Genomic DNA, 122,743 nt, shown 5'->3' with positions numbered 1-122,743 from the left:
TTAGGTAGGAACACTGCCTACGCACTTGCTGATTGTTGCCGAGACTATCCCAGAAGGAAATGGGGGTCGCGGAGAGTCGGACACGACTGAGCGACTGAACTGAACTGAAAAACAAGGAGATCTGGATTATGTCAGTGTAGTGTCCTGGGAAAGATAGATCAAAGAAAGTTTTGTAGTCTGCAATTAGGAATAAAAGCTGAACTCAGAGTGGACTCTGCATCTCAGTCCAATAGAGGCTGCAGGTCCCCTGACCCATTGCACTAGTTTTGTGTTCTGTTTTCATTCTTTTTGCTTGCTCCTGGACCTTTAGGGCAACAGGTTGCCGTGTCCTCCTTCATGGGATCTTCCTGACCCAGGGATTGAACCCATGTCTCCTGCATTGGCAGGTGGTTTTTTTGTTTTTTTTTTTTACCACTAGCGCCACCTGGGAAGCCCATGGAAGGGGGACCCTAGTCCATAAACCCATTCCCTGCTCCAGGGTTCCTCCACTTTCCTGCCATCCTTGAACCCCACCCTCCTCCTCCACTCAAATATTTACTAAGGGAAAGCCTCTTTCTAGTAGCTTCTTTCCAGGCTGTCATCTGGACTGCTTTGAAAATGTTTCTAAAAGGACGATTTGTACACTGAGTACCTTCAGGATTTTTACCTGGCAGGAAGAGGCAGGGAGGGGGTTTGGGCAGCGTGGGCAGTTGTTTTGTCAGTTTCTGAGAGGGAATGTCCCACTTCTAGACGGGGGTTTGCAAAGTTCTTGACTGACAACCCCTGAATTGTGGTGGTGTGGTGCTTGGGACAACCAAAGCTGGAGAACCACCACGTCCTGTCCCACCCCACCCTCTCACCTACCGTTGTATTCCAGTTGTCCCCAAGATTGGTGCCCTGGTTGTATCTGTTCAGTGCCACTCCCTGTGGTTCATACCTGGAGGGCAGGAGCTGGCCTAAAGCTTGTTGTGGAGCAGCTTGTTGTGGAGCAGCTGGTTCACCAACCAGGGGGTGCTGCTGGAGTGAGAGATTACTGGGTGAAGGGGCTGGGGTGGCAGTGGTGAGGGAGGCTGGAAGGTGAGGTCATGGGGGCAGTTCTTCTAAAAGAGATGTTCGATAGGGGGAGTGCTCAGGGATTCGAGATCCCCGTGTCCCCGAGGCATCATTTGCCAGCCCACACACCTCATGGAGACCTGGCAGTGTCCACCTGCTGATACATAATCCACATTTTCCCTTTGGTTCCACAAACTCATCCAGAAAGCCTGTCAAAATCCCCAGGGAAGAGCCAGTCTGTGCTGAAGAGTAGCTCAGAATGCCAAAAAACTCAAAGGCAAGGCTTAATGTATAGATAATGTTCTTAGAAGCACAGCAACCTGGATTTTCCCAGTACTGAAAACGCTGGAAATAAATTTAACCATTGAAAGATGAGAGTTCAGCTTTTTCGTGCATGGTATCTTAGAAGGTGTCAGGAAGTCTAGTGAGTCTCATCTCATTTTTAATATTGTTGCTCATGGATTCTTAACCATGTTTTGCGTTACAGGCCTTTTTGGAAGACAGGTAAGACCTATGATTCTCTTTTCACAATATATTTAGTTTGATAAAATAAATATGATTACAAAAGACACCAAATACTTTGCCAACAAATGTACATATAGTCAAAGCTATGGTTTTTCCAGTAGTCATGTATGGATGTGAGAGTTGGACTATAAAGAAAGCTGAGCGCCGAAGAATTGATGCTTTTCAACCATGGTGTTGGAGAAGACTCTTGTGAGTCCCTTGGACTGCAAGGAGATCAAACCAGTCAATCCTGAAGGAAATCAGCCCTGAATATTCATTGGAAGGACTGATGCTGAAGCTCCAATACTTTGGCCACCTGATGCCAAGAGCCGACTCATTAGAAAAGACCCTGATGCTGGGAAAGACTGAAAGCAGAGAAGGGGACGACAGAGGATGAGATGGTTGGATGGCATCACCAATTGCATGGACATGCATTTAAGTAAGCTCCAGGAGATGGTGAAGGACAGGGAAGCCCAGAGTGCTACAGTCCATGGGGTTGCAAAAGAGTCGGACACAACTGAGTGACTGAAAAGCAACAACAAAAGACACCATAATATTAAAATGCACTCATTAAAATATAAAAAAGAACACCACCACAACAATAACAACAAAAGAGAGCTTGTCAAATGCCTTGCTGATTTTTTAGATGGTTCATTATGATGAAAGCTCCAGCTCCCATACTGGGGCCATAGATCCCTATGAAACCACAGATTCCAGTTCCCCTGTTGCTCTCACAAACAGTCCTACTAAAAGGCCGCCTGCTCTCCTCTGCAGGTCCTCAAAAGATTGTTTGACATTGAAAAAGGACATTAACATTTGAAATCACTTATCTGGACACACTGGGATAAAACCGAAGATTGAGAACAGTGTTTCATAGGGATCAGCTATGGAGATATTTTACAAATCTCCAGCAAGAGTCAAGTTTTGATTTTTTAAAAATGAACTAAGGATGATTCTGATGGACCAAGTTTGGGCATTACTGAAAGGCATCTCCTAATGAATCAATCTGACAACTTATGGAGAAAGCCAACAAAGAGCCAATATTCAGTCCCACATCAGGTGTGGATGCCTGGGACCATGAGAGGGCACCCAAAGTGTGTGATAGAGTCTTAAATTGAGTATTTTCTTCCTGGAAGGCTTGCCAAGGTCACTCACTACTCTAAACCAGGTGAGGGAAACTGGTGTGGAATAAGGATGGAGTGAACTTACAGTGGGGGAGAGACAGGCTAAACATGCTTTAACACGTACTTTCTAGTACCTCCTGTGCCCCAGGACTGTAGACTAAGAAGTTAATACAGAAGATGGATGATGAACTCTTCTTGAGGTCACACAGAAAGCTACACAAGAGAGGACCCCTTAGACCGCCTCCTAAAAGACAAAAAGAATTCATCTGTCAGACTCAGCTGGACAAGAAGTGGAGAGGAAATCCAGCGGGAGAGAGAACAGCACTCTGGAAACAAAGTGGAGATGAGACGGAGTATAGCCCGATGTTCCAGGAACTGAACTTGCCAGCATGGGATGGGGGCAGGGGAGAGTGGCGGACAGTAGGACGGCAAGATGTCTGGCAGGGGCAAGCTCCAGGGGAGCCTCGTGTGTTAAGTTCTATTCAGGAATTTGTTCTATGGAAACTGAAGGCTGCTGAGAAGTTTTATCTAAGTGACACGATCCCCAATCTCCTGGGGAAACAGTGGGGCGCCAGCAGAGGCAGGGGAGGGTAATTGGGGGCTTTTGATATAGTCCTGCTGGGGAGCTTCTGAAGGCTTTAAGCAGATCAGGGGTGATGAAAGTGGCTGTAGTCAGGCAGTGGGCTGACTGGGTGACAACAGGGAGGGGCAGAGGAGGGGGTGTGTATCTTCCCAATTCCTGTCGTGGTGGAGGGAGACAGGAGGCAGGTCCCCTGCCAGCGTCAGTACACCAGAGTCACACCAGGTGTCATCACACCAGAGAATCACACCAGGTCGGAGGCTGAGGATTCCAGCGCTGAGCTTTAAACCCTGGAAACAATCAACCAATTTGAGGGAGGCGAAATGCGAGAAAAATTAGGAGAATCAGAGTCACAGAAGCCCAGGGAAGGGAATATTCCAGGAGGCAGTGGTCAAGGAAACTGTGAGTGGAAAAGCTGTCAATCTCGTTTGGCAGCAGGCAGGTCAGAGGTCCTTTGTGCCGAGGCCGGGGTGAGGCTGGGCTGCGGTATTGCTGAGGGTGGAAATGAGAAAGCGGGCAGGCGGTGGTTCTGGGCGCCAGGATTACAGACTCCGCAGGGGATCTGGGTTCGGGAGGGATTTCAGCCGGCCTTCACCGGCAATGTGTTTTGAAGTTAGATTGCGGTTTATTCCCCTGCTTAGGCTTTGATGATAATGGTGAGCAGGGATAATAAACTCGCCAGAATATGAAGAGTGACAGTGACGATGAGTTATATACTGTTTGGGGCGTTTGCCAAAATACATCTATTTGGAGGTTGGCGAGGAGGTGCCGAGCGCCGCCGGCCTCTCCGGCACCCGCCCGCCGGCGCCCGCAGCCCCGCCTCCTTCGGGCTCCCGGGTCGGCCGACAGGGGGCGTGGCCATCCGTCACCCCGCCCCGCAGCCCAGCGTCACGTGACCTGTCAGTTCTGGGCGATAGCTTGAAAATGGCCGCCGGGGGTGGTGAGGGGAACGCGCCGAAAGCCGCGGTCACCCCGTTTCTAGTCTTCTGACAGCCCCTGCGGCAAAGCGGCTCCTTTCCGCCTCAGCGGTGGGCGCCGTTCTGGGGCCAGGTTGTGAGACGGTCAGTGTGGTGGTCCGCGGGGAGGGGCGGGGTGTGTGTGTGTGTGTGTGTGGTGAGGGGGGCGAGGCCGGTAGGAAAGCAGCCTGGTTTGTACGGGGCTGTCGCCGAGCGGCGGGCGGGCGGGGAGGGGGCGAAGGCCAGCTGAGGAAGGGTGAGGCCGGGTGTGGGGAAGGGAGCGCGGGCGCGTGAGGAGGGGGCGGCGCAGGGCGCGCGGCTGGGGAAGGTCGGGGGCTGGCGGGTGGGGGCGCGGGGCCCGGCTCTTGGGCCGATCCGCGCCTGCCGCGGGCGCTGGGACGGTCTCGGACTTGCTGTCCCAGGTGGCCAGCCTCTCCTGGGGCCGCGATGGGGGATGTGTGTGACACAGGTGGGTTTTGTTTTGTTTTTTTGGTTCGTTTGTTTTTCACGGGGCAGCCGCAGGCACACCCACCACCACTTCGAGAACCACCTTGGCCGGTCGCGGGAAGGCAGGCGTCCCAGGTTCCTTTCCCGGGGCTTTCCAAGGGCGTGGTGGTGGGGTTTCTCGTTTTTTGTTTTCTCACCGGGCTCCATTACTCCATTGTCCGCTGCAGGCCGTTATTTCAGCTAAGTATCAGCGAGCCATTGATTACGATGCTTCCATAATTTCTTTATAGCGAAGCGACTTCTTTGTCAGCCACTGACGTTCGGTTAGTTTTCCTTCAGATTGTTTTGACATATAGAAAGGTTTAAACCTATTATTATTTAAACCTCTTTCATTAGTAACTATGGAGCCGTCTTTGGTAGCCGCTAGGGGCACCGGTTTAAAATGTGGCTTTCTCATCCTTACCCTCAGAATTCCCATTCAGCAGACCTGGGGTGTGGCTCAATATTCCCACCCCCCATCTCCACCTTCCGATGGGTAATTCTAGTGCGTTTTGTCACTGCCTCAACTTGGACAACACTGAGGGTGAAACGTCTAAATTTTTTTTAAAGCGCCTGAGGAGATCTGATGCAGAGCCAAGGTGGAGAAATGCGGCGGCAAGGTTGTGTTCTTTGTTCTCTAGCTTTACCAGCATGGAAGCCATCAGAATCATTTTGCAGTGTTTGTTAAATGTCAGTTTCTGGGCCCCAGATCTACTGGGGGAAAAGCCCAAGGAATCTCAGTATTGGCAACTTTGCATACAAGTTTGAAAACCTTTGTTTTACACTGAGTGATTTCCAGATTTGTTTTTCCTAATCCTGGATGGATTCTCCAACTGAGGTTTTTTGGAGCACCTCACATTCAGCCTGGTCTTGTTCACCTAGCAAGGGTGGTGGGGAAGGAGGGGGCGGTAACCAAGCAGAGGAAAGTCCTGAAACTTTCTCCTGACTTTTTTTTTGGTAATGGGACCACCATCTTCCCATCTCTGGTGTTTGGTATCTAGTCATCTTTGACCTTGTCTTTCATTTCCAATCACATAATTTTTAAAATTTCTACATCCAGAATCTTTGTTCTAGATATTGTGGTAGGTCGAAGGGTCCAGTATGGGGGATTTTATCCTGTTCAAGTTCCTGTCTCTCATTTCTTCTCCATCCCTACCGCCTGTCCCCTCTCCCACAGGCTGTTTTGGTGGTTCCCTGACTGTCTGTCTCTAGGGTTCTGATTCTGGGCGGCACACACTACTGGGGGCAGTTTTTCCTGGGATCATGTGAGTGTCCATCCCCCTCTTCCCTGCTTTTGCTCAAGTTCTTTGTCAGTTTCTCTGTTACTGTGTTAGGGCTGTTTAGAAGGCAGGGAACAGAGATTTACTCTTTTACCTCAGTGAAAAGGTTATTTATAGGACTGACTGAGATCAGCAAGAAATTGGGATCTAAAGTAGCTCCCACCTTCTGTAGCTCTCTCAGCAGCCTCATTTGTTTTCTCTGGAGAAGTCTTTTTCTTGCTTCATATCTGTTGAGTCCTCTCTCTGCTGCCTGGCTGCCTCAAAACTGTAACATTTTGTTCTTGGCCTGTAATTACTGGGTATCTGGTTTCTAATTTCCAGGTTTAGAGAGAGGAATCTGATTGGCTAAACTTATCTTTTTGAACAGTCACATGTCCTCATATGCTCATTCCTGGATATGGCTGATGGTAGCAGAAAAAGGAGGGAGAGAGCAGACCCTCCGCTGGTCTGGGAGGAGGGTGGGTGGTCAGGGAGACCTCCCTGGAGGAAAGGACTTTGAAATTGAGACCTCTAGGCTGTCTCTGGCGGAGGCGGTGGGGATGGGGGTGGTGGGATGAAGTTGGGCAAATGAGTTTTTCTGGATAAGGGGAAGATCCTGTCTTCTAAAGGTGAAGGGGAGAATGGTTTGAAGCTGACAGGTAATTTCTGAGTGACAAGAGCAGAGGATGCACTCATATGGAGAAAGATTTGTCTGTGTGTGTGTGTGTGTGCGCGCGCGCACTCTCATGTGGAGAATGGGGGTGTGTGTATCTGTTTTGAGATAGATGAGAATAGTGTGTATTTGAGATAGGTGAGAATAGAACCTGTTAAAAGGATTCACTTAAGAGGGAAAGCAGAGCTGAAAGAAACCTCTGAGGGAGGGATGGGGCCCTTCCAAGAACATCATCTGATTTATGGGCACATTTGCCATCAAACTCTTGATTTGTTAGATGTCTGGCTAATGGGAGTCATTTTATAACTGTCAGCTGTGGCAGATGGTTTTGTCCTGTTCAGTTAATAAAATGTGATGTGACTTGATCAAATTCAGTTCAGACAACATTTGTCAGTTCTTTTAATATGCACAGGAAACTGTTTTAGGTACTTCTGAATTTGTGAAGGTGAGACTTGGGAAGTTGCTCGCATTGAGAAATTTAACAGTAAATAAGCGACAGGTGGATGAATGCAGAGATTACCAGATTTCAGGCATGTAATGTTCAACGATCAGTAAGGTCTGCCCTAGTATCTGCCCCCCTCCCCTACACAAAGCAGAACAGCATCTAACGCAGCGCTCCTCAACGTTTTTGGCACCAGGTACTAGTTTCCTGGAAGACAGATTTTCCATGGACCCAGGGGGTGGGGGACAGTTTCCGGATGATTCTCATAGGGCGCTCACAACCTAGATCCCTCTCGCACGGTTCACAATAGGGTTCATGCTCCTGTGAGAATCTGATGCTGCCCCTGATCTGACAGGAGGTGGAGCTCAAGTGGTAATGCCAGTGCTGGGGAGTGGCCTCAAGTACAGATGAAGCTTCCTTTGCTCACCTCCTGCTGTGTGGCCTGGTTCCCAGTAGGCCCCAGTATGGGGGTGAGGGACCCCTGACCTAATGAACCCTCATGTAACCATCCCCCAAGTCCAGCCAACAGTTATCAATATTTTACCAATTTTATTTTGGCTGTTTGTTCCCCCGATACCCCTTTTCTCCTCCAGTACTTTAAAGAGCGCCGAGACTCTGTAGGGCAGGAATAGTGTATTGTTCAACTTACCAGTGATAACCTGAAGCACAGTGCATTGCAGATTATAGCCTTTAAGCAGGCTACTGTTAGATCCGACTGTTACTCAATTACAGCAGTGTAGAATTGCATGCATTTTCTCAGAATTATATAACAAAGAACATCGTTCCTTACTTGATTTGTTTAAAGGGTATCTTTCTGGTAGCTTAAGGCATGCAGCTTCAATTTCTAAGTTGGTTTTTAAAAATTTTTTTTACCATTTTCTGCTTAATCTTAGTCTGAAGGAATCTATGTCTGAAGTCGTAATCTTAGTCACTATCTATGATTGATGACTGTTAACTTTTATGTGTCTTAAAGTGATATACATACAATCCACATAATGGATTGGGGAGAGAAGTAACAAGATTTGAAAATCTGAGATTTTCAATTTTTTAAATGATTGGTCAATGTTTGTTACTACTTTCCTTTACTCATTCTAGTCTTGTGGGATTTTGTGCTGAGATAAAATATTTGATCCAAATAAGGACTTTGTCAGACATGTGTGTGTGTGTATTTACAAAGTAATTGCAAACTTACGGTCAACTTGTAAGACTAGTACAAACAACGCTCTTCTGTGCCTTAACCAGATTCACCAGGTGTAAAATTAAAAGTTAAGGTGCATATGGTCTCTGTAATTATATTCATATTAATTTCATGTGGGAGAGGCCTACGTGTGCAGGTCTGATGGAGGAGAAATTTAGACAGAAAAGCTAGCCAGAGGCCTAGACATGGCACAGTGCTTGGCATGTTCAAACAGTGACATAGTGAGGGAGAGGGGTAGGAGATGAGGTCAGCAGTGTTAACACCCTGTCACTTACAGTCATCTAGGCCAAGGTCAAACATTCGATTTTTACTTTGAGGGCTCTGGGAAGCCACTGGAGGACTTTGAGCAAGGAAGGATGGAATCTGACTCAGTACTGCTTAAGGTGTGGTTCTTCAGTCAGCACGCACAGTGGTAGCATCACCTGGGAGCTTGTTAAAGGTGCTGGGGCTGCATCCGGACTTACTTGTCAGAATCTCCAAGGAAAGGGTCCAGGCATCTCTTTCACAAGCTCTCCAGGAGATTCTGATGAATATGAAGATTTAAGACGCTCTGGCCCAGCTTACATTTTCAAAACATATCTATGGTTGCCCTGTGGAGGACAGACCATCAGGAAGGCAAAAAGGGAGGTAGGAAGACCAGTTGGGATCTAGGTGAGAGGTCACAGTGACTGGGCCAGGGTGGTTGTGATGGAGGTGGTGAGTAGGAATCAGATGTGAAGTGTATTTTATAAGTAGAACCGAAAGGTTTGATTGTAGATTGAATGTAGAGTGTAAGAGGAGGTGATGAGTCATTCATAATTCCAAGGTTTTGGCCTTAGAAGGATGGAGCTGGAGTGGCCATTTACTGATTGGGATTGTATAGCAGGGGGAACAGTGTAGTGCTTTCTCTTGTTTGTGGGTGATGAGGGGTGGGTTTGGGGGTTAGATCTGGAGTTTGGGGTTGTGGATGAGTTAAGGCAGGGAAGCCTGGTGTGCTGCAGTTCATGGGGTTTCAGAGTTGGACACAACTTAGTGACTGAACAACAATAATGAGTTAAGAGTGAGATGAGTTTGAATCTTAGGAAGAGGGGTTGGATATTTTGAACAGCTGAGCTCCAGGGCCTTGTTTTCACTCCTGCCAGTGGAGGTATATTTGTACAAGCCTGAGGTTCAGTTCAGTTCAGTCGCTCAGTCATGTCCGACTCTTTGCGACCCCATAAATCACAGCACGCCAGGCCTCCCTGTCCATCACCAACTCCCGGAGTTCACTCAAACTCATGTCCATTGAGACGGTGATGCCATCCAGCCATCTCATTCTCTGTCGTCCCCGTCTCCTCCCACCCCCAATCCCTCCTAGCATCAGACTCTTTTCCAGTGAGTCATCTTGTCACATGAGGTGGCCAAAGTATTGGAGTTTCAGCTTTAGCATCAATCCTTCCAGTGAACACCCAGGATTGATCTCCTTTAGAATGGACTAGTTGGATCTCCTTGCAGTCCAAGGGACTCTCAAGAGTCTTCTCCACCACCACAGTTCAAAAGCATCAATTCTTCGGCGCTCAGCTTTCTTCACAGTCCAACTCTCACATCCATACATGACCACGGGAAAAACCATAGCCTTGACTAGACGGACCTTGGTTGGCAAAGTAATGCCTCTGCTATTTAATATACTATCTAGGTTGGTCATAACTTTCCTTCCAAGGAGTAAGCGTCTTTTAATTTCATAGCTGCAGTCAGCATCTGCAGTGATTTTGGAGCCCCAAAAAATCAAGTCTGACACTGTTTCCACTGTTTCCCCATCTATTTCCCATGAAGTGATGGGACCAGATGCCATGATCGTTGTTTTCTGAATGTTGAGTTTTAAGCCAACCTTTTCACTCTCCTCTTTCACTTTCATCAAGAGACTTTTTCATTCCTCTTCACTTTCTGCCATAAGGGTGGTGTCATCTGCATATCTGAGGTTATTGATATTTCTCCCAGCAATCTTGATTCCAGCTTGTGCTTCTTCCAGCCCAGCGTTCCTCATGATGTACTCTGTTAGGAAAGATATAGTTAGTAGTATCCTTTTTTTCCCAATCCCAAATTACATGTATTTTGTCTAATCTGCTTTAACAGGTATTGGAATAAAGAAAACTATAGCTTTCTGTGAAAATGTCAGTTCTAATATCACAGAGTGTAATAAATTATGTAGAAGAAGAAAACATTCCTGCTTTGAAAGCTCTTCTTGAAAAATGCAAGGATGTCGATGAGAGAAATGAGGTAAGACCCAGTTTCTAAAGTTTAATTCTTCTTACAAATGTTTTTGGACTACCTACTAAGTAAGTGCAAAGCACTGTGCTAAAAGGGTAAAGGTAAGTAAGAAATACATAGTTCTTACCCTCAGTAATATTGACATAACTTTTCACAATTAAAAGTACTCTGAATTCTGTGCCTTTGAAATACACCTGAACTTCTGTAAATGACTGAACATTGAATTAATGATTTAGATTTATGATTGAGAATTGTAGTTGACTTTTTTTCCAGATAGAATAGTCACCATTCAAGAATGATTCAAGAATTATTACCGAAATCAAAAGTATTTCTAGAAAACTTTAGAAGGGCTTCTAATCACAATATTTTTATAAAAGATGAACCAGAAAAAATAGATTAACCAGACACTGTTAGGGCTTTTTGAAATATTTTCTTTATTGGAGCCTCAGCTGTCTTCCTTAGTTGTTTATTATACACATCTTGGGGTTTTAAAGACCTGCATCTTTAAGAGACAGCTAAATAGGTTGTGTGTTCTGTTTACTAAGATTGGGGAGTAAATATTTATTGTTTTCATTAACTTGTATTATATATTTCTGTTCAACAATCCTAGCAGATAAAATGGTAATTTTATCATGAACAGCTGAGCTGCAACATTTTAGGGACTAATAAACTTTTTGTATGAATTTTTTAAGTGGCACAGTATGGGTATTTTATAAAACTTAAGAAAAATAATTCTTTTTATTAGAACTATAGTTTCAATACAGTGTAATTTTTTTTTGCCTGTGAATAAGATGAATAAGGACTGATTTTATTTTTATAGAAATGTATATGTATGTATATATGTGCACTTATGTGTGTGTAGACCTGCAGGATTTTCTTTATGATTTTTTTTTACAGTGGGGAAAAAGTAAAATTTACTGTCTTAACCATAGTGTACTGTTCAGTAGTGTTCAGTGGTATTAAATAATTCACATCGTTGTCAAATATCTCCAGAATTTTTTAAAATCTGAAACTCCGTAACCGATATACAATTGCCTGTTGCCCTCACCCAGCCCCTGGTAACCACTGTTACACTTTCTATGAATTTGACTACTCTAGGCACTGAATATAAGTGGAACTGTACAGTGTTTGTCTTTTTGTGATTGAGCTTCCCTTATAGCTCAGTTGGTAAAGAATCTGCCTGCAGTGCAGGAGACCCCAGTTCAATTCCTGGGTTGGGAAGATCTGCTGGAGAAGAAATAGGCTACACATTTCAGTATTCTTGGGCTTCCCTTGTAGCTCAGCTGGTAAAGAATCCACCTGCAAAGTGGGAGACCTGGGTTCGATCCCTGGGTTGGAAAGATTCCCTGGAGAAGGGAAAGGCTATCCACTCCAGTATTCTGGCCAGAAAAGTCCATGGACTGTATCGTCTGTGGGGTCGCAAAGAGTCGGACACGACTGAGTGACTTTTCACTTATTTCATTTAGTATAACGTCCTAAGTGACATGTTGGTTCATCCATGTTGGAGCGTGTGACACGATTTCCTTCCATATTAAAGCTGAATACTATTCCATTATATGTAGAAGGGCTTCCCTGATAGCTCAGTTTGTAAAGAATCTGCCTGCAATGCGGAAGACCTGGGTTCAATCCTTGGGTTGAGAAGATCCCCTGGAGAAGGGAAGGGCTATCCACTCTAGTATTCTGGCCTAAGAAGTCCATGGACTGTATAGTCCATGGGGTCGCAAAGCATCAGACACGACTGAGTGACTTTTCACTTATTTCATTTAGTATAATGTCCTAAATGACTTGTTGGTTCATCCGTGTTGGAGCGTGTGATATGATTTCCTTCCATATTAAAGCTGAATACTATTCCATTATATGTAGAAAGGTTTCCCTGATAGCTCAGTTTGTAAAGAATCTGCCTGCAATGTGGAAGACCTGGGTTCAATCCCTGGGTTGGGAAAATCCTCTGGAGAAGGGAAGAGCTACCCATTCCTATAGTCTGGCCTGGAGAATTCCATGAACTGTATAGTCTATGGGGTTGCAAAGAGTTGGGCATGACTGAGCGACTCTCACTTTCATATGTAGATACCATATTGTGTTTATACATTTATACACTGATAGACATTCCGGTTGTTTCCTTTTCTTGGCTGTTGTGGATAGTGCTGCATGAACATGGGTATGTGAATATTATAAATGTTTTCAAAGCTACTGAATCAACAGTTATTACATTATTGTTATTATTGACAGTACCTAATTTTATTAAATATTAGTTGTCATTGAAAAATCATGGTATAAAAATTTTATTAGAGTAATACAATTATGATAGTGAAGTGAAGTGAAGTCACTCAGTCGTGTCCGACTCTTTGCGACCCCGTGGACTGTAGCCTACCAGGCTTCTCTGTCCATGGGATTCTCCAGGCAAGAGTACTGGAGTGGGTTACCATTTCCTTCTCCAGGGGATCTTCCCGACCCAGGGATCGAACCCAGGTCTCCCGCATTGGAGGCAGACGCTTTAACCTCTGAGCCACCAGGGAAGCCCAATTATGATAACTCATGTTTTATTCAGTATTTATGTAAATATGGTAATAGTTCTGTATACTTAGCTCATTTAATTTGCATAGCAGTTCTCTGAAGAATTATACTTATTTATCTCAACTTACAAATAAATGACTTACTCTCTCAGATTCCGCCCGAAGATACTCCTGGTGAAATCCACATTAAATGCTGTTCTATCTAACATCAAACAGGCTATGATTTGTTTATGCCCTTTTGTCTTCCTTTGAGTCTTCAGAATAAGTTCATCTAATGACGATGTCTGTATTTTCAGTGTTTATATATTGCACAAACTGTATTTTGGTTAGTTTACATCTTTATTCCCTTCTATGCTAAGGGTCGGACACGACTGAGCGACTTCACTTTCACTTTTCACTTTCACACATTGGAGAAGGAAATGGCAACCCACTCCAGTGTTCTTGCCTGGAGAATCCCAGGGATGGGGGAGCCTGGTGGGCTTCCGTCTATGGGGTCACACAGAGTCGGACACGACTGAAGTGACTTAGCAGCAGCAGCAGCAGCATGGTTATTAATAGTTAACAGTTGTTGCACATAAATGAGATAAAATTTATAATTGGAGATTGTTCATTGTTCTAAAAGAGCTGCTTATGGAAGTAGTCATTCTATTGTCATTTATTAATATATTTGGAATACTGATAGTTTAAAAGATGAAGCTTTACTTCATAGATCCTTTCTTTGGGAATATTGCGAAAATAGCTTCACTTGGAAGGAGAAAAATAATACACAATAAGCACAAAATTGTATTGATCTTATTCACACAAAGAATGAAGTGTATTTGGTAAAAAAACATAACATGTTATCAGGCATGCAGTAGCATTTAAAGAGTTTTAATGATATTTACCTCTAGTTTAGTATTATGTCAGTTAAAATTGGAATTTTAAAATAATACTTTGAAGCAACCCGGCATTGTTAAATTATGACTCAATGTGAAGGTTACAGAGAAAGTAACTTTTTCAAGGCCTTTTTTTGTTTGTTTTTTAGCATTTTGCTTCAACAGCTTCTGATAAAATTTAATATTTATAGAATTCCAAAGAGTTGCTTAGACTTTCTTTCCTTCTTTCTCACCTTTAAAAAGTGAAGTACTTAATTACCTCATTTAATGTGTTTGGTTATCAGTTTTCTAAAGGTTTCTTAAATGTTATCAATAAAAGAAAATAATGTGGGGGAAACTGCCTGTTGCTGTCCTTAGCATATAATTGGTTACAATTAGTAAATACCAGTTTTCTCCCTTCTTTCCTTTCTACTTTATTTGTAAACTAGATAAAATTCTTGGCCTTTGAATATTGTCAGTGATGGCAAGTCTTTGCCCTTTGTATGAATATTCTCTATGATGGCAAGTCTTTGCCTTTTGTAGAGTAGTGAAGGGCTTTACTTTAACTTTATTTTTGAAAAGAGCAAAAAGTCACTCTCAGCTCTTCTTGATACAGGGGTGTAGTGTTGAGGTTGAACATTATTCTCCTGTTGAAGAAAGTGAAATGGGACTCTTAAGTTCAAGAGATGAATTTTGTCACGTGCATACAAGTAGAGACCCTGAAGGAAAGTTCAAAGGAGGATTTAAAAATGTTTTACTTTCACTATAATTATTGGAAGAAGTCGCTATCCTCAGAATGCCACTGCTTTAAAGGGCAATAGTTATTTAGGTCCAGTGAGGTGGCTCAGACAGTAAAGAATCTCCCTGCAATGTGGGAGACCTGGGTTCAATCCCTGGATTGGGAAGATCCCCTAGAGGAGGGCATGGCAACCTACTCCAGTATTCTTGCCTGGAGAATCCCTGTGGTCAGAGGAACCTGGCAGGCTACATACAGTCCATGGGGTCACAGAGAGTCGGACATGACTGAGCGACTGAGCACAACACAGCACAGCACACCTGAATACAATGGGACTACCCAGGAACTGGGAAGACCAAAAAGATGCTGAATAGGAAATGTTTTTGCATTGTAGCTTCTGGGAAGCTAGATAAAGCATGGTACCTGCTGTGGGGAACTTCAGTTGGCATGGCAGTGTTCTGTTTTGGTGTGTTTTGGTTTGAGGTTCTTACCAGTAGAGTAGGGGTTCTATGAGTTATGTGATCCTGTGTTTTTTGGGAAAGAAATGGACTTGAGATTTGCTGAGATGTGTGTTAGGTAGGGAAGATGTGTGTTAGGCGGGTTAGGTTGGGAAGGGGCCTTTAGTGATTCACATTGAAGTAAAATAATCAAGTTGTCATGACTGTTAGTTTCTAAGTCACTGTCTCTACAACTGTAGTTACTGGATGGGTTAAGCCAGAACTAATAGAATAAATATGTTTTGTGATAAGGCACAACTTACAAGGTAAATATCATTGTCTTTTCGGATTAATAAAACTTAAGGCAGCCTTTCCTGAGAATCAGTTATTTATTTGGATAATGAAGCTACAAAAGTTTAAGGATTGCTTTTGAGTGCATATAACAGCTCCCCAAATAGTGGCTTAATCAAATTAAGGTCTTACTTTTCTCATGTAATGACAAGCTGGAGGAGCCATTCCAAAGTTGGTACAATGAATGGTCTCAGGATATCTTCCCAGGCTCCTTCTGCCCTTCTGGCTACTCCTATGCGTTCTAGTTATTCCCATCAGCTATCTTGATACAACTGCAGCATTGTGTCCACATATCAGGCAAGAAGGAAAAGGGTACAGGCCAGTTGAGTTGGTCTAATTACCAAGCTTTCCCGGGAGATCTCATTAGAGTGGTAGCATGGATGGTTTCCAACTGCAAGTAAGGCTGAACAATGTAGGTTTTTTTCACTGAGCAGACTGCCACCCCCAACAAAATCTTGTCGCTGTAGATATTGGGTAGACAAATGGTAGTTTCTGCAAGAGAAATTTATGACTATTCAAGTCTCATTTAGCTTGTTTCTAGTTAATCACATTTATACCCACTTTCTTTTTGTATTTGGTTTGTATATAGTTTTTTAATACACATCTAATTTATTTTTTCCCTCATACTCTAAAAGCACCTTTCTTTGAAAACTATCTGAAATGTGCCTTTGACCACAGAAGGTGAACAGAAAGCGCCCAAGTCTTTGGAATTGCAGTTTTGAAAACTGATGTGCAAGTCTATATCCTTCAGTTCAGTTCAGTCACTCAGTTGTGTCCGACTCTTTGCGACCCCATGAACAGCAGCACACCAGGCCTCCCTGTCTATCACCAAAACTGGAGTTTACCCAAACTCATGTCCATTGAGTTGGTGATGCCATCCAACCATCATCCTCTGTCGTCCCCTTCTCCTCCCACCCTCAATCTTTCCCAGCATCAGGGTCTTTTCAAAAGAGTCAGCTCTCCGCATCAGGTGGCCAGAATACTGGAGTTTCAGCTTCGTCATCAGTTCAGTTCAGTTGCTCAGTTGTGTCCGACTCTGTGATCCTGTGAACCACAGCACGCCAGGCCTCCCTGTCCATCAAAAACTCCCGGAGTCCACCCAAACCCATGTCCAAAGAGTCGATGATGCCATCCCATCATCTCATCCTCTGTTGTCCCCTTCTCCTCCTACCCTCAATCTTTCCCAGCATCAGGGTCTTTTCCAGTGAGTCAGCTCTTCGCATGAGGTGGCCAAAGTATTGGAGTTTCAGCTTCCAGTGAACACCCAGGACTGATCTTTAGGATGGACTGGTTGGATCTCCTTGCAGTCCAAGGGACTCTCAAGAGTCTTCTCCAACACCACAGTTCAAAAGCATCAATTCTTCTTCGCTCAGCTTTCTTCACAGTCCAACTCTCACATCCATACATGACCACTGGAAAACCATAGCCTTGACTAGGTGGATGTTTGTTGGCAAAGTAATGTCTCTGCTTTTTAATATGCTATCAAGGTTGGTCATAACTTTCCTTCCAAGCAGTAAGCGTCTTTTATTTTCATGGCTACAATCAGCATCTGCAGTGATTTTGGAGCCCAGAAAAATAAAGTCTGACAGTTTCCACTGTTTCCCCATCTATTTCCCATGAAGTGATGGGACCAGATGCCATGATCTTTGCTTTCTGAATGTTGAGCTTTAAGTCAACTTTTCCACTCTCCTTTTTCACTTTCATCAAGAGGTTCTTTAGTTCTTCACTTTCTGCCATAAGGGTGGTGTCATCTGCATAGCTGAGGTTATTGATATTTCTCCCAACAATCTTGGTTCCAGCTTGTGCTTCCTCCAGCCCAGCTTTTCTCATGATGTACTCTGCATATATGTTAAATAAGCAGGGTGACAATATACAGCCTTGACGTACTCCTTTTCCTGTTTGGAACCAGTCTGTTGTTCCATATCCAGTTCTAACTATTGCTTCCTGACCTGCATATGGGTTTCTCAAGAGGCAGGTCAGGTGGTCTGGGATTCCCATCTCTTTCAGAATTTTCCAGTTTATTGTCATCCACACAGTCAAAGGCTTTGGCATAGTCAATAAAGCAGAAATAGATGTTTCTCTGAAACTCTTTAGCTTTTTCGATGATCCAGCGAATGTTGGTAATTTGATCTCTGGTTCCTCTGCCTTTTCTAAAACCAGCTTGAACATCTGGGAGTTCATGGTTCACATATTGCTGAAGCCTGGCTTGGAGAATTTTGAGCATTAGTTTACCAGTGTGTGAGACAAGTGCAGTTTTGCGGTAGTTTGAGCATTCTTTGGGATTGGAATGAAAACTGACCTTTTCCAGTCCTCTGGCCACTGCTGAGTTTTCCAAATTTGCTGGCATATTGAGTGCAGTACTTTCACAGCATCGTCTTTCAGGATTTGAAATAACTCAACTGGAATTCCATCATCTCCTCTAGCTTTGTTCGTAGTGATGCTTCCTAAGGCCCACTTGACTTCACATTCCAGGATGTCTGGCTCTAGGTGAGTGTGAGTGATCATACCTTCGTGATTATCTGGGTCATGAAGATAGTTTTTATACAGTTCTTCTGTGTATTCTTGCTACTTCTTAATATCTTCCATACCATTTCTGTCCTTTATTGAACCCATCTTTGCATGGCATGTTCCCTTGGTATCTCTAATTTTCTTGAAGAGATCTCTAGTCTTTTCCATTTTATTGTTTTCCTCTATTTCTTTGCATTGATGACTGAGGAAGGCTTTCTTATCTCTCCTCGCTATTCTTTGGAACTCTGCATTGAAATGCCTATATCTTTCCTTTTCTCCTTTGCTTTTTGCCTCTCTTCTTTTCACAGCTATTTGTAAGGCCTCCTTAGACACCCATTTTGCCTTTTTGCATTTCTTTTTCTTGGGCCTGGTCTTGATCCCTGTCTCCTGTACAATGTCACGAATCTCCATCCATAGTTCATCAGGCACTCTGTCTATCAGATCTAGTCCCTTAAATCTATTCCTCACTTCCACTGTATAATCATAAAGGTCTTGATTTAGGTCATACCTGAGTGGTCCAGTGGTTTTCCCACCTACTTCAATTTAAGTCTGAATTTGGCAATAAGGAGTTCATGATCTGAGCCACAGTCAGCTCCCGGTCTTGTTTTTGCTGACTGTAGTGAGCTTCTCCATCTTTGGCTTCAAAGAATATAATCAGTCTGATTTCGGTGTTGACCATCTGGTGATGTCCATGTGTAGAGTCTTCTCTTGTGTTGTTGGAAGAGGGTGTTTGCTATGATCAGTGCGTTCTCTTGGCAAAACTCTACTAGCCTTTGCCCTGTTTCATTCCGTGCTCCAAGGCCAAATTTGCCTGTTACTCCAGGTGTTTCTTGACTTCCTACTTTTGCATTCCAGTCCCCTCTAATGAAAAGGATATCTTTTTTGCCTGTTAGTTCTAAAAGGTCTTGTAAGTCTTCATAGAACTGTTCAACTTCAGCTTCTTCAGTGTTACGGGTCGGGGCATAGACTTGGATTACTGTGATATTGAGTGGTTTGCCTTGGAAACGAACAGAGATCATTCTATAGGGCCATAGATTCACCTACTTGGCTTTAATTTATGGATTATACCAATGACTTTGATATTTCATTTTTTTATCCCAGTTGATTAGAAGGCAGGAACATGCTGTAAAAAGGAAGTCAGAGACATTAGCACTGACAGAGGCAAACCTGATATAATGATTGATGTCTGTAGTTATGACTCAGAATCATAAACATAATGTTTAAGTTAATCTGTTTAACAAGTAGCAGTGTGCACGTTACTTTAAGAAAAAATGGTTATCATAAAGTTATAATCAAATATAATATTTAAAGGATAAACTTTTCACCTGGAAAATCTAGTTATGCATAATATCTCATTCTCTAATGACTGGTTGAATGACATGTGACTACCACATGTAATTTAGCATCCATCATTATATGAGTGTCTGCATGTAACTCGATTTACTTGTGTACCTTAGCTCAGTCTTTGTGTTTCTCTTGTATTCTTACAGTAGCATGTGTTGTTACTAGGATTATTTGCTTGTTCATGTGTTGCCATTAGTAGATTTGTAAATTCTTCTGGACTTTGCTCACTCATGTAGTCAACAAATATGTGAACACCTGTGTGGCAGTCACTGCGCCTTGCCTTATGGGGGCAGTTTCAGTATTCAACAAAACAGACATGCTTCCCACCCTTGGGGAGTTTGGGGCCTTTAGAGGAAACACAATAAAGTTGTTCATCATGCAAATAAAGGTGTAAGTACAAACAAGGATTAGCATGGTACACGGCATTAGAGCGGGTTAGCAAGGCTTCCCTGCGGGGTTGGTGTTTGACCCAGATGGCTGGGGTAGAGGGGTCTAGAGGTGGGAAAGAGCTTGTGTACAGTTTGAGGGCACACGTGTGAGGAGGAAATGCCCTGGCACAGGTTTCAAGGTAGATTTTCATGGACCACAAGCCATGTAAGGAGTTTGGTTCTTATCCAGAAGAGCCTAGGAAACAATTAAGGATTTTAAGCAGTGGGGTATTGTCACATTAGCATTTAAAAAAAATTACTGATGTTTTTCTGCACATTGGTATATATTCAGTAAGTAGGTGCTTAATCTATCAAATGGAACTTAGGTTTTGGTGTAATTTTTTTCCTTATATCTTGGTATGTTTTGGTACCTTTAGTACTGCCACTGTTATCCCAGAGCTTCTGGTCTGTTTCATGTCACGGCATGTACAGAAAATGATCGTGTGCGTACCGGACTTGGGATAGACGAAGCTGACAGCAGGAGGGAACCTGTCCGAGGATCCAGCTGTCCAGGCCCTGCCCTGCGGTCTAAGGGCTGCGGGAGCCTGTGTCTTACTGCCGTGACTCTTTCTTGGGACAGGCTGGACAGCGCTGCTGTAGCTAGCTAGTAGGAACTTTAGTGTAATGAGTTAAGGTTATAAGGGAAGGCTTCAAAAAACTCCATGATATTGCAGTATTGTTTTTACTGTTTTACTTTTCTCCCTCTGGTCCTGATAAAAACATCTTATATACACAGAAAAGCCACATTGTGTATCTCATTCTAGCTGTATTGTTAGAGGATTTGGTTGCCATAGATATTCTGAGATTATTGTATAAATTGTGGAAATTGCTTTTCAGTGCCTAGTATTATACATGTTGCTTATTTTGAATAAAATTTCAGTGCCCAAAACAGATTATGAATGCTATTGTAAGAAAAAAAAAAGGCATTTTCTCTTTGACTTTCATATTATTAGTAAACTGAAAACTTGAATTCAGAGGTGTTTCTAAATTAAGTGCTGTAAATAGAGCTTAACATCATGGAAATGTATGGGTGGTATATTTAACTGGTGTTTCAATTAACATGCAGCATCCTGAATGTTTTCTGTGTCTCTTCTGTCTCTAGTGTGGCCAGACTCCATTGATGATAGCTGCTGAACAAGGCAATCTGGAAATAGTGAAAGAATTAATTAAGAATGGTGCTAATTGCAATCTGGAAGATTTGGTATATATTGATTTACTCGTTTGCCTTTTTCTTTTCTTTAATTTTGCTGCTTGGTTTTAAGAAGTGATTCAGAAGTAATAGATTACAGATTGTTCTTCTGCTGTGTATCAACATTGCTCAGCAATATGCTAACTCGATTTTTTAAAAAGGGTAATACAGGAGAGAAATTTTTACCTTCATTGAGAAGTCTCAGCTCTTTGTGTATTTTTTTATGTATAGATAGCACTCACTGAATAAGGAGCACATGTAGCCACTCCAGTATTCTTGCCTGAAAAATCCCATGGACAAAGGAGCCAGGTGGGCTACAGTCCATAGGGTTGCAAGGAGTCGGACACGACTGAGTGACTAAGCTTGCACACATATACACACACTTAAAATTAAATGCCTGTCTGGAAGATGGTGCTAAGTAACTCCCCATACTGGTATCTTATTATTATAAACTTCATTACCTAGGATAAGTCAGAAAGATGTGGTCCCTTCTGATACCATTTGTGAAGGATAAATCACTATTGGAGAGGCTTACTTCTCTGTTTCTGAGGAATTATTTTTCAGGGTCACATGGCCATATCTGTTTTTCTGTTTGTCTTTATAGTTCAAATTGATGATACTGAATTGATGATTGAAATTGAATGATCATTTGAATTAAACGACAGTACACGTGAATAAAAGGATAGAGTACTTGCAGCCTTTAAAAAATAAAGGAGAACAGTTCTTTATCACATAGTTTCTGAACCCATCACATGGGATGGTTTTAGTTTAATAGTTTGTAAATATACTTTTTTATTTGATTACAGGCTCTTGAATTTCAATTTATAATAATGGTTGAAGCCACACGGATTAACTTTGAGGTTTTGATACTCATTTTTTCTCCTTTTTAAAAAACACAGTGATTAAAAGTCCAGTGAAAAGACTGCACAAGAGTTGTGAAGCCATTTCTACATCATTATAATCATATAGGTAGAGAGATAAATTCTTAACAGATTTTATGATTCAGTATTATTTCAGAGTAGCTTAGAGTGTGTCAGATCATGTCAATTTGGTTTGATCATCTGATATGTAAATTCAAATTTACCTGACTTTGGAATGTTATTTTTTGTTTTGAAATGATAACATTTGTGTCTGTATGTTTAAGGATAACTGGACAGCGCTTATATCAGCCTCAAAAGAAGGGCACCTGCACATTGTGGAAGAACTGCTCAAGTGTGGGGCTAACTTGGAGCACCGGGATATGGTATGGACACTCTTTACAGTTGCTAATCAGCTGGAGTCTTATAAACAGTAATAGATATTTGTGAAGTCTTGTATTTTTGTGTGTCAGGTGACATTGTTTTTAGGGTTGGGCATTGAAATGACCCTCCAGAATGCTTTAAAACCCAGGTGATATAATGTACCTCCTTAGAATACTCTTAATCACATTTTCTGTTTATTTCAGAGTTTAAAATTCTGAAATATTAAGACAACACATAATCTTTATAATGTATCAATGAGAGAATTGTTTTCTTTAAGGAGAACTTTAAGAGGGACATAGTATAGTTTTGAAAATATTTTCAGTGCTTTAAGTTATGATATTCAGAATAATATTTATAAGTTTATTTTAAAAATGTAACTGTTCAGATATGCCCTCTGTACACATTACAAGTTTCTCAAGATCTGATTCTTAATCATTGTAGCTCTTATTTGATCTTGGCATGTGCCTAAAGCATAAAGGTGAAGAAAAGGATCGTGAAGGCTTCTTACTCTACAAAATGTTGAAATTGAACTGCCTTGATGAAACGTGTATTACTTTGCTGATGATGCTTTATGAAGTACAGGTGGTCTGAATTTTTAAGAAACTTCAGCATTCCACCACCTTTCACTTAATATTATACTGTACAATATAATTTACACAGTGTTCTTGCTTCTGCAGTATTATACTTATTCTCAAAACCCATTGAAGTGATTGGTATACTTATTTTTACAGAAAGATACAGAACTATTTGTATCCTTCCTTTTGCTGAAAAGAAATGGAAGTACATCGCTATAAAAGTTTAGGGAGAGATGGTGGTGATGTCAGTAACCTAGGCAAAGGATGGATACCTGACAGGCAGGAGGAAAATGTAGTGTTCTTATCTTATTGGCATGTAAAGTAGAAGAGAAATTCATGGAATCACCTAGTTCCCAATATTTTATTAAAAGCACCATACCAGTTTATCAGGTGAATTAATATATTTTTCTGTTTTCATAATTCCATTACATTTAGTAATTGAAATTGAAGAAGAGTTCTCTCTGTCTCTCTAAATAAATATCTATATGTAGATATATATTTTAAGATTTCCTTTCCCTGATAGCTCAGTTGGTAAAGAATCCATCTGCAATGCAGGAGACCCCAGTTCAATTCCTGGGTTGGGAAGATTTGCTGAAGAAGGGATAGGTTACCCACTCCAGTATGCTTGGGCTTCCCTTGTGACTCAGTGATGAAGAATTCATTTGCAATGTGGGAGACCTGGTTTTGATCCCTGGGCTGGGAAGATCCCCTGGAGAAGGGAAAGGCTATTCACTCCAGTATTCTGGCCTGGAGAACTCCATGGACTGTAGTGTCTGTGGTGTCTCAAAGAATCAGACATGACTGAGTAACTTTCAGTTTCTTGCATTACAAAATGCTTCAGGCTCAGATTCATGTTATATTTTCCCTGCCTTATTTCCGTGATTCTCCCTCCTGGAATCAGTTTCCCAAGGGGCCTTAGTTCTTGATATTCAAAAGTGATAATAATCTAGTTGTCAGGTATACTTATTGCTACTGGGCTGTCTCTGCTTCTTGTCCTCCTCAGTGGATAGATGTAGAAAATACGTAACTCTTGCATATACGTCACATACGTCTAATCTGTATATCTGTGTGTGTATATATATATATTAATAAAGAGACTCGGTTGATATGTGTGCGTGTATGTTTTTTTGATGAAAAGACTTAGTTGATTACTGTGAACTGTGAACCCAGTCTACTACAGCTGTCTCCATTTTCTTAATTTGTAACACTCTTCTGACAGTGAGAAATCTGACTCTCACTCTCTACACAGAATATTTATTTGTTCAACTCTATAAACAAATAGTTTCAGAATTTCTAACCCATACCCTGAGAAAAACAGATTTGCTACTAAATACAGTGTTTATATACAGTTCTTTTTGTCTGTAGCATTACAGAATTCAGTCAAAATACTTCTTTCTGACATTACCTGGATCAGGTTCTAAGTAATTGTGGGAAATACTTATAATTAATTCATCCTGGTCTGTATTCTGTCTGTCTTTCCTACATTCTAGCTGATTTTTAAAAGATTTACATACAATAAAATTCACTCTCTGGCGTTCAGTTCTGTGGATTTTGACACGTTTGTGACGTCATTCATCCACCATAGCTCTGTGCAGAGCAGTTCCATTGCATCAACTGTAGCCTCATGCTGCTTCTTTATAACCACCCCCTCCACTGGCTCCCCATTCTGTGGCTATCACTGTCTGTTTTCCCTTTCCATAGTTTTGCCTTTTTCAGATTAGAGCAACGTATTTTACCTCTTAGTTATGATGAAATAGAATCAAAAGGATTAACTGGTTTATATTCTCAAATTTGGATTGGTCCCAATACTGACTTTTTTTTTTAAGCAAACAAAACATTCACTTCTTAGTATAATTTGATTACATTTGTCTCTTTTATTGAATTGCATGATAGCTAAAGAGAACACTGCTAAAACTAAGAATGTTGCTTTGTAGCTTAGAAAATAGGAAGTTACCATGCTGTTAATTTATACTTAATGACTTTGCTTGCCCCTGGAAATCATGATCTATAGATCATTGCCTTTGTATGTTCTCTTTCTTAGCAAGAGGTAGGATACCGATCTAGAATTTATAAGATGGGTTTAGATGCAGGAGTTGAATGGGATGGCTGGAATCCGTCTCTGGAAAAAATCTAGACTCACACCAGGAGGAGAGTATCTAGGGATATAGAATGTTTGCTGAAGGAAAATACTTAAACAGCCAAAATAAATCTTGGAAATTTAGAAGAGTCCAATATGAATGTTTTCTGTATCAATTTCCAAAAATATAATACAAACTTTGGAGTAATCATTACTGGACTTAAGAGACTGGACTTTGTCCAGATCCTATTGTGTATTTCCCTGGGGAGCTTGGGTATTTAGAACTACATAGTAGTGATTTCATAAAACTGGTTTTATAGAGAATGTTCACAAAAGAAGCTTCATTAATGACATTTTTGTCCTTGGAGACAGTCCAGTGTTTTATTTCCCTCCTCTCCCCTTTTTTTTTTCCCTGAAGGGAGGATGGACGGCTCTTATGTGGGCTTGTTATAAAGGCCGTACTGAAGTGGTCGAGCTGCTGCTTTCTCATGGTGCCAACCCAAGTGTTACTGGTCTGGTAAGCGTTAACAAAAAATTCATCTGTAATAGAAGTGGTAAGTTCTTTTAGGAAATACTTAAGATTGGGTGTACTTTGGGCTTCATATTGGATAAAATGATCTAGATCTTACTAAAAATAATAATTCGGAATGTGATTTCATAAAACGGGAATTTTTTTCTCAAGCTAAGCTTTTTTTTCTCAATTTTTATCAACAAAAAAGCAACTTAAATGTTAATTACAGCTATATAACATTTCAAAAGGAGATTTTGAAATCCTTATGTCATCTTGCCTGTGTTCTATGGGTATGCATTCTTAACCTAAGCTCTTTTAATGAAGAGAGACATTTACCAAATACTCATGCTACTTTTCTGTACATTCTTTTTGGTCGTTATACATGCATTACTGCTTTGCTTGAAGCTTGCTCTGACTGCAGATTAAGTAATCATTTTATTGATGGGGGGACTCCTTTCACAGTGCTTATGTATGTCAAATCATCATGTACACTTCAAATACCTTACAGTTTTATTTGTCAATTATGCCTTAATACAGCTGGGAAAAAATCAGTTTTATTCAAGTTGATAGAAGGATTATAGAGAAAGGTTTCACATTCTTCTTAGTCTTGTCTGTTGGCTAGATAATTACATTAAGTGTGTTGAATTTATAAAAATAAGCATGTTCATAATATATATCTATTTAAGGTTGGGTACATTTCAGTTCTCAGTTACATATTATGAGATTTATGTGTGTTTTTAATGGCCTGTGACTTGACTTTTTAAAAAAATATTACCTTGTATTGCTCCCTGTGTTATTTACTCTTCTTAGCAAATGTGTGCTATAGATATCAGCCTAAAAGACTTTTTCTTCCCTTTCCTCCCTGTCTACCTCCCTGCCCGTCTGACTGTCTCCCAGCAGTACAGTGTCTACCCAATCATTTGGGCAGCAGGCAGAGGCCATGCTGATATAGTGCAACTTTTACTGCAAAATGGTGCCAAGGTCAACTGCTCTGACAAGGTACGTCAACAGGATCTTCCAGGTTCAGTTCATGTTGTGTCCACTCAGTGTGTCTAACTTACAGGGATTTTTATATGATCTCATGAGACTGCAGTGATGTATCTTATGTTTATATTTATTAATATATTTTATAAAGGCATCCATCTCATAGATGTGTTCCCTATAGGTATTGAAATTGAAAGTGTTAGTCACTCAGTTGTGTCTGATTCTTTGTGACTCCAGGAACTGTAGCCTGCCAGACTCTGTCCATGAGATTCTCCAGACAAGAATACTGGTGTGGGTTGTCATTCTCTTCTCTAGGGGATCTTCCTGACCCAGGGATCGAACCTGGGTCTCCAGCATTGCAGGCAGATTCTTTACCGTCTGAGCCACCAGGGAAGCCCAGATTGGTACTCAGTATCTTTCCATTGTCTTTTATATTACATTCATCATTCTCAGGAAAGTAGAGTTGATTCCCTAGCTTCATTATTTAAAATTTTCTGTTGTAGCTCTTCTTTCTATCTTGGGTCCTATCTACCTTCTCTGTATTGTTGCCAGATTATCTTTTTTAAAAAAAATTTTAATTAATTTATGGCTGTGCTGGGTCTTTACTGACGGTCGTGAGCTTTCTCTAGTTGTGGCGAGCGGGGGCTATTCTGTGTTGCGATGTGTGGACTTCTCACTGTGTTGGCTTCTCTTGTTGTGGAGCATGGACTCTAGAGCACAGGCTTGGTAGCTATGGTACACGGGTGTAGGTGCTCCACGGTATGTGGTATCTTCCTGGACGAGGGAACGAGGGATCGAACCCATGTCTCCTGCACTGGCAGGTGGATTCTTCACCACTGAGTCATCAGGGAAACCCCAGATGATCTTTAAAATTTAAGTTTTGTTCTTTCTCTCTCATGCTTACAATCCTAAGGGTGTCAGTCCCTGTTATGATGCATAAAGATAGTCTTTGCCTCCCCTTCTCCTGCTGTTTCTTCCCCAGACTGCCTTTGCTTGGCTGTCAATGATGCAGGTTCCTGAGTTCCTGGCAGGTGCTCTTTCACAGTGTGGAGTGCCCTCTCCTCCTTCTCTTCTTCGACTTCTATTTATCCTTCACTCTCAGCTCATGTGCCATCAGTTCCAGAAAGCTCCCCAGGATTTTGTTCTATTCAGTTTTTAAAAAATCCTTAATACCCCAAATGGGGCTTCTCACATGGCAGTAGTGGTAAAGAATCTGTGTGCCAGTACAGGAAACACAAGAGATGAGGATTTGATCCCTAGGTTGGGGAGATCTCCTGGAGGAGGAGATCGCAACCTGCTTCAGTATTCTTGTCTGGAAAATTCTATGGACAGAAGAGCCTGGTGGGCTACAGTACATGGAGTCAGCAAAAGAGTTGAACATGACTGAGCACAGCCCACATGTTTGAGAAATGTTTAATTATATCATTCTTTCTTGCTTTTGGGGAGCTTTTCTAGCATCTTTGGTTTCAAAGCCCAGGTTTTTCAATTGACCCCAGTCATTCTTCCCAGGCTCACTTCTTGCTATTGCTCTCCAAATACGCTGCACTTTTGAATGCAGAAGATAGTCTACCATTCTGTGAACTTTTATGAATTTCTGTGAAGTGTGTGTCTTTGTTTATTCTTTTCCCTCTGTTAAGAATGTTACTACCTCCTCTGCCTGATGAACTCATTTATTTTCTCAAGGCTCAGTTGAAATGTTATCTTCTCTGTTAAGTCTCCTTAACTTACCCAGTCAGTGTGGATGCCTCCTCTTCTGTACTGTCAGTATTCACTGTCCATACCTCCATTAGTGCCCAGAAGTTCTCTTAGTCAAGGCTGTTACAAAAAGTAGGCATTCATTAAGCGTGCATGTCAGTCTGCAGTCTCCTGTGTAGTCAAATGTCACTGCAAGTGTTCCTGTGTCTCTTCATTGCCATATGAATCTCCCCAAAGGTAAAGCATTGCTTTTATGCTTGATTTACATTCTCTGATGCCTTTTGAGTCATGTTGCAGCAGAACGTGCTTTTGAGTGCTGTTTCTCGGCTGACGTTTATTTTATCAGGCATAGAGGCGAATCTAGGGTGATGGTGAAGAGCACAGGCTGAAACCAGGCTTGTTGGGTTCGTGGGTTTCGCTTCACCTCTTAGTAGCTTTGTGACATCGAGCCTGTGATTAGCTTCTCGGGGTCTTGTTTGCTCATCTGTTAAAATGTGATACTGTGATTTGTACTTACTCTTGTGATGAGGATTACACGAGTTAACCTATGTCAACTAGTTAGAACCGTATTTGGTACTTAGCTGTCACTATTTTTTACTATAATCAGATTGTTCGACTTCATATGTCACAAGATACGGGAAGCAAAGAAAGTGTGTTGGAGATTAAAAGCTGTATGACTTTATGATGAAAATTGTCATTGATTATAAAACTTAAAGTTGGTTGAAATACATTTTATGCAGTGGTTAACCATCTATTTGGGAGAATAAAATAAGAAAAATATTATTCATCTAGGCTTAAAATTATGATTGGTGTAAACCGTAATCTAAAATACTCAATGTGATTTTTATCAAAATCCATGTTGAGAGCTTAGTTTCTTTTAATATATCTTCAATAATAATTTTAAATTTGTTAATTCTTTTAATAGTATGGAACCACCCCTTTGGTTTGGGCTGCACGAAAAGGTCATTTGGAATGTGTAAAACATTTATTGGCCATGGGAGCTGATGTTGATCAAGAAGGAGCTGTAAGTATCTTTTCTACCTAACTGCTGGTAGTAGAGAGATAGTTCTAGTTTTGAGAGAGAGAATATTTTTTCCTTAGCATATGTCTAGAAAAATTTCCTTACAGTGTCTAAATGATACTTAGAAAAACAAACATCATCTATTATCCAGGTAAATTTAGATATTATATATTACAAATATGTGCTCTTAAGGAGTTTTTGCCAATGCACATCAATTTTAGGAGGCTAACGCTATAAGGAATATCTTTTAGTAATCTTAGTGTAAATTAAAGTACTTCCCACATCAAATGATTTGAATTACTAATGTGGAAAGAATTTCTGTTCTTTCAAAATACCTTTTCTTTAAAATTTTAAAATAATGCCATAATTTTTTGATATTTTAAGCTGTAACTTGTTTTCCTTCTCTGATAGCTTTTAAAATATCAGAAATCAGTGGTCAAAACCTAGATAGCTTAAAAATTGGTTCAGTATATCTTAGCGACTAGGAGTTATGGATTCATTATTGAGTCCCTGCTTGTACCTGGCCTGTGCCAGATGTGCTGGGGGTACTGGAGGAGACTCTGTAACTTGTTTTCCTTCTCTGATAGATTTAAAAAATTCCAGAAATCAGTGGTTAAAACCTAGATAGCTTAAAAATTGGTTCAATATATCTTAACGACTAGGAGTTATGGATTCATTATTGAGTCCCTGCTTGCGCCCGGCCTGTGCCAGATGTGCTGGGGGTACTGGAGGAGACTATCACATCACTTTTCTCTTGAACTTCTAAGAATATAGTTAAAGGAGATGATGTTTATGCACAAGAAACAATACAGTCTTCTGTTAACATAATTATTAGATTATGTGAGGTGGATCATAAAAGAATTCTGAGAAGAGTTGCTAGCAAACCTGTGGCTGCAGTATAACAAGAGTGGGCTCTAAGTCATACTTGACTTCTTGGCATAATACTAACCAGCTCCTCCTATTTTCCATGGTGGCAGAGCTGCTAATTGCCAACCTTCAAGGGGTGTGGAATATGTTAGTGCTGTGTGGAGACAGTGCATGATTCTTACCCAACCCTGGAAGCCATACTGTTCACCTGCCTCTTTTCTGGGCAGTTTATCAAGTGGATGAGTGGCCTGTCTCTATGTTGACTGCTGAAGAATCTGAAAAGGCTATGTTATTTAATGTTGAGAGTTATGGCTTAGTTCCAGGGGCTGATATAATAACTAAAATATTTCTATAAGGAAATTGCATGCTATCTCAAACTAGATAAAAATCTCAAGAATAAATTTTAATATTTGTTTTACAGTGAGTCAGATTCTTGTATTAGGTGATTTATTGTTAATAAATTTAATGTGCAGTTTTTAAAAGAACCACTAAAAATAAGATAGTTTTGAAAATGTGGTTTCCGGGTCACTGTAAGAAAGAATATATTATACTGTTATTGAAATATTCTATACTTTTTAATTCATTGTTTAACTTACGTTTTTCATGTAGATTTTATTATAGACCGTTACTTGTTTGAAGTCTGTTAACTTTACTTTGGATTATTTCATTTAGAATGTGTTTAATTTTGAATCATCCTGTCAGCTATTTTACCATTCAATACTTCAGTGAGAGGATTTGTTCACTGTAAATAAGTCCAAATTTAGGTTGTCATTTAAAGATTTTAATGTCAGTCCTGACTGAAGAGAACTAACGCATCTTCAGGAATGGAAAATATGCTTCCTGACCACTTTTGGTATGTTTCTGGTTATTTATGTTGGCATTTTATTATCAGAAATAATTATAGGTCACCTGTTTGAAAACATCAGTTTTTGACTATTTCATAAATTAAGTTGTCTGAAATGACTAATTTATTGGACTTTTTGGTTTGTTTTTTAGAATTCAATGACTGCACTTATTGTGGCAGTAAAAGGAGGCTACACACAGTCAGTGAAAGAAATTTTGAAGCGAAATCCAAATGTAAATTTAACAGATAAGGATGGAAATACAGCCTTGATGATTGCATCAAAGGAAGGACATACAGAAATTGTACAGGATCTCCTTGATGCTGGGACGTATGTGAACATACCTGATAGGGTAGGTTGTCTAGAGCTTGTCTTCCAGTGGTGATGTTGATGGAAGGTACCTTAACTTCTCAACACCTTTCAGGATTCTTCCTGCATAACATATTTAAGATGTTTTATTTCTACCTTTAAAACTAACAAGTTAAAACCTATTTAATCTTTGTGAAGGGTGTTCTTTTCAGTTTTTTAAAAATAATATTATTTTTGAAAGTGTGATCTTAAAATCACCTTACTGTAGGTCTTGTTCATGGCTGGTGTTGTTCATTGTTCTAAGACTTTAGGTACTACCCTTACACTTAATAGAATTCTCAAGTTTATATCTCTTGCTCTGACCTCTTCTCAGAAGTATACACTTGCATGTCCATTTCCACTTAAACTCTCCATGTGAGTGTCTAATGGGCCTCTTAATTTTCAGCAAAACACATGTTTGTTTGATCCCAAACCTGCTTTTCCCTCAGACTTCTCCATCTCAGTAAGTGGTCCCACCATCTACCCTGTGTTAAAGATCCATACTGTACACATTAGTCTTGATTTCTCAGTGACCAAAGTCACTCCCCAGTCACTTTCTGTCACATCACTCTCTTTTATTTGCATTGCATTTGTCTTATTTTTTATTTTTGTTTATTGTATGTTGTCTGCGAGTCTCTTCTAGACTATACATTCTCCCAGAGCTGGGATCTTGTCTAACTTATTTCCTAGAGCCTAGAATAGTGCATGGCACATAAGCAATGGAGTATTTAGAACCTTGTGTTAAAATCCTAGTTTGAACCCACATTAATGCTAATATTCTCAAAGTGTTTCTGCCATGGGTTTATACTTTTAATGTAGTAGTTAAGATATTACATTGTGGCGTTAGACTCAGTTCTCAAGGTCCTGCATCTTGAATTGTAGCCCATTGGGACCCACTTAGGATTGAGATGAGCCATAGCTCATGGAATGATCCAACTCAAACCCATATAACTGATTTGTAATTTAGCAGTTAAAAAAAAAAAGGCCATTTACAGTATTTGAAGTAGGGAAAGATATAATTAATAATGATTATTGCTTGGTGAATATAATTTCAGGGCAGAGCTATCCTTATGAGGTAATGAACTTCATCTAAACCTTGTACTGAGGAATGAGTCAGTCCTGGGCACTCTTGGCCCATACTGCCAAGTAGAATATAGATTCTGTTCTGGGAACCAACCTTCTCCCTTAATTAAATGTGGTTATAAACCCATAGATGGCTCTAGCTTTGCAACTCCCTTTAGAGTCAGTGGCTTTTGTCAGATAGCATGATTTCAAGGGATTTGTGTTGCGTAATTTCCAAAGGTTCATCTGGTTCATTTTAATTTACATTTGTAATGAGAGGGTGCCTTCAAAATAGAATGGCTTGTTGTTCTGGGTGACTTACCTTTCTAAAGTTTTGTCCTGGAATTTCAGGTATAAATGTCCTCATTTTGATGTATAGTCTTCTGTCCCTTATTCTACAGGCTATTAATATCAGGTATTAATACTAGTTACCTAAAAACTTTGTTGTTTACAGAAAGTATCTGAGATACTTTTTTTCCAAGACATTTCCAAAAAAAATTTGTTGTATTAATATATGATTAATCTTAACTTCAAAACAGTATTTTTTGTTTTCCTCATCAATTATCTATGGTTTTTTTGTTTTGTCTCTTTAGAGTGGAGATACTGTCTTAATTGGTGCTGTCAGAGGTGGTCATGTGGAAATTGTTCGAGCACTTCTCCAAAAATATGCTGATATCGACATTAGAGGACAGGTGTGTGTGATTACAGACTGTTATCTGTGACTGTAATTGGTCATATGTTGGTTGATCATAATGTCATTCTTTGAGTTTTCCTATGAAGTTAAACTTATAAACACTAATATGTTTAATGGATGCCTATATTATTAAGTTTCACTGCCATTATTTTGAAATTTCTGTATTAATATAAAGTTAGATTTAGATAGAAATGAACCATAAAAAGCTCATGTTTTTCAAGTACACCTCCCATCAGTTCAGTCGCTCAGTCGTGTCCGACTCTTTGCGACCCCATGAATCACAGCACGCCAGGCCTCCCTGTCCATCACCAACTCCCAGAGTTCACTCAAACTCATGTCCATCAGTTGGTGATGCCATCCAGCCATCTCATTTTCTGTCGTCCCCGTCTCCTCCCACCCCCAATCCCTCCCAGCATCAGAGTCTTTTTCAGTGAGTCAACTTGTCGCGTGAGGTGGCCAAAGTATTGGAGTTTCAGCTTTAGCATCAGTCCTTCCAATGAACACCCAGGATTGATCTCCTTTAGAATGGACTGGTTGGATCTCCTTGCAATCCAAGGGACTCTCAAGAGTCTTCTCCAGCACCACAGTTCAAAAGCATCAATTCTTCGGCGCTCAGCTTTCTTCACAGTCCAACTCTCACATCCATACATGACCACGGGAAAAACAATATCCTTGACTAGACGGACCTTTGTTGGCAAAGTAATGTCTCTGCTTTTTAATATGCTATCTAGGTTGGTCATAACTTTCCTTCCAAGGAGTAAGTGTCTTTTAATTTCATGGCTGCAATCAGCATCCACAGTGATTTTGGAGCCCCAAAAAATCAAGTCTGACACTGTTTCCCCTGTTTCCCCATCTATTTCCCATGAAGTGATGGGACCAGATGCCATGATCTTTGTTTTCTGAATGTTGAGCTTCAAGCCAACCTTTTCACTCTCCTCTTTCACTTTCATCAAGAGGCTTTTTCGTTCCTCTTCACTTTCTGCCATAAGGGTGGTGTCATCTGCATATCTGAAGTTATTGATATTTCTCCCAGCAATCTTGATTCCAGCTTGTGCTTCTTCCAGCCCAGCATTCCTCATGATGTACTCTGCATATAAGTTAAATAAGCAGGGTGACAGTATACAACCTTGACGTACTCCTTTTCCTATTTGGAACCAGTCTATTGTTCCATGTATAGTTCTGACTGTTGCTTCCTGACCTGCATACAGGTATCTCAAGAGGCAGGTCAGGTGGTCTGGTATTCCCATCTCTTTCAGAATGTTCCACAGTTTATTGTGATCCACACAGTCAAAGGCTTTGGCATAGTCAGTGAAGCAGAAATAGATGTTTTTCTGGAACTCTCTTGCTTTCTCCATGATCCAGCGGATGTTGGCAATTTGATCTCTGGTTCCTCTGCCTTTTCTAAAATCTGCTTAAACATCTGAAAGTTCATGGTTCCCTTATTAATGTCTAAATATATTCAGTCCTGCAGTGAGACATGGCAGCACTTTGAGTGTGTGTGACTTGTTTTCTTTAGTGTTCTCCCTCTATTTGTCTTCTTCACCCGTGTATTGTTCTTCTATTTTTGTTTGTTTTTTAATCTTTCATCTCCTTTTCCCCATTTGCTTGCCTTTCTCACGACCACTTGATAGTGCCTGTGGGCTTTGTTTAAGGCAGTCACAGCTCACAGAGCTATGAAGGTTATTCATTTTAGGTAAAAGTACTCCTCAAGTTGTAAATTTATTCAGTATGTCAAAAGCTTTAGATCGAAAAAGAGAAATCTGTACTTTACAGCCCATTTTGCTGTTGGACAGTTTGCATTTCTGCTCAGTTTTTTCCTCGTGTACAAATCCATTGTTGAATCAAACTAATAAACATTACGCCAAATGCCATGAGAGTCTTTTAACATGAATCCCTTGCCTGTAAGAACCATGTGTTTTAGTTCGGCAGGTTTTAGTTCATTTAGTTTATACTTAAACTTACGCTTTTATGTAAACATAAAAAGTGATGTCACTTTTGATATCAGATAGTGTGTGGTTGATTGCCTAGTGAAGATTCAAATGTAAGAGTCTTGAGGTGGTGAAAGAGGGCATTAAGGAGAACTTTTGAGGGAAGGTAGAATTTGAACTAGTTTGAAAAATGGGTCGAGTTTGGATAAAGAAAGGCTGAATAATTCAGGCAAGGATAGTAGAATAATGGGATGAGAAAGTTCAGGAAAGTGGGAACGTGAAAGACTGTAGTCCTTAGCTAGTGAATAAATCAGGTTGTTAAGGAGGGTGGGATGGGAGATAGTAAAGTACAAAAGGATGTAGGACCAGAGAGGTTAGAGTGTCAAACTCAGAAGGTTCAGAAGCTGGTGTGCAGTTTTGAGAAGGGAACTGCGTTGAGAAAATCTTGGTGTAGCAAACAGTGAGATAGTGGCCGAAAATCATTCATTGAGGAAAAAATCATATTTTCACTAAAAGTAGGTGCCTTGATCACTATTTAGCCTTTCATCTAACTCCTTTGTGTCTGTCAATTCTGTTTTCCAACATTTTAATCTGTTTTTGTTTTTCTTCTTTAGCCCTGCTTTCAAAATCCATTTGAATCTATTTTTGGTGTTTGAACTAGATAGGATTTTAAAGGATCTGATGAAAATCAGTTTATGGGTGTGGGTGGAGATTAAGAAAGCTGAGAATGACAGAAACAATTCAGCTTGTGTTTGTGTAGTACATTCTCATGCATTATCTTTTGAAAAGATTGGGTAGATGAAAAGCCACAAGCCAAGATCAGAATATTTACGTGACTTCTCAAAGGACCAGCTCAAGTCCTGAAGACCTCCAACACAGTGTAGGGTCCTGAAACCTAATTGCATTCCAGAAGCATAGTTGACCCTATCAGCTGTGTGGGGTTGCTGCTTCCTAGTCAAGAAATGTTAAGTTCTCCTAGACTTCTTTTGTAAAGAATTTCCCACAAGTAAATGCAAGGTACAATAAGGATTACTATTATTTTCTATCATGCTGCTTCTTGGTAAAATATATTAATGCTTTCTGACAGAAATGTTAATACTGATGAATTTTTAATATTCTGTCTTATATGAAGTGATTGTTGATTTTTTAAATTAATACAGGACAATAAAACTGCTTTGTATTGGGCTGTTGAGAAAGGAAATGCAACAATGGTGAGAGACATCTTACAGTGCAATCCTGACACTGAAATATGCACGAAGGTATAAACGACATCTCTATCCTTTTAGCAGTACCTAATGCTGAATGTTAGTACTGCTTAATTTATTTTCAGTTTTTACAACTGTTTGGTATTAGAATGACAGTGATTTTACTGGTAGTGTTCTGTATTAAGTTGAGGAATAACTTTATATCCTTTTAGGAGTTGTGTATGCACAGCAGAATACACTGTGTAATTCGTTATTTTAATTAGATACTTTCAGAAAGTACAGTTTCAGCTGTTCATAAACTGTGGCCGGATCATTTACCCAGAATTACTTTATGCTCATGTTGTTTGGAATGCCAAACATGTTTCTTTTTAAAAGATCAGTTTGTGTGATTATTGGTTCCTCAAACCAATCACTTTAGTCTGTTTTACTCCATGTGAAAAGTGTAAAATTGTGTAAGACCTCAGTGATCATATTTGGCCTTCTCTGTAGTAGTTGTTGTGGAAAGTACCTTTGGAATTCTGAAATGAAATGGCAGGAGTTCTTCCTGAATAAAGCAACTTATGGAAGCACCCGTAATACAGCCCTGTTTCATCTACCAGAGATTTGGAGCAGTGTTGTCTGAACCAGTGATGGTGACTGCAGTGCCCTGGGATACCTTCTGGTTTGCAGGCCATGGCTCCTTGGAATCTTTTTTCTTTTGGAACTGTATGTCAGCTGCTCTGACCACATGTGGCTTCTGACCACATTTTGCTTTTTCCTAATTCAGTGCTGAACTGTGGTCGCCTTTCTCTTAATTTGGTTTTGAAAGCAATTAGATCATTCTTTAATAAGTAAGTAGTGGGTGCATCCGTTGCTTCTCCGAGTGATGTACAAGTATTTTGATACAAGTGGTTGGTTGTGGAAGGAAAAGCACTTTCTTGTTAGTTTTTGCAATTGTGTTTTCTTGAGAACATTTTCGATATAGACTGGGCAAATATTTAACTTCTTGACATGTGTTTATGTGACTTTAAAGACTAAAGGTATTAATCTGGCAAACCTTTTTATCTGTACCCACAGGATGGTGAAACACCCCTTATAAAGGCTACCAAGATGAGAAACATAGAAGTGGTAGAGCTGCTGCTGGATAAAGGAGCCAAAGTGTCTGCCATCGATAAGGTAGTAATAAAACATTTATGCAGAGAGCATAGGGCAGTTGGTAAGACCAACCTGTATACCTGGTGGACTTAGGGGAGTCTCATGTTATTTTGCAGAGGGAGAGGTTACTGACTGGGGGTATCTGTGTGGGATTTGGATGCTGTGAGATCTTGGCTGTTCTAAGAGCGTGCTGAGGAGTGGGCAGGCTCAGTTAAAGAACTTGCTTCCTGTGTTCCCTCTTTGGCTCAGATCAGTTACGGGGAGCTGAGCTGCATTGAGTAGCGTGCAAGGATGATGTCATCAGGGTGGATCTTGTTGCAGAGAAACAAGAGGAAAGAAGATAAGCCACAGGAAGAACGTGGCACATCATTTTCATTTAATGTTCTAGAGGGACTAGAGTGAGGGGGAACAGAGAATTTCACATGTTAGCTTTTGGGTCATTGTCTTTAAGAGATGTTTGTAAAGTAAAAGGTGGAGAATAGTTTGCAGACTAAATTTCTTTTTTACATGATAGTTTTTATTAGTGCTGGATGTGAAGAGTAAAGTGATGGAGATTCTAATAAGGGAAGAAGGCAGGTTGATGTTTGAGAGAGGTGAAAGCTGAGAGAATGAAGAGGTGGTAAGTAGGCAGAGACCGTGGATCCAACAGAGAGGACTCCGAGGGAGAGAATGTAGAGAAAGACGATGATGGTGACCGAGGGCATGGGGAAAGACAAGTTCACTCATGGTTGTGAGATACCAACATGGACTGAGATGCTGTGTAGACCGATGACGAGAGCATTGTGAAATAGAATGTAAGTTAGTTGAGGAAGATGGTTGACATAGGTGGACAGTTAGTGTCTGAATGGTGGATGGAAGTCCCGTTAACCTATGATGGAAGTGGATCCAGGGCCTGTGGGAAGCCACAGGGGATTCTGGAGGCTCTGGGAGAAAGAATACCCAAGAAAAGCTAGGGAAGGAACTAGAGAAAGAATTGAAAGGAAGATAGAAATAAAAACTCATGTGAAAAATATGGAGAGTTTGGATATTGTTTTATTTTGTAGAAATACGAAAATTGTTATTCTTATATACATACATGAGAAATGGGGAAGTTCAAGTGTCCCTTTACTGTTTACAGAAAGGAGACACCCCTCTGCACATTGCTATTCGTGGGAGGAGTCGGAAACTAGCAGAACTCCTTTTAAGAAACCCCAAAGATGGACGGTTACTGTATAGACCCAACAAAGCAGGCGAGACTCCCTACAATATTGACTGTAGCCATCAGAAAAGTATTTTAACTCAAATATTTGGAGCCAGTAAGTATTGGGTTTTATATCTGCCTGAGGTTTTAAGAAATGAACGTCTATGAAAAAATTAAGAGAATGACAGCAGTTTTGTGTTTATCACTTAACCAGAGATTATAAAAGTTGAAAATGTTATTACTTTGCTGTAGAAAAGGAACTTCTTCCTGTCTAAAGTTCCTTTGCATTATATTGGAACATTCTAAATTAAGTACATTCAGAGTCATCAGTACCTTTTAAAACCTTCAAAAATCTACCCTACTTTTCTAAAAATCTCTTCCCCCTGTTATTCTCTCAGGTAAACTTTGTTCTTTTATCAAACATGCTCTGTTTTCAGTGAGTGGCTCTCTGCCTCTGCTTGTGTTGTGCCCACTCCATTCCCATGAATGTTCTTGTTAAAATCCTCTTTCTCCACGGCTGGGATCAACCGTCTCTTTCTCCGTGACATTTTGACTGATCTGCCTAACCAGATAAAATTTTTGCCTCATTTGAGTACTTCCGTTCCGTTCCGTTCCGTTGCTCAGTCGTGTCCGACTCTATGCGACCCCGTGGACTGTAGCCTACCAGGCTTCTCTAATCCTTTTTAAATATCTATTACATATGGCCTTTTATTTTGTTTCTTTTAGAATTTTCTCCCAGATTCCAAGTTATTCAGGGCAGGCATTCATTCTTCTTATCTTGTATCCTCCGTAACACCTAGCATAATGCCTTGAATATTGTACTAAAGTAGTTTCTGCTTGTAGAGGATGCACATGAGAATCTAATCATTCACATGTGGTCTTTTGAAATGTGGAGCAATTTTCTACTCAAAAAGAGACATGTTAGTCCTAGAAACCAACAGGAGAGAGTAGAGTCCTGCCACCTTCCAGTTTATTGTTTTTAAGTATGATTCTATTGTATTGAGTTTTGTATTTTAAAATATTTTGTCTGATAATAATGCATACATTAAATTTTAAGGATGAAAACACAAATATAGTAGAAAAAAAATGTAGTCTTCCCATTGTCCCTTATCTCCTAATTTGTCATTATTTGGACAAATTGTAAATTCTTTACATTTCTAAAAATGTTTTATACTATGTATATAGCCTTCAAAAAACTTGAGATACCATATTATAAAAGTTTTAAATGATTGTTGCATAATCTTTCAAAGTTTAAATAGTATGTTCAGTTCTTTATTAATAAATATTTGGTTTGTTTTGCAATTAAAAGCTAGTGCTTCAGTGAACATATTTGTACAAATATCCATTAGCTCTTTATTTTTAGGATTATTTTCTTGGAATAAACTTCCAGAAGTAGAACTGGCAAGTCACTGGGTATTCAGTTTTGATAGACTTTTCAAAATGGTTGTAACAATCTCTTCTTCCTTAGGCCACGTTTGTGCAGTTCCCTACAACCTTTCTTTTTTTTTTTTTATTTCTAAAAAAGAATTTTATTAAAAAAGCACAAATGCAAAGAAATGAACAGAGGAAAATTTATGCGTCGAACCTGGACTGGTCACTTATGATAATATACATGCTACAATTCCATTCTCCCCAATCATTCCAGCTTCACCCTCTCCCACAGAGTCCCAAAGACTGTTCTAAATGCCTGTGTCTCTTTTGCAGTCTCTTATACAGGGTTCAGGTTACCATTTTTCTAAATTCCATATATATGCGTTAATATACAGTATTGATGTTCTTCTTTCTGGCTTACTTCACTCTGTATAATTGGCTCCAATTTCATCCACCTCATTAAAACTGATTCAAATGCATTCTTTTTGATGGCTGAGAAAAACACTGGATATTTCCAGCTTTCTTATTAACCTTTGCTAATCAGATTGATAAGAAAAAAATTTCATTTTAATTTCCATTGTAAAATTATTAGTGAGATTGAGATCTTTTAATAATATTCATAGCCTATTTGCATTTTTGCTATTTTCCTCTTTGTATCCTTTGTCCTCTTTTTTTAAAATTATTTAATAAAATTGACTTTTGTGTTTTAAGGATATTGATCCTGAATCCAGCTATATATTGTATCTCTCTCCCCAGATTATTCTTTGTTTATGGTGATGGGAGTTTTTTAATTCCCTATTCGAAAGGTATATAAATCTAGTTTGCTGACCTTTTCTTGCCGCTCTGGCTTTAATATTGAGAAGGAAAGCTCTTTTCCACACAAAGATTTTTAAAGGTTTTTCTCTTATATTTTCTTGTACTTTTATAGCTTTATTCTTTACGTTTATTTTTTTGTTTCAGAAACTTATTTTTGTTGAAGTATGAGATGCAGAGTTTTACTTTCGTTAAAAGGAAGGAAAAAAAAAAAAAAGAACGGCTTACTTCTCCCGATACCACCTACTAATTCATCCTTTCCCCACTGATTAGACATGCCACTTACATTAATATCCTGTGTGAGTTCTATGGTATTGTAATTATTGTAGTTTTAGGATGTATTTTGATTTTTCTCCAAAGAGAGCTAATTGTTGGTAGTCTTTAAATTTTTTTCATAGCTATTCTTGCTTTTTAATTTTTCAGAATATTCTTATTGATTTTTATTGAGATTGCTTTAAAGTGATAGATTAATTTCGGGAGAATCGCTATTTTTTAGTCATTGACCCTTTCTGCTTGGAACCATAGAATTTTTTTTTTCTCTGCTTATCTGTTGTGTTTTTAACTACATTTTATAGCCTTATTTTTATTCGTACTGTACATATTAAATTGATTCCTATGGACTAGTTTCTGTTTTAATCTTTTTATTGATTTTATAATATACTTTACTCCACATTTTAGTATCCTTGAAGTTGGACTTTGTCTTATAATTGATGGGTGAGAAAGCATTGTGTCATAATTTGGCAACATTTCTTCTTCTCTCAGTTGAACATAATAATACCTCTTGTAATTAGTAGGTATCTTAAGTTCTGTGAAATAAGGTATTAACTTATTAACCTCTGAACCTATTTTTACACAGGTCTAACCCTGGTGGTTTAGACGGTAAAGAATCTGCCTGCAGTGCAGGAGACGGGTTCAATCCCTGGATCAGGAAGATCCCCTGGAGAAGGGAATGGCAACCCACTCCATATTCTTGCCTGGAGAATCCCATGGACAGAGGGGCTACAGTCCATGGGGTTGCAGAGAATCAGACACAACTGAGCAACTAACACTTTCAACCTTTTTTTTTCCTTTAATTGAGTAAACAATTAATACTTGAGAATTGATGCTCCTTTATAATAATGTCTCTTTTTAATGTTAGGGTATCATGTGTTTATAATTACAGGACACTTGTCTCCTACCGAGACAGATGGTGACATGCTTGGTTACGATCTGTACAGCAGTGCCCTGGCAGATATTCTCAGTGAACCTACCATGCAGCCACCCATTTGTGTGGGCCTGTATGCACAGTGGGGGAGTGGTAAATCCTTCTTACTCAAGAAACTAGAAGGTAAAGGACTTGTTTGTAAAGTGTCTGCATATATAACAAAGTTTTCTCGTGTGTGTTTTTTAAGTAAAAATAGTTTTATGTAGGTATATGGTTGATCCTCCACCCAATCATTTAAGTTCTCTTTCTAAAACAAAGATCCAACTGCATTAGAACCCCTCTGTAGCAGATTTCCTGCCCGCACTGTTTATAGATATCTTAAACCTATAGGTATCTTAAACCAGGGCCCTTTGCAGACATGTCAGCTTGTGTGCTCCCACCTGCCAGCACTACCTCTTGTGCTGGCTCAGTGCTGTAGTTACAGATGGCTGTTTGCTCTGGTAGGCACAGACCAGACACTTACTGAGTGGCTCCTCTGTAGGAGCTTCCTAGACATCTCCCCCAACCTCTGACCTAAGACCCCACTCCTTTTGCTTGGCAAAATCTTACTCGTTTCTTCAAGGACAGGTTTCAAAATTGCCTGTAAATTTTTTTTTTTTTTTACTAAGTTTTGTTCAGTTCAGTTTGACTTGTTCCAGGCTCATTTGGGCTCATCTTTAAGAGCAGTGATCCTCAAATGTAACTGGAGGGAGAAGGGGTGAGGAGGCACAGAGGAATGGTGGTGCTGTGTTTTCTGAAGACACATAGCAAAGTAATAATTTTTAGTTTTATATGTGGAAGCAATACTTTGTTGGTTGCTTAATACAAATCTCAAAATATCAACAAAACCTTGACAGATGGGAATATATGAGAGAGGATTTTGTGCATTTTCAGTAGGAAGCAAGAGAGTGGGTAGGACAAGGGTCAAGGGTAAATGTGCCCCTAAGGAATGTGACTCTGATGCTGGGGAAGATTGGGGGCAGGAGGAGAAGGGGACGACAGAGAATGAGATGGCTGGATGGCATCACCGACTCAATGGACATGAGTTTGAGTGAACTCCGGGAGTTGGTGATGGACAGGGAGGCCTGGCATACTGTGATTCATGGGGTCGCAAAGAGTTGGACATGACTGAGCGACTGAACTGAACTGAACTGAAGGAATGATATTCTTAGCAAAAGCGAACATTGGTTAGCATGGTTAAGTAGCAGCATTCTAGCTAGGTAAATGTTTATAGTGAAAATGTGAAATTTTAAAAATGTTTTATTTCTTAAATAATGTTTTCTTTATTAATTTCTCTTTCAGATGAAATGAAAACTTTTGCAGGACAACAGATTGAACCTCTGTTTCAGTTTTCATGGCTTGTGGTGTTTCTGACCCTGCTTCTTTGTGGAGGGCTTGGTTTATTGTTTGCTTTTACAGTAGACCCAAATCTTGGAATTGCAGTGTCGTTGAGCTTCCTGGCTGTCTTGTATATATTTTTTAGTAAGTCTTTGCCTTTTATCTTTTTCAAAAATGTGGAGAATGTCAAAACTCATTGTTTTATTTAAAATTGTGTCTGTCTTCTAGTCTATAAGTGGTTTTCCTATTTAGGTGAGAATATTGATTTTTTTGTTATTTTGTAAGTTGGCTTAGAGGAGCATTGTCCCTAGCCTTCCTGGAAAACTTTAAAAGTTAGTGCACTACTTGTTAATATTGAAGCAGAACTTTAAATTACTGTCCCTTTTTTGTTAATGATTTATATTTGAATCTTTTTTGAAAATGAGTCTTCATAGACATCATGGCATGCTCTTGATTATTTTGATCATGACTGTAATTTTTACTTTGTCTAAAAGCAAAGTAATAAATATATATAATCCCTGTTTTTAGGAGTGTCTTCAGTTGCAAGAAAGGAAATAGGTTTACTGTTGGTAACTTCAGCAGTCACAAGTAGAGATAAAACCAGTCATTCTTACATTTGAATCTGAACTAAAGGATATGCTTCAGTTCAAGGCGTTAGCCTTCTGATTGTGTTTATTATGTCATATTTTAGTCAGCTTACTTTCTGTTTTTCACATACCTGATAATATGTTTTTGCTATTGCTGTTGCTCAGATGCTCAGTAGTATCCGACTCTTTGTGACTCCATAGACTGTAGCCCACCAGGCTCCTCGGTCCATGGGATTCTCCCAGCAAGAATACTGGAGTGCGTTGTCATTTCCTGTTCCAGGGGATCTTCCTGACCCAGGGATTAAACCCAGATCTCTTACATCTCCTGCATTGGCAGGTGGATTCTTTATCACTAGCTCCACCTGGGAAGCTCCTGATGTGTGTTGGGGAAGGTTAATTAGTTGAGGAATTCTTTGTGGACTAGTCAGGAAATGACAAGGGACCATGAAAATTATGTAAGCCTACCTGTCACTTCTTGATACTTGACTGTTTGCAGAAAAGAGGCTGCTTGACTAATGATTGTTCTGGATAACTTTTTTTTTTTAAACTTTGACTTTTAGTTGTCATTTACTTTGGTGGACGGAGGGAAGGAGAGAGTTGGAATTGGGCCTGGATCCTCAGTACTAGATTGGCAAGACATATCGGCTATTTGGAGCTCCTCCTCAAACTGATGTTTGTGAACCCACCTGAGCTGCCAGAGCAAACCACTAAAGCTCTACCTGTGAGGTGAGTTGGTCCCTTTGACAGAAGTAACTTTTAATAAAATGAAGCAAATGAAAGTTGATAATGCATCTTTTCTTATGTTTTTTTAAGAGACCAAAAAAAACATTGGTCCCTTAAACTTTTTTAATGTGAGAAATAAACATGCCCTGGTCAAATACACTTGGAAAACTCTTCATATTACATCTCCCTTTTGTACATTATAGGATTAGAGACACCTTTTCATAAAAAATTATATTTAACTTTGATTTGCCAAATTTTATTTGAGTGAAGCCCCACATTCTCCCCTTACGATACTTATTACCATCCTTTGGACAAATCGGTGAAGAGTACTGGGTCTAGCATGGAGTCCTGGAACCTCTTGACATCAGGGTGTGGCCTTGGCAACTCAGCATGTGCTCTGAGCTGTTCTTTCCTCACCTGTGGATATGTATTTACCCATTCCTCTAAAGTTATCATCATATCAAATGATAATGATATCATTATTATCAGGTATGATATTAATACCTGATTATTAGGTATGATAATCAGGTATTATGATATTAGGTATTATCAGGTATGATAATACCTGCTATAATAATGGGAAAGTATGAGCAAACAGTTCAGAAAAGATGAGAAACTTGTAAGTCAACGAGTAAAGGCAATCTGGAGAGCCCCAGAGGAAAGTAAAATGGAAAAAAAGGTTAAAGAACTGAAAACAAAAGGAATGCAACAGAAATTAGTAAAATATTAAACATGCAAAGATTAAGAATTTAGAAATTATTGTAAGATAAAATATGTGTAAGTTAAGCTGAAAGTGAATGGCCCAAACCTGGTAAGACATCAGAACTATGAGAGGAAGATAAAAATTAAACCTTCCAGGTAAATAAATGGTATATAGGATTAAGTGTTAAGAAAAGGAATTAATATGAGAAGTTAAAATGAAAAACATAAAAAGAAAACGTACAGAGTAGAATAAAAAAGTTGGGGGAAGATAGTTTTACATAAAAGCATTTAAAATTAATGAGATCATTATCTTTTAAAAAGTTAGACCAACTAAAATAGCATTAATTTAATTAAGACCAGGCATACATAGAGTACACTGTAATCCTGGATTATATTTTGAAAGCAGTGCCTGTCTACAGGATTAAGATGGGAGTTTAGCAGTAGAAAGGAATAAATGAACTAATGCAGAAGTAATACCCATTCAGAGGCTCAAAATGCAAATAATTCAGTTATTTCACAGAACAACTAGGAAAATAATATAACTTCTTTCTCAACCCCTGGTAGATGAGTAAGCTATAAATAGGACATTCTGAAGCTTGAGTTTTTAAATGGCATCAAGTTCTTAATTACTATCCTATTTTCTCAAGGTTCTAATCTCTTCAGTTGGTGTTTACAAAATGTTCTTTCTGACTGATGTGGGGCACCATGGTTGAATTGTTGTGTCTTGAGATCTGGGGAGATGTCTGGCTCCTTTGTCTAAGTTCTGTCATAACCTTTTCCCTTTTCTGCTTTTAGTCAGAATTGCTTCATATAACTCTACTAATTTAACTTTTGTTACTGTCTTTTCCTAAGAAAAGAATATAAGCTGTTAGAAATGGAAGATACCTAATTACAAATAGAATTTTAAAAACAATGTTTTGACAGAGACATGAAGGAAACAGGAGCTACATGACAGACATAATGTATGTTGAAACTGTTTCTTTAGGTAGCAGCATAACATTTTCTTTCCACTTTCCCCAAGGTTTTTGTTTACAGATTATAATAGACTGTCCAGCGTAGGTGGGGAAACGTCAATGGCTGAAATGATTGCCACCCTCTCGGATGCTTGTGAAAGAGAGTTTGGCTTTTTGGCAACCAGGCTTTTCCGCGTGTTCAAGACTGAAGATACGCAGGGTAGGACCTTCTCTTCTTTCTGTATATGGAGGGGTTGAGAATGGGATGGACAAAATGCATGGAAACATGAACATCAGGTTTGTCATATGCTGTCACTGTAATGATTGGGATTTTCCTGGATGCTTGAGATGTTAAAACCATTTGTTGTGTTTTACAGGTAAAAAGAAATGGAAAAAAACGTGTTGTCTCCCATCTTTTGTCATCTTCCTTTTCATCTTTGGCTGCATTATTGCTGGGATTACTCTTCTGGCTATATTCAGAGTTGACCCAAAGCATATGACAGTGAATGCTGTCCTCATATCAATTGCGTCCATAGTGGGGTTGGCGTTTGTGCTGAACTGTCGAACATGGTGGCAGGTGCTGGACTCACTTCTCAATTCTCAAAGGAAACGCCTCCATAATGCTGCCTCCAAACTGCACAAACTGAAAAGTGAAGGATTCATGAAAGTAAGCACTCCTTGCTTGTTAGAAAATAATTCTGGGAATTTTCTGGCGGTCCAGTGGTTAGGACTCTGCTTTCACTGCCAAGGGCCCAGGTTTGATCCCTGGTCAGGGAATTAAGATCCCACAAACTGTGGTGCAGCCAAAATTAAAAAAAGAAAATAGTCCTAATGTGAATATGCTCCCATGATCATCATCACTGGGGCTTTAGGGAGTCTAACTTTATTTTCTGTTAGAAGAGTTGCACTTGTTTTTAGTTTTAATCCAGATTTTTCCTATGAAAAATGAATGTATAGTGTGGAAAAAGTAACATCTTTTTATAAAATCGACTTTTATAAGATCCTCATAGAGTTAACTATAGCTTCAGTACTTTGGCCCCCAGATGCGAAAACAGCCTGGTGCTGGGAAAGATTGAAGGCAAAGGAGGAGACAGCAGAGGATGAGATGGTTAGATAGCATCACCAACTCAGTGGATATGAATTTGAGCAAACTTGAGGAGATAGTGGAAGACAGAGGAGCCTGGTGTGCTGCAGTCTGTGGGGTCGCAAAGAGTCCGACACAACTTAGCAGCTAAACAGCAACAGCAAAGAGTTAGAAGATAATCCTTCAGGTGGTAGTTATTACCTAAGAGTTTAGATTGCTATGCAGCCTGGTGGAGTAGACAAATTGAACCACCAAAACATAGAAGATGGGAATGTACTTTTTAGAGTAAAAAAGGACTTTATACAATTATCTGCAGCCCCTTCCTTTGATCAGGGTCACATGCCATCAGGAAGCCAGTTGTGGTGTGGCATGTAGATCATTTGGATTTGCATTCTAATCTGTCTTCTGACCTTCAGAGCATGTGATCTTGGCATGTAAGTCACTTCAGCCAAGTTTGTCTGTCTACCTCTTTGTAAGAAATGCTCTAATTTAGATGAAGGCACTTTGTAAATGGTGACGCATTCACTACAGTTCCACTAAATGGAACCACAGCTGGCAGCAAGCACTTTGGATTTCTTTTCTCCCAGTAGGTGACTTTCAGGCTCTTTAAGAGAGGTACTTAAGTTTCTTGTATCTTCAGTGCAGTGTATCCTTTCTTTTGCACAGGTTCTTAAGTGTGAAGTGGAATTGATGGCCAGGATGGCAAAAACCATTGACAGCTTCACTCAGAATCAGACAAGGCTGGTGGTTATCATCGATGGGTTAGATGCCTGTGAGCAGGACAAAGTACTCCAGATGCTGGACACTGTACGTCTTAACCATCTTGAAGCTTGTAACTGTCACATGTGTGGCAGCTGAGAGGAACAGCTTCATGAATATCTCAAGTGGAATTTGAATACTATTTTTTCTTTTATAAAAACAACTGTGTGTTTTATGCAGAAACAGCAGAAGTTTGATCCCAAGCAGATTTAACCAGTTTTAGGTTAATGGCAGTGTGAGGGGAGACGTGAATAGGGGGGTCTCTAACATCCAGGGTGTGACTTCCAGCGTTTCTCTACAGATGGTTATGGTTAGAATATAGATAGGGGTGGGGAAACCATAGAGTTTGTGGAGTTTTTGTTAAAAAGTAAGAAAGGTTTGTGGCTTTCTGTAAGGTCTGGGATAAGCAGTGGTGTGTGCCTGTGGTCAGAGACCAGCGGGTGCAGTTCACCGTGTCTGCTCATATTTCTCTTGTGTGTGGATCTTACTAGACCAGTGTGTGCAGCGCACCGTGTCTGCTCATGAGTACTTCATGAATGTTTCTCATGTTTGTGGATCTTACTTCTTACGTAGATTCTGAGTGTCTCAAATTAGGACGGGACCAGTTGTTTCCTTCGGAGATTCTATCACTGTCAAATGTTGAAAAATTGTCATGTGGTGAAAAACCGGATTGAGACTTCAATAAAATTTGTTTTCACATAGAATAACATTTGAATGAAAAGGAAATGCTATTTTTAAAATGTAGTCACAAAGGCTAACACAGATTTTGAAGAGGGGTTTTATTACTTTGGATAATTTTTTTATTGTGATTATACATTTCTTCTACCACAGGTCCGAGTTCTGTTTTCAAAAGGCCCATTCATTGCCATTTTTGCAAGTGATCCACATATTATCATAAAGGCAATTAATCAGAACCTCAATAGTGTGCTTCGTGACTCAAATATCAATGGACATGACTATATGCGCAATATAGTTCATCTGCCCGTTTTCCTCAACAGTCGGGGACTAAGCAGTGCAAGAAAATTTCTTGTGACTTCAACAACTAATGGAGATGTTCCATGCTCGGATAATGCAGGTAAAGATCAAGTTCCTCAGGTACTTTGGGTTTGAAGTGGTTCTATAGTTTTTCATTTTGTATCTCCTCTTACCTTGAAAAGTATTGTTCGAATTTCACGACTCTTTAAGTATCATTTACAGCAGAGTTTCAGGACAAATGGTGCTTTCTTGATAAACTCTTTCAGGGACGCAGGAAGATACTGACAGAAGAGTTTCACAAAACAGCCTTGGAGAGATGACAAAACTTGGTAGCAAGACGGCCCTCAATAGACGGGTAAGATAGTATATGTTTTGAGCCATTTGTTTGTATTGCTGTTGTTTAAGTAAAACCAAGGTGAGACTACTTAATATTTTATAAATACTGCATTGAGCTCATAAAGTATATTTTATCATTGGTGGTTTTTCAGGGAATGTCTGAACCTAGAGCCATAATAACTGTAAATTATATAGGAGTGCCCGGTCTCTCCCAGCCTACTCTCAGCCCAGGTCCCACTCCAGACCATTTGAATCAGAACCTCTGAGAGTGAGATTTGAAAGCTGCCCAGGTGATGTCACTGGGGGCAGAGAACCGTTGGGTTCATCCCAGGTCAGGTTGTGCTTGTCCCAGGGCCCCTTGTCACCACAGCTGTAAGGGGGAGAGGCTTATTGTGTGAGAACCAGCCTTTGCTGTGTTGTCCCGTTGGTTGACCTCCTGCCCTAATGTTTGTGAGATGTGCGCTCTTTTTTTCTATCCTCACATAGTGACCTTGTATGCCTTTCCCAGTCTGTTGGTTGTCTCCTGGGAGACACTGTAGTTTCCCTGCCCTGCCCTATCCTAGGAGCCTTTTGTAAAGAACTTGGGCTATTGTAATACAGGAGATATACCTTTGCGGTGCTGCTTATGGATGGCAAGCCTGGGCTAGCATTGGTGATATTTCCACTACCTGCCCCACCCCCCCCCCCCGCCCCCATCCCACCCCCCCCCCCGCTTTGCAAATCTTTAATTGGGACATTTTACATTTTAAAAACTGTCTTCAGGTATTTTGATTTTATGCCTTTACCATGTACAAGTATAGATGCAGAAATAATATTATGAAGGATAATTGACAGCTCTAAATTAAGAGCGGGATATGAGTTGCCATTTAGAATTTCTGTTCTGGGAGCCTGGACCCTTGGGTTCCCCTGTCTCATGACCTTAGAAGAGAACCACCCTCGTGTGCCTGCTTCTCCTGATTGGATGGGACCCCCGCCCACCCCGCCCAGTAGAGAGCCTTTCGTTCTTACTAGATGTGAGGATACAGCAGCTGTGCCCTTTCAGTAACTGTCACGTTTGAAAATAACCTAAAAATCAAAATGCTGAATCCTTAAATCTGGGCAAGGGGTTATTTGCTTTATTATCAGGGTTCCTATAGATACTGAGCTCCCATAAGAGTTTGAATTGAATTTTCTTTATACAGTTCAGCTTATTTATAATTTTCAAGGCATTGGGCTTTCTCTGATTGTGCAACTATAAATCAGGTACACCCGAAGCTAAACCATAGTCTCTGATGCATTTGCTGGAAATACTTTAGAGTTCGGTACATATTCTACTTAAGGGAGTAATAATAATACTTTTTGTTACTAGTTCATCTTCCTCTTTGACTGAAATTTTGGATTGTTTTTGTTGTTGACATAGACATGTATTAACTTCTCAAAAAAGCCTCAAGTTCTTAGGGTTGAAGTGAGGGTTCATTCTCACTGACAGTACCCCGTTTCAGGACACTTACCGAAGAAGGCAGATGCAGCGCACAATAACCCGGCAGATGTCCTTCGACCTCACAAAACTGCTGGTTACGGAGGACTGGTTCAGTGACATAAGCCCTCAGACCATGAGAAGACTGCTTAACATTGTTTCTGTGACAGGTGGGTTTCGTTGTCTTAGTGTTGTGTGGTAGACAATAAGGTGCATCATTAACAGAGCAATTCCCTTCCAGAAACAAAGGATGGACTCTTTATAGGTTTACACTGCTGAACACCAGTTTTATTTTGCATTGTGTGTCTAATAAAACCAGTATTAGTTTTGATAGTGAAAATCGACTGTCAGTTGTCTACTGTTATTTTAAAATTTGATGATTTAAAAATTTCACCTCAGGTTTAATTTTCTTTTTGTATAAAAATAATTTTATGCTAATTTTTATAACTATAGTTAATTTATAATTTAAAATGTTCAGATTTTTACATGCTGCTATTCTGCTTTAATTTTCAAATTACATTTTTTTTAATGTGTTAAATGATATACACATAAAATTTACCATCTTAACCAGGGTCCATTTGGGTGGTATTAAATACTTTCACTATTTGTGTAACCTTCACCACCATCCATCTCCATAATGCACTTCATCCCATTAAACTGAAACTCTATACTCATCACCCTGGTCCTCTCCAAGCAGCCATATAAATATTAGGTGTGAATTTGTAGTGTAAGTTAAGTGGCAAATTAAAAAACACTGAAACTTGGTTATTTGCGAATATACAAAATGGTTGGTTTAACAAAATGTTACATACCTATTAATTCTAAAATGTTTTTGTATTCTTTAAAGGACGATTACTGAGAGCCAATCAGATAAGTTTCAACTGGGATAGACTTGCTAGCTGGATCAACCTAACTGAGCAGTGGCCATACAGAACTTCATGGTTAATATTGTATTTGGAAGAGACTGAAGGTATCCCAGATCAAATGACATTAAAAACCATCTATGAAAGGTACTTTATCTGACCTCTTTATATTTAAATTTGTTTTAAATTGAGTTGATTCTTAAGAAAAAAGTTAATGCATACAAAGCAAAATGAATGCAAAATAATATGTATAAAATGTGGAGTTCTGAGTTTAATCATTCTCATTAGTATTTCTTCCATTATAATTTCACAGTTGTATCAGCACAGGTATATATCCCATCACGTAAAATTTGCAGCTTTATTTGGATAAATTCTTTCTTTCTCAGTGTAACCTATATGATAAAAGATGTTTAGCTAATAGTCCTATTAAATTTATGTATTTAAATATACAAAAGGCAAACCTTAAAACATTGTTTAATGTCCATTTTATTTTTTATTCTAAGTGTCTTGATAGAATATTGAGGAGGTCACATTTTCCAAATCATTAGTGCAGGTGTTTTCACAGGTTTGTATCTGGAGGACCTGGGGAACTGTGCATATGGGCTGGTAAACGTGCTTTGCACTAAACAGTAAAGGAATTTATTGTTCTTTTATAGTCATTTGAAGTACTTTTAAAATCTACTTCTGATAAAGAAATTGATTAAGTTTTTTCTGGGAAAACACACAGTCAAGGCTCAGTGTAGTGTCAAGTATGTCAGGTTTTAAGAGTACCACTTTCTTGTCATATTCACAAACAAAATTATAATCCTCTTTGTTTACCAGAATACTTAATACCTTCATAGCTTTCAATTACAACTCTAAATAAAAGTATCTCTTAGGAAAAAATGCAATTCAAGGGAGCTATGCAATTGTATAACACTTAGTATAATTGAAGCATTATTTTGAACATGTAAATAAAATAGTAAACCTGACCAACCATTCAGTGTAGAGTTTCTATATTAAACTTTTAAGATTCTAAATAGTTTATCCGCGAGTATTATCAGCTTATGGTTTTCATTATTTTCCAATTCCCATTTTTCATGTACATATTTTATCTAGTATTTTTAGGTAAATAACTGATTTTAGAATATAGAGGTTGGTTGTAGTATTCATCTGCACACTTGAGCTCTTGAGGTTATATGTTCAATTTATGCTACATTAATCATTGTAAACTGTGTGGGCTGTGTGAAGTAGGTGTTCCAGTAGATGGCAGTGATCCACAGCTGCCAGGGGCCTGCAGAGCAGTGGTACTGGATGCATCTGCTCTTTGATATCTTAGAAATCCTCTTTTTATTATGAGATACATGATTGGTTTTTTCCTTGGTAGTGTAGTAGACTGTTGTTTTTCATGAATAAACATTTGCATCGTAGCAGGTGCTGCATAATGAATGTTTGCTGGATGAGCACAGTTTTAGGTTTTGGTGCAGAATAGGACTCAAGTCAATCTCTTCACCTTCATTTAATTGAACGTGATGCCTGGAAGTTTCCTGTGTCTCAGGAGTACAAAAACATTGACAGTTTCACGTTTTAAGCTGTATGCTTAGAGTTCAGCCCTTGGCCCCATGCGTGCTCTGTGAAGAGGATGAGACTTGGTGAGAGAGTCTGTGTCCTCAGGAAATAGAAGCAGGAGAGATGTAAAAGTATCAAAAGATTTTTAAAACTCTTAGAAAAATTCATGATTCAGCTCAATCAAAAAAAGTTTATTGTGTCTGCTGGGCCCTGCTGCCAGTACTGGAGATACAATGGTGAACAAGTAAATATGTATTTACTTTTTCACCCAGCAATCCCACTGTGGAAATTTACTCTGAACACACACCTCCACAGTGACAAAACACTTACGCATTATTGTGACCTTATTTATTTATTGTGACCTTATCTGTAGCACCATAACTTAACTGCATGTTTTTAGAAACATTAGTTGAATAAATTATGGCACATCTACCATAATAGAGTGTTTTGTAACTGTAGAAAATGAGAAAAAAACTATGATTTGATATGGAGAAATTTTAAGGATACATTAGTAAGTGAAAACTGAAAAATGCAAGAGTATATAACATGCTCTATTTGTATAAGAAAGAAGGGGGAGAAAGGACATCTATGTATAAATATGTAAATATGTGTTATTTTTTTGTGAAAATATAAAACAACCCACAGGAAGGAAAAAACAGAAGCTAATAAAAATGTTTACCTGAAGAGGATGCTTAGATGGGGAATGAGATGTACTCTGAATGTGTATTTTTATATGGTTTGCCTTTCATATATTAAAAAAACTAATTCAAAAAAGATAGAAAAAAGCAAACCCTAATATTGAATACAAACAGGAAGAATTGATGCTAATGATATATGAAATTGATAGTATAACCACACAGAAATATTAATTCAGACACCTTGGAACTCAGTTTTCTCTTGACTATTCTTAGTAGAATATACTGAGGACAAAATTAGCTGCAACAAAATCTTGAACTTAGTAGGTTTATTGTTGCTAATCGTATTATTATACTCCTGAAGTCCTTTTGCGTGTATTGTAAGATAGAGTAAATGAATGAATAAATTGCTATTCCTAGAAACCAGTGTTTTCTCTGTGGGAGAAGGGAATACCAATATTGAATGAAAAAATTAGGAAGAGCACTGTGGTATTACTGGATTTTGTTGTTGTTAGGTCGCTAAGTCGTGTCTGACTCTGTGACCTCATGGACTGCAGTGCACCAGGCTTCCCTGTCCTTCACTATCTCCTGGAGTTTGCTCAGATTCATGTCCATTGAGTTGGTGATGCTATCCAACCATCTCACCCTCTGTCACCCCCTTCTCTTTTTGCCTTCAATCTTTCCCAGCATCACGGTCTTTTCCAGTGAATTGGCTCTTCACATGAGGTGGCCAGAGTATTGGAGCTTCAGCTTCAGCATCAGTCTTTCCAGTGAATATTCAGGGTTGATTTCCTTTAGGATTGACTGGTTTGATCTCCTTGCAGTTCAAGGGTACTTGAAGTCTCTTCTCCAGCATCACTGTCCATGAGATTTCCCAGGAAAGAATATTGGAATGGGTTGCCATTTCCATCCTCCAGGGGATCTTCCTGACCCAGGGATTGAACCCAGGTTGCCTGTGTCTCCTGCATTGCAGACAGATTCTTTACCTGCTGAGCCATCTGGAAAGCAGATTGGATTTGGAAATGTTAAATTATTAACTCATAATTTAAAATGAGGTTTTCCCTTGCTTTGCCTGGCGAAAGGGAGCAAAAATATCCCCAAACTGTGAGCCCACCTGGAGCTTGACTCCTTGGAGAAATGGTTAATTCCAGGTCTGAGGCAGGGAAAGCTCAAGGGGAGTCTGCATTGTTGTGCCAGAAACCAAGGACGGATGTGTTCGAGGACAGCAGGATTTGCACAGATAGCCACAGGCCGTAGTGTGAAGGAGCACCTTTCAAACATGGGCCCATTTTCACAAAGAAAAATGATAGTAATGGGTTGTAACATATCAACAAAAAAAAAAATCCGTGAGTCCATAGTAATGCTTAGAAGAGAGCAAATAAGGAATAATTCTTTGTTTTAGAATGCCAGCTGATAAGTGTAATGAGTGAAATTAAAAAATTATCATTTTTTAATACCCAATATAATCATTGATTCAAGCAAGGATCATCAGTGGTTGCAAAAACTACTGGGGGGAAGTTGTTGGGGAACACAAGACACACATGATCTCAAAGTGTCACTCCCCGGGTTATGTGCAACCACAGAAGAAATGCCCTTGCTGGGAGAGACTTGTTGTCGCCAGTTTTAATCAAATAGTCAAGTCTGACATCAGTAATGGGAGGCATAGCATTGTGTTGTTGTTTAGTCACTAGTTGTGTTTGACTCTTCACAACCCCATGGACTGCAGCACGCCAGGCTTCCCTGTCCTTCACCATCTCCTGGAGTTTGTGCAGATTCTTGTTCATTGAGTCAGTGATGCTATCTAACCATCCCATTCTCTGCCACCCTCTTCTTGTCTTGCCTTCAATCTTTCCCAGCATCAGGCTCATATGACTAGATAAAATGCAATAGAAGGTACCACATCACCTATGGGCTCTTGTTGCCAGCCGTGGTTTACCGTGATCCTAGTTATGAGGAAACAGCCAGGCAAATCTGAGATGTGGAACACACTACAAGGCAACTGGCTTAGGTTCCATATTGGCCACTGAGGGAGACTGAAGAGATCCCACAGCCCAAACGCGTGTGAGCTGTGATTGGAATCTTATCATAGGAGTAGAGCTCTGAAGGGCATTTTTTGGGCAGTTGGTGAATTTGAGTTTTTGAGTTAATGTTAATATCCTTTGGTATGCTAAGGGTGTTTGGGGGACATTCATGATGAAATATTTAGGTATGAAATACACTTTCAGGTGGTTTGGCAAAAGGAAAGTATGTATGTGTGTGTAAATGAAGTACCTGGTTCTTACTAAAAAATTTTCCTCTTCCCATGCCTTTTGTTCTCCATAGTGACTGTTCAGTAAATGTTGCTTTGTTAACATTTTTACTTAGGGACATAATTTGAATTAAATGAATATAAGAGCTGTACTCCTTAGTGCACTCCTGTGATTTTAGTAACCTTTTCACACATGCCAAATTGAAAATCATTATGTATCTATACATGGCTCTTTTGAAAGCTCTAAAAAAAAACCTACTATTTTGTTTAGTGGTGGCAGAATGAATCACAAACCACACTGTATTCACTGGTTGATTCTAATGTTAGAATCAGCCAGTACCTCTAAAGTTATGGAGCAAGCGGGTACGAAAGGTGCAGTGTTTATTAGTGTACCCACTCTAGTTAGTTTTCTTCATGTGATGTGTGTAGTGTGGGTCTTTACTGTAGGTTAGGGCTCAGATTGTGTCCTTTGTACTTTTATGTGTTCCAGGGGCTGCCTGAGGAGGTAGGGTAGAGGGACAAACATGCAAAGCATCTAATGCCCTTGAGGAACTTACAGACACGTATCTACACACATACATACCCTTTTCTTTTACCAAACCATCTGAAAGTGTATTTCACACCTAAATACTTCAGCATGCCCAAAGACACCATTACCACACACCACGCACACACACGTTTTTTTTCTAAACCATTAGAGGGTAAATTATATGCAACATATCTTTTGTCCCTCATTACTCAAGTATATGAGGAATATATATTCTGATTGAAGGTAAAATGTACACATTTTGAAACAACTGGAATAAAGTAAAAATGTGATGCCTCACACAATTAACCAGTTAACAGTTTTATCAATAATGGGCTGAAACACTGCCTTCTGGATGATAGAAAGCTTTTCAGGCTAAAACTAATGTTCTTTGCTAATAGACCTTTTTAAAGGTCTAATTACTTGCCCTTTTAAAACTTTCACACTAATTTCTAGCACTTGAGCCTCAAGCTTACATGTCTTCCTAATGTTCGAGGAAGTTCTTAGAAATTTACATTTTAATTAGTTAAAATATATCATACAGACAAAAGAAAATGTATCATCACCTGTAGTTTAAAGATAATGGTAAAATTTCGCCCTGTTTATTAAATAGAACATTTGTCAAAGAAAAGTTTTGGGGGAAAGTGTATTTTTAATCATAAGAAAAATAGCGTGGAGTGAATTTTTGTAGTGAGAACATTCTGTGCCTATAAATATAGACTATTGTATATTGGAGGTATAATGAGGTAATGAGAACTTTGCTTTGCAATAAAGTTAATCTATTATTTTAGACTTCAGCTCTTGGTGGGCCTTCCATCCATGAATGAGTAGAATGCAGGGTGCCTTTGAGATGGGTGTCTTTTTTTTTTTTTAAAGAAATGACTGTGTCCTATATGCCTGCAGATACTTACAAATACTGTTTTGTAGCTATTCTAAGGGAAACAAAAAGACAATTTAGTAAGAATCTTTGAGAGTTCATTAGGAATTGACTTAATTTAAGATGATGTCAAATGAAAAACTATAGGGAGACAGTTTGATCAGTGTATAAAAAAATCATATTGGAATATGTTAGAATAACTCAGATGACTGTTCTAGTTAACTGTAATTGAGTTCTTTGATGCTATTGCTTGCCATTTGAATAATAAAAAGTTTTATTTATGGCAGACAAAAAGCAGCAGTATATAATTGATATTCATTTATTTTATTAAAGAAATCTGATTTGGTAAAAACAATCAGAAAATAGTATTTTTAACACTAGTAGTAAAATTTTTTTAATCCATAAAAAACCTCATTTATTTTTATAGCAATTTGATGACACATCTGCTTGCTTTATTCAGCTGAAAAAGAAAATGTTGGTTCTTGGTGTTTGGTAAAATTGCTTTGTTAAATTATTTTCTAAATTGTTCAACTTTTAACAAATGACATTTGATACTAACACTGGAAAGCAATTTCAGCTAATTAAGTAGATCCCTCTGTAAACCATTGGAACATTAAGATGACATACTGTTCATTCAAGATTATTTTAATTGGTACAATTATTGTAATTTTCTTGCAATTATGTGTTGAGCTAAAAGCTTTTGTCTACATCATTTGAGGGTTTTTTTGTTAACATACATTTAGTAAGAAGAAAAGGAGTAAAATAAAAACTAGATAAAGATTTTCTGCCTACTTTTATTGCAGAGTTTTAGACCCCATTGAGATATTTTAGTATAAAACTTTATTTCTGGTATTTTTTAGTATTAAGCATTTTAAGCAATGATAGAGGTTTTTGAAAGATCAATTTAAATAGCTTCCATGAAGTCCTGCTTCAAATGTCTGTTTTGACACTGCTCAGCCAGTGTTTTACTTAGAATGATGTGGTCAGAATTAGGCTTGTGGTAAGGATAATGTTATACTTTGTTTTGGTACTTGATTTTTTAGAGCAATTGAGTAAGTTTTGAGAGAGCTTCAGAATGGTAACCATTTCCATTTCCCTGAAATAGCTATTTGCTGAGTAGACACTATAGATATCTAATTTATAAAATTCATCCAAAGTTCAGTATATTTAAACTATTCAAGGAGTAGTGTTTCTGTATTTAGAACATTTTTCATGATAAAACATCATGTTGGATGATACTCCTTCCTGATACTCAGCCAAACTTTTCATAAGCTTAGTTTTATCACTTCTAGTTACTTCACGCCTCTCTTTGCTCTCACTACCTACCTACCTCTTTCCTTCAAGTTCTGGGTTGTTACTGATACCCCTGCCCACCCCATCACGTGGCCCAGATTATGCACAGGCTTATTTCCTTTGCATGTGGACAGAAGTTATGAATCTGAATAACATAAAAAACGGGACGCTAGATAGTTTAGATCTGTAAGGAAATTATCTTATCTTCTTGGTGGTACAAAGTTCCATTCTTGTACTGATGATTTTTTCCCTAATTTAGGTTTGAGATACTGTAAATATTTATTCCCAATACTTTTTCATGCATGCCCTTTTATTGTTTTTTGTAAGAAGTTGAGAATCCTAATGAAATTCTGTATTCTCGATATGTGTTGGTGTTGTCATCATTCCACAGTTAATAATTGACTATCTCGTGTGTAATTGTTATTTCCATTTTTATTCCCAGAACATTCTTGCCCTTAATGTATATATAATGTAAACACTTTTTTCAAGAGTTCAATACTTTATCAATATCTTTATTGGCTCAGATGGTAAAGTATCTGCCTGAAATGTGGGAGACTGGAGTTCGATCCCTGGGTTAGGAAGATCCCCTGGAGAAGGAAATGGCAACCCACTCCAGTACTCTTGTCTGGAAAATTACATGGACGGAGGAGCCGGGTAGGATACAGTCCATGGGGTTGCAAAGAGTCGGACATGACTGAGCAACTTCACTGTTTCTTTTCTACTTTCTTTTTTATCTTAAAAAAAAAAAAAAAAAAAACCCTCATCAAATTCTTTGCAAGCTCATGAAATAATTCTCCATATAAAAAAGGAAGCTAAGCAGGTTTGTGTTGAAAAAAAAGATTAAAATCTGAAATAGAAATCACATTTTAACAGGATAAAATAAATAACAGTTTATTTGCAAGGTTTCATGTGAAGATTGAGCCTTCAAAAACCGTGAACAAAGATGCCTGTAAACAGACGTAATGTTGACAGTTAAACATGCATTTCTTGTTGTGTGTTGTTTATTTTTATTCATTGTCTTTGTGGAAATTACTTGGAAAACTCAGGTTCCTAAAGATAAATAAAGGTGAAGGGCAGAATTTTTTAGTTTATTTTGATAGGCCTGAAAAATATCTCTACTTTTGTTTGGAGAAAGAAAAAGAATGAAACAAGAATGAGACATGTTTGGCTGTTTTTTGAGTTTGTCTATTTATATATTTTGCAACTTCTTTGTTTTATCATTGCTACCAGGCTCCTAGCTACATTCAGTATCTTTAATAGATATTTGCGTTGCAGTTTCTTTAATATTTGTTTCCTGAACTAGACTGATAACTCCATGAAGTGTACCTTCGTTAAACCTTGCTAAATTCCTTGTTTCTAGACATTCTTGACGTAGTAGGCGGTGGTGGGTATTTCTGAAAGAATAAAGAAATATGATGATGACATTTGCTTTGGGGAAAGCATGGTGTGGGGGAAGGTGGTAAGTGAGAAGTCACATTTTATCTTGAAAAGAATGCTATCCATACAAACTAGTCCTTCTTTGGTTCTAAATGTAGGTGAACATCTTCCTTTGTTATTACAACAGTGGATCCCTGGATGAGGCACAGAGAAAGTTTTCAGAACACAAAGATTGAATGATGACATATTTCAGCTAACACCTAGTAGATTCTGCCTTTTGTCAGGTGATAGTAAAATCAAAGCAGTGTTTTCATAGGCATTTCCCTGTAGGTGAGTTCAGCTACATTTCTAAGGTTTCTTACACTCATGACCGTTTTAAGAATGCCAGAGTTTGGAGTTGCTTCGTATCGGCACACTTTTAAGCAAGTTTCTCTCACTTCTGTTTCTGTTTACTGGCTGTTGTCAGTTTTGTTCAGAAAGGCCCTTTGACTTAGCTGGACTCTGTTTTTGTTATGCTGAACATTTTGATTGTGTTCATTCATTAAATATTTATAGAGTTTATTACATGCTGGGCACATGCTAATAAAAGCACTAGCTAGTGCTATTACTTGAGCCCTCAGTATATGGATTTACCTAGATTACTTCATTTAATACCCATAACTCTGGGAGGCAGGGAGTGGGAGTTACCTAAGACCACACAGCTGTAGCTGCTGGAACTTCCCCAGGCCTATTTCTGGAAGCCAGCAGGCTGTCTGTGACTACAGAGCTAGACAACCGGTCTGAGATATTAGAAAGACAGAAGTGAACTAATTTTATTTTTATTTCCAGATATAATTTATTCATTTTCAAATGAATATTTAGAATCATTTATTGTGTATCAGTGGGAATGTTATAGCAGACATTTTTTAAGAGGATGGAATTTATCTTAATTCCATTTAAAAAAGGCAGACTTCTTACCAACTTATGTAAAACCCCAAATCACTGCTTTATTCAGTTTTGATTGTGTCTGCTAACTGCAGTAGGGTTTGTATGGAAACCTTAAGAAAAATCAGTTGTGATATTTGGCACTTAAACAGCTGGTACATCTGTGTGTTTAAGCCTTTAGACCATTTTTATGTACACTAAGTGGCTGTAATTTTTTCCTTGGTAGCTTTTTTTAATAGCTTTTCTTTTGCTTTCAATAGGATAAAATTGATTTTTAAAATATTTTCTCATTTAAACTGATAATGCTGTTTTCAGTATTTTATATGAATGTAGAACAGGGGAAGAATTTTAAATGTTTCAAAGTTGTGTGTTTCTAACTTTAACATGAAAAACTAAAATATGTTACCTAAGGCTTTGATATTTGAAAATATTTAAATATTTGAAAACTATTTAAAATCAGTTTTTCTAAAATATGTTTTAATATGTAAAATAAAAATATCATTACCTCTGCAGGCTTATAGTTTATTTTATAGCATAGCAAGAATATTATGCATATTTATATTAAAAACATATTATTGAAGGATTCAGATTTGTCAGAAAGATTAAATATACCATTAGAGATCAGGTAGAGATCAATTTTTCCCTGAAATTATTTCTTCAGTAGAGGTTTATAAATTTGGCATTTCACAGTGCAATACTGTTGAGACTCTTCAAAATGTAAGAATAAACAAAAGTAACATAATAAAAATGCTGTGCTATGCTAAGCCGCTTCAGTCATGTCCAACTCTTTGTGACCCTATGGACTGTAGCCTGCCAGGCTTCTCTGTCCATGGGATTCTCCAGGCAAGAATACTGGAGTGCATTGCCATACCCTCCTCCAGGGGATCTTCTAATGTTAGAAGATGCTCGCTAATGGAAATACTAAGATAACGGTGAGATGCTGATGTAAAACCTTGAAGCATGTGGCCTTTGTTTGCAATGTTCAGAAAGTCCACGAGGGGGCGGTATTTCACCAGAAACATGGTTAACGTGGTTGACCGAGAAATAAGAGCTAATGCATTTTGCTTTCCCTTTTTCATAGCAGAAAAACCAGAAAGACACCGAGTTTAATGAATATTTTAGTCTAAAGTTCAGCTTTCATTCCTATTATATAAAGAATGGCTTCACAGGATACTTGTAAGCACTGAGAATTATGATCATAAATGATTATCTGATTGAATGGTGTAGTTTTCAAGTTGATTAAGAAGAGGGTAGACATGAAGAGTGAAAAATGTTTTAAATCTTCTTACAAATTTGTGTTTATATATTAAAATACTCATGTAGATCTTGGGTTCCATGCTGATTAAACATTAAACTTTTAAGATAACTTATAGAAGTTTTGGGTTAACCTTAGACATTTATAGGCAGACTTTGAATGCAGAGGCTCCATTCTCTGCTTATTATTGAAAGTTTTATTGCAGATTTCTGCAGTAAATCACTGTGCGATTAGTCACTTTTTAAGATTAATCACTTTTTAAGATTTCTTAAAGGTGACAATAACATGAATATTTTCTCATTGCTTTCTAGCACCTCACAGTGTTCCTTAAAAGATTATGAAATTGGATCTTACTTACTTTTGTTGGAATATTTTAAAATATTATCGTATAAACTTTTGATATAAAACAATGAACTTTGCTTTTTTATGAGTGATAACTGTTTTCATTGAGCCTGTTGTGAAATATGTTAACCTCTCTGTTAACCTCTCAACTGAAGTTTTCTCTTTACTCTAGCTTGAAATCACCATTTTGTTGTCATCTGATCACTTATATGATTCAGGCTTTTCCCCCTGCAAGTGGAAACCTTTCTGTAGATTCTGTCTTATGCTGAATCCCAATAAATAAAGCAGAATGAATAGAAATTAATTGAAATTATAACATTTCCTGATAAATTCATTTGGGAAAATCAGCTGTATTGAAGATTATTAAAATTGAAGTGTATGGACGATGGTTGCAGTTCTGCATTGGTTTACGTATCTGTTTCTGTACTCAGTTTTGGCAATTTAATATCAAGAAAATTCTAAATTATGAGTAGGTGCAGATGGTAACCAGTTTTTAAACTTGATTTGCAATGGTAGGATATTTTCAATTAATGTAATTCAGAAATGTGAAAGTTTAATTGGGAATTTTACTTCTTAAGTGACTCATTAATATAATCTAACAGTTGCTCACTTTTTTTTTTATAAATAGATGAAGTGTTGGGTGCTGCTTCTCTGATGAGGTCCTGTCACTTGAAGCACATCATTATTATTGCGATTTTTTAACTGGCTTTTGCATTCCATGCTCAGGCATGTGGGGTGGAGTAGTAGTGTCTTGTTTGCATAATTTTGTTAGCAGAAAAGTGCTAGCCTGTATTTTAAAACAGTGAAGGAATTTAAATACATCCACAACAATGGAGGAGAAACTTTATTTCAAAAGTCTGCAAAAAACTGGAAAAAAAAGCCAGTACAACCTGCCAACATAGGCTTCTGTGTTGGTCTTCTTCAGTGTGTTATAATTTAATATGCAACAGCATTCTATTTTATATTTTTAAGGAGTTAAAAACGTGTAAATCATTAATTTAAGAATCATGAGCCAGTGCAAGGAGCAGGGTACAGGGTTGTGAATAGGCAGACACACCCACCAGCTCTTCCGCTTACAGCCAGGCCATGTCAGGCCAGTTGCTTAACCTCTCTGAGCCTCAAGTTCCTCATTTTAAAACTGAAATAATACTTCATGGGATGTTGGGAGATAGAAATTAGATAAAATACTAGTTTTTAAAAATTCCCTTTCACATTTAAATATCTTTTCTATTAGATTGTATATAAGAAAGGGATACCTTACTCAGAACATTTTACATAATGCCCATGCATGAAGTCAGTGCCTTATCAGGATTTTTTGGTGCCTTGGAGCGACTTGTGGGATTAATTCCGTTGACCAAGGATTGAAGCTGTGCCCTCAACAGTAAAAGCTTAGCATCTTAACCACTGGACCACCAGGGAAGTCCCTCAAGATACCCTTTATGAGAATTTTAGGGGTGATTAAATTTATGGGATGCAGCAAAGGCAGCACTTAGGAAAATTTATAGCTATAAATGCCTCTATTTAAAAAGGAGAAAAATCTTATATGAATAGCCCAACTTTACACATTGAGAAACTAGAAAAAAAGGAGCAAATTTAAAAAATTTCAAAGTTGGCCAAAGAAAGGAAATAATAATGATTAGAGTGGAAATAAATAAAATAGAGCATAAAATAGCAGTAGTGAGAATTGGTGAAAATGAAAGTTCTTTGCAAAGATCAACAAAATTTACAAGTCTTTCACAATTGGCAGGAAAAATTAAAAGAGAAAACAGAATTAAAAAAATCAGAAATTGTGGATGTTACCATTCATTCTACAGAAATAAAAAGGATTGCAGGATACTCAAGGGAGGCACAAAAGGCATCTGATGAAATACAACACCCTTTTGGAATAAAAACAGAAAACTAGGAGTAGAAGGGAATTTACTCAGTGTGGTAAAGGGCACGTAGGGAAAAGCCCACTGCTAACGGTCTTGGTGATGACAAAATTGCAAGCTTCCCCCTAAAGACAGGAATAAGACAAGGGCACCTCCTGCTATGGGGAGAATGTGTCGCCCGCAAAATTCATGTGTTGAGACCTTACCCCCCAGTGTGATGGTACTTGGAGGTGAAACCTTTGGGAGGTTTAGTGAGGTCATGAGGGGCAAGTCCTTATGATGGAATTGATGTCATTATAAAAAGAATCACAGAGCTAGCTGCAAATCAGAGAGAGGGTTCTCATCAGCACCTGATCATGCTCTCAAACCGCATTAGGAATAAATGTTGTTTAAGCCCCCAGTCTGTGAGATCCTGTTAGAGAAATCTCAGTTGACTTAAGTCACCTGCTCTCACCACTGCTGATCGGCATTATCCTGGAAGTTCTGGCTAGCACAGTTAGACAAGAAACAGAAATAAGTGGATCCATTTGGAAATAAGGAAGTGAAAATACCTCTGGTCACAAATGACATGGTGCCGTATGTAGAAAATCCCAAAGAATTTCCCAAGAAAGCTAATAGAGCTCATAAATTCGGCAGTGTTTCAGGATACAGATCAGCACAAAAATTAGCTGAGAGTTTTTATACACCTGAAATGAACAATCTGAAAGGAAATTAAGAAAACAATTGTATTTACTGTAGTGCCTGAAAGAATAAAATATCCAGGAAAAAAATTTGCCCATTGAGGTAAAGATTTGTACACTGAAAACTACAAAACATTGGTTAATTAAAGTAGTTCTGAAGAAATGAAAAGATATCCCACGTTCATGGATAGGAAGACTAAATATTGTCAGTATTACCCAAAGTTATCTGCAGATTCAGTGCAATCCCTTTTAAAATTCCAGAAACCTTTTTTTTTTTTTTTAAGCTGAAACCTGATCCTTAGATTCATAATACTGGAGTGCATAGCCTTTCTCTTCTCCAGGGGATCTTCCCAACCCAGGGATCGAACCCAGGTCTCCCACATTGCAGGTAGATTCTTTAGCAGTTGAGCTATCAGGAATGACCTATATGAAATTGTAAGGGATCCCAAATAACTAAAACAATCTTGAAAAGGAATAAAGTTGAAGAACTCTTTCTTGATTTTAAAACTTACTACACGGACTTCCTTAGTGGCCCAGTGTTTTAAGATTCTGCCTCCCAATGTGTGGGGAGTGGGTTTGATCCCTGGTCAGGGGGCTAAGGTCCCAAATTCTGTAGGGGACAGTCAAAAATTAAAAAAAAAAAAAACAACTTACTACAAAGCTGTAGTCATCAGAACACTATGGCACTGACATGAGAATAGATGTAATGGAATAGAGTTGAGAGTCCAGACGTAAAATAAATTCACACATCTACAGCCAGTTAAGCTGTAGAAAGGTTGCCAAGTCCATTCATTGAGGGGAAGAATAGTCTACAAGAAATGGTGCTGGAACAACTAGATTTCCACATGTGAAAGAATGAAGCTGGACCCTTATTTCACACCATGTGCAAAAATTAACAGGAATGGGTCAATGTATTCTTTCCCAAGCACAAGGTTTTTTCCAATCAGAAAGGATAATTAAAGTGAAAATTATTTTACAAGAATAGAGTTCTTTGGGAGCAATACTTTTTTGTGTGTAGTTTTTTCACTCTACAAATTATTTATTAAGCAAAAGTGATATGATGACTCTGTGCTAAGCATTTGAAATACACAACCAAACTCGCCTTTAGCTTTAATGGAGTGTATCTTCTAGCAGAGTAGATAGGCATTAATAAAATGATTTCACTCATGAATAACAACATTCTGACTGTGATATGTATATGCAAGGAAGCATATGTGGTTTGAGGTTTGTAACAGAGGAATGCAGTGTAGTTTCACGGAGGACTCCCTGAAGAGGGGGAGCTGAGCGGAGAGACAGAGGATGAGTAGGAATTAACCTGGTTAAGACCAGGAAGGGGAGAGCGTGGCTAGCTCCTGATGTGTTCTGGGGGTTTTGACTGTCTGCAGATAGTAATAGGCTTAATTTTATAATTTTATTTTTTGTTTCTGACCCTTTGGCTACAGTGCTGAGTGGTGGTTTTCTGTCTCTGTTTCATCTATCTTCCAGGATCCCCAGAGTGCTCTGTGCACAGAGAGTATTTAGCAAATGTGTACTCACTGACAGAAAGTGTTTGAGAATCTACTGGAAGTTAAAGTGTGCCAAAGTAATAAAATTCTGAGGCAGTGAAGAGTTTTCCCTTTTTAAATTTTTAAAGAAAATGTGTCTTAATTTTTAACCTCTTATGATTAAATAATGACATTATCAGGCAGCTACTTTTAGACAAAGTATGATAAATTACACCTTTTTCATAATGATCTTAGAACCTATTTATATTTTGATTTAAAATAGAATTTTTTTCCATGTAATTTAAAACCTTATTTTGAATGGAAGTGATATGAATGGCTTATGTACTTTCTGCCAAGGAATTAATACGGACTTCCTAGAAACCACTGTCATTTATAATCAAAATGCTTTTGACTTATATTGGCATTAACAAGTTCTGCTAGATTGGTAGCATAGAAAGAAAGTGCATTTAAACTTACTGGGAGATCATTGATGCCTGAGGCTTTATAATGCTTTCTGTGGGCCATTTAACTGCTGGCAATTTTAATTCACATGATTCATAATACTGGAAATTTAAATTCACTGTTAATTGAAAAGTGAAGTTACTTAAATTCTTTAAATACTAACCTTTGGGAAAAATATCTGAAAAATAAAAGCACATATGATTTTGGTGGCCTACTGCCAAAAGATTATCATTTACATAAATATCTCTTTCAGTAGAAGAGTTTAATGTATTGAGCTCAAAAGGTTAGAATAGAGACTTCAATCTGGAAACCAGCAGTAGACTGTTGGCTTGTGAACAGCAGTATTGTTCATCATATTGAGAACACTGTTCACATTCAAGCTTAAGCAGAGCTGGCATTAAAATTCAGTTAATTTGTTTCATGTGACTTGTCAGCTGTGTGTTTTTATCTAAATCTTTCTAGCTTCTCTTCTTAGCATTTTATGTTAAACTCCTGAAATAGACAAACTACCTTTTTAACTGTTTAAGCTCTGATACTTTGGCCACTTCTGCAAAGTGATTTGCAGAAATCTGGGGATTCCATGAAACCATTCTCTTAAGTTTTCCATTTCATTTTAAATATACTTAATAATTGGTTTGAAAGTCAGCTTAATTTATTGGCCTCCCAGGTGGTGCTATTGGTAAAGAACCCGCCTGCCAATGCAGGAGGCATAGGAGACTCAGGTTCAATCTCTGGGTCAGGAAGATTCCCTGGAGAAGAAAATGGCAACCCACTCCAGTGTTCTTGCCTGAGTAATCCCATGGACAGCAGAGCCTGGTGGATTATAGTCCTTGGGGTAGCAAAGAGTTGGACACGACTGAAGCAACGTAGCACACACACAGTCCTATTTCAGAGGGCTATTCTGTTTTGTGCACATGTGCATGACCCCATAAAAGGGACTTCCTGAAATTCATTAAGATGCAATTGCTGTCCCTGTTTCCTCACCAGCACCCTGTTCTGTTCTTGTTTGCTGATTATGGTCTCTGGATTTCCCCTTTGATGGCTTTTAATAAATGGCTGCTAGTCAGATGGTGAGCCTGAGGAGTAAAATGCTGGTCCCAGAGAAATCATGTTGCTGTAACCAGTATTAGAGTCAGATCCCATTTTACCTTTTATGAAGGGCAGGAAAATCTTACTGTTTCTCTGAAACTAGATTTACTATAATCTCACAGTTAATTTTATTAACTAATTGGAAATTGAGTGTTTTGAGGATATCTTCAAGTTTACAGTGATTTTAAAACAGCTTTTGAGGTGTAATCAACATACAAGAAGTGGCCATATTTAAATTGTCCAATTCCTGAAGTTTCGATATCTATCTGTAGCCACCAAACCATCACCACTGCCAGGAGAGAAGACACATGACTTCCAGAAGCCTCCTCCCATTCTTATGAAATCTCTCCTGTTGCCTCTCTCCCCCATCCCCGACTTCACAGCAAACCCTTATCCTCTTTCTGTCACTGTGGATTAGTTTTTATTTTCTAGTTTTTTATAAATGAAAAAAGTACAGCTGTTTCTTTATTTGCTGTATTCTTTCACTCAGCATAATTTACTATGAGGTTTATTGATGTTGTATATATATAAATAAGTCCATTCCTTTTTATCACAAAGTAGTATTCCATTATATGGATATACTACAAATTATTTCTCTCTTCATTGTTAACAGACATTGGGTTATAGCCAGGTTTTCCATCCACCTCCTTGTCTTTTAAGTTCCTTCACATTTTCAATTCTTTTCTCTCTCTATGATATATTTTTACTTACTGCCTCAGATTAGCCCATGACCTTGCATGTAGTGGGTTGAAACCTATGGAATTGTCAGTAGTTTACCATTTTGACCTACAAAATTGGCGGTTTCATATAGTTCAACATAGAAGTGTTTTTAATTTTTAAAGTAGTTTTTAATGAATGTCACGTTTTTTTTTTTTACATTTAAGACCTCTGCCTGATACAGTTATTTACTTGTAAATTTAGCTATGTAAAAAGTTATGCATAATGAAAAATAGACTGATACTATATTAGTAGTCATTGTGTCTGGTTGGTAAAATTATGTGGTTTTTTAACCCCCTCTGTTCTTTTGTACTTCTTTGTCTTATATATATGCTTATATAGTAAGCATAGATTACTATTTTCTAATAGAAAATAAAACCTTTTTTAAAAATGGAAAAATCTATACATTTTTCTAATTTGCATAATTTATTTAGAAATTATTCTTTATTTTTCTTTTCTTTGCAAGAATCATGGCAAGAATCGTGGCATTTTAGGGACTTCTCTGGTGGTCCAATGGTTAAGACTTCATGTTTCTGCTGCAGGAGACATGAAGAAACCCCTGGTCAGAGAACTGAAATCTCACATGCTGTATGGTGCAGCCAAACAATAAAATTTTTTTTAAAAAAGGAGCCATGGCATTTTATAATAAATAAAACATGGTTTTTAGAGTCAGTTAGATTCTCTTTGATGTCATGTGACTTAGGCAGACTGTCGAGTTTGTCTGAGGCCACTGTTCACGTGTGTAAAGTGGTAACTCAGTCTTCACTGTGAGGTAATCATTAACATGTTACTGTCCTTTTTCTGTTTTCCCTGCCCAAATTCTGCCTTTGGTTGTGACAGTCATGTCTGACTCTTTGTGACCCCATGGACTGTAGCTCACCAGGCTCCTGTGTCCGTGGAATTCTCCAGGCAAGAATATTAGAGTGGGTTGCCATTCCCTTCTCCTTTGGTTAAGGCAATATAATTCTAACCTCACACTTGTCACCTTAGTAATTTTGAAACTGTACCATTTATTTTGTTCCTTTTTCTTTAAAAAAAATTAATGAGAGCAAACTGAGTAATGTGTTATTTATTTTTATAAATAACACATTTTTAAGTTCCATGCAGAATTTGCCTAATAATGACTTTAATGACCATTTTCATTTGTTTCTTGTTTGAAGAATATCGAAGAATATTCCAACAACTAAAGATGTTGAGCCACTGCTTGAAATAGATGGCGATATAAGAAATTTTGAAGTGTTTTTGTCTTCACGGACCCCGGTTCTTGTGGCTCGAGATGTGAAAACCTTTTTGCCATGCACTGTAAATCTAGACCCCAAACTGCGGGAGATTATTGCAGGTGGGTATCAGTAGTAAATTTAATTTGCCCTCTCTGAAGTGCTAAAAAATTTTCCCTTTTCTAACTTTGCTGTATAAGTTTATCCTGCTCCATGAAAAGAATGGGAAATATTGAACCAGGCACCACCCAGGAGGGTTAATGAAACTGAAGATGGGGGTCTCAACATCCTCTGGGAATGCTGGGAAAATGCTGTTTGTTAAATTGACTTTAGTATGTTTCCCAGCCTACACACCTGAAGCGTCACTGGAATCAAATTCCTTTTACCACACAGTTACCACTTTAAACTGTCAACCCACTGTGATTTTTCTGTCACCAGTCTTCTGCCTTTAATAGGGATCTGTATCCAGAGCAGTAAGAAAGTTTATATTCCTTTCAAAGGTTAAATCTGTGGATTAGAACATGATGATAATGATGTGAAGGTTGTGGATAAGTTAAAGTTGCTCTTGAGGCACTGTTGTATGCTCACAGAAACACACACTCAACCTTCGTTGAAACACACACTCTTTTGTGTGATACAGTACTGCTGACCCACCTTTTTGTTTTCCATGAATTATGGAGAGGGAGAGAGACTGTGCTTTCATATGTTCTTTTTTAAAATACCTGTTATAAGACTGTTGTCTGAGGTGTATTTTCTGACTGTGGAAGTGTTGGTGATGGTTGTTCAGAGGTGGACGTGTCATGTGGTTTGCAAACCCACAGTCTTAGCTAACATTGTACTTACTACACAAGGATGAATTGCCAATATTTAGCATAACTGTCAGAGAAGGCAATGGCAAGCCACTCCAGTACTCTTGCCTAGAAAATCCCATGGACGGAGGAGCCTGGTAGGCTGCAGTCCATGGGGTCGCTAAGGGTCGGACATGACTGAGCAACTTCACTTTCACTTTTCACTTTCACACATTGGAGAAGGAAGTGGCAACCCACTCCAGTGTTCTTGCCTGGAGAATCCCAGGGACGGGGGAGCCTGGTGGGCTTCCATCTATGGGGTCACACAGAGTCGGACACGACTGAAGTGACTTAGCAGCAGCATAACTGTGTCAGAATTGTTAGAATAGCACAAATACCTTGAAAAGTCAAAAAAAATTCAGAATTCTGGTAACTGAAGAGAAGAATACAGATGTTGGTGACTTTTCACATGGTGAAAAAAATTTTTATGTGAAGGAGTTGAGTGCCTCTTACTAAGAATGTCTGTGGAGTATTCAGAGTTCCCTCTCTGCTTCTGTAAAGCCAGTTGGAATCTCTGGCAAGAGTGATATAATCAGTCATATTTTTTTTTTCTGTCTGGTAACTAAAGGAGGAAGTGGTAATTGGACTAGTTACTAATAAGAATTGATGCTTTTGAACTGTGGTGCTGGAGAAGACTCTTGAGAGTCCCTTGGACTGCAAGGAGATCCAACCAGTCCATTCTAGAGGAGGTCAATCCTGGGTGTTCACTGGAAGGACTGTTGCTAAAACTGAAACTCCAATACTTTGGCCACTTCATGCGACGAGTTGACTCGCTGGAAAAGATTCTGATGCTGGAAGGGATTGGGGGCGGGAGGAGACGGGGACGACAGAGAATGAGATGGCTGGATGGCATCACCAACTCGATGGATATGAGTTTGAGTGAACTATGGGAGTTGGTGATGGACAGGGAGGCCTGACGTGCTGTGATTCATGGGGTCGCAAGGAGTCGGACACGACTGAGCAACTGAACTGAACTGAATGCTCTATTTTCTTTTGCCTTCTGGGGTATCATTTAATCTCTTAGATGTTCGTGCTGCAAGAGACCAGATTAATATCGGAGGACTTGCGTATCCCCCACTACCTCTGCACGAGCCTCCCCCTCGACCGCCATCCGGCTACAGTCAGCCGGCGTCTGTCTGCTCTTCGTCCACCTCCTTCAATGGGCCATTCGGGGGAGGGGTTGTATCACCGCAGCCTCATAGCAGCTACTACAGTGGTATGACAGGACCCCAGCACCCCTTCTACAACAGGGTAAGCAAGTGTCCGGCATCTTAAATTGAAGAATTTCTTCCAGGAAAAGGCTAGAAGTGTTCTGCTAATGGAGTCTGTTACCATTTTGAAACTACTTTAGCTGTAAAGACAAAAAATGTTAAGTTTGAATGTGATATTTTTTTAAAAATCTTAACAGGTTCTAGATCTCAATTGAGTCTGAATAGTAGAGATGCTTTTTGATTTGATTTATTGTCTTGATAAGAAAGTGAACTCTGTGGGGTCAGCAGTGACTGTCCTGAGCTTCAAAGCGATCTGTTTTTCTCTTGGTTTCTAAACAGATGTTCCATTTGTTGTATCTTTTATAATAATTTATATTGGCATTTAAAACAATGATAATTTTTATCTTAGTTCAGTAAACCTATATTCAGTGTGATACAGCTTTCAAATGTGAGAGATAATGGTGGGTCCTAGTGCTTGAAGGACTCAGATGCTATTGGCCAGATAGCATGTAGTCTATTTCTAGAGCTTTTTTTCATACTACCTTCAGTCATGTATAATTATTTTCATACTATAAATATGATAATTTTCAACTTCAAATGATGAGAGCACAATTCATTATCAGCAGTATTCAGACCCTGTCAAGTTTAGTAGGTCCAAGCTATCCTCATTTTAATGGTCTTAAACACTAATATTTTCTGTAGGAAAACAGAACAACAGCCCTTATTATATTGGGTTGGTCAAAAAGTTTGTTCAAGCTTTGCCATAAGATGGTATGGGAAGGCCTGAATGAACTTTTTGACCAACCCAATATTTTCTGGAACTAAACTCTAAAATCCATTGTTTCTTTATTTTTGTTGTCTCCCTCTTTTGTCTGAAGTGAGAAAACATAGGGGCTAGCATTCACAGAAGCCAATGCATGCCTAAATAAACTTGCAGTAAGCTAGAAAGACAGAGAAATTTGAATAAACGTGGCAAAGAAGAAATTCTAGAGTTGAAATTTTTCAGTTTTTGAGAAATGGTAACCATGTAAATAATTAGGTATACCATCTATGGAGGTCTTACAAATGTGATTCCATCCTTTACTCAAATAAAGAGGAAAAGGTGGAATGATAGCACATGATCACGTCCTTCATCTCTGTAAACTTCAACTGAGTGCTAGGCAGTGTGAAATTCAGGTTTTTACTTAGCAGTCTTGAAATCTGCTGTAATTTTACATAAATGTCTCAACTAATAATTAGATGACAGTTGATGTTTTGAGACCAAGAAGTGTTTTTTTTTGTAATTACCATACCAGCTAGGTGGACACTTTGTGTTCACTAATTTCATGTGAATAACAATGATATATAATGCTTTGGTAGTGTTTTATTTTTAAAACATTAAAAAAATTCTTATGCTTTTAGATTTAGTTATTTTTTGTCTGAAAGTTAAAAGCTGAACAATTTTCTTAAAATGGCAGGAGTGAAAAAGGTAAGGGAAGTTCAATGTAATGAAGTTTAATAGGTTTTAATCTTTATTTTTAGCCCATATAATATGATAGCTCCTGTTTATATGAAGCTGGCTACAGATAAATCTTATAGATTCCTCTAAATAGTGGATTCCCCATTTAAATAATATCCTTGCTTATTTAGCAGATAGCGTAAACTCCAGGGTGTAAAGTAAAACCTAGCAACTTGGAGTAACAGTATTCCTGAAATCCATGCTAGGAGGTTCTTAAATAATTCAGACTGTTTTTTTGGTCTTACTTAAGGCTAATCTTTTTTTGGTAAAGAATAATTTGGTGAGATTGTGAGTTAATGTTTGTATTTGTAAATCACTTAGAACCTGACACATGGTAAACTGCCCATAAAAGTGTTAAATGTAAAGAGAAACTCTGGTGTCAACTTGTAAAGTACAAAACTTTAGTTGCTTTATAAAAAGATTGTATTAAATCAACAATATAAAAATTTAAATAATATGACTTAAGTTTGGGTTTGATGTCTTATAGGATTGAGTGAGGCATTTTTTTCTTCTGTTTTGTCACTTGCATTTAAAAATTTGGAGTTGTATTTTGTTGGTTAGTTTCATTTGATAAAGCTCATTATACTTTGATTTCGGTAATTGTTTTGTCACGTGTTTTTTCCATAGCCATTCTTTGCCCCCTACCTTTACACGCCAAGGTACTGCCCTGGCGGCTCCCACCATCTCATCTCACGTCCATCAGTAAAAACGAATTTGCCCAGAGATCAGAGCAATGGCCTAGTAAGTATAAAAAAGGGTAACTAAAGTATTACAGTCAGCATTAGAAGTTTGCTTATTTCCTTTCTGTAGTAAAAGCACAACTTATTTTATAAATAGTTTCAAGAAACATAACCTATTACTAACAAAAAATGTATTTTGTTTTCATTTTGGTCAGATCTATGGAAGGAAAATGACTAGCAGCCTTAGGGAATGAATGACAAGTTGTTTACAACCAGAGTTTCTGGCCTAGAATGTATTGTTTGTTATCAAGCTTTTACAACTAAACTTTTACATCTGCTAATATCTGATTTCTTTTTAAAGGACATTCATATATGGTATCTTTATCTATCTAAATATATGCTAGCCCTATGTATAAAAATTAGTGCATATATTGAAGGAACACTTTGATTGAATAGCAGGAATTAAATAGGGCAAGGAAATTATCCAGATGTACTATTAACTCTAATCCAAAGCAAAATACATTTGGGCCTAAAATTCTAGGTGTTACTGATGATAAACTTAGTTTTTACCAGTTTAAAGAAAGACATTCCCTGCTAATGTTGTTTTTTTTTTTTTAATTAGGAGGTAAAAGCTTTAGAACTTAAACTGTTATTTAAATTTAAAAATAATACCATTGATGAAAAAAGTCTGATCACATCCAGGTGTCACTGTCACATATTATTTTAGCATCCTGTTCATTCATCGTCCTTGTTTGGCTCAGCCCGTCACCTTTCACCCACACTCTTGTTTTGTGTTGCTAGGAAGTTATCAAGGAGGATGCTGCTGAGGGCCTTTCTTCACCCACAGACTCCTCGAGGGTAATGGAGTAGTCTTGTGGTGTGGACCGCGAGCCTCTCCCGCTTTTGCAGCAGTAACGACTCTTAATCGTGACGACAGCAGTTCACTAACTCTGCATCTGTGGTGTGATGGGCTGCTAGTGTAGAGTAGCTGAGCACTAATAATTATAGCTCACGGATTAATTAAAAAGCTAATGTTTAACTTTACCCTTCATTTCCTCCCTGCTTTTCCCCTTTTTCAATGACGTGGGGTGGGTTTTGTCTTTTTTCTTTTTTGGTCATCCAGTAAGAAAGGGGTTCTTCAGCAACCATCAGGAGCATTCACTTGATGGTATTTGTTCTTTATTGTTGGGCCTTATTTTCATAGTTGCCTGTTTTTTTCCTGAAATTGTTACTGCACATGTAGAATATTTTTGAAAATATTCATAATTGACCTTGAGACTACAAAAAAGACATTGAGAGCTAGTTTGATGTAGACTAGGAATGGATCCTCAGTGACTCATGCTTAATCTCGGTGCCCACACTTAGGGTAAATTCAGTGCTGCTATAGTGCTATTTTTCTTTACCTATATACACTTGATCCTTAAACAGTGCAGGAGTTAGGGCACTGACCCTCCTACCAGCCTAAAATCCTAAGAGTCTAAATTAGAAACTAGAGCTTACAGTCAACCCTCCAGTGTAAATCTTTCCTCCTGATCTGTGGTTCTGTGTCTCTGGATTCAGACAACCTCAGATTGTGCGTGTTTGTGTGTCAGTTGCTCAGTCATGTCTGACTCTTTGCAACCCCATGGACTGTAGCCCACCAGGCTCCTCTGTCTATGGAATTCTCCAGGCGAGACTACTGGAGTGGTTTGCCATGCCCTTCTTCAGGGGATATTCACAACCCAGGGATCGATCGAATCTGGGTCTTGCGCATTGCAGGCAGATTTTCTTTGCTGTTAGTACTGTTATATTTACCATTGAAAAAAATCTGCATGTAAGTGGACCTGCACAGTTCAAACCTGTGTTTTTCAAGGGTCAACTGTATTTATTAAAATAAAATTTCCAGATAAACAAAGCTAGTCCAGCATGTAAAAGGAATTATTTAAAACTTTCCCCCCAACACTTTAGGATGGGTTTCTTTAACAAAAAAAACCAACTTTTGTAGGAAGTCACTTTGTGTATTTATTATTTAAGTCTTTACTTAATAAGGACATTTAATATGATGAGACTTACAATCTTCATTCAGTCAATGAGGAATTTTAAGAACCCAGTTTGTATTTTCAGTTCTGTTGATTTATTTGCAGAATGTTATGCCCATGTAAACATCAATTTCATGTAAAGAAACATGGCATAGCAGTTGGAATTAATTTAGTGAAATAGTGTATCCTGAATTTATGCATAATTTTTAACTTAAAACATGCGCTTGAATAGGCAGTGGTTTTGTAACTTTAATTTTGAGTTAATATTAGTGAGATAGAGAACCATTTTGGTGTTTTCATTGAGGGGCTGATGATTCTTTTTTAAGTCATTAACATTTTAGCTGAAGTGTTTGAGAGACTTCATTATCCAAGAATGATAGACACAATAAACCATAGTAATTTCATTTGGGTGTTAGGGGAATCTTTAGTCCATGGATCATTGCCACCATATGCAAGAATGAGTTTTAGTTTAGTTAGAGAGCCTTTAATACATAGATTCATGCATGCAATTCAATTGTCTGAGCTAAACTTCCTCAGCAAACTTTTGATGAAAGTTAGGTCCTGTGAAGAATTTGATGGTCTTAATGACTGAGACATGCTGAAATAGCTATTCCCATCCTTAAGGACAAACACTTGTGAGTAAAAGGTGTCTGTAATTTCAGGGACTAGTGAAGGAGCGTTAGGCAAATTTCAAAATGAGTTTTTGGGGAAGGGGAAATAATGAAATTCTTAAGTTGTGTGTATAAGCCCAATAACAAAGAGTAAACATGCTCTGAATATATTAGTGCCTTTGTTTAGTAAAATAACTGTAGGATTTGCTGTTCTTTTAATATTAAATGATAGTTTTATAATCTGCTTAGTGAATAATAGTTGCTTCCCAAGCCTTCTTTGCTTTTAAGAAATTAACAATGACAATAGCATGTAGCATTTATTTTACAGTAGACTAGTCCCAGTAGACACTTAGTTCAAAGCCATGTTAAAAAAAAACAGTGGTGGAAATGTGAAGTATCTATCCAGGGGAACATCTTATGGGATCTTTATAGCTGAACCAGCAAGAAGTAGTTAATGTAAAGTTTTTTAGCCCTTCATGGCTCCTATGACTTGCCAGGCCTGTAGTAAAAGACTGTAATTCCTGAGATAAGAAGACTGCAGACTGAGTTCACATCTGCTCACTCAACTGTTCCCCTATGGGCAGCACTTGATGACGAGAGCTGCTTATGGATAAGTCAGGAGCTACATAAGCATTTTTGGACAAATTGTCTTGTCAATGTGGACACAGAATAATGAGTTAAAAAAAACCCTGCCTGATCACAGAGAGTTAACCAGCTCTCTGTGAGCTTTTCAGTATAGATGGTCTCATCTTTTTTTTTTTTTAACCTCAAGAAATTTCTCATCAACCTTTATAAAGTGGATCCTTATGAAAACAACTGGGTTTTCTCACATTCAGGAACCCTGTGATGACTGTAACTTGTGAAGGCCAGCCAAGGACTTATCAGATAAATTATAGATATGTCCTGGTGTTTCATGAAGGTGAAGAGGCAAAATGTAAGCCTCCGTGCTGGCTTTCTTCCTCTCTGATTTTATAGTAGAGAAAATAAGTGCCAAATCTTAGAAAACTGACAAAGAATACATTAATATTGGGCCGGAGATAGGATCCCCAGGATATTAGAGCTAGAAAGGACTCTTGTTTTTCAGACTTTCAAAGCAGAAAAGACTTTTTTTTTTTTTAAATCAGAATTTCAGTTTATGAAACCAGTAAGAACAAGAACTCTGGCCTCCACCTTGGCAGACTTGCATTGCCTCTGGGGGATCCTCCTGCTCTGTGCTCAGTCATGTCTGACTCTATGTTACCCCATGGACCGTAGCCCAGCAGGCTCCTCTGTCCATAGGAGCCTCCAGGGAAGAATACTGGAGTGGGTTGCCATGCTCTCCTGCAGGGGATCTTCCCCTCCCCAGGGACTGAACCCACGTCTCCTGCATTGGCAGGTGCATTCTTTACCATTGAGCCACCTGGGAAGCCCAGAGAACACCAGTACCCATGGTCTAGTCCAGCGCCATGCTGCAGGTACCTGACCTGTACCTGACCTGAGGCTCACAGGAGGGAGCCCTGAGTGCAGAACTGGAATCCCCATGGCCAGTACTTGGAAGTGTTCCTCACCACTGTGCTGCCCCCTTAGCCTCCATTAATACTAAGCCTGACTTGATCAGGAGCTTGGTATTCAAGGTGAATAGGCCCTGGTGATTAGCTCTCTACCTTGGAGAAATTACTTAAGCTCTCTGATGCTCTTTCATCTGGAAAAAGCAGGCCTTACCTCATAGGTCTGATTTAAGGATTACTCAGCCTTCACATACTTTAATTACTGAATAATCATTACTATTACTGCTATCCCAGAGGCCAAATTCCATGGAACTTAAAGACTCAGAAACTAAAACTGTGTTAAATAACGTCTCCTCAGTGGTAGGAGTGGTGCACACACACTCCAGTCATTTTAGATTAACTTGGCCCTTTATCTGTTGATGCTTTTCTGGCCCAAGAACGTGGTTTGATTTCTTAGAATCAGTTTGTTTTCCTCTAATTAAGAAGGATTTCCAGGTTGTCTGAATGCTCCAAATACTTCACACTTTTTGAAGGATTTCCAGGAGAATTTTACTTGGTGCCTTTACCTTCTTTCAGTCCAGGCCCCTCTAGGAAGTAGCAGCATTCAGATTGCTCAGTAACCCTGAAGGGATAAACCCACCAAGGAGGACCTTTGATGAGCCAGGTCTCCTCGGTGGCATTTTGTTGTGGTCTTTTCAGACCCTTTGAAAGAGTCATATTTGGTCTATTTTTATTTAAGGTGTGGCTACTCATTTTTCAGAGGAGGGAGTGTTTCCTTGAAGAGGATGTTTTCAAAGGAAAGAGTAATGGCGGATTTCTTTATCCTTGTATCCTTCCTTGGATTACTTACCATCAAGTCCTTCACATGCCTGTGTGATCATCCACTGTTTCACTATTGCAGTGGGATGGGCTGTGAACAAAACTGATGGAAACCCTGGCTTCCTGGAGCTGACGGGTTGGAGGGCTGCCAAGAGGGGGAATGATCAGTGCTACCAAGTCACTCTTTCTTGACCTTCTCTGCTGCAGAGTTTGCTCGGTACCTTTAGATCAGCTGCTGCAGTGAAAAGGCATAAAACTGATTAGCACAATGTTGGATGGTAAAGAACTTCAGAGGCATTGTTAAGAGCAGTATCCTGCCTTCTGGTGTGCCATTACTTTTACTTTTAGAGATGGATGAAATTTACTGAATTAATAAAAGTCCTAGAAATGAAGGTTTTGGTTTTCATTAAACTGAATCCAGTTGGTGGAATAACCAAGTGAAAAAAAGATGGGACTCCATTGTAGATCATTTTGTTTCCACCACTGGTTTAGAACTAGTAACCTGTTTTCAAACAAATGGATGTCCAAATCATGCCTGTCTGTCATGGATGTCTGTTATCGTTCAGGAGCAGACTTGGATGAGAAAACTAAAGATGCCGTGAGTAAGGCAGGGCACATTTCAGGTTTCCCTGGGCTGTAGTCTTAGGATGGGTGCTCTCTACCAGCCCCCAGGACCTTCTCTCTGGAGATTCATGCACACTGTCTAATAAAGCAATTTAGTAGTGCATTTTTATTAACTGCTTTAGTTTGGAAAATTATTAACATTTTTTTCTTTTCATAAATAGTGAAAAACTGTATTCACTTCTAGCTTCAAAGTCTTTGTGCCAGACATCAGCTCAAGAAAACATTTTTCCTAAACAATAAACTACAACTAAATTGGCTGAGACACTATCAAAGAAATAGGATATTGTAATATTCATACCATTGAAATCCTAGAGTACAGTTAAAAGTTAACATAGCAAAATCCTGTTTTGAACTTGAGTTTTTTAAAAAGATTGCCCTTTGCATGTGGTATCAAACCTCATCTGTCAGCTTTAACCTGCGTATTATTTCTCATGTAGTTTGAAGAGAAAGTTACATTTTCCAACTTGATAACAATAGCCTTCTTTTATGTTTTGGTATCTTGTAGTAAACTATAATCTCATCAGTGCTCCTTTTCGATATTTTTTCAAGTTTCCACAGATATTCGTAGTCATTTTCTAAAAAACGTACCTATAGTAAGTTTAATATGTAAACTAGAAAGCAGAGTTCCCATGAAGTGCTCCAGATAGTGAACATGTTAAAAGAACATTGTAAATTGACCCAACATTGTTAGTTATTTCTACATTATTTGAACTGTTTTGAGAATATTTACTGTCAGCCTAATCTGTGCAGAACAGTAATTGATTGCAGTGTGTCAGCTTTGAATTAGGGATTTAAAGAGCTACATCGGGAATTTCCTACCGGCCCACTGGTTAGGATTCTGGACTTTCACTGACAGGGACCAGGTTCTATCCCTGGTTGGGGAACTAAGATCCCACAAGCCGTGCTGTGAGGCCAAAACAAAAAAATGAAAAAAGAAAACTGCATCAGTCAAATAGTTACCTTACTGATAGTGTGCCAGTATTTTTTCACTGTTAAAACATTTATGATTTCTTGAGCTGCTAGGCTCTTACGGCCTTTCTTTTCAAATGATACTTCAGTGCATGCCCAGTGAAACAAAACCTAAATCTGAAAAGTGTATTTCTGAACGTTAACAGTGTGACTAGAAAATGTTTTATGAAGAGATCATGTGCATTCTAAGTATTTAAACCTTACTATTAAAGGTTACAATTAATTGATCTGCAATTAATAGTTGCAGTTTTTTAATCAGAATGTTAAAAATTAATTTTTAAAATAATTGTATATAGTAGGAATATTGACTTTTCATAGTGAATTTGATTTATCTGGTTTTCTTGTTGAATGTATGGCCTATGGCTTATTCTTCTAACAGGAAGAGTATTGAGAGTACAGTTTTTAAAATTACCAAGCACATGTTAATGAAATGAAATTAGGTGTGTGGGTGTGTTGTGTGTGTGTGTGTGTGTGTGTGCACGAATGTTCCTTTGAGTTGCTGTAGAGATGGTGTGTTCAGAGTCATGGGAAAACAGAGTGACAAAAGTGCTGCCTGTGTTTATTACAAAAGTGTATTTGATGTTTTCCTTTAAGCTCGTGTCCTTCATTCTGTTTTATTCCTTCCTTAAAGCCGTGTGACTCTGGGTTTAACAAACAGAGACAGGTACAGAAACTTTCAGTGAAATCTTACTCATTTTTCTTATTTTAGGCTGTTAGAAGCAATCATTGGCAACTTCCTGCTGGGCTGTTTATAAACCTGTGCTCATTTCAGTGCCTTGGGTTTATTTTTAATAGCTGCTTTCAGCCTCTGCATGGCTCTCATTTCTGGCTAATCAATTCTAAGCTTGTTTGATAATTTACTGAAGATGATGATGTTTCAGAGTGTAGTTTTAATCTACTTACAATATAAAATAATGTAGTTACATCAAAGTAATTTAAACCTGTTTTGTTTTACTTTGACCTGGAGGAATTCTGATTTGTCTATATTTTGATATTTGTAAGTATTAACAGTCTTAAGCAAACTAACATCTTCTGCATTCAGTTTTCTGTGTTAGAAAAACAGTTTTTCAGTAGATTGTGATATATATTGAAATGATCTTTCCTTGACTTGTAACAGGTAAATTTCAAGTAAGAATATGCATGATAAACTCTTAAGTATTACTATTCTATGTATTAAGTAATGTTTTCTATTAAGAACTTAACATATTGAATTATTGAATATACCTTTTCCTTGTCAACTATTGTACTTTTTCTTATTTTGTGAGGTTTCCATCCAAAGATTGTTGTTTCGATACTAAGAGTTATTTGGTTTCAAAATAATTTTATTGTATATGATTACTTTAGAAAAAACTGGGCAAGTAGTTACCATTTCTCTTTTATTCAAAGAAGCATATTATATTTTAATATATTGATAATCTACTCCTTATCTTGATAAGATCCAACTCACAAATAATCAGTAGTTTGACTATAGCTTTGATGGAATTACAGGGTACCCTGTGTGCCTTTTTCTTAGAAAACTCCTAAAAGTCATTCAAAGATAATATGTATCTTCTACATAATCCCCAATGGACAAAATATGTTTTCAAGTGATAAAATGTAGAAGTCTTGAAGGATCATGAAAGTAAAACAATGTGGAGTTTCCTGTTTTAGAGGAAAGAGTAGTGTCTTTATTAACGTGTCTGTCTTGCCAAATCTCTGAGTCCCTTCTTAAAGGGAATGTTACTCTCTAACATTTTACATTTCCCCTGCTCCCACACAGAGTTAAACAGTTCCATGTTTGTTATACTTGTTCTTTTTAGCACAATTAAAAATAGAGTTTTTTTGTGATTAAAAACTTTTTTTACTTTAAAATAATTTTAGACTTCAAAGGTACAAAGATAATATTCCCCTAATATTAACATCTTTCCTAATTGTAGTGTATTTCTCCAGAACAGAAATGAAAATTTGTACAATACTCTTAATACAGGGTTTATTTGAAGCTTACCAGTTTTTCCACTAATGTTTTTCTGGTCCAAGATCCAGTCCAGTTGTATTTTGTTATTTCTCCTTACAATTTCCTAATCTGAGACAGTTGTCTCTTATGATTGTAAAACTTTTGAAGAATACTGATCAGATATTTTGTAGACTGCCCTTCTGTTTGGGTTTGTTTACCGTTTCCTAATGATTAGAAGGAGATTATACATCTTAGCAAGAGGCCCACAGAAACGTGATGCATGTCCTTCTCCGTGTGTCACATTTGAGGGTCTGTGAGGGCCCTACATCTTCCCAGTGGTCATATGGATCTCAGTCATGTGGTTGGGGCAGCATCTGCCAGGTTTCAGCACTGTGAGGTTGTGTCTTTCCCTTTGTAATGAATGAATATTTACGGGGAGATACTTTGAAACTCTGCAGATAATCCTGTTCCTCCTTATACTTTTCTCGTGAATTTTAGTGGTGTCTTGTGTACCGCCACTTTTGTTGTGTTTTCTGGGTGGTAATTTTATTTTCCGTTCTACATTTATTAATTGGAATTCTATAAGTAAAAGCTGTCTCTTCTTCCTCATTTACTTACTTACACAAATTTTTATTTATATCAGTATGGATTCATGGCATTTAATTCTGTGAATTATAATCCAGTATGATCATTATAATCCAGTTATAATCCAGTATGATAAAACTGTGCATTTGTGATTTTTCTAATCACGGAAATGTAGACAAGTATAAATGTACCCAGAAAGAAGAGATAGGTTGAGGAATGAAAACATTTGAAAAACAGCATTAACGATCATTTAAAAGATAAATACTGTTCAGTGATAAGTAAGAATGAAGTATGAATCCATGCTATAGCATAGATGAACCTTGAGAATATACTAAGTGGAAGAAGTGAGTTACAAAAGGTCAGATTGTGTGGTTCTGTTTAGATATCCCAAATAGGCAAATCCACAGAGACAGAAAGTAGGTCAGTGGTTGCTACGGGTTGGGACTGGGTGTTGGGAGGGATGAAGGTTGACTGCTAATAGTGTAGAATTGCTTTTTAGGGCTCTGATAATGTTGAGTGTAGTGATGGTGTCACAGCTGTGAGAAGATACTCAACATCACTGAATTGTGTACTTTAAATCGGAGAATTGTTTGTGAATTATATTTCACATAAGCCTGTTTAAAAAGAAAGAAAAAACAAATATGATTATTAAAAATTCATAGAAAGCATTTAAAGTTTCCGTAGCAGATAGTGGGTAATTAACACTTAAATATTGGCTGTTCTCATCCAGGCAGAAAATAGAACTATGTATAGAAATAAGAAAACTAAATCATGGAAATACTAATGTTGTGCTGTACTTAGTATTTTTGAAGTAATTGAACTGTAGACCATATAATATATGGCATATTTTAAATTTATATTTAATTAAAGACAAGCTATAAATAGAATATTCCAAATCATTAATCTACAAATTTTTATGGGACTTCTTACACTTGTAAACTTGCTGAGGTTTCCTCTTATAAAATGACTACCTTACTGTCTGTTCAGTATGGTCTCATCTGCTAGCTATATTTATATGTAACTTGGTATATTTTGTTTATATACTGTGTGTGTATATTTATCAATTAATAATAGAGTATTATGTTATGCTTTTATGTTACAAATAATGTTTAACAAGTAGCTCCCAGGCAGTTTTGGCTACTTTTGTCTTGATGATGACAAAAGAGGCAGTAGAAAATTTAAATTGACACATCCTTGAGGATAGGATAAATCATATTTATCATTTTAAGACTAAATTGAGTGGTAAACAAGACAGATCATTTGTCTGTATAGATTATCCTCTATACTAGTTGGCTTGTCTTCTCTTTATTTTGGTTATAGTTTCTACAAGCTCTTTAAAAATAGACAGCGGCAACAAAGAAAATAGGAAGTTGTAAGACCTGTTAAGCTAGGGTTCCAATCTGAATCTACCACTAACTAGCTGTTCATTCTGTGAGTTTGAAGCCAAAACTTACCTCTTTGGACCCCAGTGACCACATCTGTAATTGAGGAGATTTGTATGTTATTAGCCACAGGCAAATACTTCTTTAGTATGTCTATGTTTTCAGAAAATATTTTTCTTCTCAGTAAACACTAGGTTTATTATTTTGATTTTTATTTTAAATGAGACTGAATTTTGATGGATTATATTTACTTCCACATGTGTTAAGAAGTAATACTGTTGTTTTATATTTACACAATTATTGTATAGGTTCTTATCCAAGATCTCTTGGATATAAAATATGATCAAGATCTGAAAACTTCAGCTGTTGTAGACTATTAAGGTAATCTGTGAAGACATTTAAAGCTGCTGAGTGTCAGCACTTTTAAAATTATCTCATAGGTTTACCTTTTGTATTTTTTTGTATGTTATAGGCATCAGTAATTCCCCCTATTCCTTTTCTTTTCTTAAGCCCCTGTCTTTCTGTTATTAAGGGATATACCTTTCTTTTTTGAAGTTTGAGGTTAGGCTTTTTTGAAGTTGGCCTTGGGTTGGCTCAGGGAACTTCGTCTTCTTAGAAAAGTGGTTTCGATCAGGCTATATCTGCTATAATAAAAGATACTCTTTAAGGTAAACAGTAGCTAAATCTGTTCTTTAATGGCATATACCATGCTGCACACATTCACTGTTTTTACTTAAGTTTGAAAATGTATCTTTAATTGAAGTACTTTATAGTGTAACTTCATAAAGTGTTTCCCTGTCACATGACTGCATATATCTGACATTAAATGCTGTTTATACATGTGTTTTCCCACGACTTACCTAGGGATCAGGCCCAGCCTCAGGAACAGTACCACTGAATTCAATGAACGTGGATGCGGTTTGTGAGAAACTGAAACAAATCGAAGGGCTGGACCAGAGCATGCTGCCTCAGTACTGTGCAACCATCAAAAAGGTGACCTGCACTTTTACCTGCTCACTCGAGGGTACGGGAGGCGGGCTCTGTGGACAGCTAGCATTTTGTATTTAGGCTATCAAAGATGAGTTCTCTGCTGAGATGGGGAAGCTCAGGTAGAAATAGGTTTCTTAACTATTTGTATCCTAAAATTGTGCTTTTATGCCTTAGTTTAGAGATGGATAAAAGAAAGTGCTGTGTTACAATGCTACTTCACAGTGTAAGTCAGAAGTGCTTTGATGAGAAATATTGATTGAAAGCTCTAAAGTATTTCAGATTACGGTTGACAACTACTTACATTTCCAGTATGCAGCATAGAACATTTGAAAGCCTTTTCTTTTATGTTACACTTTCTTTAGTTGTAATATTTGTGATTTAACAATTATCCAAGTAAACCAAGCTTACTTCATTTCCCTCTAATTCTCAGTTTCATGTCTTAGAGGACTCTGATCCTGTCCCGTTTGATAATATCTCTGAGTTTTGGATTTGCAAGGCTGACACATTTGAGGGGGTTCTTTTTTTCCTAGATCTTTTATTGCAGTTCCAGTAACTACCATGAACCTGAGATTTTGAGGATGTCTTCCCATATACAGGGCTAACTGAGTCCCAGTTTTAATAGATATTTCTACTAAGTTATACTTTTTTCTATCAGAGATACAGTGAAGTAGAACATTAACAACAGCATCTAGTATTTACATACTTTAAAGAATGGCATCTAAAAAGTTAATTGTGAACCTATATACTATCTTACTGCCCCAAGAGAATGCACTGGTCATAGCAAACACCCTCTTCTAAGTGATGACTCTACACATGGACATCACCAGATGGTCAATACTGAAATCAGATTGATTATATTCTTTGCAGTCAAAGATGGAGAAGCTCTATACAGTCAGCAAAAACAAGGCCAGGAGTTGACTATGGCTCACATCATGAACTCCTTATTATAAAATTCAGACTTAATTAAATTGAAGAAAGCAGGGAAAACCACTGGACCATTCAAGTATGCCCTAAATCAGATCCCTTACAATTATACAGTGGAAGTGACAAATAGTTTCAAGGGATTAGATCTGATAGAATGCCTGAAGAACTATGGACGGAGGTTCATGACATTGTATAGGAGGCAGTGATCAAGACCATCCTCAAAAACAAATGCAAAAGCCAAAATGGTTGTCTTGAGGAGGCCTTACAAATAGCTGACAAAAGAAGAGAAGCTAAAGGCAAAGGATAAAAGGAAAGATATATCCATCTGAATGCAGCGTTCCAAAGAATAGCAAGGAGAGATAGGAAAGCCTTCCTCAGTGATCAATGCAAAGAAGTAGAGGAAAACAATAGAATTGGAAAGACGAGATCTCTTCAAGAAAATCAGCGATACCAAGGGAACATTTCATACAAATAATAGGCACAATAAAGGACAAAAATGGTATAAACCTAATAGAAGCAGAAGATACTAAGAAGAGGTGGCAAGAATAGATGGAAGAACTACACAAAAAAGATCTTCATGACCCAGATAACCATGATGATGTGATCACTCACCTAGAGCCAGATATCCTGGAATGTGAAGTCAAGTGGACCTTAGGAAGCATCACTACGAACAAAGCTAGTGGAGGTGATGGAATTCCAGCTGAGCTATTTCAAATCCGGAAAGATGATGCTGTGAAAGTGCTGCACTCAATATTCCAGCAAATTTGGAAAACTCAGCAGTGGCCACAGAACTGGAAAAGGTCAGTTTTCATTCCAATCCCAAAGAAAGGCAATGCCAAAGAATGCTCAAACTACCGCACAATTGCCATCATCTCACAGCACTAGCAAAGTAATGCTCAGAATTTTCCAAGCCAAGTTATGTGAACTGTGAATTTCCAGATGTTCAAGCTGGTTTTAGAAAAAGGCAGAGGAACCAGAGATCAAGTTTCCAGCATCTGTTGGATCATCAAAAAAGCAAGAGAGTTCCAGAAAAACATCTGCTTTATTGACTACGCCAAAGCCTGTGACTGTGTGGATCTGAACAAACTGTGGAAAATTCTTCAAGAGATGGGAATACCGGACCACCTTACCTATCTCCTGTGAAACTTGTATACAGGTCAAGAAGCAACAGTTAGAACCGGACGTGGAACAAAAAACTGGTTCCAAATTGGGAAAGGACTGCGTCAAGGCTGTATATTGTCACCCTGCTTATTTAACTTACACGCAGAGTACATCATATGAATTGCCAGGCTGGATGAAGCACAAGCTGGAATCAAGATTGCCGGGAGAAATATCAGTAACCTTAGATACACAGATGATACCACCCTTGTGGCAGAAAGCGAAGAGGAACTAAAGAGCCTCTTGATGAAAGTGAAAGAGGAGAGTAAAAAAGCTGGCTTAAAACTCAACATTTAAAAATGAAGATTATGGCATCTGGTCCCATCTCTTCATGGCAAATAGATGGGGAAACAATGGAAACAGCGAGAGATTTTCTTTCGTTGAGCTCCAAAATCACTGCAGACGGTGACTGCAGCCATGAAATTAAAAGATGCTTGCTCCTTAGAAGAAAAGCTATGACCAACCTAGACAGCATATTAAAAAGCAGAGACATTACTTTGTGGACAAAGGTCCATCTAGACAAAGGTCCATCTAGTCAAAGGTATGGATTTTCCAGTGGTCGTGTATGATGTGAGAGTCATGTGTGGATGTGAGAGAAAGCAAGCTGAGTGCCAAAGAATTGATGCTTTTGAACTGTGGTGTTGGAGAAGACTCTTGAAAGTCGCTTGGACTGCAAGGAGATTCAACCAGTCCATCCTAAAGGAGATCAGTCCTGGGTGTTCATTGGAAGGACTGATGACCTGATGCAGAGAGCTGACTTATTAAAAAAGGCCCTGATTGAAGGCAGAAGAAGGGGACAACAGAGGATGAAATGGTTAGATGGCATCACCGACTTGATGGACATGAGTTTGAGCAAGCTCTGGGAGTTGGTGATGGACAGGGAAGCCTGGAGTGCTGCAGTCCATGAGTTCCCAAAGAGTCGGAGACAACTGAGCAATTGAACTGACTGATACTATCTTACTAACCATAACCTACATTTGGTCAGAAATGCTCAGATAGCACCGGTTTTCTCACAGATGTAGTTAATTCCTGTTTTCAAAAGTGTCCAGCACTGCTTTTTCAAGCTACAGACCTCACTCTCTCCTCTAGGCAGCTTGATTAGAGTCAGGAGAGAGTGAGGCCTCCACATGAGCCCTTTGTGGGGATTTTATTTCCCTCAGGACAGTGGTTTTCTCCCTGCTCAGCTCTTCGCTAACAGGTCCTTGCTGTTTAAAGCCCATCATGGCCGTTGGTTTCTTAAGAACTGCTAACCTCCATGCATTTCCACAGAGGACCCCTGCCATAGGCTTGCTCCGTACAGTCTTTTCTTCAGAATTAATTTGGAAACTGGGCATTCTATTGATTTTAAACACAGGTATCTCATACTTTTACCACAGTTAATAAAGTCAGGTTTTGTATTTTTGTAAAATAAGTAAACTGCCTGTTTATTAATCACGAAAATTCTATCATTCCTCATCAGAGACCCAGTGGTGATAAGATCATTTTTTGTGCATTTAATAGACTGGGAAACTTGTGGTGGACATTTGTGGTGGCTGAGGTTATCTGGTGTAGTTGATGAACATGTTTGTCAGTGCTTACTTTATGTAGAAGTAAATGAAGGCTTACCAGGGCTTCCCTGGTAGCTCAGCTGATAAAGAATCCACCTGCAATGCAGGAAACCTCAGTTCGATTGCTGGGTTGGGAAGATCCACTGGAGAAAGGGGTAGGTTACCCAGTCCAGTATTCTTGGGCTTCCCTGGTGGCTCAGCTGGTAAAGAATCTGCCTGCAATGCGGGAGACTTGGGTTCAATCCCTGGGTTGGGAAGATCCCCTGGAGAGGAGAAAGGCTACCCACTCCAGTATTCTGGCCTGGAGAATTCCATGGACTGTATAGTCCATGGGGTTGCAAAGAGTCAGACACCACTGAGCAACTATCACTTTCACTTCATTTAGAACTTTGTCAGTGAGCAGCCAGCATGCTGGTGGACATCTGTGTCCCCTCCCAGCAGCTTGCCTTTGTGCTCAGATTTTATAGGATTAGAGGAGAAAAGTTAACAGTTTTGTTATTGTTCATGGCAGGGTGTAGGTAGTTTTGGAAATAATTGGGTTTAGCTCTGAGGTTGATCCTTGTGATTTATTTTACTTGAGCGCCTGAAACGCTTGGGAAAGTATGGAGTGACTTATGTTGTTCAGACTCTGCTTGTTTACTAATTATTACGTGGGATGATAACCTTCTTTAGGTCAGTGTATTCTAGATTCTAATATAAATGTGCTTTTTAATCATAATTAATTCATAATTTCTCACATTTTGTTTATCTTGTGTTTGTTTTTATTCAGGCGAATATAAATGGCCGTGTGTTGGCTCAGTGTAACATTGATGAACTGAAGAAGGAAATGAATATGAATTTTGGAGACTGGCATCTTTTTAGAAGCACAGTAAGATATTTTTAATGCTTGTAGATTTACAACATTTTATAAAAAAGAAGTGTCAGTAAGTACTGGTCTAAACTGATATTTTCCTATATTTTTAAAAAACATGTAAGAATGACATTTTACACTTGTGTGTAGGGCTCTTGTATGTCCTGTTATGTAGAATATATACAGCAGCTCTTAGCAATATTTGCTTTTGGGCATTTCCTTGGAAATATGGGAGAGAGACCACCTGCCAATTCTCCACGCTTTCATTGACCAAGACACTCTCCTTGACCTCATTCAGTCAGGCTTCTGTAACCCTCTAGGCTTTGACCTTGGTATCTGTTCTTGTTGGGCCTGTGTTGCCACGTTGTAGCAAGAATTCTGTTAAGTCAGTTTAGCAAGAACCTTCACCCTTAATGTCTGATCACCTTCGATATCTGATCAAATTCCTCATCTCCCCGCCACGTGCCCCCTGCCCCTGGTGATGTGCTAGACCCTTGGCCTGCCTCCAGCATAAGTCCTGTCAAGATGGTTCGGCCAGAAGCACCCCTTTCCACCCCGGTACTCCTGAGGCTTCCTCTTCGCATCTTCCCATCCACTGACCCCCTCGCTCCTGGGCTGTAAATACCCACGTGTCCATGCTGCTTTTGGAATTGAGCCCAGTTCTGTCCTGAGGTCTCCTTACCCCACTGCAGTAGCTCCTACTGCTTTAGCTGCCATCCAGCTCTGCTGCTCAGTGACACGCTCCAGTCATGCTTCATCTCAATGTTATGTTACATTAGTAACGTAATGGCCAAATTAGAGTGTACTGTACATACAATGATTTCATCATTCCAGTCATCCTTTAGTATCTGGTGGGGAGTGGTTCTGGGACCCCCGTGATTCCAGAGTCTTTGTATACACAAGTCTTTTCTATAAAATGGCATGGTATTCGTACATTACTCACATCCTCTTGTATACTTTAAATCACCTACAGATTCCTTACAATACCTCATACGGTATAAATGCTGTGCAAATAGTTGCCAGTGCATGGCAAATTCAAGGGTTGTTGAGTTTTGGAACTTTCTGAAATCTTTTTTTCTGAATATTTTCAATCTGTGATTGGTTGATTCTGCAAATGCAAAACCACTGGATTCTGAGGGCCAGCTGTCCTACTTTTAGTACAGATGACCCTTGAACAATTTGGAGGTTAATCCACTGACAACTTGGAGTCAGCCCTTCATATTCAGGGCTTCTCCACATCCGTGGATTCAGGCAGCCCTGGACCATGTAGTAAAAACTGCCATCTCCGCTATCGAAAAACATCTGCAAGTAAGCGGACCTACACAGTTCACACCTGTGTCATTCGAGGGTCAGTTGTATTGTTAATATGAAAGATAAGCAGATATAGGACAAATTTATTTGAAATTCACTTACAGGAAGTTTGCTTTCTCATTTCCATCATAGTAACTTTGTGTTTAATTTTTAAAATAATTTCTAAAGCTTCTAAAATGTGATTTGTCCGTGTAGATATTGATGACTTTGTTTACTGTTAAGATATTAGAAATGAGAAATGCAGAAAACCAGGTGGTCCCTGAAGACCCACGTTTACTGAGTGAAAACAGCAGCTCTGTTCCTCACGGTGAACCTGCTCGTCGCTCCGCACACAGTGAGCTGCCCCACACCGAGCTCTCCAGTCAGGCTCCCTACACCCTGAATTTCAGCTTTGAAGAGCTGAACACGCTCGGCCTGGACGAAGGGGCTCCTCGCCACAGCAACCTGAGTTGGCAGGTATTTACTGGAATGCCATTATTTACATGAGCTGAAGAGGAAGGATGGGGTTGAATTAGCCGGGACTCTGTTGGAGCATTCAGATAGTCATTTAGAAACTCTTCAGTGAGTCCCCAAGTGAATGCAGTAGAGGGAGGCGGCCCTGTTCTCCAGGAGCTATGTTCTTCTGGAGAGGACAGTCAGTAAAACAGAGACAATAATGTTATTTCTGAAGTTGATAAGAATTGTGAAAACAGTAAAATAGAGTAATGGCATTGAGGGTAAATAGGAACTGGGCTCTCTAGGTGGTTAGCTGAATTCATCCTTCACGTGCTATTTTCTTGTTCAATTCAGTAAGCATTGGCTTAAGATACATCTTCACGGATATTCATTTCCTTTTTATTTTCTGATGTTAGACATGGAGGGGCTCTTTCTTTGGATATTCTTAGAAGAGGGAGGACAGGCGAGGATCAGGATTAAAAACAAAAGTGAGAGAACATGAGAAGGAGAAAGGAAAAACAAACTAGGAAAAGATCAGAGCAGGGCACAGAACAGAGAGAAGACAAGCAAGGGAGGAAAAACAGGAAGTAGTTACAAAGAGCTCTATGGAAAGGGAATTGTATTTAGAAAAAGCAATGCCTGTTAGGCCTGCCGTTTGTAAGGATATTGTTTGGTTTGGTAGTAAAATTATTTTTTTTTGTTACTTTTTTCTACCTACTATAAATCTTATTTAAGTTGGGAAAGCATTTTATTATTGTGCATTAACTAAGATAAAAATTTCTATATTTTTCAGTAAATTAAGTCCACACTTGACCCTTTTATCTCTCTGTTTGAACAACAGTGATCCCTTTATTTTCTCTGGAATTCCTTTGAACATTTCCTGAGAAATCCTCATCCTCCATACTTGGTGTTCCCACCATGTCCTGGCAGCTCTCCCAGCCTCCCTCCAGTACCGCCACTCTCAAACTTATTTCAAATCTTAGAACCCTTTTACACTCTTAAAAATTATTGAAGGACCCCTAAAGAGCTTTTGTTTATATAAGTTTTATCTTTCAGTATTTGCCATATTAGAAATAAAAACTAAGAAACTTAAAAATAAACCAGTTATCTCTTAAATCAATGTAAACCAACATAAATGACACTTTTATGAAAAATGGCTATTTTTGAGAACAAAACATATTTACTGAAAATGATAATTGTGTTATCAATCTTTAATGCCTGGCTTAATAGTAGTCAGCTAGATTCCCTTAGCTGCTTCGGCATTCAGTCTCTTGGGAGGTCACACATGAGGGAACCTCTGGGGACTCCACTGTGCATTATTGTGAGAATGCAAGTGGAAAGGCAAAGGTCATCTTCATATGCTTAGGAAAACAGTTTGGCCCTCATGGATCCCTGGGGGGGGGTACATAGACTGCACTTGGCGTGAGGGAGCGACATCGTCCTCTCAGTGTTCACTGGGTCTAAGGGAAACTTCTTGTGAGCTGGGTTATTTCCTCCCTGTACAAGAAAGACTCTACCTTATTTCTGCTTTGTTTCAACCTTGGCTCTTTCCTTTCTCAAACTTCCTTGATTCTTTTCTCTCCATTTCCTTCCTTTTTCCCCCTAATCTTAACTTTTTACTCCTTGTGTGTTACCTTCTCTGGGATCTAAAGCAATTCTCATCCTAAAACTTCACATTGGAGATCAAACGTCTAAAATTATTTTATTTCTCTGTTTACTTGGACCTGACTCTTGACCTCCTGGCTTCCATTTCTATTCATTTGGATCCAATATTTATCTTCTCCATTGCACTCTATACTTTTGCTCTAAAATTTTTTGTTTTTGTTTTTTTTTTGCATTTTGAGTACATTTACTCTCTCTGAATTGGAATTTGACAGAAACTTCATGTTGTGCAAGTTGAGAAAGGTTCTTTTTAACATACGTTGAAGATGTGAGTATTTTGTTTTTGAGATCCTATCTTAACTCTCATTTTCTTTCTCTTTTCTAAGAGGTACTTTTATATTTTATCAATGAAGGTGACGTTTGCCTTAAATAAATTTAAAAGTTTGAAATGATAAAAACAAGTCCTAAGGTTGTTAATATAACCTTAAATTATATTTTTAAATATTAACAGTAAACTAATTTTTTTAAATTTATATAAAGCTTTCTAATAACACTAAAATTACTCATAAGTTCACAGCTTTTGTTAAACTGTGTTATACAGAATTCTTTTAAAAGAATTTGGTATTTTTAACGACTTTAACAATTCTTATTGTCCATATATATATATATTTCCTAAGCTCATGTTTATTTTGCCTTTTTTTGGTTTGTTTGAATTCTTAAATTATTATTATTTTTTTTTTTTGTCTTCACAGTCACAAACTCGCAGAACCCCAAGTCTTTCCAGTCTCACTTCCCAGGATTCCAGTATTGAAATTTCAAAGCTTACTGATAAGGTGCAGGCTGAGTATAGAGATGCTTATAGAGAGTATATTGCTCAGATGTCTCAGTTAGAAGGGGGCACAGGTTCCACAACCATGAGCGGCAGGTCTTCTCCACACAGCACGTATTACATGGGTCAGAGTTCATCCGGGGGCTCCATTCACTCTAGTCTAGAACCCGAGAAAGGGAAGGATAGTGAACCAAAGCAAGATGATACACGGAAGTCATTTCTGATGAAGAGGGGAGATGTTATAGATTATTCCTCATCAGGAGTTTCCACCAATGATGCCTCACCCCTGGATCCTATTACCGAGGAAGATGAAAAATCCGATCAGTCGGGCAGTAAGCTTCTCCCAGGCAAGAAGTCCTTAGAAAGGTCGAGTCTCTTCCAGACAGACCTGAAGCTGAAGGGAGGTGGACTGCGCTATCAGAAGCTCCCGAGTGACGAAGATGAGTCCGGGACAGAAGAGTCAGACAACACTCCACTGCTCAAAGACGACAAAGACAAGAAAGCTGAAGGGAAAGCAGAGAGAGCGTTGAAGTCTCCAGAGCACAGCGCAGAGCCCATTCGAACCTTCATCAAGGCCAAAGAGTACTTGTCAGATGCCCTCCTTGACAAAAAGGACTCCTCTGACTCGGGAGTGAGGTCCAATGAGAGCTCACCCAACCACTCTCTTCACAACGAGGCAGCGGATGACTCCCAGCTTGAAAAGGCCAACCTCATAGAGCTCGAAGATGACCCCCACAGCGGAAGACGGGGAGTCCCACACAGCCTGAGTGGCCTGCCAGACCCCCTCGTAGCCCGGATGTCCATTTGCTCTGAGGACAAGAAGAGCCCTTCCGAGTGCAGCTTGATAGCCAGCAGCCCCGAGGAAAACTGGCCAGCGTGCCACAAAGCCTACAACCTGAATCGCACCCCCAGCACCGTGACCCTGAACAACAACAGTGCCCCGGCTAACAGAGCCAACCAGAATTCCGATGAGACGGAGGGGCTAAGGGAGACGCCCCAAGTCCTCCTGAGGTCAGGCTCCAGTTCCCACTCCACCACTCTGCAGAATGAGAACCTGAAGAGCATGGCGCACAAGCGAGGCCAGCGTTCCAGCTACACAAGGCTCTCAAAGGACTCCTCAGAGCTCCATGCAGTAGCCTCCTCCGATAGCACAGGCTTTGGAGAAGAAAGAGAGAGCATTCTTTAAGAAGAACAAGCACAAGTAGAATAGCATTACTGTGCCCCTGTGACAAGACTGACCTGAGTTTTTAGTGACTCCATCTGTGCATGTTATCTTTGTCCATTTCACTCACAGAACCTTCACAGATGAGAAGATCTTGGGTAAAAGAGACACATACTGTACAGCAGAGGGAAGTGTGAGAAAGCATGGCTCATCCGTCAGCCCCATTGTCTTTGTACTTAGAAGCGTAAAATCCCACTATTGTTATGACACCTTTCATTGGCATACAGCTGCAAGACAAGATCTGAGTATACAGATAGGTCAGAAAGTTTATTAAATATAAACTGAATTTGCCAACAAAAATAACAAGCTAGAGACTCCTTTTGAGGAATATTCATTCACTAAATATTTGAGGGAAGGCATGATGCTGAGTGAACTGGAAGCACATTTTGCTCTTAAGGGATGAAAAGTCATGGAATAGCCTCTAGAGACTAAAGGTTAATGCTCTGTAATTTGAGAACTGTGCTATATAACAGATTACTTATAAAAGAGTTTTAAAATTGTCAGTAGAAAATACAAAGTGGGCTTTAGAAGTTGATAAAAAGAGTGAGTCAAGAGTGTCCAGAGTAGAGCCCCAGAAAACTGGGCCCTTGGGAGCAGCTAGTAGGTTGGCCCATGGGGTGGGGGGCATTACCTCCCTATGACCTGGACACCCTTCTTTCTAAATCAGGAGACCTGTCCCTAAATCAGCATGTGAATTCTGGGGGAGGATCATAAGAAACACTTCTAGAAAAAATGTTTAAAGACATGTAACGAAGCAAGGGTAAAAAGATGAATCTCGTGTGACTTTTCATTTAGTGATAGTGGAGTTAAGAGAACGGTCCCACTGAAGCGTGGTGTGGACTGGAGATGCCCCCTGCCATCATGTGTTGACATTTTTTTGGCCTTTTTAACATAATGTATCCATGTAGCACAATAATCTTCAGTCACAAATAAGATTGTAGATGTTGAGATCCTAGATGAGCAGCTACCTAAATGTGTTAATTTTTGACATTTTCCACTTAACCGAATTTTTATTGACATGCTGAATAGTTTGTTTATTTGACCAGTCGTTGCATTAAAAAGTTGCCTCTTGTGGGTTCCGTTGCCTTGCTGTTTGAGTGTAATCTAACATTTCCATGAAGCGTTTATTTTGCATGACCTTAACAAATGTTTTAATCAATTAAAAAAGAAGGCAGAATGTTGTTGACGTTATATGTTGAAATGTTAACATTTTAGTATTTATAGTGTTTATTCGTTTGCAATATTGTGTAATCAGCAGTTATTTCAGGGGCAATATTTTGTTCCTTTTCAGGTGAGTAGATGCAGCTTAATATCATTGTAGTGTATTCTTTATTCTGTTTGTGAAGTTAATACCAGAGTATTAAGTGTACAAATAGATTTAGAACACAATAAAAAAATTGCATGCTATTCTGAGTCATGAATTTTTATTCACTGCAGTGATTCACATTTTGATTAAAAATAAAAAAGTAATTTGTGTGTTTGTTTTGTCAGAGGTCTAAAGTTCATTGAAGACGTTCAGGTTCACGTAGCAGTCACGCAGCTGGCAGGAGTGTCCTGAGTGACTCTCCCTGGTCTTTTGGAGTGCATGGCTGTTAGGTCTAGCGTCTGAATGGTGCTTTTGTGAAGCATAGCACCCAAGCTCAGCTCTGTACTGTGCATTTCTGTAACCACAAGAAGTGGGTTTTCCAGATCCTGGGAGGATGTCAGTTTAATTTGTTGCATGAGCATCCTGGAAAAGTTTGCTTTTTTCACAGTGCTTTAGAAATCGACAAACCAGATGGGTTATTGAGTCGCACCATCATCCCTTTGAGTCTGTGTGTCTGTGTGTGTGTGTGTATCTGTATCTATTTATAACCTGTAGCCCAGCCTGCCTCTCACATATGCAAAACTTTGCTGTAAACTGGGTGAAAAATGACAGAAAAGAATCGGTGCTCTAAATTTGCCGGTCCCTTACGAGTCTGCCTCAGTTAGTGTTTTGCCATGTTTTTTAAACTGTTTTACCTTTACTTTAAGCTACAGATAGTTCTGTCCACATAGCTAATGTTAAGGCAGATTTATTGACCACAGATGTGTGGGGTGGTACCTGTGAGAATGGCCTTTCTGTAGAAGAGGCTGGAAAAGAACTGATGGTCTCTCAGTTGATACAGCTTTCATGATGCTGAGTGTTTAAGGATCAGCTCTCAAATTTGGGGAAACTTAAAATTCCTAACAACCATTTTCAATATTAACATGAAAACTTGTTTTTGTCTTATATTTTATTTATGTGGGTTTTACACAGCAGTCAGAATAAGTTTAATTGCCTAGCCAAATAATTGTAGAAACTTATTTGCTAAAATTCTTAAATTGAGAACTCTTTAGATCACCTGCATGCTATAGTTCTGAGTGAAATATATTTGTAATCATGATTTTTTTTTCCTTACAAATAGTAAGTATTAGAAAATATTTGTGAATGAAATTAAATCCCTTATCCTTCTGGCTAAAATACTAAATTTAAAAGGTTTTAAGATTACATAATTTTTGGCTATACCAGGAATTCTCAGCCTGTTTAGAAGTATCCTAGGTTAAAAATCCCTGAATTCCTGGTTAACTCTTGAGTAAAATCAATACAGCTACCAGGAAAGGAGAACCAGAGGGCACTGTCCCCTCAGCCTTATGGAGTGGCATTGAGGGAATAAGCTGGTAAAAGAAAGGAGCCATGAAATTAACTTCTTTACACTTGAGGCTGAATATATCTAGGGTCCCTCACTGCTTGCCCTTCTGGAATTATACTGACACTTGGCAGAAGGGAAGGAACAGTCAGTGAGACTTTTTTACTTGGGGTAGGGGTTGCAGGGTGACCAGCCTGGGTGGGCTACCTGAAATGATTGCATTTTTGATTTCCAGGTTCTGGTGCCGCTAACCCTTCCCTAACTCAGAATTCTAAGCATAGGCCATAATTTTTCAAATGATTTGGGAAACATAAATTAATCTGTAACTGAGAGCCTCCCCTTGGATGGCCTTTTAATGGCTCATCACTTCAGAGAGGTTGAGAATCCTTGGTTGAGACTGATTAACTAGAAGGCAAATTTAAAATCTTACATATCTTAAACCCTTTCATGCCTAGGAAGAAAATGCTGCCTTTGAGATAGATAGATCTTCCGAGGGATCCAGTTTAAGCTAAGGTATGTAAAAAATTAGTTTTCAAAGTCATCAGTTTTAAGCCACCACTGAGACAGTTCTTACCAAGAAGAGAATTAATATTCTCACCACTTTAAAAAGAATCAGGGTTAAAAGTAAGAAATAGCTAAAACAGTTGGTAGAAATCAACGACCACTGTCACCGATGTGGTCAAAGCCGTATGAGTAGAATGGCAAAACACAGCCTTGGTTAACATGCTGCTGTGCCCTGGTCTAGGGGTGAGAGGTTTCTTAAAAGGGCAAGAGCTCTTTGAACAGGTCTGGCTGGCTCTGTGGTGAGCTCTGAATCTCCAGTTACAGTGACGCATTAGAAAATAAGGAATTTATAGGAATAAATGGATCCGTCAAGAAAGGCAAACAATGATTTCCAGACTATTAGTAGAACAACTCCTCAAAGTCAGTAAAACTGCACGTGGTTGACCTCACCGATGTGAGAACCAACCAAAACTGGCCAGAACTGTGAATTAAAATGATACTTACAAGAAAGGCAGTGGGACTGTCTTGAGGTCCACAGAATGTTCTGACAATGCCTATACAGGGTGATCAGCTTGTTTACAGAGACTACGGTTAGGTCCTTAGTGTCCTGAGGTTAATATGCTTTGTGTAATGTTACTTCCCGCCTGCCTATGCAGGAGACATAGGAGATGTGGGTTTGATCCCTGGGAAGATCCTCTGGAGAAGGGCATGGCAACCACTCCAGTATTCTTGCCTGGAGAATCCCATGGACAAAGGAGCCTGGTGGGCTACAGCCCATAGGGTTGCAAAGAGTTGGGACACGACTGAAGTGACTTAGCACGTACAGTGTTCTTTACACCAGTGCTGTATAATATGAGCCCTTTCTTAGTTTTGCCCAGATTTAACAAAACACAATCTATCAAACGATTATTAGAATTTGAATAAAATATTACTTTAAAAAAACGTTGAATTCCATGCTCCCTGTTATTCAGATTGAGTTGCTTGAAATAAGATCATCTTGCTTACCCACCATCGTTCTCTTAATTTTAACATGTGTTTTATACTTATTTACCTCATTTTCTTTCAAGGCGACAGGGGCTCTAGATCTTAGTACCCTGCTCATAGACCATTCCTTCTGACAATTCGGTTACCTTCTCACAGTTGTTGGCTCCTCACCAAATACAAGGGGGTAAAGAAGAGGCCACCTACTACTCAGTGATCCTGCTTCCGGTTGGTTGAAGACGAGAGATTTGCCACTTCTGCCAGTTTTCTTTGTTCCACATAGCTGTAAACTTTGAATTCATTTTAATGAAGTGTTTCTTTTAAAAAATTTTAGGTAAAAACCTGAATGTATAGCAAAATGCATGTAAATAAACTCCTATATAACTTGACATTTCTTATATCATCTTCTTGGTCAAGTGTCTAATAAAAAGACTGTTATTTTCAAAATTACCATAGTTTCCTACACTTGTACCTTTTAGTTGTGTTTCAGAGAATTTATAGACTGTATATTGTTATACTTAATGCAAAGTAAACTTTTTATTTTTAAAGAGTTTATCTTCTTTTTGAGTTCTTTTGTGTTTTTCCCCCTCCCTCTATGTTTTACCTGAGTTCACTCTTTTTGTATTAAGTTTTTTTTTTTTTTTGGTTGTCATGTGTTCATCCATTTTACCATAAAACACTCCTTAGAGTATTAGAATGGGAAAGAACCTCAACAATGCCTGGATTTCAGGTGGCCAGGGGACACACAGTCAGTACTTGATAAGAGACTGAATAAGGAATACCTGAACTAGGAGAGTTTGCCCACAAATCCTAAAAATACTGAATTTGAATGCCTTCAGACAGTATGTTTATGCTGTAGTTCCTTACAGACTTTGCCCTCCCCTCCATTCAATACAATAAATGGTGGTGTCATTTTCACAATATTACATTCTCCCCTGCTTCCCTATCACCTTATACCCACCTGCTACCTGTCTAACTGTATAAACTTTTCTGTTTATGACTCTGGGAATCTTTCAGGACATGATATCATGCATTGCTAAAAATTCTCAGGGAAGAAGACCCACGGCCCATCTTGATGAATGCTGTCATGGTAAATAAAGTGCCAGACTGCCTGCCCTATGTGGATGTATTTTACAGTCCCTGTGTGCCTTAGCCTTTTGTCCAGTCCTTTGTGGAGATGCCCTTCTTATAAGTTAATTACAGAATCAAATTAAAATGGTTCAGTTCGACATTTTACTTCAGGATACTGAAGATATTTTTATGTATAACTTTGCAACAATGAGCAGATTTTCCCTGAGCCCAAGTTGCCCACGTTGTTACAGTGGGGGTAGATAACGTCAAGACCATCCCCCCAAAAACGTAGGTTTCCCTTTGTCCAGCTCAAATTTTCAACGTTTCCCCCCACTCCACTGGTTGGGACAGTTATTTTCATTGACCACTGCTCATTGGTGTCTCTCATTTCTTATCTCAGGCTCACCACTCTGATAAATTTGAACTAGAATACATAAATTATACTGGGATTCTGTGCTGAATGTTTTATATTTGAGTAGGCCATTATGTGTGGATTAAAAATTTCTTTATTAAGGTAGGCTAACCACTGTTCCAACCACCTCAAAATCTCATGGACTTAATACATTTGAGGTTTGTTGATTGTTCCTATAACAGTTCAGTGTTACTTAAGTTGACAAAGATTCAGGAGCCCAGGCTTCTTCACTTTGTGTTAACACTAACTCCCAAGGCTGAATCCAGGGGGTCCTTTGCCCCATCTTCTGCGTTCTGTTGATACAAGGGGAGGAGAGGGGGCGAGGCCCATGCATGGGAAGTTTATATTGTCCAGGTATTGAAGTGGTGTTTGCCCATTCCCCTGGCCTTCCTAAGGCCCGTGGTCATGCTGAGCTGCAAGGTTGGCTGCGGAATTAGGTGAACTGTATGCCCTGGAGGAGGAGCGAGTGTTTTGGTAGCTCATGGGCATCTTCCCATGTAGATACCTGACATGGATGTTCCAGATTTAACACTGCGACTCATCTTGTTTTCAACTTTAATCGCAGTATTTTTTTTTTTAAGGCATCTCTTAATTTTTACTTTGCATGCAGTTTTCATACTGGTAAGGAAGTCTATTAAAATTGTAACACCTAACCTGGAAGATTTTAGGATTTTAAGGGAAGGTAATTTTCAACTAGTTATTTCCATACATTTGAGGAAATTCATAAGTTTCTAATATCGAGCAGGCTGCAGGGAGAATTAAGCAAGGTTACGAACAAAAAGAATCAAGTTTCACAATTTCTCTAGAATCCTTTTTTATCCAAAGACTCAGACCATCCATAATCTTCCCTGATTCTTAAAATTTGATTATAGAGTAAGACACTATGTTGCAAGAATCTATCCTTTCAACGTGCTTCCTCCTGGAAGAGCGGGAACAGGACCTGGTTGCTTCTCATACCAGGCAGATGTGGCAGGACGTGGTCCTGGGAGGCCCCGGCTCCCGGCACAGGGACTGGGAGTTAAGCAGAAGCTAAACTTCTGTTAGTGGGCACTCCCATCTGGGAAATGCAGCTCCCACACTTAGAAAGCAGTGTGAAAATAAGACTTTATGTCTACCATTTTGTTTTTAAACAAATTCATCTGCAATCTAACTCTGTTGACCACTTTCCAGTTTTTTTTCCTATTGGCATTTCATCAATTTCAAGGTGCAGTTTTTCACACCTTGACTTTCTGAAATATCTTCCATAACATCAATGGGAACATTGATGTTCCCATTTTTCCTTCAATGTTTCCTAGACTAATGACACATCCCATAGTTGATGGAGTCTTGTTTGGATTGATGAGACATGATATTATTTTATGCCGTGGTCACAATGAGTTGTATCTTTAGCAATAGTAATGGACTAGTGATGGCCGAGAGGAGCTACTCCACGTTCAAGGTCAGGAGGGGCGGCCTTGAGGAGATACCCCTCGTCCAAGGTAAGGTACAGCAGCTGCACTTTGCTGGGGCGGCTGTGAAGAGATTTTCCACGACCAAGGTAAGAGAAACCCAAATAAGACGGTAGGTATTGCTAGGGGGCACCAGAGGGCAGACAAACTGAAATCATAATCACAGGAAACTAGCCGATCTGATCACATGGACCACAGCCGAATGTGGTCCACTGGAGAAGGGAATGGCAAACCACTTCAGTATACTTGCCTTGAGAACCCCATGAACAGTATCAAAGGGCAAAATGATAGGATACTGAATGAGGAATTCCCCAGGTCGGTAGGTGCCCAGTATGCTACTGGAGCTCAGTGGAGAAATAACTATAGAAGGAATAAAGGGATGGAGCAAAAGCAAAACCAATACCCAGTTGTGGATGTGACCAGTGATAGAAGCAAGGTCCGGTGCTGTAAAGAGCAATATTGCATAGGAACCTGGAATGTTAGGTCCATGAATCAAGGCAAATTGGAAGTGGTCAAACAGGAGATGGCAAGAGTGAACGTCGACATTCTAGGAATCAGTGAACTAAAATGGACTGGAATGGGTGAATTTAACTCAGATGACCATTATATCTACTACTGTGGGCAGGAATCCCTTAGAAGAAATGGAGTAGCCATCATGGTGAACAAAAGAGTCCGAAATGCAGTACTTGGATGCAATCTTAAAAATGACAGGATGATTTCTGTTCGTTTCCAAGGCAAACCATTCAATATTACAGTAATCCAGGCCTATGCCCCAACCAGTAATGCTGAAGAAGCTGAAGTTAATCGGTTCTATGAAGACCTACAAGACCTTTTAGAACTAACACCCAAAAAAGATGTCCTTTTCATTCTAGGGGACTGGAATGCAAAAGTAGGAAGTCAAGAAACACCTGGAGTAACTGGCAAATTTGGCCTTGGAGCACGGAATGAAGCAGGGCAAAGGCTAATAGAGTTTTGTCAAGAGAATTCACTGGTCATAGCAAACACCCTCTTCCAACAACACAAGAGAAGACTCTACACATGGACATCACCAGATGGTCAACACCGAAATCAGATTGATTATATTCTTTGTAGCCAAAGATGGAGAAGCTGTATACAGTTAGCAAAAACAAGACCAGGAGCTGACTGTGGCTCAGATCATGAACTCCTTATTGCGAAGTTCAGACTTAAATTGAAGAAAGTAGGGAAAACCACTAGACCATTCAGATATGACCTCAATCAAATCCCTTATGATTATACAGTGGAAGTGAGAAATAGATTTAAGGGACTAGATCTGATAGATAGAGTGCCTGATGAACTCTGGATGGAGGTTCGTGACATTGTACAGGAGACAGGGAACAAGACCATCCCCATGGAAAAGAAATGCAAAAGAGCGAAATGGCTGTCTGAGGAGGCCTTACAAATAGCTGTGAAAAGAAGAGAAGCGAAAAGCAAAGGAGAAAAGGAAAGATATAAGCATCTGAATGCAGAGTTCCAAAGAATAGCAAGGAGAGATAAGAAAGACTTCCTCAGTGATCAATGCAAAGAAATAGAGGAAAACAACAAAATAGGAAAAACAAGAGACCTCTTCAAGAAAATTAGAGATTCCAAGGGAACATTTCATGCAAAGATGGGCTCGATAAAGGACAGAAATGGTATGGACCTAACAGAAGCAGAAGATATTAAGAAGAGGTGGCAAGAATACACAGAAGAACTGTACAAAAAAGATCTTCCCGACCAAGATAGTCTCGATAACGTGATCACTGACCTAGAGCCAGACATCTTGGAATGTGAAGTCAAGTGGGCCTTAGAAAGCATCACTACTAACAAAGCTAGTGGAGGAGATGGAATTCCAGTTGAGCTATTACAAGTCTTGAAAGATGATGCTGTGAAAGTGCTGCACTCAATATGCCAGCAGATTTGGAAAACTCAGCAGTGGCCACAGGACTGGAAGAGGTCAGTCTTCATTCCAATCCCAAAGAAAGGCAATGCCAAAGAATGCTCAAACTACCGGACAATTGCCCTCATCTCACACGCTAGCAAAGTCATGCTCAAAATTCTCCAAGCCAGGCTTCAGCAATATGTAAACCGTGAACTCCCAGATGTTCAAGCAGGTTTTAGAAAAGGCAGAGGCACCAGAGATCAAATTGCCAACATCCGCTGGATCATGGAGAAAGCAAGAGAGTTTCAGAAAAACATCTATTTCTGCTTCATTGACTATACCAAAGCCTTTGACTGTGTGGATCACAATAAACTGTGGAACATTCTGAAAGAGATGGGAATCCCAGACCACCTGACCTGCCTCTTGAGAAACCTGTATGCAGGTCAGGAAGCAACAGTTAGAACTGGACATGGAACAACAGACTGGTTCCAAATAGGAAAAGGTGTACGTCAAGGTTGTATATTGTCACCTTGCTTATTTAACTTATATGCAGAGTACATCATGAGGAATGCTGGGCTGGAAGAAGCACAAGCTGGAGTCAAGATTGCTGGGAGAAATATCAATAACCTCAGATATGCAGATGACACTACCCTTATGGCAGAAAGTGAAGAGGAACTCAAAAGCCTCTTGATGAAAGTGAAAGAGGAGAGTGAAAAGGTCGGTTTGAAGCTCAACATTCAGAAAACAAAGATCATGGCATCTGGTCCCATCACTTCATGGGAAATAGATGGAAAAACAGTGGAAACAGTGTCAGACTTTGTTTTTTTGGGCTCCAAAATCACTGCAGATGCTGATTGCAGCCATGAAATTAAAAGACGCTTGCTCCTTGGAAGGAAAGTTATGACCAACCTTGATAGTATATTAAAAAGCAGAGACATTACTTTGCCAACCAAGGTCCGTCTAGTCAAGGCAATGGTTTTTCCCGTGGTCATGTATGGTTGTGAGAGTTGGACTGTGAAGAAGGCTGATCGCCGAAGAATCGATGCTTTTGAACTGTGGTGTTGGAGAAGACTCTTGAGAGTCCCTTATACTGCAAGGAGATCCAACCAGTCCATTCTAAAGGAGATCAATCCTGGATGTTCATTGGAGGGACTGATGCTAAAGCTGAAACTGCAATACTTTGGCCACCTCATGCGACGAGTTGACTCACTGGAAAAGACTCTGATGCTGGGAAAGGTTGGGGGCGGGAGGAGAAGGGGACGACGGAGAATGAGATGGCTGGATGGCATCACCGACTCTGTGGACATGAGTTTGAGTGTACTTCGGGAGTTGGTGATGGACAGGGAGGCCTGGCGTGCTGTGATTCATGGGGTCGCGGAGAGTCGGACACGACTGAGCGACTGAACTGAACTGAACTGAACTGAGTGATGGTTTATGGGCTTCCCTGGTGGCTCAGAGGTTAAAGCATCTGCCTCCAATGCGGGAGACCTGGGTTCGATCCCTGGGTCGGGAAGATCCCCTGGAGAAGGAAACGGTAACCCACTCCAGTATTCTTGCCTGGAGAATCCCATGGACGGAGATGCCTGGTAGGCTACAGTCCACGGGGTCGCAAAGAGTCGGATACGACTGAGCAATGGAACGGAACGGAGTGATGGTTTATAGTCAACTGATCCCCCAAATTTAACATTTGATGTTGAATATTTGTTTTATCAGTTATTAGTTCTGTATTCATTTTGGATAACATTCATTATAATTTCAAAGTTTACATTTATTGAACACATATGCCTCATATTGCTCTATAATCTCTATATGTAACTAATTTAATCTCCACAACTTCATGAATTAATTACTATTATCCTCAATTGACAAATGAAAAACTGAGTAATTTCCCAAGGTCATACAGCTTCTAAGTGGCAGAGTTAGGGTTCAAGCCTAGGCAGTGGACTTTAGAAGGCCCACTCTTATGTTACATTTATCCGCATTGTTATTTAGTTAATTGGTGATGAGTCAATTTTTACACTTCTTTCAAGATACACTTCAACTATAGCTTAATTTGCTGTACCATTACCATTGTCTACTTGTTTTAAAATAGGGTTTGGGGTTTAAGAAAAAGTCTTTAAAAAATCTATAGCCATGTAAATTACATATATAGGGAAAATTCTGTTCTTTTTAAACATCAAACATCTTTATTCCTACTAGTTATTTTGGAAAATGTTTAATTTTTGGTTTAAAAATCTTTAACTTTTTTTTAAACATGCTTTACCCCATTATCATTCATGGATTAGACCATCACATTAAAATTGTACATAATGCTGGATATATTAATTTTATTTGCACTCTTGTTATATGGCTTTCATATAGTTGCCCTTCTTCTATATGCCTATTGTCAGTATTCTGTGTTAGACTGCAATCTTCAATACCACTATATGTATTTTTCTTTATATCCTATTATTAAAAGTACTAATACTTAATAAATGTTAATAGATAAGTAATATATATATTGCCTATCTAAAAAACCATTACTGTAGCAGTTTTTTTTTTTAATAATTCTGGTCACTGCCTCCTAAGAAGAAAAGAAAATAGGTAAAATGAGACTTTCTGTCTTTCTTAATGTCAGCTAGTCACTAAAGGCAAGAAACCAATAGACACATCAGTAATAGTGGGTTGACAGTGGATTGAGGTGGTGGTGGGTGACAGTTCCAGTTCAGTTCAGTCGCTCAGGCGTGTCCGACTATGCAACCCCATGAATCACAGCACGCCAGGCCTCCCTGTCCATAGTTTTATATAATTACCTGCCTAATAATTTGAGTGCTATTCAAGCCAAATACTGTTACAGGCATTTCACATGGATTAACTCATTAAATCCTAATAAGTATATGCTGTCATTGTCCCCAGTGTAGAGATAAGGAGGCCGAAACACAGATGTTTAACTTTTGCATGAAACAATGCATAGATTTTTATAGCGGTTTCCTAAACTACTGACATCGTTATCTTAACTCTGAGAAAACCAAAGCCTTGGCAGTTTGAGACCCCTCCATCCCCCTGCCCCCAAGGTCACTCAGCTAGTAAACAGGAGAAAGACCCCAGCCCTGGTTTTCTGACTCCAAATCTAATGATTCTTCCAGCCTACTCCATTTTCGCCAGCAGCCATCACTCTGTCCTCTATGGGTCTGAGGTGCTTCTGTTTCCCATATCCCATTGCTGTAGAAAATGTTAATGGAGAGTATTAAACACACCCGTCTTCACACTCTGCAGGACGAGTGTGAAAGGAAAGCTCTTCTCCTTTCTCGGTCCTCTCCCCCTGGGCCTGGTAGCCTGAAAGCCAGCAGTAAAGGAGCCCAGCTCTGTAGGCTACCTGGGCCTTTAAATCCTTGCGTATCTTGAATCCTCTGTCTGGTTCTACTGTCCTCATTGACTGGCTCTCCTAAACTGGTGCTGGGGAATGGGGTGGAGAGTGTGTCAGAGTGTGCCTGTGCAACTGTGTATTTAAATGTGACCTTGCCAGACAGCTGACTTGATTAAGCCCATCACTGAAACCCCATAGCATCAACAGAGGTATTTTTCCTTCAATGATTCCTAAAAGTAATGAGACACTGACAGCTGATGGAAACACTATCTGTGAAGTCTGTCCCTGGTGATGTACACAGTTGCAAGTCATTACTTTTCACTGCAGAATAGTATTCTATTATATGAATATGTATAACTTATCTATCTACCTCATTGGATATTGGGTTGTTTCCAATTTTCATTGCAAAGTGTGTATAACTATGCATTATATGTCTCCTGTTGAACTTGTGCAAGAGTTGGGACTTTTTCTGACAAATTTCTGGATTTGAGTTATTTTTTAAAACTTGTACTTTTATGATCACAAGAAAATCACAGGAAGAAAAGACTCTCTTGGTTTACTGAATCGCTAAACCTCCCCAGGGACAGGTCTAATTGGGATTGTTGTGACAATCATGAAGCCTTTCCTGAGGTCTCAGGCTGGGAGTGAGCGAACACAAGAGACCGATAATGAATACAAGGGGTCTTGCATTTTGAGATGATGTAAGGAGAAGACAGCTGTGATGGAGGCCCTGATGCTGTGGATGTGATGGGGAGAACGTGTGTGTGCCCAGCATACCCTAGAATTCCAACCTCCCGTTCGTATGTCACCAGCTGAATGTATCCATCCCCTCAGATGTTGGCCGTCACTTCACATGCCGCTTGTCTAAAACAAAGCTCAAGACCATCCGTCAGACCAACTCTCCCCGCTGGGTTTTCCTCCTTGGCGTGGGTGCCAGAATTATCTCTGTTACTCAGGCTCAGAACTGGAGTTGTCTTTGCCTTCGCTCTCTGCCACCCCCTCATTGCATCCATCACCAGGCTCTCAGGTCTCTGCAGTGTCTTTCCAGACCACCCCTCTAGGGTCCCTCCACCTTGAATCCAGCCTCCTCCATTACCTGCCTCTCTCTCCTCACTTCATTCCAGACTGCACACGATGCTGATGGAGCCTCCTAAAACACAGAGTTCATTTCCTGCTCATTGGTGGTGACGACTCCCCTGTCACTCAACGTACCCAATTTGAGTCATTTGGAGTGTATTCCTGTGCAAATTGATTTCTAAGCTAAAGTTGTTCATTTCCCTAGTTTTTCCTGAATATTACAAATGTCTTCAGGAGACTAAGTTCACAGATGGTCCTTACTTTTGTGAGTTTGTTCTTATTTCCTCCCATGCCCAGGTGCGTGCTCTTTTCTTCCTCACATGCTGTTCCTTCTTGGCACAACATCTTCTCCTGAAATGTAATTGTCTGGGGGTATCCATTAAAGCTTATCACAGCCCAAGGGAGTGCCCATTTGTCACTACTATATGCAAGGCACTGGGCCAAAGGTCAAACTTGAACTTGGTGTGTAGCAAGTTAATGCAATTTATGACTGTAAGAGTTGCCATAAGTTGAAAAATAACTGGCTCTCAAATATTTTAGAAAAATTTAATGAGTGATAAGTGATTAAGAGGGTTATTGTATAACTTATGGAAACACAAGAGTCTGGTGCTTAACAACATTCAGAGCATAAAGGTCTCCAAAGAGACCTTGAAAGATTCAAGTGCCCTTAATTTGTAAATTAAAAATGAGATTCCAAATGTTTTCCAACATGTTGCAACTTGTTTTGACTTGCAGCAGCATTAATCTCGACATTGTCTAAATTAATCTTGTTCTAGCAACCTTGAAAAATAGAAGAATGTATTATTATGCATTGACTTAAAAGGAATTATCATTACTCGGAGCAAAGAATAGCAAAGGTTATGTGAAGTCAGTTTTTCATGTGAAATATAAAGAGTGATTTGATTGGAATGAAGTGACATCAAAAGTGAGCGTGTGGCCTTGAAAATTAAACAAAATACAGATGATATTGATGATCAGAGTGTTGGTCATTTACAGGATCATGATAAAGGTGAGTGCTGTGACTCCAACATTGTGACAAGCGCTGGGAAAAGAGGTAACATTGGGAGCAAGTCACGTGTCCTGAAGGACAAACTGAACACAAGGTAAGACTTTAAAATCTGTACCATTACTCTGAATGACAAGTGAAGAAATCAAAGGCTTAGCATTTGTTCTGGTCTTTCAAAGGAAACCGGACGAAAATAGCGTGGATTTGAGGAAAACAGTAATTGGAGATGAAAGGTGGTGTTTTCTCTGTGACCCAGAAACAAAGCATCAAAGTTTGCACTGGAAAATTACAACATTCCCAACATCCCCAAAAGCACACATGTCAAAATCTCAAATAGCAGGCCTGTTGCTTTGCCTGTCTGCCATCTGCAGGACGTTCAGACGCGGAGGTCAAGAGTCCATCCAGCTCATCACACGCACACATGCACACCCACACACACACGTGCTGATGGCCCACTGGATGCCCAGCAGAGTTGCACAGTCAAGAGTCCATCTAGTTCACCACACACACACACACACACGCTGACGGCCCGCAGGATGCTTAGCAGAGTCGCACAGTCGAGTCCATCCAGCTCATCGCGCACACACACACACACACACACACATGCTGACGGCCCACAGGATGCTCAGCAGAGTTGCACAGTCGAGTCCATCCAGCTCATCTCACACACACACACACACACACACATGCTGACGGCCCACAGGATGCTCAGCAGAGTTGCACAGTCGAGTCCATCCAGCTCATCTCACACACACACACACACACACACGCTGACAGCCCACAGGATGCTTAGCAGAGTTGCACAGTCGAGTCCATCCAGCTCATCGCACACACACATACACACACACATGCTGACGGCCCACAGGATGCTCAGCAGAGTTGCACAGTCGAGTCCATCCAGCTCATCTCACACACACACACACACACACATGCTGATGGCCCACAGGATGCTCAGCAGAGTTGCACAGTCGAGTCCATCTGGCTCATCACACACACACACACACACACACACACACACATGCTGACGGCCCACAGGATGCTCAGCAGAGTTGCACAGTCGAGTCTATCCAGCTCATCTCACACACACACACACACACACACACATGCTGACGGCCCACAGGGTGCTCAGCAGAGTTGCACAGTTGAGTCCATCTGGCTCATCTCACACACACACACACACACACATGCTGACGGCCCACAGGATGCTTAGCAGAGTTGCACAGTCGAGTCCATCTGGCTCATCACACACACACACACACACACACACACATGCTGACGGCCCACAGGATGCTCAGCAGAGTTGCACAGTCGAGTCTATCCAGCTCATCTCACACACACACATGTGCTGACGCCCCACAGGATGCCCAGCACAGAGTCTGAGGCCTCACCACATCAGGACCAGCGGAAAGGGGTTTTCGGAGAAACAACTTTTCCCCAAAAGCTATTACCAGATTTATCAGTTAGTTCAGCCTCTCTCTGAGGAGGTTCTGTGGAAGGCTCTTTAGGTGAGGACCTTAGCAGGTGTTACAGGAAAAACTGGATTTGTGGTCTCATTAGTCTTGAAAGTCCAATCAAACAGGTTTTTGTTACATAATTTCTTAGACCTTTCAATATGTGCTTTGAAACTCCAAGAAGAGAAAATGATGTGCAGTCGCTTCCAAATATTGTTGTCGTTTAGTTGCTCAGTCATGTCTGACTCTTCACTACCCCAAGAACTCTAGCCTGCCAGGCTCTTTTGTTCATGGGATTCTCCAGGCTAGAGTACTGGAGTGGGTTGCCATTTCCTTCTCCAGGGGAATCTTCCCGATCCAGGGATCGAACCCATGTCTCTTGTGTCTCCTTCGTTGATAGGCAGATTCTTTGCCGCTGAGCCACTGGGGAAGACCCTTCCGAATATATCCCACCTGGCTTCTTGTCCCCCTGAGCAATGTGTAGGACACTATTCCATGCAACAGCCTGTAAAGGGCCTTGCTTCATTAAAGCCTTTCCTCCAAAGGACTTCTGGAAATATCAGTAAAGCAAATTGGCCACTGAGCACACTCAAAAAGCAGTGATGTTCCTGTTTAAATGATCCCGGGAGGAGAGCCGTCTGAGGCTGGTCCTCAGAGTGTAGCATGCTCGTGTGGCCAAGTCTAAGTCCTTGGGCTTTCTGTTAACTAGTTACTGACTTCATACCCATCAGGGCAGGAAGAATGAACACATGCATCTCTCTTCTTCGTCCTGATGAATCAACCTGCAAGGTCAGAGAGCTCAGGAAAGGAGACACTGTCATCTAGAAAGCCTGAGGAGGCGTGAAGTGATTTAGAGAAGCGAGGTACATCCCAGGTGCCTGCCAACAGGCCCCTAAAGAGAAGAGACTTGTGCAGGGCTCAGAAAGGCCCTCGAAGGCTCTGGGGGCACAGGGGCGCCCCCTAGAGGCCGAGCTGAAATGGGATGAAAAATGGACAGGGGGCTGTAGTCTTCTTAGGCGGTTTAAAGTCCCCTCCTCCTTTTGCTCCCTAGAACTGTTTGTAGCTGGTGATTTCCAGTTCTTTGCTACCAATAAAATGGAAGCTAGATGTAACCGAGTTGTCATGGGATAGAACACTAAAAATAAGGTTTGAGACTGAATTTGCGATGTAATTTCTAGCATATAACTTGGAAGAAGTTGATGTTCTATCAAAAGAGCACCCAAATCCATCTACTTCTTTATATGAGGTTTCTTGGCACTTAAACCTATTCGAGTAAAAACACCAGTATTAAAATTTATGCTGAACTCTGGCTCATTCTACACAAAAGTAACTTTTATCCATGGATTCTTAAAATAACTGAAAAACAGTCTTACCTATATCATTAAAAAATGTGTTTCCTATAAAATATTATCTTAATGCTTATAAAAATGTTTAAATGTTGAATTATTTGTGATAACTGGAAACAAAAATATTTATAACTTCAATATACATATGTGCATATATATATATGTTCTTTTGCAGAAAGGCATAGTATGATACTAAGTAAATGATTTTCAAATGCAAACACAAATTACAGTAGAATAAAATTTTGTGGGTGAAGTGGGATACTAACAGTAGTTCGGGGAGAAAAAGAAACCATATGAAATTCTTGACTTCTAAAGAAGAAATGGCTCTTGTACTTTAAATACAGGTGATCACTGCTATCAAACTGTGCTGATACACTTAACAGAATAATGTAATGAGTTTGTGTGCAAATGTATCTTGCAGACATTTAAACTTATAACAAAAATTTTAGCTGGCAACTGAAAACTATGTGAGTAGATAAGTGGTTTTTCAAAATCCTTTAAGGAAGTTATACCAAAAAAGTATTTGGAGATTATAATTCTTTTTTGTGTGTGTGGAAGCTGCATTTTATTTGAAAATCCACCCATTTCTGCTCACATACATTTTAAGACTGTAAACAAAAATAGAATCTGCAGAGACAATGCAACAAGTATGCTTAAACTCACGTACACAATTGCTTTCCTACAACAAACTGTCCTTTGTAAGGCCCCTCTCAACCCAAACATTAAGATGTATTTACACAAAGAACCAATCAACAGTGCAGTTGAATTCTTTGTTAACTAAACTCTTGGCTAGACATTAATTTTAAAGATACTATTTCCCCTTATTTCAAAGGTACATAATCATAACATGGCATGAGCCAAATAAAAGGTTATAACTCTTAAACGATGTGATGTCTTAGCTTTTCTGATGATGTTCAGGTTATCAAATTCTGTGTAAGGAGTCCCCCAAAACTGATTGGCAAAATAATTTTATAAGTTGTTATTTGTAAAGAATATTTTATTAAATATTTTATGAATATTTTTATATTTATCTTATAGTCCTGGGTTATCAGTATTATTCCAACCGTTTCCTGGGGTTGATCTGGCTCAGCCAGGTGTTCCCACTGAGGGTCTCCATGCAGTGGTCGGTCAGACGGTGGCAGGGCTGGAGGCCTCTCAGAGGCGTTCTCACTCACGTATCTGATGTGTGACGCCGTGGCAGCTGTAGGCGTCAACTCCCACACATATTCTCTCTCTGCAGCTGGGCTTCCTCACAAAATGGCACTTATATTCCCAGGGTGAATGTCCTGAGATTGAGAGAGCGAGAACCAGGCAGCAATGAAACTGCCTCTTATGACCTAGCCCTGGAATTCACAGAGCACCCTCTGCGTCCCATTCACAAGTTTCAACCCTGTTTCAAGGGCAGGAGACAGCCTTCAACTCTTGTTGCTGGAGCAGCTAGGTTCTAGAAAACCATGTGGGACCAGAAATATTTTTGCAGTTATTTTTGGAACATACAAACTGTCACAGATCACTACAGGGATTGTTGTTGTTGTTCAGTGACTGAGTTATGTCCAACCCTTTGGGACCCCATAGACTGCAGCACGCCAGGCTTCCCTGTCCTTTACTGCCTCCCGGAGTTTGCTCAAGCTGGTGTTCATTGAGTCAGTGATGCCATCCAGCCATCTCATTCTCTACCGTCCCCTTCTCCTTCTGCCCTCAATCTTTCCCAGCATCAGGGTCTTTTCCAATGAGTCAGCTCTTTGCATCAGGGGGCCAAAGTATTGGAGCTTCAGCTTCAGCCTCAGTCCTTCCAATGAATATTCAAGGTTGATTTCCTTTAGGATCTACAGGGATAAGGAAGATGGTCTGCTAGGATGCTATCATGGCAGAAAAATGGATGAAAACATAGCTATGCTAGATGCACCCAGACTGACTTTAGAGAGCTGTTCATCTCCAGGGCGGAATTACAGACAGCATGATGAAGCTCAAAGGATCTCTTGCTGAGCTTCTAGTGAGACTGAGAGCTGGCTGGGGCACGTGCTTGTCCTCACCTCCCGAGGGTGAAATGCTTGCGACCTCCCTCCTTCCAGGGGCTGCACAGAAGCTCTGTCTTGGCTGAAGATATTTGAAATCAAGCAGATCTTTCCCCTCAATGCTGAAGCTTTCCGCATACTTCTGGTATGTGACTGCCTCCATTTTATCCCCCAGCAGGATGATTTTCTTCATTGGGAAATGTCAGTTAAAATTTACACCCTTACTGTAGTGAAAAAGATGTAAAAAATAGAAATGGCTTTCTTTTCAGACCCTGTCACTATCTCTCTCTTGCATATGGCTTCCAGTAAGAGTTTTTTTTTTCTTCTTCTTCTCCTACTTCACTGATGGTTTGGCTATGGAATCTCAGAAAACTTGGCTCTAAGAATGCAAAGTCCTGATACAGAAAATGTTGAAGTGTATAAAAATCGATACTATTTTTAGATTGCATATCAACATAAGACTTAGAATTCAAGTCCCTTGTCTTTATCTATTAGTAGATGCTACGCAAAAGCAATCCCTTTCTTGTGAGTAAAGGTGTAGAAATAGCCCAATATTTCCAGAACTTTGGTCCTTTTATCTACGTCAGTGGATCACTTGAACTTGAAGGATGTCGTTTTCAATGGTGAGATTGAAGAACACTATCAATGCTGTATAGTATGTTTCCAGTAATTAAAATATTTTCCCCCAGACAAGATGCATACATATGATAGCTGGGTAAGGAAATAGAAATGAATTTTATCCTTGGCTATTATACCTTGCCATTCCATTCTTTAATAGAATGATCGTTTCAAGTCCAAAATATTTAATAGTATGATTTCATATCTATCTATCTTCAGTCTATCTAGTCTTTGAGATATGCCAATATTACCCCTCCCATTGTAGAAGTGAAAATATTATTTACGCCAGTTCAAGGTTCTGTGTAGAGCCACAGTCAAATATTTAATTAGGTGAAAGTAATATTTGGGAAAAGTAAAATGTAAAAAGTAAAGTTAAATGGTTGAATGAGTGATGATGTTCTATGATCTAAGGTTACTTAGTATGGTACTTTTTCTTGAATTCAAAAAGCTAAGTTAATTGTGGCCTTATTAATAAGTTTAAAATGCACTGGCTACAACTAAAAAAAGACACATGTAAACCAGTGACATCTAGACATCGTATCAGCTGGAGGAAATGCCGGCAGAACTCCTAAACTGAGAGTTTAGTGATACAGCAAGACACGCCTGGAGGAGTCACACAGCCAAAATTATCGCTGCCATTTCCACCAAATGTTCCCAAGGAGCTTCTAAAATGGTGCCTGCGGTAGAAAGTTGGCCCTTTCCTCCTTGCAGGCCCCTGGCTCCCTGCTTAGACCGTGGGGCCCCTCCACTGTCATCAGCAGCAAAGGCATCAAGACCCCCAGGCAGGCCCTGACCCCACCACAGCCCCTCAGCCAAGGCTCTTAATAAAGACCGCGTGCAGGCCCTGACCCCACCACACCCCTCAGCCAAGGCTCTTAATAAAGACCGTGTGCAGCCACCCTCCAAGATGGCCCCCGAGAACTGTCCCTGCTGCGCGCACCCACACCCTGGTGGCCCCCTGCCTTGTACCCGGGTTGGTCTGAATGACTGATGTGGAGGTCTGTCATCCCCGAGATCTGTGAGTCGAGGCTGCAGCTTCTGTCCTGTACGTTCTCTCCCTGCCTTGCTCCAGGGGACGCCAGCTGCCCTGCCCTGCCCTGCTGTGAATGGCCCGTAAGAGAGGCCCCGGGGTCTCTGGCCAACAGCTGGGGATGAACAGAGGTGACCACAAGATGGAATCTGGAAACTGATTCTCCAGAGTCATTAGCTTTGAGGTGAGAGAACAGAGACTTGATCCAGACAAAGCCACTTTCGCTTCCCAACCCTCAGAAACCCAGCAGAGTAAGAAACATTCACTGCCTTAAGCTGCTAGTTCAGGTCAGTTGCTCAGTTGTGTCCAACCCTATGGACTGCAGCACGCCCGGCCTCCGTGTCCTTCACCAACTCCTGGAGTTTGCTCAAACTCATGTCCGTTGAGTCGGTGATACCATCCAACCGTCTCATCCTCTGTCGTCCCCTTCTCCTCCCACCATCAGTCTTTCCCAGCATCAGGGTCTTTTCCAATGAGTCGGCTCTTCGCATCAGGTGGCCAAAGGATTAGAACGTCAGCTTCAGCATCAGTCCTTCCAATGAATATTCAGGACTGATTTCCTGTAGGATGGACTGGTTGGATCTCCTTGCAGTCCAAGGGACTCTCAAGAGTACTTCTCCAACACCACAGTTCAAAGACATCAATTCTTCGGCACTCAGGTTTCTATGTAGTCCAACTCTCACATCCATACAAATCACTGCAGATGGTGACTGCAGCCATGAAATTAAAAGACGCTCCTTGGAAGAAAAGCTATGACCAACCTAGACAGCATATTAAAAAGCAGAGGCATTACTTTGCCAACAAAGGTCTGTCCGGTCAAAGCTATGGTTTTCAAGCTGCTAAGTTTTATTTCTTTATTTTTGGCTGCACTGGCTCTTCATTCCGCTTTCTCTGGTTGGGTGGGCGGCTTCTCACTTGGGTGGCTTCTCTTGTTGCAGAGCACCGGCTGTACAGCCCGGTCCCAGGAGTTGTGGGGCACAGGCTGAGTTGCCCCTTGACATGAGGAATCTTCCTTGACCAGGGACTGAATCCACGTCCCCTGCATTGGCAGGTGGATTCTTAACCAATGGACCACCAGGGAAGTCCAAGCTGCTAGGTTTTAGAAAGCTTACTAATATCGGATCAGTACAGCAGTAAAATTCTACTTTGTTGTTTTGCTATTTATTTAGTTTTATTTTACATTTTAATATAGTTTATTAATAATGTTGAGTTAATTTCAGGTGTACAGCAAAATGATTCAGTTCTACATATACACGCAGGTATCCTTTCTCAAACTCTTTTTCCACTTAGGTTATTACAGAATATTAGGCACTATTCCCGGTACTATACAGGAGGTCCTTGTTGGTCATCTAATTTTAAACACAGCAGTGAGTACATGTCAGTCCTAAATTCCCAATCTATTCCACTCTCCCCGCTTTTCTTCCCTGGTGGCCCTAGTTCATTATCTAAGTCTGAAGAAAATCTGCCTTTGCCCATTTTTGAATTGGGCTGGTTTTTTACTTTTTTGGTGGCTGTTGTTTTGTTTTAAAAGTCCTTTACATATTTTGGATATTAATCCAATATCAGTTATATGACTTGCAAATATTTTCTCCCATTCCATAGGTTGCTTTTTCACTCTATTGATAATACATCAATGGATGCACAAAGTTTTACATTTTCATGAAGTCCAATTTGTCTATTTTTATTAATCTATTTTGCCTGTGCCTTTGGTGTCATGTCTGAGAAGTCATTGCTACATCCAGTGTTGTGAAGCTTGTGCCATGTAAGAGTCTTATGGTTTTAGGTCTTATGTTTATTGCCTTTAGTGCATTTTGAGTTAATTTTTGTACATGCTATTAGGTGAGGGTCCAACTTCATTCTTTTGCACGTGACTATCCAATTTCTCTAGTACCTTTTGTTGTAAAGCCTGTCCTTTCTTATTGAAAGTTCTGGTATTCTTGTTGATCATTTGACCACATATGTGAAGGTTTATTTCTGGGTTATAGAGTCTGCTCCATTGATGACTATGCCTGTGGTCATGCCAACACCATGCTGCTTTAACGACTAGAGTTTTATAGTAAGTTTTGAAATCAGGAACCATTAGCTCTCCAATTTTGTTCTTTTTCAAGATTTTTTTAGCTAAAGGATCCCTTGAGATTCCATACAAACTTTAGGATGGATTTTTCTATTTCTGCAAAAATACCCATCATTTTGATTTGACATGGATTGCCTCGAATCTAATAGACTGCTTTAGATGGCATTGTCATTTTAACAATATTAAGTTCCCTAATTCATGAGCATAGGAAATCTTTCCATTTCTAAATGTCTTCTTTAATTTTTTCAGCAATGTTTTATACTTTTAATTGTACATGCCTTTTGCCTCTTCAGTTAATTCCTAAGTATTTTATTCTTTTTTGATGTTATTGTAAATGGAATTGTTTTCTTAATTTCCTTTTCAGATTGTTCATTGTTAGTGTGTAGAAATGCTCCAGTGGTTTTTCATCTGGGTTTTAACTTTTGCATCAAGTTTTCAATTTCAATAAGTATATCTTGGGATTGTCTTATGTTTTCAATTAGTTCTTTGATTTCTTTAATCATTTTAGTCATTCTCATTCTTTATAGTTTTTTGGTTCCTAATCTTTCTCTTCATTGTATCTATTGACTCTTTCATAGTAAATTGTTTTCCAGTAGTTTTAAAAAAATTTGCTTTAAACTTACTTTCAGCAAGCCATTAAATATGAGAATTTTATGTGGTCTGTATGGAGGGCTTTTCTATCCAGAGAAGTTTTGCACTTGCTACTGCCAAACACCCCAGAAGCATCAGTAGATGGGACCCCACTTTATATTAATTTATTGGCATTAGCACAGTGGTAAAGAAACTGCCTGCCAACACAGGAGGTGCAAGAGACACAGGTTTGATCCCTGGGTCGGGAAGATCCCCTGGAGGAGGGCAACTCGCTCCGGTATTCTTACCTGGAGAATCCCATGGCAGAGGAGCCTGGAGGGCTACAGTCCACGGGGTCGCCAAGAGTCAGACCCAACTGAGTGACTGAGCACACACTGGCGTTAGCATTTCTGAAACTAACTGGGTGGTATATATTTGAACCTGAGGGCAGATATACCAATATGAATTTTCAAGGAAGCTATTTCTTTCCCAGCCTGAGCTCAGGCTGACAGATAGACTTTCTTATGCTCTAGTGAACAATATATATTTTTAGTCTATACTCAGCTGAGATTGGGGGCCTTCAAGGGTTCTACATGGTGGACACAGCTGCAGCGTCCTGCTTCCACATGGTTTCCAAACCTTGATCCCCGTCCCCGTAGGGCCAGTGCCACTACGTTGCCAAGCCCGGCACCCCCAGCCAGGATGGCCACAGCGGTCACTCTCCTCCCCCTCCTCTGCTTCAGCTCTGTCTGCACATGTCTTCTGCAGCCTTCCCTGGCATTCTTGTGACCTCGGGCTGGTGCCACTCAGAGTGCCTGTGTCCGTGGTTGGCACTGAACACAGAACCTGCCGCTGAGCTTCTCAACCCATTCCATGGCCTCTGTCTCAGATGATCTTTATGATGAACCAGAAAGACATCCGAAGTCTTGGCAGCGTCATCAACCAGAACAATGACACTCAGAGCCTGGAGGCGCCTTCCCACCAGCACAGAAGGGGAGGGTGGGTGGTAAGTCAGGCTGCTGACTCTCCGAGGGGTCCTGGAGCCACGTGCCCACACTGTGGGGAGCGAGCCCCATAAATAATCAACATTGAAATTTTTTTAAAAGAAAAGCTCCACAGTACAGCTTTTTTATGGACAAGAATGCTATTTCCTTTTAAATTCAGAAGCCCCTTCTCCATTCCAATAGAACACTGGGCCGAGTCGCTCTGTCCACGAACGGCTGTGCATCCTTCCTCACTCAAGTCATATCTCTGAACCCAGTTTCCACAGGATGGCAGATTTATGTCTGCTCACCTCAGAGGATTTATCCATGGCTTTGAGGACTAAGAGTAAATGTAAACTGACATTTATTGTTTGAGGTTAGTGTGACCTTGATTCTAAAATTAGATAAGGTCTACACAAGATACCACAGCTCTATTTCATTCTCAGAAATTCCAAGCAAAATATTGGCTAACAGAATGCAACAGTGTCTATAAAAAGTAACAATACATCATGTTCCGGTAGGATTTTTTTTTTAATCACAGTTTTATTTATTTTTTTACTTTACAATATTGTATTGGTTTTACCATCAGGTAGGATTAATTGTAGAAATGAAAGGGTAGTTCACATCAGAAAAATCGGTATCATATACTAGAGAAATAATTTCAATAAATATAGTAAAAGTATTTTACCAAATTCACCCCCCAAATTGTGATTTAAAATTCTCAAGAAATCTCTAACAATGAAAGGGTTCTTCCTAAAATGGATAAAAACTATATATTACAACAAAATCCTAGAGTCAGGTCATCCATAAGGGATGGAGGGTGACCTGTGCTCCAAAGGCCAGGATAGGACAAGAATACCCACTCTCACTCACCCCTATTCCTTTAACACAGCATTGAAGATCCTGGCTAAAGTGCTTAAATAATTCAGAATAAATAAATAACATTTAGTTAAACAGAAGCTTAAAGTAAGAGAAGGGAGAACGTTCAGGCTTTCGTTGGACTTCACAATTCATTTTTCTTCATAATCCCCTTATCATCTATTTGAGGCCAAGGATCACTTCTGATACTTTTTTAAAAAAAATCCAGGACTGCACCTGGTGTCGAGTTGGTGGTAGATACTAGTTTGCAAAAGGGATCTTATCCAAGTTATGAAGTAGTAAAGATGAAATGAGTCGCGTGTGGAAACCACTGTACATGTGCTAGAGAAGTAAGCTTGCAGGACACCATCCTTCATTTTCAAAAGGCTGCCTCTCCCTGATGCTATTTCCACTTCTAAGCCTCAAAGCCCCCCGCCCGCGAACTGCCCTCCTCGCGGCGGCCAGCAGGTGGCGCCCGGCCTCCACCGGCCGGACCCAGAAAGGCCCACCGGGCTCCGACGCCCGAAGTCCCCTCGGAAGGGCGCCCGTTTCCCGGACGCGGCTGCTCCCTTAGGTCGTCGATCGAAAGACGCGAACGGCCCGCGGCTCCCGGCGACGGTGCGGGCTCGGCTCGCCCCACGTTTCCCCTCGCGCGGGGGATCCCTCCGTCCGGGTCAGACACCGTCTCGGTCCGAGCCGACCGCGGGCGGGGCACCGAGCCTGGGGTCTGCGCCCCCCGCCCCGCGGAGGGAAAGGACGCGGGTGGGCAGCGACCTGGCCTGGCGCTTCCCTCCCTCGCCGCTCCCGGGTGCAGCCCCACGCGGGCTGGCCGGTCGTGCCGGGCGCTGGACGGGGGAGGACGGGTGGACCGACGGCCGGGGCCAGTCCTGAAGGGCGGCGGCGGTCAGAATGACCGGCTCCGCACGGGGGCCGCCGCCGGAGCCCGCCTCGCGGGGGGTATGATGATCCACGACAACGGCGACTGCCCCCGGATCCAAGGACCGGCCCACCTCTGGGCGAAGATGCGGTCCGGGGGCGGGGACGATGCGCAGCGCGCGGGTGATGCGCAGAGCTGGCCGGCCGGCAGCACCGGGCGCCCCCCGCCCTGGCGGGGTGCAGGAGCCTGGCGAGGCTGGGCGCCCCCGCCCCGCGCTCCGGCCGGTCTGGATTCCGTGTTGGGCCCGGAAACGCCGCAGCCGCCCGGGCAGACTCGCCGGCGCCACCCGAACACCTGCTCGGCCTGAGACGGTGGCCCCAGGTGAGACCCCTCTCACTCCCCATCCTCACCGGCCCGTCCTCCCCGCTCCTTCTCCAGGTCCCGTCCACCCTGGACCGGCCTTCCGAGCATCCCACCCCCACCCTCAAGCCACATGCCCCGGCGGAAGTGTCTTCCAACGTGAGAAGGTAGTACCAATATACGGGGATACAGATGAATTGTAAACACCTACCTACACTAGCTCTGCATTTTAAAGCCAGGTCCCAACGTTGCCAACTTGAGGGATGCGGCGGACACAGCACTCGGATCCTTCCCTCTCTCCCTCCCTGCACAGTCCAGGCGCAGCCAAGGGTGAAGGGCGATTTAAAGATTTAAACAGACACCTGTCTCGGAGCCGGGCAGGGCCCAAGCCTCCTCCCCAGGCTGAGTGAGTTACAGGTGCAGGAGGGAGCTCGCGGCCATATTACAGCTTCATCCCCAGGGCAAAGGGGCCTTAGCAGCAACGAGTAGCACGGAGGGTGGTTGTTTTTTTTTTTTTTTTTTGCCCCACCTCTAAATCTTAAAATCAGGTTCGGAAATTCTGTGGATTCTTTTCTTTCCTGATTAACATCAGTTTCATTTGCTGCAGAAGTGTCTTATCCACTCAAACAGGTCGTCCTCCAGATTCCACATTTATTTGTCATCTGAAGTGCTAGGAGTCCCCACCACAGTAACTCTTGGGTTGGAAACCCCACCCCAAGGCACATAACTACTTTTTCCTTGACAGACTAAGAGAAACTTCTGGG

The 122,743-nt window shown here is 39.6% G+C and overlaps 1 protein-coding gene across 9 annotated transcripts; it reads left to right on the top strand.

Annotated features, from left to right (window-relative positions):
• Positions 1-4,136: 4,136 nt before the first annotated feature.
• Positions 4,137-96,832, top strand: KIDINS220 (kinase D interacting substrate 220). Of its 9 annotated transcripts, none has more exons than XM_088841172.1 (31): positions 4,137-4,301; positions 10,346-10,489; positions 20,754-20,852; positions 21,985-22,083; positions 25,152-25,250; positions 26,145-26,243; positions 28,849-28,947; positions 30,808-31,005; positions 32,657-32,755; positions 35,846-35,944; positions 36,947-37,045; positions 38,142-38,319; positions 41,551-41,715; positions 42,874-43,053; positions 44,057-44,222; positions 45,943-46,094; positions 46,252-46,541; positions 47,625-47,765; positions 48,549-48,792; positions 48,959-49,047; positions 50,510-50,654; positions 51,332-51,494; positions 69,836-70,014; positions 71,765-71,991; positions 74,077-74,190; positions 74,931-74,987; positions 81,289-81,321; positions 85,422-85,550; positions 89,946-90,044; positions 91,560-91,793; positions 94,127-96,832. In XM_088841172.1, the coding sequence occupies exons 2-31, from the start codon at positions 10,382-10,384 to the stop codon at positions 95,387-95,389; spliced, it is 5,346 nt and encodes a 1,781-aa protein (XP_088697298.1). In that variant the 5' UTR covers positions 4,137-4,301; positions 10,346-10,381; the 3' UTR covers positions 95,390-96,832. The 9 variants fall into 9 exon arrangements, with proteins under 9 accessions (XP_088697298.1, XP_088697295.1, XP_088697300.1 ...); XM_088841169.1 differs by having other exon boundaries at positions 26,142-26,243; XM_088841171.1 differs by lacking the exon at positions 4,137-4,301 and adding an exon at positions 4,643-4,665 and having other exon boundaries at positions 26,142-26,243.
• The last annotated feature ends 25,911 nt before the right edge of the window (positions 96,833-122,743 follow it).

This window comes from Moschus berezovskii, chromosome 11 (assembly GCF_049115385.1).
Source record: "Moschus berezovskii isolate FMDL1 chromosome 11, NW_MosBer_1.0, whole genome shotgun sequence".
Lineage (NCBI taxonomy): Eukaryota > Metazoa > Chordata > Mammalia > Artiodactyla > Moschidae > Moschus > Moschus berezovskii.
This window is presented reverse-complemented; position numbering and strand designations above follow the sequence as displayed.

What these genes read in the sequence shown, in the direction of transcription:
- KIDINS220 (XM_088841169.1), top strand. Translation starts at nt 10,382, where the DNA reads ATGTCAGTTCTAATATCACAGAGTGTAATAAATTATGTAGAAGAAGAA. An exon ending in ACCCAAGTGTTACTGGTCTG is followed by an intron (nt 25,251 to 26,141) that starts GTAAGCGTTAAC and finishes ACTGTCTCCCAG; the next exon opens with CAGTACAGTGTCTACCCAAT. An exon ending in ACTAAAGCTCTACCTGTGAG is followed by an intron (nt 44,223 to 45,942) that starts GTGAGTTGGTCC and finishes ACTTTCCCCAAG; the next exon opens with GTTTTTGTTTACAGATTATA.